General features: G+C 51.8%; 15 protein-coding genes and 1 non-coding gene across 16 annotated transcripts in view; 8 read left to right on the top strand and 8 right to left on the bottom strand.

Moving 5' to 3' along the window:
• Nucleotides 1-21,491, bottom strand: part of NCLIV_065960 (Dynein heavy chain 1, axonemal, related) — a gene marked incomplete at both ends in the record, with an annotated part of 43,654 nt that extends 22,163 nt beyond the window's left edge. The window contains 30 exons of the mRNA XM_003886147.1: nucleotides 369-765; nucleotides 1,267-1,545; nucleotides 2,022-2,570; nucleotides 3,114-3,326; nucleotides 3,646-3,842; nucleotides 4,434-4,740; nucleotides 5,159-5,442; nucleotides 6,267-6,604; nucleotides 7,042-7,151; nucleotides 7,668-7,877; nucleotides 8,708-8,851; nucleotides 9,244-9,420; nucleotides 9,817-9,930; nucleotides 10,154-10,369; nucleotides 11,049-11,183; nucleotides 11,611-11,809; nucleotides 12,226-12,365; nucleotides 12,902-13,093; nucleotides 13,711-13,825; nucleotides 14,297-14,575; nucleotides 14,995-15,173; nucleotides 15,661-15,711; nucleotides 16,328-16,493; nucleotides 16,894-17,116; nucleotides 17,516-17,624; nucleotides 18,694-18,849; nucleotides 19,608-19,716; nucleotides 20,035-20,233; nucleotides 20,874-20,976; nucleotides 21,327-21,491. Of these exons, the coding sequence (XP_003886196.1) occupies nucleotides 369-765; nucleotides 1,267-1,545; nucleotides 2,022-2,570; nucleotides 3,114-3,326; nucleotides 3,646-3,842; nucleotides 4,434-4,740; nucleotides 5,159-5,442; nucleotides 6,267-6,604; nucleotides 7,042-7,151; nucleotides 7,668-7,877; nucleotides 8,708-8,851; nucleotides 9,244-9,420; nucleotides 9,817-9,930; nucleotides 10,154-10,369; nucleotides 11,049-11,183; nucleotides 11,611-11,809; nucleotides 12,226-12,365; nucleotides 12,902-13,093; nucleotides 13,711-13,825; nucleotides 14,297-14,575; nucleotides 14,995-15,173; nucleotides 15,661-15,711; nucleotides 16,328-16,493; nucleotides 16,894-17,116; nucleotides 17,516-17,624; nucleotides 18,694-18,849; nucleotides 19,608-19,716; nucleotides 20,035-20,233; nucleotides 20,874-20,976; nucleotides 21,327-21,491 (6,055 nt within the window). The remainder of the gene's footprint in view (nucleotides 1-368; nucleotides 766-1,266; nucleotides 1,546-2,021; nucleotides 2,571-3,113; nucleotides 3,327-3,645; nucleotides 3,843-4,433; nucleotides 4,741-5,158; nucleotides 5,443-6,266; nucleotides 6,605-7,041; nucleotides 7,152-7,667; nucleotides 7,878-8,707; nucleotides 8,852-9,243; nucleotides 9,421-9,816; nucleotides 9,931-10,153; nucleotides 10,370-11,048; nucleotides 11,184-11,610; nucleotides 11,810-12,225; nucleotides 12,366-12,901; nucleotides 13,094-13,710; nucleotides 13,826-14,296; nucleotides 14,576-14,994; nucleotides 15,174-15,660; nucleotides 15,712-16,327; nucleotides 16,494-16,893; nucleotides 17,117-17,515; nucleotides 17,625-18,693; nucleotides 18,850-19,607; nucleotides 19,717-20,034; nucleotides 20,234-20,873; nucleotides 20,977-21,326) is intronic.
• Nucleotides 21,492-24,621: 3,130 nt separating this feature from the next.
• On the top strand, nucleotides 24,622-24,694 carry NCLIV_t140011. The gene has a single exon. It is a non-coding gene; the product is annotated as a tRNA-Phe (tRNA).
• A 4,322-nt stretch (nucleotides 24,695-29,016) lies between these two features.
• NCLIV_065950 (putative ATP-binding cassette sub-family B member 5) lies at nucleotides 29,017-35,537 on the top strand (the record flags this gene model as incomplete). The annotated part of the gene is made up of 10 exons (XM_003886146.1): nucleotides 29,017-29,048; nucleotides 29,393-29,471; nucleotides 29,985-30,153; nucleotides 30,466-30,572; nucleotides 31,318-31,441; nucleotides 32,161-32,648; nucleotides 33,376-33,492; nucleotides 33,837-34,381; nucleotides 34,777-34,921; nucleotides 35,397-35,537. The coding sequence occupies 10 exons, from the start codon at nucleotides 29,017-29,019 to the stop codon at nucleotides 35,535-35,537; spliced, it is 1,947 nt and encodes a 648-aa protein (XP_003886195.1).
• Nucleotides 35,538-37,604: 2,067 nt separating this feature from the next.
• Nucleotides 37,605-61,832, bottom strand: NCLIV_065940 (hypothetical protein; the record flags this gene model as incomplete). Its single annotated transcript, XM_003886145.1, has 30 exons — nucleotides 37,605-37,755; nucleotides 38,253-38,348; nucleotides 39,036-39,177; nucleotides 39,712-39,931; nucleotides 40,746-40,934; nucleotides 41,764-41,956; nucleotides 42,459-43,091; nucleotides 43,211-43,437; nucleotides 43,826-43,891; nucleotides 44,440-44,616; nucleotides 45,197-45,597; nucleotides 45,911-46,105; nucleotides 46,569-46,702; nucleotides 46,759-47,017; nucleotides 47,987-48,180; nucleotides 48,526-48,695; nucleotides 49,189-49,380; nucleotides 49,925-50,137; nucleotides 50,631-50,810; nucleotides 51,092-51,301; nucleotides 52,226-52,310; nucleotides 53,006-53,267; nucleotides 53,548-53,670; nucleotides 54,271-54,424; nucleotides 54,922-55,210; nucleotides 56,831-57,663; nucleotides 58,173-58,318; nucleotides 58,988-59,213; nucleotides 59,602-59,861; nucleotides 60,245-61,832. The coding sequence occupies 30 exons, from the start codon at nucleotides 61,830-61,832 to the stop codon at nucleotides 37,605-37,607; spliced, it is 8,208 nt and encodes a 2,735-aa protein (XP_003886194.1).
• A 1,217-nt stretch (nucleotides 61,833-63,049) lies between these two features.
• On the top strand, nucleotides 63,050-65,719 carry NCLIV_065930 (conserved hypothetical protein; the record flags this gene model as incomplete). The annotated part of the gene is made up of 1 exon (XM_003886144.1): nucleotides 63,050-65,719. The coding sequence occupies one exon, from the start codon at nucleotides 63,050-63,052 to the stop codon at nucleotides 65,717-65,719; it is 2,670 nt and encodes an 889-aa protein (XP_003886193.1).
• A 1,507-nt stretch (nucleotides 65,720-67,226) lies between these two features.
• Nucleotides 67,227-70,531, bottom strand: NCLIV_065920 (conserved hypothetical protein; the record flags this gene model as incomplete). The annotated part of the gene is made up of 6 exons (XM_003886143.1): nucleotides 67,227-67,328; nucleotides 67,653-67,713; nucleotides 68,333-68,454; nucleotides 69,235-69,332; nucleotides 69,804-69,930; nucleotides 70,334-70,531. The coding sequence occupies 6 exons, from the start codon at nucleotides 70,529-70,531 to the stop codon at nucleotides 67,227-67,229; spliced, it is 708 nt and encodes a 235-aa protein (XP_003886192.1).
• A 1,554-nt stretch (nucleotides 70,532-72,085) lies between these two features.
• NCLIV_065910 (conserved hypothetical protein) lies at nucleotides 72,086-73,015 on the top strand (the record flags this gene model as incomplete). The annotated part of the gene is made up of 1 exon (XM_003886142.1): nucleotides 72,086-73,015. One exon carries the CDS (start codon nucleotides 72,086-72,088, stop codon nucleotides 73,013-73,015), a length of 930 nt encoding a protein of 309 aa, XP_003886191.1.
• A 2,058-nt stretch (nucleotides 73,016-75,073) lies between these two features.
• Nucleotides 75,074-77,935, bottom strand: NCLIV_065900 (conserved hypothetical protein; the record flags this gene model as incomplete). Its single annotated transcript, XM_003886141.1, has 6 exons — nucleotides 75,074-75,145; nucleotides 75,636-75,808; nucleotides 76,517-76,590; nucleotides 77,077-77,143; nucleotides 77,311-77,479; nucleotides 77,747-77,935. The coding sequence occupies 6 exons, from the start codon at nucleotides 77,933-77,935 to the stop codon at nucleotides 75,074-75,076; spliced, it is 744 nt and encodes a 247-aa protein (XP_003886190.1).
• Nucleotides 77,936-79,647: 1,712 nt separating this feature from the next.
• On the top strand, nucleotides 79,648-82,158 carry NCLIV_065890 (putative vitamin K epoxide reductase complex subunit 1; the record flags this gene model as incomplete). The annotated part of the gene is made up of 5 exons (XM_003886140.1): nucleotides 79,648-79,794; nucleotides 80,457-80,544; nucleotides 80,818-80,906; nucleotides 81,537-81,614; nucleotides 82,057-82,158. The coding sequence occupies 5 exons, from the start codon at nucleotides 79,648-79,650 to the stop codon at nucleotides 82,156-82,158; spliced, it is 504 nt and encodes a 167-aa protein (XP_003886189.1).
• A 1,720-nt stretch (nucleotides 82,159-83,878) lies between these two features.
• Nucleotides 83,879-84,445, top strand: NCLIV_065880 (conserved hypothetical protein; the record flags this gene model as incomplete). Its single annotated transcript, XM_003886139.1, has 1 exon — nucleotides 83,879-84,445. The coding sequence occupies one exon, from the start codon at nucleotides 83,879-83,881 to the stop codon at nucleotides 84,443-84,445; it is 567 nt and encodes a 188-aa protein (XP_003886188.1).
• A 1,673-nt stretch (nucleotides 84,446-86,118) lies between these two features.
• On the bottom strand, nucleotides 86,119-87,360 carry NCLIV_065870 (hypothetical protein; the record flags this gene model as incomplete). The annotated part of the gene is made up of 3 exons (XM_003886138.1): nucleotides 86,119-86,176; nucleotides 86,436-86,530; nucleotides 87,343-87,360. 3 exons carry the CDS (start codon nucleotides 87,358-87,360, stop codon nucleotides 86,119-86,121), a joined length of 171 nt encoding a protein of 56 aa, XP_003886187.1.
• A 3,321-nt stretch (nucleotides 87,361-90,681) lies between these two features.
• Nucleotides 90,682-100,817, top strand: NCLIV_065860 (conserved hypothetical protein; the record flags this gene model as incomplete). Its single annotated transcript, XM_003886137.1, has 18 exons — nucleotides 90,682-91,134; nucleotides 91,710-92,012; nucleotides 92,465-92,519; nucleotides 93,137-93,208; nucleotides 93,507-93,679; nucleotides 94,035-94,116; nucleotides 94,506-94,589; nucleotides 95,192-95,517; nucleotides 96,160-96,297; nucleotides 96,401-96,444; nucleotides 96,791-96,983; nucleotides 97,325-97,456; nucleotides 98,101-98,217; nucleotides 98,790-98,899; nucleotides 99,277-99,346; nucleotides 99,778-99,924; nucleotides 100,328-100,381; nucleotides 100,704-100,817. 18 exons carry the CDS (start codon nucleotides 90,682-90,684, stop codon nucleotides 100,815-100,817), a joined length of 2,667 nt encoding a protein of 888 aa, XP_003886186.1.
• Nucleotides 100,818-103,299: 2,482 nt separating this feature from the next.
• On the top strand, nucleotides 103,300-104,435 carry NCLIV_065850 (putative ATP synthase lipid-binding protein; the record flags this gene model as incomplete). Its single annotated transcript, XM_003886136.1, has 2 exons — nucleotides 103,300-103,539; nucleotides 104,163-104,435. The coding sequence occupies 2 exons, from the start codon at nucleotides 103,300-103,302 to the stop codon at nucleotides 104,433-104,435; spliced, it is 513 nt and encodes a 170-aa protein (XP_003886185.1).
• Nucleotides 104,436-106,093: 1,658 nt separating this feature from the next.
• NCLIV_065840 (conserved hypothetical protein) lies at nucleotides 106,094-109,144 on the bottom strand (the record flags this gene model as incomplete). Its single annotated transcript, XM_003886135.1, has 2 exons — nucleotides 106,094-107,997; nucleotides 108,514-109,144. 2 exons carry the CDS (start codon nucleotides 109,142-109,144, stop codon nucleotides 106,094-106,096), a joined length of 2,535 nt encoding a protein of 844 aa, XP_003886184.1.
• A 3,791-nt stretch (nucleotides 109,145-112,935) lies between these two features.
• NCLIV_065830 (MGC79800 protein, related) lies at nucleotides 112,936-116,889 on the bottom strand (the record flags this gene model as incomplete). The annotated part of the gene is made up of 7 exons (XM_003886134.1): nucleotides 112,936-113,073; nucleotides 113,512-113,610; nucleotides 114,161-114,313; nucleotides 115,432-115,641; nucleotides 115,930-116,062; nucleotides 116,460-116,532; nucleotides 116,829-116,889. The coding sequence occupies 7 exons, from the start codon at nucleotides 116,887-116,889 to the stop codon at nucleotides 112,936-112,938; spliced, it is 867 nt and encodes a 288-aa protein (XP_003886183.1).
• Nucleotides 116,890-121,793: 4,904 nt separating this feature from the next.
• Nucleotides 121,794-125,513, bottom strand: NCLIV_065820 (hypothetical protein; the record flags this gene model as incomplete). Its single annotated transcript, XM_003886133.1, has 5 exons — nucleotides 121,794-122,059; nucleotides 122,247-122,418; nucleotides 122,941-123,006; nucleotides 123,236-124,143; nucleotides 125,477-125,513. 5 exons carry the CDS (start codon nucleotides 125,511-125,513, stop codon nucleotides 121,794-121,796), a joined length of 1,449 nt encoding a protein of 482 aa, XP_003886182.1.
• Nucleotides 125,514-128,670: the final 3,157 nt, after the last annotated feature.

Here is a 128,670-nt window from a genome sequence, read left to right as displayed (position 1 = left end):
GCAAAAGGCTCGGAAACGGAGACTTCAAACTAACGTAAATTGGAGGGTATTTCGCTCCCATATGGTACGGACCTCAATTCCCTACCTATCGCTATAGGTGAAGTATTTATAGAAACAAAAGAGCGTTTGAAGTAGTCTACCATTCAAAACAAAACAGTCGCGACGAAAAGACCCCAGAGAGACACAGAGGCGCGACAGAGCGGACGAAGGCCGCGTGGGGGCGGGGGGGGGGGGGGGTGAAGGCGAAGACAGGGAGGAATGAGGCAAAGAAGACCGCTAAAAGAAGCGCTCAAGTCACAAGAAAAGAAGGAGAAAGGAAAAGACGAACTGAAGAAAAGAGGGGCTTGAAAGGGGGTGGAAGGACTTACTGTCGGTGGTGCTTCCTACAGACCAGGTGAGGGCGAAGAAGAAGATCGAAGTCAACTTTGGGTACAGCGTTTGCAGCGTTTCTTTCGACGGCATTCGATCCTCGGTCGGGCGGAAGGGTGCGAGAAGGCAGTCGAGGAGGCGCATACAAGACGCGCACAAGTTGTTGTCGACGGTGCGGATGGGTTCCTTGCAGTGTTTCCGCACGAACGCGATCGCCGGCTCCATGAAGCTCTCAAAGAGCTGCCAGAGAAGCTGGCGATCGCGAGGCGAGAAAGTGGAGGGAAGCGAGTCAACCCAAGAAACCATCAGAGGGCGCAGCCCGAGAGCCGCAGGCTCCATGTACACCATGCCGCAACGGCTGACTGTCGCCGGCGAGGCACTAGCCAAGTCTTCAACCTGAGAGACGACCGGTGCGTGCAGCCGAAACAGTGAGAGGGAAGGAACCGAGGCAGTCGAAAATAGCAGCAAGGAAGACGCAACGCGAAAGAGCTTTTCAGACGCTGTCTCCATCGATCTCGGCGGTTCGCAACCATCACAGACAGCACATAATGCATGCACAAAAAAATCGGGCAGAAAGACGGCCAAGACGCACTCACACAGACAAAACACAAATGTACCGAGCTGGACACCAACAATGCAACCTTTCTATATGAACACATATGTGCACATGCAGAATCGAATGTCTACGTCCAAACACACAAATAGGTAACTACATGTACACATATATACATGTGTATAATATACACATTTGTATAAATAGACAAACATATACATATATTTATATGTAAATAATTATATATATATATATATATGTATTCAATTAGTTAATCCAAAAGATGCGTGGGAGTGAGGAATTGTGGATTTTTAAGGTGGTAAATGCGATTTTTTCGCGCAGACCTCGAACATCATGGTGACGCGGTTGGTGACGGCGATGATCTCTCCGGAGTTGAGGCAGAGCTTTTTGTTGTCGTCGAGAACAGAGTTCATGCTCTCGATCCAAATAGCGTCGACTGGGCCATCAAACATGATCCAGTGCTTGTCTAGAGAAGTGTCGCGCACGGCCTGGCGAAGAAGTACAGCTGCTACGCCGTCATTCCATTCGTGCGTCGACGCGTTGAACTGGCCGTAGAGTTGCCCCAGAGTCAGCGCCTTCGGATTCAAAGCGTGTATGTGCACCTGCGCGAACCACAGACGCAAGCAGCGATCGGCCAGGCGGCCTGCGTCTGTTTCGCGAACGACTCAGAGACGGGAGAAGAGAAAAGGAGAAACAGCAGGCTGTTTCACACAGTGACGCCGCACACGCAAGTGGCGAGGCAACTAGGCAAAACGCAAGAGAAAGCCGTGCAATGACGCGTACACCTTCCCACGATCCAAATATGTGTCTGTTTCTACCAGTAAACTTCCATCCTTTTATCTGTGTCTTCCCGCGTGCCTCTATGTATATTTCTGTCCGCGACGTTTGACCCCTCTCGGTTCGCAAACCTGTTCCTCTCTACAGGATGTCTCTCTGCCTCGACACCCGGATCGCGAGACAAAGCGCGCTCTCTCTCTCTGGTTTTCTCGGTCGACGGCTTTCTCTCTGTTCTCGATCTTGCGCTTCGTTTCCTGCACGTCCTCGTCAAACAGGCCAGTTGGGACCAGGACGAGCTTACATTTTGGAAGTCCTCAGTGCCTCTGAGAGCCGTCATGGCTCTTGCGAGGAGTCTGTAAGTCGTTGTTTTTCCGCCTCCGGTCGGGCCGACGAGCATGAGGCCGTGGCGAACTTGGACGGTGTCGTAGAGCTGTCCGAGCTTCTCGAGAAAAGAAGGAACCGCTTGCAGATTGCTTTCAGCCGCCAAGTTCCGCAGCGTGTCCAGGAGGCGACTTCGGTCGACTTCGGGCTTCGGCACGCCAGGAAACAAGTCGACGATGATGTTTTCAAAGAGCGGCAAGTCGCAAGTCAAGAATTTCGGGACGTTGACGTCGCGCAACGCGAGAAGGAGAAGTTGTTGTTCATCCATCTCAGGCGCCTTTCTCTTCAGCACGCCAGCGGCGTTGATAACCGAACGCACCGCACGCATGCCGTAGTCGTAGTGATCTTGCGCAGAAAGCTGCTCGGAAGAAAGTTTGAAAGTTGTGACCATCTTCCGAGCCAGTTCTCGGGCTCTCTCAAAGCCAAAGCTGTACAGCATGATTTCGCCAATCATCCCGTAATCAGGAACCTAAAACTCAACATACGGAAAGCAGAGACTGGAAAAACGCTTTGCAGCGCGAGAACTGATACCCTGTACCCAGAGATACACACCGAGCGCGCCGAAGGACCGCGGGAACCCCGACATGTCGTTACAGTCATAAATATCTGTGTATGTGTCTCTCTTTCTATGTTGGTAGATATCAAGCCATCTACAGATAGACAGACACAAGACACGCCCGTCTGAAAACCCGCTCTTTCTCCTCTCCACCTCCGCTTCTGTCTGTGCATGGGTCCGCCTGCCTTACGTCTCACAACTCGAATAACTGGCGCTGAATAACGAATCCGTATTCCAGCTTCCCGATGTACCATACACATACATGCATACAGTGTGCATCGAAATACATGCTTATATATGTACAGGTCGACGCACCTTTTAACATAGGTAAACAGAGTACAAGGAGAGCTACATGCGCAGAGACACCTTTCCAGGCTTTGCCTTTCTTTAGCTTGAATTCTGGGATGTGAACGGCGTTATCCGTTTCGAACGGCAAATTTCGCACTGGTGTCCTACCATCATCGCCATGGGCCGAAAGAGGGCCTTGAGGTTATCTGGAAGTTCCGTGCGACCGGCGTAGCCTGGATTCATCGTGATGAAAACGTTAAAGGTTGGAAAGACGACGATTTCGGACCCTTCGAATTCAATCTCCGTAGTCTCCGTGAAATCGGTCAGCTGCGCCTTCGCGCCAAATAAAACCAAAAGCTGCTGCGCAATGACTGAGAGAACCTGAGGCGCCAACAAAACACCATAAACTAGAAAGGCACAAGCAAATGCATATATATATATATATATATGATCGAGCTACATATGGATATGGATATAGCCTAAAGATGCACACAGGTATGCCTTTCCATAGAAAAACATTCTTTTACACTTGATGATATATACAGGCTTCTGTGTACACATTCATATATAACTTGTGTGGCTCTTTCTCTTTGTTTTTTTGCACGCGTTTGTGTGTCCTTTGGATGTCCATATGTTGGGCCAAAGTACAAGACGTCTCTGTGCATGCACGGATAGCTGCGAGTGCCTCGGGAGCCCGCACCTCGATATTAATACGATTGAACTCATCGAAACAACACCAGGCACCGGAGGAAGCGAGACCTTTGAAGAACTTTCCAACCATGATGTAGTCCATCATATCCGAGCAGTTGAAGACAACACACTGACGCGCCACGGCCTTCGCGAGATCCTTCGTCGTTTCTGTCTTGCCTGTGCCAGCGGGGCCCGCCGGAGCTCCTCCTGTTAGCGCAAAGGAAACACAAGGGTGGAGAACGAGAACGGAGAGAAAGAAAAACAAGGCACAAAGGCGCAGGAATGGATCAAGAACAGGATATCACGCAACGAAACAACGGACGCGAGCAACACAAAAACATATATATATATATATATATATATATATATATATATATATATATGCTTTCATCTACACAGAGGGATGGGCTGGGAAAGCCCACTACTGCACACGTGCAGGGTCAGATATATATACATCTATTTACCTGTAGCGTTACATCTAATCTGCCACAATACATATATATTTATATATGAGGGTTTCACAAGGTAATTTCTTCACTCGTTTTGAGTGCCATGTTTCATGTTTTTTGCCATGTCTTTTGCATATCCACTTCTGTCCTGAGTTTCCCGTTTCTCCCGTTCCCACCTCAAAGAGGAACACTCGCACGTCTCCTCCCTTTATCTGCGGACGGCACAGCCCCAGTCAAGATCTAGACCTCCCCCTTTTTCTCTCTGCTTTCTCTTTTTGCGTCAATTTATGGATGGCTGTAACGGCGAAAGCGACGCCTGATTTTGCCGCGACGCATTTTTCGTTCTCACCTAGGTTGAGTTGTTGCGCACCGAGAAGCGTCATGTAGCACATATCGGTGAGGGGGGTGATGACCAGGCGGAACGTGTTGCCAAGGTACTCGTAGCCGTACGGAAAATCCGTCTGAAGGCACTGAATCCAGCAGTCCTCGTCCCGCCAGTAGTACCTAAGTTGAGCAATCCATTCGAACGAAGAAACGGAATCGACCTTCGTATCCGCCAGCTTCTCGACGACGTCCTTTGCATGCACGTCGATCACAATCAACGCGCCGACGGTGATGCTTTGCATTTTGTCGAGGCGACCCCGAACGAGGGCCACCTAATAAGAAGGCAGAAAGAAAGAGAGCAAAGACATACCAGACAGGGACTGGAACCAAGCACCCAAACACACACACACAGCAAAGTGCTCGGCCATGCTCAGATACTCATCACCTTGACAAGGCGACCGCTTCCTTTTCCTCTGCGCATACCCAGAAATATATATATATATATATATATATATATATATATATAGGTATACACCACAACTCTCGTGCTCGTGCGATAACATCATTGTCTTCCAAATATATATATATATATATATAGATAGATAGATAGATATATTCCACCACCATGGCGGGTCAACACCGGCGGTTGTCCCAGATATATATATATATATATATATATATATAGGTTTTTCGCGTGTGGCGCTCGTCGCAGTTGTCCCTCTTCCACTTTTTCCTTGTCTGTGTCCTTACGAGGTCCATCAGTTGGTCGTTTAGTTTGTCGAGGTATTCGCGAAGGCGGTGCGTTCGTATCGCTTCTTCCACTTCCTCAGTCCAGTGAATTTGACTGCCGTTCAACACAGCCTGTCCTGGGTGTTCCTGAACCCACTGGACCCTGGCGGCGTGTGAATATTCGGTCGTTGCATGCTGCAAGACGCGACGCACGGATTTGCGCATCAGCGTCTCCAGTTCGCCCATCCACGTCTCGACGTTTTTGTCGTAGGTCGAGAGGTGCTCGGTTAGGGCCACCTTCTCCCCTGCGGCGAGCAGCATAGAGACAGACGCGCCCACCGCTTTGTTTTTAAATGCGAGGAGAGCAAAAACGCACAATTGCATGCATGCTGGACGCGTAGGCTGTACTCTTCGGTCTCCCGCCTGACGTTTGCGCTTTGAGGAACTACGCAGATGCACGTTTAGGAACTGGACGAAAACGCGAGGGCAGTTCTTCCCTGCGCGAGTTTGTGAACGCGCAGAAGGAGCGGAGTGCTGGAAGAAGCACGTTCCTTCGAGTTTTTCTTGTGTGGTAGAGTTCGCCCGTAGTGCTCTCTCGCCTCGTCATGTGAAGCGCAGAGTATGTGCCCCAGACTGAGGAATCAACCAAGACGTGGGTTGCCAGGAGACCGTCTCTCGTCGTGACTTGTTTGCAGTGAAACGAAGCATGGTGCCTAGCGCGAGAAACCAAGCGCGCCTCGTTTTCCATCGTCCAGAGGTTCCCGACGCTGTCCGAAACCAACTTGTCCGAGAGAACGGACACCGCGGGTTGTGGCGGCGACGCCTTACACCACACTGGACGTGTTCACCCCACAGCACTGCGCGGCTGCGGAATCGGGAGATAGTTTTGTCCCCAACATCAATTTGGTCCTCGAACTGGGGGATTGCTCCGTCTCGCTTTCTTGAACGAATCACCGCTTGACCTGTCTTCGTCGCGACCGCCGCTCGGTTCCTGGGAGTTCCGCTTTTGAAAGAGTGGAGAGTAGGGACGGATGAGAGAGAGAAAGGGTGCCTTGCGTGTACGTGTGCCTGAGACTTCCGCAGTACCGCACACGTGGTCCCGTTTCCGGTCGCTTCTCGCTTCTCTTACCTTCTGCAGAGAACATAGCAGTAGCATTCATGCCTTCGTCAAAGTCCAACTTGTCCATGTTTTCAAAGACCTTGCACAGAAAAGGCTGCACGCGAGTCGGATCCTGGGTTTCTGACAAAATCTCGAGGAGCTCGTCATTCGACAGGAAGTAGAATCGCGCAAACAGGCTCCGCTTCAGCTCCAGGTAAGACTCCAACCCGTGCGTCACTTTGTCCAGGTTTTTGTTAGACTCTTTCAACTTGTCGAGAAGCCCTGAGGCCGAGCAAGCAGCCAACGCGAGGGGATTGTCGCAGGTGTGACGCATCAGCACGCGCCAGGCGGTGTCGACCGTCTTGAACCTAAAGGAAAGAAAAGAAAGAAGGGACAGAAGAGCAAGCAGAGAGGAGAAGAGGCACAGGACGGGTTCCTGGGGGGAGAAAGGCGGAGAGAGGGGAGGCAAGGAAGAAAGAGACGTTCGCCTGCTTTTGGGGCAAGACAAAAGGCCGGCGAATGCGAGTCGAGAAGGCGCGAAATCACGGAAACAGGAAACGCCCTCAAGCCTGGTCACGGCGAGCATGTTGTGGATGCGTGCCGAGAAAGCTGGAACCTGTCAGAAGCGTCTCATTTACGAGCAATCATTTGGTGCTTTCATGCGCGAGAAGAGACAAAACGGAGCGTTCGGCTGCGGCGCTGCGATCGTGGGGTGTATGTACACCGGGGGGCAGCCGGAAAGTCCTGCGTGTGGCAGAATTGGGGAGAGAGGGAGGATTTAAAACGAGGGAAAACCAAAGTTTACCTTTTTGTTTCTGCGGGCAACTGTTTCATGATGTCCGGCGAATCAAAGATTGGCTGAAGGTACATCCACGACCGCTGGCACTTCAGCCACTCGTCGAGCGTCTCTGATGCCTGCAAGTTCAAGCGCCAGAGGACCGCGCAGCAAAAGACCGAAGCTGGGGACAGACACACTTGCGGGAAGAAGAGGGCCACAGTCGAGGGAAAAAAGAGACAGTCCGTCCCGGGGGGGGGGGGAAGAAGAGACACGGAGGGTAAAAGAAGCCAGGGAGAGAGGAAGGAGAAGTATGCAGAGGAGAGAGAAGAAGGGAGAGGAAGGAGGCAACACACAGGCGGGGGTGTGCCCAAGGAACGTGCTGCCAAGGGCGAAGAAGAACGAGAGAGAACCGAAAAGCATAGATGGCGAGACCTGCCTGAGGAATCAGACGACGTAAAGAAGAAAAGGCAAGACAGATGCCAGGGGCACTAGGGAGGCACACAAATACGACAAACCTTTCTCCTACTCCCTTCAGCACAGACATCCATACGCTGACATATACATATGTATATCTCTCTCTATGTATATGCATATATATATATATATATAGGTCTTTGGATGCAGGGGTGTATTGGCGTGTGTCTCTCTCTCACCACCATGAGCGTTTGCGTCCACTCCTCGATTTCTTGCTCGAACGGCTTTTTGTTTGAAGAAAACTGGAGCGTTTGTGTTGCCATGACGTGGTCGTCTAAGAGAGCGAGAATCTCGTCTGTTCCCTTCAAAATGTACGTGTCGGTGGCTTTGTATTTTTCGTTGATCTTAAAGGCCACACCTTCCCAGTCTTGCTTCATCTTTTTCAGCGACTGACAGCGCAGAGAAGTGAGCGCGGAAAAAAGAAAAACGGCGACAGGAGCTGTGAAGAAACAGCGAGATGGCGAGCCTCCGTGGGACATCCGGCGAAGGCTTCGGCGACACCGGCCTGCCCCGTGCTTTCCAGCTCCAAACACAGTCTCCCACGCTTCGTCCCCGTTTTCAAACGACGCTAAACACGTATACACGCGTGAAAATATGTCCATGGGCTCGGGAATCTAATGATGTCTGGCAGCAGCTTCTGCCACAGATATACATATATATATATATATATACATATATATGATATAAAGGTGTTTACGTAACTATCTATCCATACAAATGCCTATCTATATGTATCTATCTATCTATCTATCCATTACTATGTATGTATCCAGTGCTATGTATGTATGTATGTATGTATGTATGTATGTATGTATGTATGTATATATGTATGTATGTATGTATGTATCTATCTATCTATCTACCTATCTATCCATTGCTATCTATCTATCTATCTATCTATCCACTGCTATCTATCTATCTATCGATCTATCTATCTATCTATCTATCTATCTATCTATCTCATGTATAGGTATTTGAATGCATGTACTTGCGAGCATAAGACATTCTTTGGCTCGGGGTTTGGGGTTTTCAGTTTTTTCTCACGAACAGACCCCCTCATGTTCCAGCCTTTCTGCGCATAAAACGCGTCTGGCATCGGTATACGGAACGTCTTGAGGCGACCCAGGTTCTTCTCGCGAGAACCAACACCGCTCGCGGTTTGCCCCCAGCTTCGCCAGGTGAAAAACTAGGGTCGATTTTCCTGCCGCGAAGAACTCACCTTCTCGATGAGATATTCGCGAGCAGCTAATTCTCCCGTCGCGACGATGAATTCAGAGAAATCCGCGATTTTTAGGTCCAGCAAATGATTCAAACGGAAATCCTCGCACCCTGGACCGATACGAGTCCCGACAGCCTCAGACACCTCGACGCGGAAGGGAGAAAAAGCGAAAAACGCTGAGTCAGACACTAGTTGTTTCCTTCCCATATTTATAAGAATCTATCTGCGACCCTCTCCTTGCACATACAAACAGCCTTATATATTCACATATATATATATATATATATATGCATATATATGCGTATGTGTGTATATCAGAACATGCAAATACGTCCAGAGGTATTCGTGCAGATATGTTTATATATCATATGCATGTGTATATATACACGGATAGGACTGGATGTCTACATATGTATGCGTAGATGTCTATGCGCGCAAGTACACGTGTGTATCTATTTCGGATATTTGAGGCAGCGAAGCGTCTTTGTTTCTTGCCGCCCGCTTGTGTGTTTGAAGAGAAGGGAAGTTTCGCCTACTTTCTCCCAGTGCCTGTCGCGCATGCCTTCGTTTCGGAGCGCTACGATGAGAGGCACCAGAGGCGCAAAATCCTCGAGTTCGTGGAGAACCGATTCTGCTCGGATCAAGACGGTGTCAAGACCTTTCTCTCTTAGCGTTCGAGTCACTTTGTGGATTTGTTTGATGCCTCCGTAAACCTGAAAAGCGGAAGAGGAAGAACGGAACGAGGACCGTGCGATCTAATGGTCCCACAAGCATCCAGATATGTATACGTGCATCTATTCACACACCGGTATATCTACCTTTCCATCGAACCGTCTAGCAATGTATTTATCTGTCTGCCTATGCAGATGTCTACAGCCAAGTCGCAATATCGCCACATGCGCAGATACACACAGGGGCCCATATGTATATATATACCAATACATATATATATATATATATATACCAATACATATATATATATATATATATACCAATACATATATATATATATATACCAATAGATATATATATATATACCAATATATATATATATATATATATATTGATATGAATGGAGGTGTGGAGTAGGTATTTGTGGAGGGACTGACCTGTTTTTCCAAGAGCGCTGCGTCGATGGCTTCGAACGGCCCCTCGTGGCAGTGCAATTTGCTCTCGGCCCAGTCCGAAGCCACAAGCCAGAGCGTCGAGAAGGGGGCGAAATCCTGCAGTGACAAACGCGCGCCAGAAAAGCCTTTTCTTGACCCACTGCGGAACCGCCTCTCCTCGCCGCGTCAGAGAAACCCGCGGTGGCTTCGCGAACCAGTTCCGCGTCGACAGGCCCTCAAACTATCGTCCTCGATCGCCCCTCGCAAAGCTAGGAAAGGAAAGGCTAACACGAACGCGCACGTCGCCCCCACTAACAGTTTCCTCTACCTACAGGCCTACCTTGGCAAGTTGGTGGACGCGGGAATAATCCGTCACAGGTTTCCCAAAGAGCATCTCGCGTGTGTTGTGCAACTTCGCTGCTTGCACACTTGTCTCGATGCGGGCGTTCACGGAAACGACGTTCTCGCGGATCTCGTCCAACCTGGACATGTCCGCGTACTGGGAGAAACTCGAGACGATGCCTTCGAGGTCTTTGACGGTCTCCTCGAATTCCGCCTGAAACGGGCACGCAGATCGTGGAACAAATCCGATTCCGCTCGCCACGTTTTCGTTCTTCTATTTCGCCTGGAGAACCCAAGAAAACCCGCTTTCCTCGGCCACGAACGAAGACGCAGTGCCCACATCTGCGCGGAGAAGGCGATTACAGAGACGTGTCGTTGTGCATGCAGATAACCAGCCAACAAGATGTGCACACAAACCGACACCCGTGCGCTCGCGAAAAAGGAAACTTCCGGCTCTGAAGAAGCACACAGCAAGTGAGTCTCAGCTGGGGCGATCCCTTCTTCAGCCGTTTCAGCAGTGAGGCCAGGAGAGTTGGGAAGGCTCTCTCGTGGATCCCGATGTGTCTTTGTGCGGCAAAGCTTTTTTCTCAAGCATGCGCCTCGACTCAGCCACTCTCGCCGACGCGTCTCAGCGGTCAAGCGAATCGCCCTGGACCGTCTCTGAGAAGGCTGCGACAGGATGCTTCATAAGCTTTTCCTGGGTATTTACGACGAGTTGGACTGCTGGGTTAGATCTAGAATGTCTGGGTTTACCGGATCCACCTTCTCCTGTGGGTGGCTACGCTTCGTTTTACATGTAAATACGGAATTCGAGGATACTATGTACTCGGGAGAAAGTGAATGATATCAACGTCTCTTCTGGGTTTTTGGAAGGGAAACGTTCGGAAGCGAACCTGCTGAGCGAGGAGCTCTTCCAGAAACGCTTGACGATCTTTCTCAAGACTTCTCTCCGTGTCCGCTACCAGCGCCAGAGTCTCAAGAGGAGACCCAAACATTTTCCAGCGAATGTTGTGATCCTCGACATACAACTGGAGGAAGAGAACGCAAAGCCCAGGAGAGCAACAATGCCACAAACGAGGTGACTCTCTGTCGTTTTCTTCCTGGAGCTGCGGGGACCGATCTCTTCATGCGTTGCCAGTTGCACGCAGGCACTCTTACGCAACATATGCACACCTATATTTATATGCCTTATGTAACATGATATGAATATACATGTGCACAGCGAGATGCGAGATTGGTACGTGGATCTGCGTGGGTTGTCGGGGCAAGTTTGTGATGGAGAGCTTCACAGTCACTGCGAGATCGGCATTTTCAGCACGACTCTGTTCCGCTTGGGAGTATCAGAAGTCTGCGTATTCTCCCTGTTGCATGCGGGGTGGAAGGCAGAGAGTAGGCTCTTTTTCCTGCACACGTGTCGCGAAGAACCGGAGTCTGCTGCCGGATCTCTGGGCCTACTTTGTATTTGAAGTCTTCGAGGATGGCGAAAGTGTGGAGATTCGTTTTGATGTCGAAGGCTAGCCTTTCCAGCTTCGCCGGAATGTCGCCAATGAACGCCTTCGTTTCCGTCAACTCTTCGATGTTTCTCGGTCGCTTCTTCAGAGTCGCAAAAAGGCCCCGAAACTGATCGAGTGTATGCGTGCACTGGTCGCGAAACCTTCAAGAGCACTCGGGAACAGGGACAGCCACCGCCAAAGCTTCAGAAGAATCTGTATCCATGTGCACGTGTGTTGGTGCAAGTAGACTTTCATGCGAGACTGTAGAGAGCGTGCTCATGTCCATCACCTTCTCTTAATACACCTATTCATCTACGTATATATATATATATATATATATATATTATATGTAGAGATGGAGTAGGGCGCTTTATATGCATATGCATGTATTTAGGCGTGCAGGTAGGAATGGAGGAATGCGCATGCACGCTCCCCTGCCGACGCGTAGAGATGCCGATGTCGCATTTCCAAGCATGTACGTCAGTTGTTGCGTATAAAGGCGCGGCAGCAGTGTGGAAAAGATATTCATCTGTGCACGCGGATGTGGTGTTGGAGACTTTCCTTTTGTACCACGCACCTCTGGGCAATTACATCGAGGATGAGGTTCCCCACTGCATGCAGTTTTTGCGCGAGGAAGCGCTTTACGTCGCAGCAATTGAGGCAGAAAGCGCCGATGGTGATGCAATCTGGAATCTCTGCCATCAGACCGGCTTCTCTCTGCATGACGACAGCAGGGAGAGACGGGAAGAGCAAGCAGAGGGAAAAACAGTGAGAACGACAAAGTACAGGGGAAGAGGAATTTATTCGCTCAGGGTGGCCTTTACACCGTCACGCGCTCTGTTGGATGTAGCGCTACTGCGACAAAATCGAAAATGTCTGTCTGTATGTATGTATGCATGCACGTATGCGTGCATGTCTATATATACTTGTACATATAAGGAGGTAACTGCTTGGAAGAAAATTAAAGAACGAGGGGTAGGTCGATGTCCGTCGCTTCCCTCTCTTCATATATATATATATATATATATGCATCTTTCGAAAATCCTACCAGTCAACCGGTTCGTAACACCACTTCCTACCGCACCTGCATGGACTTTTCTAGCCTATTATGCGATGTTTTAATGAGCGAAGTGGGAACGCATATCGCTCGATGGAGGTCGACGCAGTGAGTTGCAATGTTCATACCTTTATCTTTTAACTGGAGAACACTCCCGCTGACGCCCGTCGGCGTCTCTCCCCCTTTACCAGTTTACCTGAAAATACTCTGTCGCCATTTGCTTGAGTTGGTCACTCGCCGATGGACCACTGATTTTCTGTTCAATTTGCTGGACTGTCTCTTCAGGATTCAGGTGGAGGATTTCCAGGTAGCCGTCAAAAAGGGCGAGAAAGCACTCGAGGTGGGGAAGATAAAACGCCATTGCCTCCTCAATTCGGCGTCTGTACTCCTGCACAAATCCCAAACGGCTCTCTCTTCCTTCTTCGACTGTTTGCTTCCCCTCTTCCGTGCGTTTGCCTCACAGATGCACTCGCTGACGGGCGGTGCGAGTGTAGAACTTCCACGTGAAAAGTCCACATGCACACCCGTCTCAAGGTGAGATCCAATACCCAACCCGGCGACGCTGAGAGGCTCTCCTCTCCAGAAACGCACACAAACACAGGTGCTCGCCCATAGACATGTAGCTACATTTACCTGGACTCATATACATATATATATGTATATGTATATATATATATATATATATATATACTTCTTTATGCACGTTTGTCCGCTCGTGCATAAATGCCTGTGGTTGTACAGGTATAAGCAAACATTTGTATAAATGCAGCGTTCGGATTCTTCACCAAACATACTAGTATTAATAATTTGTCTTGGTATCGCAAGAAAAGCACTTAACAAGGACACTAAAAACGATCGCTAGGGAGACTTTTCGGATAACGTGCATTGAAAGGGGGAATGAGGAAAAGGCTGGACGTTCGGTCACAAGAAAACGGGTGTAGCGGCAGGTTTACGAGACAGCACCGTTTTTTTTCGATTTCTGGGCGTGGTCAAGCTCTGCCTAACCTGAACCTTCCGCTCGTCGAGGCTGACCGAGGCCAGGACGTGTTTCGGTTGATTCTTGAAGAGGTGCGGAAGAACGAGTTTTTCGGGATGCGGCACATCCCCCATTTGCACAATACTGCATCGAGGAGAGAAAGGAACCAGGCTCGTACAGACAACCAACTTGTTCAAGGATGTATGGGTGGTGTATGTGTGTGGTTTCCTTAGCAGGGGCTGGGTTGGCTGTCTTGCGTCGCGTGCGTTTTACACGCTTCCATATATATATATATATATATATGTATTCGTATACACATTCCCATACTCAGATTTTCAAAATCGTCCTCCATATATATATATATATATTCGTATATATATACATAGAGGTATGTATAAATAAGCATGCACGAATGTCCCTTTATGGAAATCTGTCTAGGTTTGATTGGGGGATTGATCCCTTTAGCAGTCGCTTTTGTTTTTTGCTTCCGTGTGATTCCGGTCTAACTTCTTCCCTTTTGTCTGAGACATTCGCCGACGCAGTTCGCGCCTGAAAGGCTGACTCTTCTCGAGTTCAAAGGCAGCCTTTTTCTGCTTGTTTTTCGCCGTGGATTACCCTTTTTCGAAGATGTCAATAACGGCTCGGAGAAAGTTCGTTGGCGAGACACTGAATTGGAAGGCTTTATCACCGGGACTCCTCGCGAGGTCCAAAACGAACAGACTGCTGGTTTCTGGCGATTCCTCCTCTTCACCAGACGCATCCCCCTCGCGAGCAACGCGCTGCCGCTTCTTCGGAAACGCGTTCACCTGCGAGACAGATTCGATCCTAATCTCCTCCGGCTGACGAGCCTCAATCATCCTCGTGAAGGCCTCCAGCGAGTCCACGGTCATGGAGCTGCATGCGCACGGGCAAACCAGCCCAGGACAAAAAGACGAAAAAAGACGAAGACAGAAGAGAAGATAGTTGCGGCAATCAGAGAGAAAGAAGTGCTCTTTGAAACACACACGAGGCGAAAACACGCCGATCGCGTACGAGGGGAACCGTTTATACACGTATACATATCTATACATATATATATATATATATATCCATGTACCTATATATTTCAAGGTCCACATATATGGATATATACTATCCATATATATATATATATATATATATATTCATATATAAATATATATATATATATGTGGATAGCATATTTGAACAGCTTTGTACAGAGCTGTACCCATTTCGAGGGAAACGAGAAACGGGTAAGGAGGCGATGCGGCTCGGGACGGAGCAGTGGCCGACGGAGAGCTGGTGTGTCTCACCGCAGGCTGTCTTGCATGAGAAAGCTGGCAACCAGAAGCATTTTCCTGATCTTTCCGTAGTTGTACGTCTCCTTGTTCGTTTCGTAGATGTCAAACCACCCTTTTCCGACCTCCGAAAAATACTTGACAACGATCTTCTGGACGTTCTGAGCCCAAGTCTCTTGCAGATCGAACGCGAGCTGAGCAGAGAAACCGGAAAACGCACCTCCACAAAGAAAGGAAACTTTTAAGACACAAGCAAAGCCGAAAACCAGAAACCTCGTCCCCAATAGACACACAAGAATGCACACCCGCGCTACGCACTGATATATATATATATATACATATACGCAGATGTATAAGGATGCTTACATTTGATGAAGATAGAGAGACAAAACGCATATATTATATGAAGATCTTTTGTGGATGTGCATGCATAGAGACACAGATATGTGTTCGGCGAAACGCCTTTATTATATATCGTTGTGAATGGGATTGCTCTCCGATTTGAGAAGGTATCAGCATTGTTATGCATCAACATGCTTTTACGAAATTTTAGGGAACAGCCGCTGCGGAGATAAGGACAAAACAGAAAGCCCCTTCGACGCAGTGGAAGTGTGTAAGAAGAGAGGCGAGCGACACGTGGAGAGGAGCGCAACAAGGAAAAAGACGCTCTCGCCGGCTTACTTGACTAATTGCAGCCCGCTGCGTCTGTTTGAACTCTTCCAGCTTCATTGCCTGCAGGGGATTCGCACCCGAAACAGACGGGGCCTATCGTCGCACTGGATTCAACGAGAGCTTCGAATCTTCTTCTCTCCCCAAGGACACAACCAGCAAAATGCTGTCATTCACAGACATATATGTGTATATGTATATTTATTTATATGAAACTATGTGTGGATTTGTACATTAAACGGAATCTTCTGTCTACTCCTGGACCTATACCTACGGTGTCATAGGTATGTCTATATATGAGCGAAAAAAGCCGGAATAGATGCAGAATAGGTGCTTCAATCTGTAGATCAGTTGGTCTATATTGTCTCCACATATCCCCGAATATATATATATATATATATATATATATATAAGTGACTAGAAGTTGGATAGTGAGGGCGGGACAGATGTGTAGAAGATTACCTAGCGGATTTTCCTTTGCCTCTTGCCGCGTGGCACACGATGGAAAGATTGTTTCGTGGTGAAAAGAACGGACTTTTGCAAACTTGAAGGTTGCAAATGAAAGTCATTCGATTCACCATTTACCCTCGTCTGTCAGTCTCAGCCTGTTCCGCATCTTGCCGTTGCAGACGGAATGCATGCAAAATTTAACCTGCATGCCTTGTCCCCTCGACCTTACCTTGTTGGCTTTTACGTTGTATATACAGCGGGTTAAAATGGCATTGCACTCTGAGCGGATTTCTGTCAAGGCGTGAATCACTTCTGCTTTCACGTAGAGCGACGAAATGCAAAACGCAGCAAAGACCCCTGTAAAGTCATGAGGAGGCGTCGCCACGAGGCCAAACCTTGGAGAGCACAGCAAACACACACACGCACCGGTTTCGCCACCTATCTATATATCTATATATATGCAAAAACATAGGCATACGTATAAACATCTCAAACATATACGAATATATATATATATATATATATCCACATCTCGACATCTTGTATTGACAGAGTTGAACGTGCCGGCATGTAGACGTCTATACGAACACCCATAGATGTACAAAGTCAGGCGTATGTAGAGATGGAGAGATAGCTACGTGATTACAGGGGAAACGTTTGGTGGGCCAGCTAGGTACGTCTGTGGATCGAGACGTGGCTGGAACCCTTGCATGCGCAAAACGCCCGTTGCGGTCGACAGTCCGTGACGGGGAGAAAACTGCACTTTTTCATGCTCCTCTCGACAGCGATGCTCACTCCGGCGGGGGTCGAGGCACTGCTCTGGGAGGCAGTTCCAAATCTCTGTACATCTGGTCGTCTCGGTTTTGGTGCATGTGCTTGTCAAAGGCGATCTTGTTCATGGTCCGCGCAAAAGTGAGGTTGATTTCTTTCAACAAAGGCTTCACAGGGAGTTTCTTGGACTGCCGAATCTTCTGCATGTTTCTCGCCCCAGCGGCAATTCGCTTTTCTTGGTGACTCTCTGATCCACCAGCAGAGACCGGGAAAGCACAGTCTAGTCAAATCCCCCACTTCCGCATGACGATAAAGAAAGCTTCTCACGCATATTTAGACAGGAAACGACACGCTTACGCAGAAAAAGATATTCACATGAAATAGAGAAAGCAGTCTCTACCTCTCCGTGTGTCGGCATATACATGTTCATATATGTATGTATATACATGTATGTGTATGTGCATCTGGTACGCCAACGCATGTTTCCATGCATATATATATATATATATATATATTATATGCATATCTGCATGGGTTCAGATTTCGTGTGTGGTTCTCTTCGAAGGCGACACAGAGCTCCGCATACGTGGAGGTCTGAGTTTCTGATTACTTTTGCATCTTCAAGCGCCGCGAAGTCGTTGCTCACCTAGTGCTTTGATGTCTTCTGTCGGCATATTGTCGATGTAGTAGTTATACTTTATGAGGCTTTCTGCCCACCGCCTGAACGCAGGAGCCCCGAAGGCCAAGAGGCAGCGCTATCGAAAAGCAGATGAAGGTGCGCGAGGAGTCAACCAGCGAAAATTACAGAAGCAAGCGCGGCCGCTCCTCTGACGAAGAAGACGGTCTCATTCACACCCTGCTAGAAGAGACACTAGTTACGTACTTTCGCTCCAAAGACAAATGTGGTCTTCACGATCAGCAATGTCCATGAAACTGCACGAACGCGCGGCCACAGAAGTATATTTTCGTATGTATGTGCATACACCTATGCGAAGATCTTTGCACTTAAAAGCATGGATAGGCTCGCAATGCGTGCGCGGTACCGTGAAGAAAAAACAAACGTTTTGGTTAAATCCACGGAAAGAGAAGAGGCAACGCGCCAGTCGAATTCGATACTGATGATGACTCGTGGAGACACCAAAACACACGTACTCAAATGCATACGCATGCATCTACATACACAGATAGACAGCCATATGCTTACCAATGTACATAGACGATCTGCCTATCTACATATATATATCTATATATATATATATATCTGCTAGGAGGAACAGCAACACAACGTCTTATCTGATCTCGCATGTACCTTGATTGGTGAACTGCAACCAATCGATCGGCGAATTTGACAGGATCTTCTACCTGAAAGGCGCAAATCGAAGAGAGGGGTTAGTAACCGTCCCTTTGTATGATCTAATGAAAAAACTGACAGTTCCGTTCAGAAGTAGACGATGGAGCCGGTCAAACGTATAACGCGTTTTTCATAGGAAAAAGCCTTCGAAGATATCGACGCAGCAATGCCGAAACGATTGATGCTTTCACAGCCGAAGAAAGCGTTCGCTTCTGGTAAAGGAGAGACATGCGCACCAGCAGAGTCTCCTTCGCTGTCAATGTGCCCACTTCTGCATATATCTGCATAGAAGTACACATCTAGCATGTTGGGCTGTACATAGATATTCATCATACATGGACGTGAACACTTCTGTGCATGAATCACCATGTCGAGGACCGCGTAAAAACATATCTGTTCATGAGCGCAGAGATAACAATACAAAGACGAAATACGGTAAAAAAGGTGTCTCTTTTTGAGAGTGGCGTGCCTACCTTGAAGAGCAGCTGCATGCGCAGCAGCTCCGCGGTTTCCTCGCTTTCGTTGTTGTCCACCACCCACCGGACAGAGAACGTGTGACTCTCCCCATCGTAACCATAAACGTGGCAATCTTTCCACGTCCCGGAGCCGCCCTCGTCCCGTCGGAGGCCCTAGAGGAAGACGAAACGCACGTAGATCCCAACGGGGAATCCCTGAGATCACCTGACATATCTACAAGCAAGAGCGGGGGCAAGAGCTGCGCCGCGTTGTGCCTCTATTTGAGGTAACGCAGGAGTAAGACGTGTGGAGGCGCAGCGTCGCTATACGCGTCTGTGGATGCATCTGAATCGCACTTTGTCAACAGACGGTTCATTCGTCGCGGCGTTACGGAACGTGGAAAAAGGCGGGAATTCGCGTGAAACATCGAAACTCCCTGCGTACACCAAGAAGCGTTTTTTTCGTGGCACAACCTGCAAGTCCCCTTCCACAGTTGCTTCCTTCGAGGAGCGTGACCAAAGAAGGGATGGGGAAAGCGGAACGGTGTGGTAATTTCTCTAAATTTGTGGGGCGTGATTCTTCACTTCAGATACAGAGCGGATTCTCAGCGACTCCGTTGTACCCCGAGGTGAACGGTAGCTCTCAGGAGATTGGGGCCTGTCGCCGTCCACCAAAGAGGCGGCGCCGCGGGATCTGTTGCACGACTGTCGTCTCATTTGGTTCCGCGACCTTGCTTTTACTTCACGAGAAAAGCCAGGGCGTTTCGGAACAAGGAAGACGCGTCTAGGGTGTCTCTCCCACGGTACCACGCAGAAAGGCCGGCCGAGGAGTGGCCAGTGTGAGGGGCGTCGTCGCTTCTTCTCAGGCGGCAAACGTACTGGTGTGGAGGGTCGGGCTTTTTCGGGCAAACGCGTTTTGGTCTCCACCTCACCTTCGCCTCTAGGGGAAGAAACTGTCCTTGCTCATCGTACCCGAGGAGCATCCACTCCTCAGGGAGACGGTCATCGTAGGTTGTGTCGTCGAATGGGTCCAGTGGGAGCCTGGCGAGAGGCGCAGAGGAGAAACGGATCAACAGTCAACGAGGGGGAAGAGGACCGCCCCCCCATCGTTGTGGGACATAAACCTATCAGAGAAACTCAGCTCGAGGTGTATCCTCTGTTGTGTCTCTCCGGGACAGAGAACCGGCGTGAGGGAGGTCGGGCACTGCACAAGACATGGGACCGACTCAAGATTCCCGTTCTCGCGGTCTCTCTCTGAGTCACGTTTCTGCTCGACAAGAGCGAACAGGGCCTCGAGGAAGAGGCAGCGCATTCGCGTGGTGGTGCTGAATCCTGAGAACTGCGTTAAAAGAGCCTCACCATCTCTCAGAATCGAACTGAGGATCAGCGTAATTGATACCCCGCTCAGCCAGCAGTTCCTCAATGTCAAGTGAGGCGTAGAGACGACGGCGTCTCTCCACTGTCACCTTTCTCGGAGCATGTGTTGGGATTTGTTCAAAAGGCTCGATTACTTTAGGCTTCACATCCGCCACCTTGTGGGGCACAGGCGCAGCCAGCACTGTGATAGGGGAACAGGAGCGAAGCCGTAAGGAGAGCGACGGGGCGAAAGATGAGAAGCACGAGGGAGAGGCAGGCGCAAAACGGTAGGGAGAAAAAGAACTAGCTAGAGAAGGGAAGGAAAAGATCAGAACGAGAGAGAGGTCAGGCAGGAAGAAGAGAGGGTGGGGGACAATCGCGTTTTCACACCAGAGGGAAAGGACGTGCTCGGCAGAAGTAACACAACACTGCGTCCTAGAGATACATGAATCTTCCCGCGCATGCAACGGACGAGATTGGAGCCTCTTTGCGACTCTAGCACGGCGAATCCGATTTGACAGTGTTAGACAGGTTGAAAGCCGTTGGGACACATCGAAACGATGAATGATGATGATGTGGTCAAACCTAGTCAGGACCGTGACGCGGTCCTACTTTTGTCTACAGGGAGCGAGGTCAAATGAACCTGCGCAGAGAGTCGAGAGATATGTGGGTATCGTTACGGGCTGCTGCAGCGTTACCGGGCCAGTTGAACCCTCGGTTGAGCGTTCGAAGGTGCGCCTGCCGAATATAACGTATCTAATGCCTATTCGCAGAAGGCGAGTATTCTGTCTTTGAAAGACAACACGAACCACCGATATGCATCTGTGTCGGCTAGGATGTACCTCGTCCACCGTCGCCCGTTGGGCGGAACTGTCCAACTGGGAGAAAAGGAATTTCATTGCGGCCCGTCACGTAAACTCTCCCTGAAGGCCCTCGAGTGGCGAGCTGCAAGCGCAAAATACCAACAGGAAATTCGCAGCTCAAGAGAAGGAAGAACTGCCATTCTATGTGAGCCGCCCCGGGATGCCCCAATGCTGCCTTGTTAGGTGTGCAGCAGTGAACGACGCCTTGAAGGGATAGGTGAGAATCTTTTGCCTGTACAACACTCTCTGACCGGCGACGCACCCCCGTGCTGCAAACGACGCGAAACAACATGCCTCTGTGTGGCAAATGCGTGCTGCTCTTGGCCGATCTGCGTCCCCGTCACGCGTGCACCCGTGGTTCCGGCGTCGACAGTGAGTTTCAGAAGAGAACCTTTGATCTCGATAAGATCAAATGGGAGGTGGTGTCGGTACCTGCAACTCTGCTAACGAAGTTGGCCTGAGGACTTCGGAATAAATTCCCCTCTGCGCCCTGAGAGAACTTTGATGAGATGCGCCTGACAGGGAACCCTCGTGTTCGCTCGCTCGAGGATTCTGTCGCGACTGATTTGCGCTCGAAGCGTCCGAGGGAGGCCCCATTGTCCCCACCCTCAGGAGAACATGCCCTGAAACACCGGGAGGTAATACCGTGAAAACAGACTCAGCAGTAACCTAGGTTGCATCGACACATATACAGGGATAGTTCTCGAGACCTTGGACTACTCTTTCGCGTTTTGATCAGCATGGGAAAGTTGCTATGGTTGCCTTGGCGTTACCGTTGCTTCAAACATGAGGAAACAGAAAGGAAGCGACACTGGTTACAGACTGACCTTGAATTACAGAGCCTGGTGTTCCTACCCTCGCCAGGGGTGAATATCCACGAATCGGGGCAAATACCGACGGAAGGGAACTATAATTTCAGAGTATTTTGCACCCCAGTTTTCGCATAGGTTGGTAGCCAAGGCAACTTGGACACAATGAGATACTGGGGATGTGGCCATAGGACTCGGTGTGCTTTGGCACCGTTCAAACAACAACGAGCAGCACGTTTAGAGAGAGCTCCAGAGCAACAGTTGAGAAAAAGCCAGAAGGAAATTGTCAAACTGCAACGGAGCTCGCGAACGCGTAATTCGGCGGGACAAGTACCTTAGAGAGAAGCAGAATAATGACGGTTTCCCTCGAAAAAAGATATGAACGGTCGAACCTGGCCAGAAGAGGGTTTTTTCTTCCTCTTGAGGAAGGTATCCCCCGGTTTCCATCTTTCATTCGGCTTTACTTTCTGTTGTGAATTGCGATTCTCAACGAAGAGGAAAAGAACAGATCCCGGTTTTTCTACAGAGCAACTCGTGGGGCATTCTGACATGCGCAACGCACTGTTTTCCGTTCTCTGTGCACTCTCATTTTTATCTGTGTGCACAGACGCCGTCCCCGAATTTCTACACTTGCATCCTGCCGTAGCAGATACCCAGAGAAGCTCTGCGTATTTTGTCAGGCAATGCCTCTTCGGTCTGCTTTCGTGTTCGTTAGTTCGCCTAGGAATCTCTCTCAGGGTTACATGCACTCCTCCGCTTCTTTTCGTAGGAACGCGACAAAAAACTAATGCTTCTGCCTCTCCAGCCTGGCTCAATTCTCCGCTTGGAGAGGCACAAAACGCAGCCGTTCAAAAAAAGTAACGGGGAGTTGTCCACATCCCGCAGTCACATGGCACGCACGGTACTCGTGTGTCACCCGCACAAAAACCCATGTCCCACAGAATTAGAATGAAAACGATACCGTTGACTCCTGCTGGACCCATGCTTTGACACACGAAGCTGGAAAGGTAGCCAGGAAGACTCCTAAATATCGAAGCAGACGCTACGACTCTGAACATACCTCTCGAGTCTGAAGCTCGGAGCAGTTTTTTGCATTGCTCGGCTGCATTACTGCTTTAGTACACGGGGTGACGATACGCTCTGTTCTTGGTGCTTTACAAATCACGTGATAACAGAATGGAAACCAAAGATGGTGTGGCTGACCTCTTGCATCTCACCAACTGCTCGTTTTGCTCCTAAGAAACTCAGCGCACCCAGGTGAGTGCTCGCCAGCGAGAGTTGATGGCACCATCCAAAGGTCTCAGCAAGGAATGGTTCACCCGGCCATTGGACAAGGCAGATTCCTTTTTGCTTGTAGAGAATGTGATTGCGTCAGCAGCAGATTGGATCTAGGTCACGCCAACCGGTCTCTGTGCAGCGCTGGAATCTGCTAGCTTTTCGTTCAGACCCCCTGGTCAACCTGGCAAAATACGAAGCACTTTTCAAAAACATCGGGTTGTAGAGGATTGCACGGTTGTGAGCCTTATTGTGGTCTTGATTACGTGGAAGCAAATGGACGGACAACCACTGCATATGGTCTACCTTTTGAGAGACACTACGGGAGCTCAGCAGTCTGCGTAGTGATTTGACCCGATCGGAAAAAGCGCTTGCCATGCTCAGTGTTTCTGCGACTACATCTTCAAACAACTGTTGCCGCCACGTGACCTGAAAAATAGTGTATCTGATCTGGTCTGATGTGGCCAACGGAATAAGAAGCCATCAATGGGCTCTCACTTCCAGCGAACTGCCGCTTCTAAACAGTATTTGCAATCCTGTCTGCTAAAGCAATTACCAGCTACGATGTGCAAGGTCGCCAGGATTGAGAATTCCGTACCAGCATATAGATACATCCCCGAGAGCTGGTGACAGGAATGCAGCGCGCTCAGGACGCCGAAGGAACATGACGCCTCCAAGGTTTTCCTGCACTTGCTCGAAACAACACGGCGAGACAGAATCCTGAGACGCTAAGAAAATGCACAACAACCCACCCTGTGGCCAAGATACAGCATTTCAGGACTCGTCACATGACGGCACCTGAGGCACTGCCTACTGGGCATCGGGCGGGTGAAGTTTTCGACACAGCTTCCGCCTGCTGGCACTCAAGACAACCCAATAAGAGACTGCGCCCCCTTTGTCTGAGGGAGTCATGAAAAGGACAGGATTTGTTTGGCACGAACAGCATGTGTAGCACGAACCGAAGCACCAAACCCAAGAGGCACCACAAAACTCTTGTTAGCTGTTCGGCGCAATGCAAAGCTGTCGGCCGTTGCACAGCTTCTGCCCACCCCAGAAACAACAACGTCGACTGCCGATTCGAAGATCTGTCATTCGAAGATCCTTACTATCGTTTCCGCAGTCATATACACCAATTGAGAAAAGAAACCATGCATTTCCTTGCATGGAAGCGGAAGCTTCGTTTCTGTCGCCGAATCCCCAACACCATCACACTCTTGCCTGTGCGTTTCTGCTTGTCGGCTCGAGAGCCTGCCCTTCAACTACAAGGACACCCAAGTACATTTCTCTTAGCGCGTTGTGTCGAGAACTGAACTTTTCGCAAGCCTCCACTGCCCTCGCGAATGCATGTCTCTAACCGCCTCTAGCGTGTGCCAACTGCCCGGATTTGTTTGAGGACTTACGCAGAATCCACCTTGAAACCGAAACCTCCCCTCCCCACCCCCCTCCCCCAAGCCTCGAAGCAGCCAATGAACAGGCTGCACTTGACACTATGACTTACACGCTCCACGAATCCTGTCTGCAGTTCCGTCACGCTAAACAGACACTTGTCACTTCGCTGACTGTGGAAACACCTTTTGAAAGAGGGTTTCAGGCAAATCAAATCTTGCCGCCTCTTCGAATCAAGCGGGGTTCAAACGTCCTCAGCCGTGATAGCTCAGTTGGGAGAGCGTCAGACTGAAGATCTGAAGGTCCCTGGTTCGATCCCGGGTCACGGCAGAGGTTCTTTTTCATTTCGTCAATCGACAGCCTTTTCCTTAGCCTTTCGTAGTAGCCTGTCCACATATCCTTTGTATGGCGCCGGCGCTGCCTTTTGATTTCTGTGACGTTCTCGTTTCCCTTCAGATGTCCTTCTCTCGCGCGAAGAACAGCGCCCCGGCGCAATACTTTGTGAACAAGACACGTCGCTCGGATTTTCCCGTGATCATCGCAGCCCTGCGCTGGACGCTGTCTCCACACACGTCGCCGTTTCAAAATTTCTTTTACGCCTGTCTTCGCGTTTCACATGTACACACTCGATGAACCGTTTTCCTCCATGTGTTTTCATCTTTATCTCTCCCAAATCCACTCCAGTGGTCTCGCGCGTTGACGCATTGACGGCAGCCGAGACGCGGTGTGTAGAGTCGCAGAGTGCGCTTGAGGGGGGTCACGGCGTGTGTTGTCGCGTGCGGGGGATGTTTCCCTTTTGTTGCGGTTTTGAGAGATCAGCAGGTCCTGCGGACTTCCAGTCTTTTCCCTTTCCTCAAAGTTTTCTCGTCCTGCGGGTTCGATTTTCGCCATGTGAATCTCCGCGCACGCACCCTGTGAACTGCGTGAAGTCGCACCGCACGGCAACTTCATCGGCGACTCCTGTCTCTCCTCGGCAGGGCCGAATCTGTTTGGCGATCTGTCACTTTTTTTCCCGCGGCCGACTTGGTTGCCTCTTTTGATGGGTGAGGCGCTCCGTATGCGCTTCGCGAGACCCGTAGGGATCTCCAGCTGTTCACAGACAGTCCAGCGTTGCTTCACGTCGAGGCTCGGTTGAGCGCCGAGAAGACCCCGCGCGTACCGGCACAAGTGATCGCGACGAAGCGATCGTTGTGACGCCTCTTTTCTCGTCCCCCTCTACTCTTTTTGAAAGACGCTTCTTTCGAGCAATGTCTCTGTGAAACGCGCAAAAGAGCGGCGGGTGACGGGATCGCGCGGCAGGCCACGCGGCCGCCAGCCTGCAATCACCTTGGAATGCTGACGCGTCACAGCTCAAAAAAAGTGAAAACCAAGCTTGCTGCTACGATGGAAACAACTCCTGAGGTCTGGGAAGGTGAAACAGGGGAGGATGTGGCGAAAGAACGCTGGCAAGCTGGTCTAGACCTAGGGGAGGGAGGCGCACGGGGCCAGAGGACCAGTGAAAAAGTGAAGGCTAGAAAGCGGAAGCATGCTTTCCTGCGTCGGCCCTCTCTGCCTCGACTTTCCCTTCACTCAGATGAATTCCACGCGAAACACGAGTGCTTGCACATCAGCGAAGAACGCTGCAGAAGCGTGAAACGAACAAGGCAGAGGAAAATGGCCTGCGTTCCCTCCTCCCAGATTTCTTTCTGTGAAGGATCGAGCCGCCTCGCCTCCTGGAGATCTTCCGCCCAAACCCGGAAGCTGAGGAAAAAACGACGCGTGTCTCTCTTTCGTTCTGCCTCTCTGTGTGCCATCTTGTGTCTCCTCTGGTGTCTCTCCCTGGCAGAGACCGCCCGATCTGTCTCTCTCGGGAGGCCCCGTCAAGGCAGGCCGTTCCGCTGTAACGGAGACAGCCACTGTGGTGACACACGGCCGAGCTTCCGTGTTTCTTCTCTCTCTCGAGGGGGCGAGTCCGCTCAACTCGACAGGCTTTGCGTGTTATCTCAAAGGGTATTCTCCCCTCTCGATCTTTTGTCCAGTTTGTCACCGACATCACCGTCTACGCTGTGTCGTCTGTTCTCTCCTGTTCTGTCTTCTGGGCCAAAGCGTCCTTCCCCTCGTTCGCCTGTACCTGCCTCGGCAGTACCGTCTGTCTCGCTGCTCTCTTGTGCGTTTTCGTTCTTTCCTTCGTCGCAAAGTCTTTCTCTCCGTTCTTCCTCACCACCCCCGTCTCCGTGCCTCCCTTCTCGTCTCTCTTCTCTCACGGACCGTTTGACTCCTCCCGGAACTCCCACACATTTGCCTCTTCCACGCAAGAGCTGTGGAAGAACAACCAAGCCCACGAGGAGTCCATCTGTCTCTCCCCTGCTCTTTCTCCCGTCTCTTAGGGGCTGCGCGCGTCCGTCCACAAGGAAGGCGCGACATCCCACACAACGCCTCCCGTGTTCTTCGTTTTCTTCCCCATCACTGTCGGCGGCGTGTAGTCCACCTTCGTCATCTCATCCCGTTTTCAGTTCGCCACCCGCGGCTTCTCGTCTTGCCGTTTCCTCTTCATATCTGTCCCCTCTCTTCTCATCTTCTCCCTACCTCCTTGGTTCTCTTCCACCTTGTGTTACTTGGCCTTCCACCTGTTGTTTCCCATCTTTCGCTTCTTTGTCTTCCTCTGCCTGCTTGCCCTCCTCTTCTTCGTCTCTCGCTCTTTCGCTTCGGGCTCTTCCGGAGGCTCTACTTCCGGATTCGACCGACTCAAAGCCAGCCTCGTTGTGGGAGCATGCAAACCGTGCTGTGAGGAGTCTACGAGACTACTGGAAGAGCCACCGCGCAAATCTCCAACACTTTGACGAAAAAGACGAGTCGCGAGAAGAACCGCTGGCGGAAAACACTGCAGAGTTTGCTAGCGAAACGGAAAGTCCTGGAGGCACAAACGCCGCGAGCGAAGAAGGAACAACAGAGGCGGAGAAGGCTACGAGCACCCATGAAGGAACTAGGCACGGAGCAGAAGACGGAGAAGGAGCGAAGGAGAGAGAAGGAAACGAACAACGACAGGAGAAGAAACTCATCTGCAAACGCTCCCGTGTCTCCGTGATGAGGTGTGTTCCGCGACACTCCAGTGACGCCACAGTCGCATCTTTGCAGGCGAAACATTGATAGATTCGTATCTATCTGTCTATCTATCTATCTATCTATCTGTCTATCTGACTATCTGTCTATCTATCTACCTATCTATCTATACATGTATCAGAGTCTCTATCCACCGGTGCATTGATGGCTGCATTGCTGCTGTTTCTAGTCTATGTCGCCGCTTCCGATCACCTTTCTTTGTTTTTCTCAGCCCCTATTCATTGTGTCGCGTCTGCTCGTGCGTGGGTGTCCGTCTGCCTTTCCCTATCTTTTCGCTTGTTCTTCCTCTTGGGCTTTTGCTTCCAACGGCTCCGCAAATCTCTGCATGTCGCCCTCTGGGGTGTCTTTGCTCAGGTTGGTGAAGGAGCTGAGGGCCACAGTGGATCCGTGGATCTTCGCCGCCTCTGTGTCTCTCTCCGTTCTCGTCTCCTTCGCTTCTTTTCGGCGCTCGTTTCTTACTGGGCGACTCTACGACCGCGCCGCAAGTTCCCTCACGCAGCCTGTTGCTTGTACCAGGCCTGATTCTTCAGCGCAGGCTTCCTTTCCCTTAACCTGTCCGAAAGTCGGACCAGAACAAACCCAATCAATCAGACAGGCCCTCTCCGCAGTGCTACGAAGACACCTAGTCACACTGATTTTCCCGTCTTCCTCTGCTCAGCCAAGCCGTTCATCCCCTTCTCCTTCTCTTTCTTCTTCTCTTTCTTCTTTTTCTTCTTCTCTTTCACCTTCTTTGTCTTGTCCGTCTGATTCTTCCCTGTCTTTGTCGGCGCCTTCTGTCGCTGAGAAGCGAGGCGGTGTCCTCGGCTGCCTGCGGGAGATCGCGGCACGCCTGCCGTTACCGAAAAGCACGGGGGCAGCGGAGAGAACGAAGGCGTCTTTCTTCTCGCTTCTGTCGACCAAGGGCGAGGAAAAGAGAGACACCCCACAGAAAAGGGGCGAGACGCGAACGCGCCATCACGCGTTCTTGGCACTGCTCCCGCTCCTCGGGCGAGTCGCAGGCTTTTCGTGCGTCGAACTCGTTGGCTGTGTGCTCCGAGTAAGTCGAAGAGGCGGCTTCCCATGAGGCGTTCCACCGCTTTTCTTCGAGGAGTCTTGCCCCACAATGTTACATTGGAACCCCTCGCGTGTGCTCGCCGTGCGTCGCGCTGCAGCTTGGGCCACAGGGAATCGTTTCTTTTTTTCTTTGTACATTTCTCGCCCTCGAAACAACGTGCGTTGTGCGGAGACGACGCGCGGTCCTTCATTCGCCGTGAATGGGCTCGGGTGCCGTCGCGGCTCTGCGCCTATGGGGCGTTGAAGCTGCTCGTTTGGTCACGATCCGAGGAAAGGGACCGGGAGCTCCCTGCAAGACAAACACGAATTCTGTGTCTTTTTGAGCCTTTCTCCCGCATGCATACGGTATCCCGTTCAAACTGCGGATCGACGTCGTCGCCTTTTGTGTCCTCTCCGTTCTTCCTTCTTCCGGTGCAAAAGCCGCTTTGCTTCTGCTGGTGCGTCTGTCGAATGCCCAGAACTTTCTGGCGTCTCTGACACGGTGCCGAATCGAAGTCAACATGCGCAAGCGTCTCTTTCGAAGTCTCATCCGGTAAGGCTTTCGTGGCTCTCGTTTGTTGTTGATCTTGCGTGTGTGCGACCTCATGAACGGCCGCCTGCGTTATCGCCGTTTTCCCCCACTTCTTCGACGTGTCTCGTGCGTGCGTTCTTGTCGTGACCGACTGCTCTTCCAGGCTGTGTGGTGTCTGTGTGGGTTCCCTCTCAAGACTGATCTCTCCTTGGCGCTCCGTGTCCTCGTCTCTTCTTCCGCCGCCTCGCTGTACGTTTTTTCTTGCGGCCTCTCTTTGGTTTCTTTCCGGTCGACACGGAAAGCGCTTTCGTCGCATGCCTAGACACGGCAGAAGTCAGTGTCGCTGTCCACGATTTTTCATTCAGACAGGACATTTCCTTCTTCGACTCGCAGTGCGTCGGGACGCTGGCCAGTCGGCTTATCAACGACACAGAAGATCTTCAGGTGAAAATCGGCTTCTGTCTTGCTGCAAAACCAAAGTTCCGCGCCTCACCGAGTTGGTTTGCTTTTCCTTGGGGGAGTGATTCACGGGCAGCGCCTCCTCTCACCGCTTGTGAAGAAACCAACTAACTGGCGTGACTCAATGCCGTGAATACCGAAACAGCTACAAATATAAATATCCCAGGTGTAAATCTGTATTGATGCACAATGCAAACGATAGATACACATATATACATGTATATATGTGTTGAAGATGTACGTAGAAGCTCAGATGCGTGTCTCCGAATGTGTAGGTGGATTTCTGTGTGGATATATGGTGGCATATCGACTTGCAGTCGCTCCGAGCAAAACCGGTTGCCCGTACATCTTCTACCCCTTTGCCTCTTGTTTTCTCTCTCTAGGTGTCTCTCTATACTTCCGCATATACAGAGGAGGCACGGCGAGAGACATGTGTCGATCGTTGGCTGCGAGGATGTTGAGTTACGCGGATGAAGTCTCCGTTGTGTTTTTCTTTAGGCGATTGTCAGTGATGGCGGAACAAAGTTGTTGACCGCAGTCTTGAACTGCGTAGGCGGCGTTTCGATGATGCTCGCCACAGACGTGACCATGTCCGTCGTCGGGCTTCTCGGCATTCCTCTCTTCCTCGCCACAACGGGAAATGCCTCCAAGCTCTCCGGCTACTACGGTGGGGAGGAGACACCCAGCAGAAGAGAGAAAGAAAACAGAACATCCGAGAGAGCCCGGACGAGAGACGCAGAGAGAAGCGAAAGAGCAAAGCAAAGAGTTAGGACAAACTACCGGGAAGCCGCCAAAGCGAAGAACGAGGGGAAAGGACCAACAATGGGGACAGGCGAAAGAAAAGAAACGCGAGAAAAGACAGACGGGGAATCGAGGAGGAAAATAAGAGAGGTTAAAAGGACCGCAAACGAAGGCGCCTGACAGACAGGCCAGCACAAAGACGCGCCGAATCCGTTTGTTTGGGCGTTCTTGCTCGTAGGTCTCCTGATCAACGACGCCCTGGCAGAAGGAAACACAGTGGCTACAGAGGCTCTGGCGAACATCGAAGCTGTGCAAGCGAACTGCGCGGAAGATAGCGAAGTGGCGGTGAGGCACAAAGTGGAACAACGAAGTGAAAGACACAGCAGCGCTACGGAAACGCCTGTCGCCCTGGGAAGACACTGGCGAGTTGGGGGCAGACACAGCCAGACGAAATCGAGATCCTGACGCATCTGGGGACGCGGGCAAGGACGCGAAGCGCTCTGTCGGCTTCGAGACGGACACAAAACGGATACTGACACGATTAGAAAGCTGTTTTGATCTTTCTGCCTTCCTTCAGTGGTGATTTGTTTTTGCTGCGGTCGTCGATTTTCGTGGTGGCATTTCTCGAAAGTAGCCGAGGTTCCAAATATACGTTACTGGAGAACGGAGGCTTGTAATCACTGTAGCGCTCCACAGACGCATTTGCCCCCATGGAAGTGCATATCCGAGGTAGGCAGTGGCTACGGCCAGTAGATATGCAAGTAAACCAGAGGCCCGGCGGTGCTACGGGGATTACAAACCTCCGTTCTCCAGTACCATATATTTGGTACCTCGGCTACGTGCAGGATCCCGCCATGTCGCCTGCTTCGCCCTCTTTCGGTTTCCATCACCGTCTTCTCGGCGGCGCGGCGAGGCGCCTCTGAGAGTGCCGAGTTCGCCTTAGCAGGCGCGAAAAGCGAGCGCGCCGGAGAGCGAGACAAGGCGGAAGTTGATCAGTTGTCTCAGTCGCTGTTAGCGATCGTCGGTCTCTCTCTTTGGTGTGTTGGGCATCTCTGGTTTTCTCGCTGCTCGAGGTGTTTGCTGTTTCCAGAAATACGAGCGCTCGCAGGACGCGTATTTGAATCTCGTCGGCAAGACGCAGTTTTCCGAAAGTGTCTTGAACCAAACGAAGCAACTGCTTCTGCAGTCGGCAGACTTTCTTCTCCTCGTTCTCGGTACGCACGCGAATCGGGAAAACTGCGATGGAGGATCTCAGCGCTCTGTGCGCGACCACCCGACCGACTTGGGCGCGGCGTGGCGCTTCGCCAGTCGCCCTGAAGGGTTCAAAACAAACATTTAGGCCCCACCAGATCTATCGATGTGTCTTTGGATCGAGCTCTCTCTCGACCTATTTATCAGTCGCTCATTCACTCGACTTTTCGATCTGGGTACCGATCTACCTTTCAATTCTTGTATTCCCGTTCCATCTGCCTGCCTTCTGGTCTGCCTGTCAGTCCGATATTCATACGCACAGACATTTCATCCACCTTTTATTTCGATGCAGCTCTCTGCCTCACTACCTCTGACCACGCCCTAGACTCGTCTACCACTATATATATATATATATATATATATATATATATATGTAAACATGTGTATATATGGGTGTACTCCCCTAATGCGTGAATACAAATATATGTAAGCTTCTGTGGAGCTTATGCCTGTCTGTCTACTTTAGGCGTCGCTATGCCAAGGCGTCTGTACATCCCCGTCTCTCAATTTTCATCTACATATGGATATATACGTCCCGATATGTCTACATATATATATATATATATATGGGGAGAAGTGTTTCTCCACTTCAGACCTCTGTTTTGTTTTTTGTGTCTTGGGTTTCTGTATTCTCGTTTTGTTTAAGATCGTCTGCTGCTGTTTGTGTGGTTTTCGGTTTTAGGCATGTACCGCGTTGTGAGAGGCGAGGTGACCTTGGGTCGGTGCCTGGCCTTTCGCTCGTATCTGCGGAAACTTTATTCGGGCCTCGACAGGCTGCTCGAGATCTACGGAGACTTCTATTTCTCGCTGCAGGCGTCGGAGCGCTATTTCGACTTGGTTGATCGCGTCTCTGCAATCCAAGATGGAGAAGGAGTGCCTCCGAACGCGCCTACAAAGGGAAATGGAGAGCGAGGTCTCGGAAAAGGCCAGCAACGGACGCAAGAAGAGCGCGCTTCAAGAGAAGAAGAGAACGCTAGCTTGAGAGACGACGAGGGGGGAGCAGTGCCTGAGAGACAAAAGATCGCGACAGAGGCTGAACAGAATGTGATCGAATTTCGAAATGTCTCTCTTGCCTTCCCTAGCTCGGCTGTCACTGGCGCGCAGGCGGCAGAATCCGCAACAGAAAAAGAGGAGGAAGACTCCACGAGGCGAAGGAGGCGACGAGGCGAGGTAAATAAAAATTTAAACACGTCTGTCGCTGCTTGACATCCATTCTGGCTCAGCGGGGAACTCCACTGTCTGCGCCAGGCTGAGAAGACTCCGAGTAGAATCGGAGAAGGCTGAAGAGGAATCGGAGTGCTCAGGGATGAGTGTAGGTTTCACGTTCTCTGGGCCTCTTGGGGGGTGAAACTGTGGAGAGAAGGAGATAACAGAGACGAACAAAGATCACTCTTTTCCCCAGGGGCTTGTGAACCGAGAGTGAGGCACGGACGGTTCGCTTGCCGAGAACACGACATGCTTCTGGAGATTCCGTAGAAAAAACATCTGAGTGAAACAACTCGTTGCCTTCCATTTCGTCTAAACACGATTACAAACATGCACGCATAGCCGTACACACCTGCACAGATGTATGCGAAGAATCGTAGATGTGAGTTTGTAGAGGTACATGTGTGTAACTACATATGAGTATGCATACTACACTATGTTTAAATACATGTATGCGTGCATTTCTGCCGATAGCTGTCTTTTATTTTTGCTCTATCTATACATATTTCTATATGTATGTATGTGAGGGGAATGTACGATATGGGAGGTATGAGAGACCAGGCGTTCAGCCGCCTCTGTTGTTTACGTCGGGAGATCACGCGGCATCGCCAGTTGAAGTCTTTGTCCCTTTTCGAATTGACGTGAAAGTTCCCTGCAGAGCGGACGGGCTGCGCGTGTGTGCTTTTCCCAGGTTCTCTCCGACGTCTCCTTCCGTGCCGGCAAGGGACAGATCGTCGCGATTGTCGGGCGTTCTGGAGCCGGAAAGTCGACTCTGGCGAAGCTCATGCATCGCTTCTACGATCCCCAGGTTCGGCTGCGAAGACCGGCAGACGCGAACCTCTCGAATGCAGCTGTTTTGTGTCTGAAGTGGCTTCTTTTCTCTAGGGCATTTTTTCTCCCGTCCCTCGTTCTCTGGCTCACCTCACCATGTTTGTCGTGATGCTGGCCAGTTGCAAGTTTCTTTTTCGCCTTCCGTCCTTTTGTCTCTCTCTTGCTCTCTCGGTCTTGTGTTTCGTTTTGCTTCCTCCGCCCTCTTCCCACCTCTCTCTCTCCACTCAATATATCTTTACATATATATAGCTATGCAAAATATATAGAGACCCGCAGGTGTTGACGCAGGTTGCTTCGTTTTTGATTTTTTTGCTCGACCAGGAAGGCTCGATTTTGTTGAATGGAGTCGACATTCGGAGCCTGCGCCTCCACCACCTGCGTTCGCGCATTGGTTTCGTGGAACAGGAACCGCTCCTGCTTCGTCAGAGCATTGCGGAAAACATCGCTTACGGCCTGTACTCGCCTCTTCCAAACACGGCTCAGCGGCGTCCCTTCGCTGCGCCCTCTTCGCCTTTCGCGACAAACAGTCGGGTCCCCTTTGCATCTTCTTCGGGCACGTCCTTCTCTTCACTTCCCCGCTCTACTTCTGAACAGCTGAGAAAACACTCGAGCACTGAGGAGAACGCATGCGCGGAGAAAGACCCGAAAAACGAGCAAGACGAGGACGACGACTTTGAGGAAATTTTCAACGCCAAGGAAGCCGAGTCGTGGCCGAGAGAGCTTTTGATGAAAACGGTTAGAGCGGCGAAAGTCGCGCATGCACATGAATTCATTCGACGCCTGCCCCGAGGCTACTTCACGCTCTGTGGGGATGGAGCGGCTGTGAGACTCTCCGGAGGACAGAAGCAAAGAATTGCAATCGCCAGGTTAGTCATACCGAACGAGCAGAGGAAAACCAGAGAATAATCCAGAGAGCGAGAGAGAGATCAACGGAGATCAGAACCGACCCACCTAAAATCGTGTGTCCTTTAGTTAGAGAGATCGGAGGAAGAACACGCGAGAGAACTAGAGGCAGAATCAGAGAGAGGACAACAGGAAGAACAAGAGAGAGACTAAGAGGAAGAACAGAAGAGAATAAGAGGGGAAGTACACGGACATGAGAAACAAAGGAACCCGTTTTTCTTGCGCTCGCCACAGCAGAAGCACCCACGAGTGAAGTTGCGCAGAAGAACAATATCGCGTCCAAAAGGAGCGGTCGAAGGGGAGAGGCGACAAAGGCACATGCGTCAATCGTGGTCTCGTGTTCGGTGTTGCCTTGCAGATCCCTTTGCAGAGATCCGCAAGTGTTCGTCTTTGATGAAGCAACGAGCTGTCTAGACGCCGCAACGGAGGCTGCGGTTGAGGCGACCCTCGACCTCCTCCGAAAGAGACAGAAAACGATCTTTGTCATTGCTCACAAGCTTGCAGTAGGTCATGCACACACAGCGGAAACTCCCCTTTACATCCTGGGCCATACACAGTTTCTAACATGGTGCTTAGACAACTACTTCTATAGATGCGTGCCTACATATATATATATATATATATATAAATATATATAAATAAATATATATATATATACATATATATATATATATATGTAGAAATGGTGTGTGTTGAAACTACTGACATCCCAGCATGCATGAACACAGAAGTGAAACGCCCCTCTGGAACGAGCAGTGGCAGGTCGAATTCTTTGCGCATTGCTTGTTTTCCAAGAAGACTGTATTTACAGATATGATCTGGAGATCGAATTGAGGATACTGTGCATGTCTCGCTCTGTCCGCGTGTCCTTTGAGGTTCGCGGGAGTTTCCTATGCAGGCGCCTCGCATGCGCGCGATTTCGCCTCGGCGTCCGTGAAGGATTGGTTCTGTTTTGCTTGTCTTTTTGCTCCCTTTTAGACCACCAGAAAAGCGGATTTTCTCATCGCCTTGGACAAAGGATGCATTGTAGAGAGCGGCTACCCGGAGGAAATTCTCGAGCGACCGAACTCGCGATATGCACAACTCTTTGCTGACAAAAAGCCACAGGAAGCGCCCTAGCCGTCTTGTGTCGCTCACGAGTGTTTGCTGATGGCCATGATCCACTTTCCCACGGAACAGAAGAAACTGACGTCTCTACATAGATTGATACACGTATATATACCCGGTACATTATAGTATTTATTGTATATACATATACGTATATATTCGTAAAGAAGACGGTGTGTCTGTTCGAGTCTGCATTTGTATCGTTGCCATAACATTGAAAATTGACTTCGAGAGGATGTGGCATTTCAAATGACACGAAGAGAATCGCAAATGCAGCAGGACCATACGCTGCACAAAAGCTTATCATTACATATATATATATATATATATATATATGAGGATTTTGGTAACGTTTCGGTAGCTCCTTGCTTTGTCCCACGTGGACATGCTGCAGTGGAAGGCTCGCCTGCGTTTTGCGCAGGAAGCGTTTTCTTCACCTCCTGCCTCTCCGTATAAACAGACGCGAATGTAGAAGTATATACACCTTTCAAAAAACACCACAGATATTTGTGCAGATATTTTTGAATGCAGATATATATATATATATATGTAATTGATTGGGAAGTACCCGTGTCTTTGCAGGCCGGCCATACCGTCATTCCGATGGCACGCACTGCAGCTATCACACGAACACCTCTCATTCACGTTGAGACCCATTGATAAAGAAAACATTTAAATGGGTCCATACGTCGACATTCACGTATCCAAAAACACCTCCTTTTAGGAACATACACGTATTTTATTACATCTCGATAGATATATATATATATATATATATAGACAGATATATGCGTAGGTGGATAGATGACTGTAGAGAGGTGGTAAATCCAGAGAGAAACCGAACTAAGGAGACAGGAACGGCGACGAGCGTCACCAGATTTCTATGGTGTGTTGGACATCCCGTAGGCGGCAGCCTGGCGTCCTTGTATGCGTAACTGCCACGGGTGAATGCAACACACGCACTGCCACATGAAGACGAAAATTCGGCGCGGTCGTGTTTCTTTGTACCGGTTAGTCTCCAGGTGTTAAACCGCACATTTTCAGCCCACTGCGCGGCTGCCAGCGTCAAATATTATCATTAAAAACCTCGTACCTGAATGCGAGTACCTCGCCTGTAGAGAAATATGCACCTACATATATACATAAATAAACATGAATGTGATATATATGTATGTATATATAACTACACGTATATAAATAGAAAGATACCGATGGATACGTATACTGACCTTTCATCAGGAGGGAAGGCGTTGCGACTGTGTTTTGATAGTCAAACTGGAAAGGGAAATTCATGCCGGGAGACTACCACAGCAGCCTTCTGTGTGCGTCCCTACTCAACATGTGTGGACACGCGCATACACACAGAGACGCCCAGATTCTCGAAAACATTGCAGGCAAGCGTAACTTTATTCAAAGAGGATATATATATATATATATATATATATATATATATATATATATATATATATACGTTAGAAATCTATATATATATATATATATATATATATATATGTATATATATTTGGGAATGATGTTTAGGATTTTTTAGGGTTAGGAGGTAAGTGTAGGGCAGGAGGCTGAGACTGAAGCCGGCAGAAACCTCTTTACATGGAAAGAGGAGCTTTTTACAGCAGTCGCCAAACCTGTCGAAATCGCATTTTTTCGCTCCCTTTCTTGACAAATGGTGAAGACAGGGAAAAGACATGAGTCTTCGACACCTGCGACGAGGGGCGTGAGCGAGGAGAAAACGAAGGAGAGAAAAAAGGGAACGAAGAGAGTAGAGGTCCAAAGGGAAAACGAAGGAAGAGTTTTCCCTCCTTCCCCCCCCGCATATACCCACGGCAACTCGAAAGAAAGAAATGGAAACGACGGAGAGGGCGAGGTGGAGACTCCCGGGGAGCAAAGGGAGAGTGTTTTTGGTAAGCTTGTGTGCATGGAGAGCGCGAGTGACTCGCAGAGGAAAGGAGACGATCTGGTCGGGAGTTGACAAGAGAACGAGATATTGCAGAGAACGGTTGGGTTCTAAAAGACGGAGCTGTCAGGATAGAAGTGTGCAGGGCAGAGATGGAGAATCCGCTTTTAGATCACTGTCAGACCTTCGCATTTGAGGTCAGAAGACGCTTCGGTTCGAATCCAAATTTCCACTTCCTGATCGAGACCAAAGTAGGTGTCGCTGCAAATGTAAAGGGTCAGCAGAAAGGTCGTGTCTCCAACGTCAGGAGCGGAGAACCTGCAACGAACGCATGCAGACAGAAGAACAAAGGACCTGACGGCATGCGGATCAAGGCCGAGAAAAAAGAGAAACCCGTTTTTCCCGGCAGGGTCAGAAAACAGTCAGTCCTGTACATAGAAAGGGGCCCACCGGTTCATCTATGTCGCAGACAAAATGCGCACCTGGCAGTCGAGGAGTAGGGAAGCACACAAGAAGCATACACAGGGGAAACCTACACAGACATTTATTCTCATCCATCTAAATATATTAATATAAACCTATATATATTTACATATCCACATATATACCTCCATACAGATATATGAATATAGATATATACATACATCCGCAGCACATGTTGATTGATAGATGAGGGCTCAGAACACCAGCGAACCATTCGAGTGGGTTGCCAGCAGAATGCATGCATCCGCCACAAAGGAGAACAGTCGCCTACTTCAATATTTTCTTTTTGTGAAGATGAGCGCATGAATTTTTGATTGTGTGATTCGACGTACTCAAAGGAAGCCTGAGCCTTTCCGCTGTGTATGTGGACGCGTCGGAGAGCAATCAGTTCATCGACGTCTTCGTCGGCGTCTCCGAGGAGGAGGAACCTGAAAAGAAAGAAAAGAAAGATAGGTACGCATGCACAGCAGAGACAGAGACACGCCCAACAGCCAGTCAGCAAAAACCCCACGAGGGCACACGAGACTCCTCGGCGAGAAAACAACAAACGGAAACAGAAAGGCAAGAAGCGAAAAACGGAGAAACCACGTCCGACCGTCATGCGCCGCGGGTGGGTCTGACGGGGAAGCATGAAAGAGACAGCGTCATGCTGTTGGAGACATAGATCGTTGTCCAGGCAACAAACTAGCGGAGAGAGATGGATCGGGATTTTAAAGTTGTAAGAAAATGCATGCAGAGTAGGGGCCAACAGGTCGGAGACACCTGCGACACAGTGGCGAGAAGGCATAATAACCGTTGCAGCACACTCGAAGAACAAGACACATAGAGAGCCAGCACAAGCGACTGCACGACTGGAAGATCGAAACCAAACGAATGAGAGACACCAGGGCGGAGGGCTATGAGCGCAGCCGTCGCCCGAACGCAAGATTTATCCACATTTACGAAGCTCTTGACGGAGTTGGAAGAGAGTTGGGGAGACAGCGAGCGAGAAAGCCGAAAGAGAGGAGAACGCACACCGCAGAGACAGCCGATACAGCGGCGCGCGCGCGTCAGCCACCAGGACAAACAAAGTGCATTGTGTTTTTTTCTGGAAAACACTGATGAAGCTGCGTTACCATCCTGCTGTCTTCTGTTTGTGGAAATGGGGAGTGAACGCGACCTGCTGGGGCCTGTTGGAGTACTTGAGAGAAACCTCGAGATGAAGTTCACCTCCTGGACGGACTGTGTGAACGAGTCTTTCGCCCTCTTTCCCGTCACCTGCGTCAAGAAAGAACAATCCATTTCTCGCCGGTTTCGCGACATTTCTTCCATGCACGTCCGTCGCACGTTCTCTGCAGCCTCCAAGTTGGCGGACTGGATGAACGCTGCCTACGCCTGGGATGTATGGATAATACTCGACCCTTCTACAGTTTAACCTGTATGCAAAGAATCCCACTCTTCACGTGGTCTTTTATCGGCGCCTGGTTCCCCTCGTCCTGCCGTGTATCGTTAGTCTCCTCCGTCCGCCAGACGCTGCCTCTTCTCGCTTCTCCTGTCCTTTTGCCTTTCGCTTGCACTTGTCCCACGCGAGAGCCTTTTGTTCCTTTTATTTTGTTCCCGTCTCGGCTTCTCGTTTCTGCTCGGCGTCCACAACGCCCCTTTCACCCTCCTGCGGGACCCTACCCTTCTCATCGTTTGTTTCTATGGGCTTCCTAATTCATCTTCTCACCCGCCGTTTTCCCTGACCCTCCGCGTTCTTCTTAACCATCTTTCCTTCTCGTCCCTTTCTGCACGGCAGGCCGACGCACTCACCGTCCGTACACGGTTGTGGAAGAACGCGCTCAAACACCTCTTCGCTATCATCTTCGTCCCCTCGTTCTTCGCTCTCTGACCCCGACGCGAGCTTCACAAACAAGCGTGTGGACACACGAAGGCGCGGAAACTTCTTCAACTCCTCGCAAATGTCGTGCGCTTGCCGGTCTGAAAAGCCTGCCTTGAGCAGCACTCCCGCAGGGTAGGCGTGCTCCACGAGCTACAAAGAAAGTCCGAGAAGCCAAGAACAGACCAAAAAACACTCTGCCTGGGAAGCGTCACAGCGCTCTGCCTCTTCAGAAGAAGCGGCATCGGATCGGCACGCCTCGCCCGTCCGGCGGAGGCGCGTGCTGCAACGTTCATCCGGCCACCGAGAGGGAAGCGAAAGGTCTGGAGAAGAGACGTGAAGGACAACGCAATCCGGCCGAAAAAGAGTAGCCTCTCGCCGCAAGAAAGTGAGCACAAAAAATAGACAGACAGCACACAGTGCAGCTGTGCTGTCGCCGTTTTCCTGACGCGGTCCTCCGGATCTGACGCGGCGCGGGGCCAAAGTCGCAGCGTTTTTCACTCAGCTTCATCCACTCCAGTTTAGAGAGAAGAGACGAGAGACAAGAACGCGCTGCATGCAAGGAGTCAGAACTCCGCACGTGAAAATCCCGTCTCACATGCGCGTTCGAATCTCTCTTCGTGTAAGCAGGAAATTCAAAGAATGATGCCAGGCTGCGCTGCAACGGCTTTCTCTCCTGAGAGAGTCTCGATGCAAGAGCAAGACAGACAACTCGTTTTCTCCTTTTGTGCACTCGCCGAGACGCAAGCCTTAGAGAGACACCGGAAAACGAAGGGAGACAAAAATAACTAGATGTACTGCATGTTTTAAAAACAGTAAGGGGGAGAAAATATATGAAAAGGCTATTTTCCATGCGATCCGCGACAGTGAACGAAAAAGGATAAAACGGGGGGACCGACGGCGGGTGTCCGCGCACTGAGACGGAAGAAACCCAAAACAAAAGTCCTTGTTTTTGTTCGCTTCTTACGAAAGGGAGAGAGTGAATGCCGAGCGCCCTGAGGCGACGAAGACGCGAGGCGTCCGCATCCTTGAGATGGGTCAAGACCCGGAGCGAAGAACGCGCAGGATGCGTCGCTTGGACCAAACACTGGAACAGCAGAATGACGTCCAGAGCGTAGCGGAGCTGTGCCTCCTCTGTGCAGATGTCCAGCATCGCCTGCGAAGAAGGCAATCAAAAAAAGAAGAGACAAAAGCGAACAAAGACATACAAGACCGTGAAGGGAAAACAGAGCTAGAAAAAGAGAGACCGCGACGGAGAAAGAAAAGGCGCACCCCGGCATCCAAGGAGGAGAGACACCCGAGACACCGAAACCTCAAACGGTTCGGCGGCTTACAGGAAAACCAAACCGAGGGACGTGGACGCTGGAAAATGTGAACAGGGGAAAAAGGTTGAGAAAGAACTCGCAGAGACGGGTACAGGAGCGCATGCAGGAGACTGCCTCCGAGGCGTCAGCCGCGACCAATCTCTATCCCAAAGGAGCGATGAAGAGACATTGAGGACAAACACGGCTCTGCGTGAAGGGGGAACGTGAATCTTGGCAATGAGAAAGATACCCACAAAACAGGAGACACGAGAGATCGTCACAACGAAACCCGACGATGCAAATGATGTTCTCGGCACACAGGACTAAACGAACGATGCTGTCAAAAGCAAGCGGTGCAGTGCGTTTTCTGGCAAGTGCGTGGTTCCCTTCTTGTTGGTTTCGCGTTATCTTCTCTTCCTGTTAACTCCTTCTCTTGACATACCCTTTCGTGTTCTCTTCTCCTCTCCCTGACCTCTCTGCTTATTCGCTCTCCTTGGTCTCTCCCTGATTCTTGTTCTCCCCTTGTTCTCTCTGCTTGTTCTCTCTCTCATTCCCTCTCCTTGGTCTCTGCCTTATTTCCTCTCCGTGGTCTCTCCGTGATTCTTCGTGTTTTCTCCGTGTTCTCTATGATGTCCTCTTCCTGCTCGCTTCGTGGTGTCAAGTTTGGCGCCGCCACCTCACCTGAAGAATACGCATTGCGTTGTCGAGTGCAGACTTCAAATCCGTCTTATAGTCGGAGATCGGCACAGGCAGCTGAAACATATTCGCTTGGAAAAGAAGAAACGTTTTCGTGTGCGGTGAGTCGACCGATGAAGGGTTGATGGGATATGGGCAGACGGCACTGAAGTCAGCGTTCAGGTTGTCTTCGTTATGCCTGCAAGACATATCAAATCCCAAAACCGAAAGGTCGGAATCGCGTCCATGAGTCGGAATGCATGCCATGTTTATGTCCTTCCTCTGGATTTCTAGCACATAGGTATGTGCGCACCTCTTGTTTCACAAGGACACACGCTTAGAAACAGGCTACGCTCGTGGGTATGTCACATGCCTATGTACGTTCGAGAAAGCGCCTCGCGGATCCACATTCGTCTTACCACAGACAAAAAAATGACAGCTAAGCGCCGATACCCCACACACCGCTACGTAGCCATACACAAAAATCACGTAGACCTAGAAATATATATATCTACACAAATACATATATATATATATATATATTAATGTATGTGTTGCATAAAAGTGTGTACACGAAAATATCCCCGTTCCGATACGCACATGTCCCTGAATGTGTATGTGGATATCCACACGAAGGGATATCCGGCCCTTTGTTTTCCATGCTTTCAAAAGTCGGGAGTGGGTTTCCGTTTGTCTCTCACCTGACGGGCATCTGACCGAATTCAGGGACGTCAGAGAGGAGTTTGACGACATCGACAAAGTTGAGTTTTCGGTCTTCTTCGGAACTCGCCGGCCTCAAAGCATCGGAGAGCATCTTGGCCGATTTCGGCGAAATATAGTTGATGCATGCAATTCTTCCCAGCGGCGTGCTTTCCAAGATCGGCTCGAGTGCCTCCGGCATCTCCTCTTCTTCTTCAAAAATGTCTCTGCCTTCTTTCGTCTTCCTGCCTCGTCGGCGCCTCTTCGGCGCCTCAGGCACAGCACAGAGTTGCACACGAATAGCCCTCGCCTCTTCTCCTTTTTCCCCGTCTTCTTCATCTTCGTTCACTTTTGCCGCATCCCTGTGCGTCCTCGATTTTGAGTCTTCCTCGCCCGGCACCCCAAGTGCAAGCGCCCGTTCCTCGTCGGTGGGGAAACGAAGCCTGAGAGCGTTCGCCTCCAGCAATTCGTCCAACGCCTCGCAAACAGCCTTGTCGACAAAGGCAGCGATTGCAGCTCGGCGCTGCCGAACAGCCGAATCCGACGCACGCTTCCCGCCTCTGTACGAGAAGGACGAGGCGAAATCCTGAATCATCAACGACGGTTGGTAGTAGGACGGATTCGAGGTGAGACGCCTGCAGGTAGCAAAAACCAGAGAAAACGGGGCAAGAAGAAGATACATACACGGCCAGCGCGGGTCGTGGAGGGGATTTTTGGGAAAGAGACGAAACATGCGGAGAGAACGTGGAGTTACCTGAAGAAGTAGGTCCAGGTGAGGTATTCGATTGCCTGTTGCTTTGTGCGAATCGTGCCGCCAACAATCTCCGCGTTCAGGTGCTCGGCGAGAACGTGGAGGAGGCAGGACTCCACGGGGAAAGGCTGGTAGAGAAACCTTTTGTAGAAGTTTTTCTTCGGCTCGTGACAGAAAATCACTGCCACAGCCTGGCTGTCGAATTGCGGTCTTCCCGCGCGACCAATCATCTGAGAGAGATGCCCAGAAGACGAGAGAAGAGAAAACAGGAATCCAACGCGGACGCGCACCTTGCGCAAAGCCAGCCTGCTCTGAAACGGCAACGGCGGGGCGCACGCGAATCGCAGGACCGCGTGCTCGGACTTCGCCAAAAGAGAAAAGGGAGAAGTATAGGTGCATGCAGAGAAAGACAGCTGCGACGGAGAGAGTGGGAAACGATAATGGACACGGACAGGGGGGAATGTCGAAGGGGAAAGGAGAGAGCAAGAGAACGAGGGCGACAGACAGCTAGTCGAGCGCGCCTTGTCGTTTCAAGGAGTTTCTGGCGTCCCGGCAAGGACAGGAGAGACAGAGAGACGGTTCTGCATTTTCGTCTCTGTGGGGTCTGTGCAGCCTCACCTGCAGAAGGTCGGTGATGGGAAAGTCCTTGTAGCGCTTCGTCTCTGCGTCGTAGTACTCTGTCCCCTGGAAGAAAAAAGAGACAGTCGCTCACCTAACTGGACTCCTATTTAGTATCCTAGGTTCGCTTTATGTCTCTGTCTCTTCTAGGCTGAGCTATACGGCTTTTGAAACCGCATATAGCGTTGGTACAGAGAGCGTGGCGAAGTCGGGTTCAAACGTTTCAGTCCAGAGGGAGAGAAAGCTGAAGCCGAGAATGCCCGACTAAAGCGTCTGTGCATCTTTCCTCAGAAAGGGGCGTGTCCTTTCCCAGTGGGAGAGAGGCGGCAGAAACGCCCCAGATAAAAGACCAGCGAGGCACGAAGGAGGCCGCCGGAGAGGAAGAAAGAGAAAAAGAGGGAAAGACAACGCCCCAGCGAACAAAAGAGAAAACGAGGGGAAGGCAGAGGAAACCGAGTGACAAAAAGACAGAGACAGCGCGTGGGAGAAAGCGAGACGCAGCGGCGGGCTGACGATGGAGACACAACGAGGGAGATAAATGCAACAAACAACATGCAAGAGTATCGAAAGAGAGAGGAGACACGGGAATACGGTTCAGCTTTGCCTGCGGTTACCTTGACAACGACAAGTCGCGCCGGCAGATTCATTCCCCAGGCGAGCGTTGCAGTCGCGACCAAAACTCTGACAAAACCTTTCTCAAACAGCCGAGCAGAAACCGCGCGATCGTTCGGCGATAGACCCGCGTGGTGAATGGCGACGCCGTGCTGGAGAGAGGCGCGCAAAGAAGTGTCCTGCGAGGAGGAAAGGCGGAAAGGAGACAAATGAAAACAAAAATAAATGCGAAAACTGAGAAACATACGGCGCAGATCGCGCGGATGCGAAAGAGAAAGAGAAGTACTCAAGAAAAAGAAAAATAGAAACGCGGCCAGGGACACATGCAGCGCAGAGCTACGCAGCAGACATGAAGAAGAACTACGCAGACGGTCAGAGGATACCGAGTCTGCGAGGAGAGGAATAGAGAACCCAAACCTCGACAAAAAGGTGGAACATGCAGATTTCGCAAAATTCATCTCGATATCCACGTACACCTATACATATATATATATATATATATATGCCTATAGATACGTGTGTGTGTGTGTGTGTATAGATGTACGTAGCTCTATATGTGTCTATGTACATCTATATGGATTAATATAAGCGTGGAAACCTTTCTGTATATGCTTCTCTCTATCGACGCATATCTATATATATATATATATAGTACAACGGATTATGGACTGAAGAAGGGAGAATCGCGAGGGTAACTTGCAAGTCGAGAGGTGTACAGTTGTTTTTTGCCGTCGGTGTGTCTGGGAAGCTGGGACGCACCTGGACGGAGTTTACGGTGTTGAGGAACTCGCTGGTTTCCTCGGGGCGAACGTCGAGGAAAAGGTCGGATGCATGCTCCTGGCGCGTGTGCAAAAGAGAAACGAGCTCCTGCGCTGTGCGTCGCGTCTGTCGACGCGAAGAGACAAAAACCAACGAAGGGCGTAACGCAATTGGCGAGAAGGGACGAGAAGAAGAGGAAGAAGAGGAAGAAGAGGAAGAAGAGGAAGACGAGGAAGAAGAGGAAGCAGAGAAGGCGCAAGTGCTGTAGACGCCGTTGAGGATTTCCGGAGCAGTCGTTCTTTCTTCGGGAGAGAGAGTCGGAGCCGCGTGCGTGAGGAGGGCCTCGAACACCGGCTTGTTCATCGCATTCATTCGTGGACAGTAGTGTTTTTGAGGAAATCCTAAAAAAGGGAAAATGCGAGGAAGACCGGAGTGTGGTGTACGGACACCGCGTTTCTTCGAGAGGGCGGTCTCCGCAGTCTCCCACGTCCCTCGTTCTGCACAACAGCTGTTTCCCTCTTTCTTATTTCCTGCCTTCCTCGCATGCAATTCCACGTTTCTTCTGACTCTCACCCATTCTGTCTTTTCTCCTGTCGCGTGTTCTTTCGTCCCGTTCCTTGACTCGACCTTCCTCCCTCCGTCCTCCTTTCCGCTTTCCTTTCCTTCGTTTTTCCCCTTTGTGCTGCTCTTCCCCTCGTTGCTCCTCAGGCTCACCTTGAATGTGAACAGAGCAGGGGACAGGCCGGACGGCGGGTTTGAAGTTGAAAAGCCCGATTTTTCCAATGCCCATCCACGCGGCGACATCGGGCGCGTTTGCGAGCGCAGTGGAGAGACCGACGAGACGCACCGGCTGGTCTGTTTGGCTGCTCACGTACCGCATACGGCTCACAATCGCCTCCAGAACTGGACCTGAAAAAAACAAAAGAGCGCTTCCACCTCACACGACTTCGTAATAACCTCACGCATCAGATGTATATATATATATATATATAGGTAGCTACGTAGGTATGTCGGTATATATAGGTTTAAAAAGAGGCAGAGATATAGATATAGATGGAGAAAAATATCACAAAAGCGAGAGCAACACACACTGACGTTGGAGACACATATCTATCCATCAAGCTAGAGAGCTCGATATTTTGAGACAGAGAAATACGCACAGGCGTCAGCTGCACTTGTATATATATATATATATATATATATATAAATGTGTGAGAGGGATGTACGATGAACGAAGGGGGGAACGTGCAGCAAAAAGCGTAGCCTTCGTTTTCTATTCAAGCCTGCTTGCCTCTGTCTTGTCCAAGGAGGTGAATTTCGTCGATGACGATTAGGCCGATTTGCTGCACAAAGAGCCTTTGTCGCCACTGACGCGAGAGACCGTCCCACTTCTCAGGCGTGCACACGAAAATGTCTGCCTTCCAGAAATCTCGCGCATTCTCCGCTTCGGCATCCGCAGTGAATTCGGCGACGCGCTTCTTCAACTTTCCCTCGAATCGCACTTTCCTGAAAGAAACGCACGACGAAACCAAAGAGAGAGATGAAACGCCCGGTCTCCACACCAGCGAAGCAATGCGTCAAGCGCGCGGTGGGCGTTCCTGCCTTTCAGATGAGCGAGCGAAGCGGCGAGAGAGTGCTGAGGTGCGAACAGACACCCAAGCTTCTCCAGGCAAAGGCCAAAAAAAGAGAAAAGGCGATACCAGTCCTCCAGACGCTCGGCGGCCAGCGCCTTCAGAGGCGCAATGTAAACGACTTTCTGCTTTGGAGCCGTGGCAAAAAGGCGCAGCATTGCAAGCTCTGCAACGATGGTTTTTCCACTTCCTGCAAAAGAAAAAAGAAACACAACGCACCCCTCACAAAAATGCACATCGACCCTGTCTCTCTCTACACGCGCATGCCTCTACAAGGCCACATATAAATACACATACACAGATATGTACATATATATATATATATATGTATGTATATACATGTTCACCAGATTGAGAGTTTAGGCTACTCTATATAGGTGCAGACAGAAATGTATATCTGTGTGAACACCACAAGACGTGTTTTGTTAGTGGCGCTTGAGAGTGTAGTAAGATGGTTGATCTTCATTTGCAAAGGCGTCGATACGCTTACAAAGATCAGCGGCGTTCGAGCAACAGCAATCCTCCGCACGAATCTGTGCACTGCCTCACGTGTGTCTATAGCCGGAAAGAGGCAACTTAGCTCTTACACAGAACCACATGCACAGGCAAAAATATATATAGACAGAGAGAGAGAGAGACAGACATATATATATATATATATATATATATATATGCATACAGATACATATTTCGGACTTCTCCCACTCTCGTGGTCTCGAGTTTTTTACGTGATAGCTCTTCTTTCTGAGAACTCGTTCGTTTTCTCTTCTAGCCTGTCTCGTGTCTCCGCTTGCCTGTCGGAGCGCCGAGAAGTACGTTGTAGTTTGTGTGGTAGCAGACGTGGAACGTCTGCGTCTGAATCGGGTTGAAATACGGGAAGTTGTAGAGAGCCTCGAACTGCGGATTGTTCAAGGCTGAGAGACAGAGAAAAGCGCAAGCGCATGCGCTAGAGAGGTGCATGCACCAGAGGAGCGACAGAAAATTTTCAATCACGACCACGCAAACAGATCCTCCCCGCGCGCCCGAGTGACGCCACCACACACCTTTGCCAAGAAAGGCAGAAACCGATTGGCGAGGTCGACGAGGTGTCTATACACAGAGGCACCGCATGCACAGGTCGCGAAATACATTTCGTGCGTTTTCGCGTTTTTGTGCTCACCGGTTCGAGGCAAAGGATGGAGATCGAGAAGCTCCGTGTGGGCGTGGCGCTTGTCGGGAAGGAGACAATGGTGAATGGAGAAGAGGTTCTGAAAAGAGACGCCCACCCATCTGTCGGAGATGACGAGAACTTGGAACTGGCTGGGGACCGGCTCGTGGATGGGCAACGCGAAGGACACCTCCCGCACGTCGCGGCTGCGAAACCCCGAAATCGCAACACAAACGAATGCGAGCCACGCGAAAGAGGGCAACGAGCAACAGGAGAGATAACGACTGCGTGGCACAGAGACAGAGAGACGCACTCCAGATCTTTCTCAATGGCAAAGAATCCCACCATATATATATATATATATATATATATACCTACACATATACAAATATATATATATATAAGCAAACATGGATAAACCTGCTTGCATGTACATCTAGATGTGTAGATAGGAAATGGAAAGATTCCTAGAGAGGCATGCAGGCGTGCGTGACGAGGGAGGAGACGCAGGTAGAGAAGAACGTGCATGCGTCTGTTATGAAAGCACCTACATGTTTTCTTTTTGGAGTACGACGTCTTCGGTGTGAAGCAAGGTTTGCGTTTCGATGTCGGAAACCCAAATGTGGAAGAGCTCGCCGGCGCCATGCCACCACGGCGACCAGAGGAAATCTTCGGAGAACGCCAGAGAGACCGAAACGCGGAGAATGGCAGCCGTGATGGGCTGCAGAGAAACGCGGTGTGGCAGGAAAGGGAGACACACGCGCGTCCGAAAAGAAGATACAAAGGAGAAGGACGAGATCTGCAAGCGAGGACGAGAAATGGAAGATCAGACGAAGACGCGAGAAGAAAGGGAGACAGAGGAAAGACGACAGCAAAAGCGGCGAGGCTTTGGATGTCACAACCATGTCGAAATGTCCGCCAGAGAAGCTCAGTGGCGTGGGAGACAGTCTTGCCGAAAGCGAGGGGAGAGACGAGGAGCGTTTTCAGTCCTTCGAGAACACTACAATCGCAGTGAAGCGAGAAAAGCTCTCGTCTCGCCGTCTTCCCCGGTGTGTGTGTGTGTGCCTGGGACGTGATCGAGGAGCTTTCTTTTCTCTCTTCTTCCCCCACGCGCATTCTTTCCTTCTTCGCTCTGTCGTGGTGCGTTCTTTGTTTCTGCCGCAAGGAGCGCTTCCCACAGTTCTCTCTTTCCCTCGGGGACTTTGACCGCGCACCTGAACCTCGACGTCGACGTTCAAATCGGGGACCATGCGAACGGCGAGGGCAACGTCTTGACCGTCCGTTTTACTGGCGACGAGAGCGCCTATCTCGTTGGCCTGTAAGTCTCGCAGGCGACTGAGCGGAAACTGGTGTCGCTCCAAACGTTTGACCGCGCCTTCGCGAAGCACGAGCCGGTTCTGTCTCCCCTGAAGACGGCAAAACACCGGCGAGGGCCCACGTGGACTGTCTTTTCCTTGAGGCGAAGACTCGCGACGTGAGATGAAACGACACACTCGCAACTGCGCGCCGGCTACCGGAAGCCTCCGCGCCTACAGCCCGAGCGCGAGCGGCGCTCGCATGCGCATTGTGCATGTGCACATCTGCGGTCGACATCCCATCCGAAAAACCACAAGTGACAGAAGAACCGGATGCATCGGAAGCTGTACACACCTCTGTGTCTTCACATGTATATAGGCGTATCACACATACACACAGGTTTCCATACATCTATATATGTATATATATGCGTGAACGTATACATTTGAAGAAATATCCACACAGAGACACATCCACTCATTAATGCAGATATACATTTGTACATATACGTACAGGCATCCATATGCATGTTCCCAGAAATACACCCCGATATATATAGACACATACACATATAAGTGTATATAAGTATATATAAGTATATAAGCATATAAGTATATACGTATATATATATATATATATGTTTGTAGATCTCACAGGGTTTTCATTTCCATGCGGGGCGTAGGGTTGTCTGCGTTTTTGGACATCTGGATCGAAGCAGTTGGGGTTGCAGAAGTGCCTGAGAATGTGGGAAGAAGGCCAGAAGCCTCGCTCCACCGCTTTCGTCCACTCGAGAACTCTCTCAGCAACGCCGGCGTTTCCGTGAGCGAGGGCGGTCACAAAGAGCGCGCGCATGAGTCGGCCGATGTTCTGACGCGCATGCGCAGACCGTTCGAAAGAAAGCAAGGCTACAACGCGAACGAAAGCACCGAGGGAGAGGCAAGGAGAAGAGACGCAAGCTCGACGCGCCGCAGGAAAAACGCCCCGGGCAAGTCGAGACCTAATCGGCAAGCGAGAGAAGCGGAGCACGAGGAGGCGGAGCCCATCCACCGTGTCGATACCGGAAAGGAAGGAATCAAACAAACAGAAGTGAAGAGAAGAACGCGACTCCCCACCCTTTGAAAAGAACCAGCGCAAAGGGCACAGCAGTGTGATGCCACGGCGCGCGCGAAACATCCAGGGAAAAACCAACACCCCTAACAGGCCGAGACAAGAGCCACACATCTACCCGCCGGGCTTGTCTTGCGGTTCGCATGCATCCACGCGAAAACCGCCACGACCGCATGTGGGGGGCGGCCGTTCCGGAGAGGCGAGAGCCTTATTTTTAGAGAATTCAAAGGCGTCTCTCCGGCGCGCGGCTTACCGCCTGGATGTAGTTCGAGTCAGCACTGAGAGAAAAAGCTCTGATGGGCGCCTGGGCGAGGACAGCCTGAAGCAGGGTCAGGACTTTTGCGCACGGCTCGTCCAAGTCGCGAAGAATGGGGACGCGGCAAATGTCGCTTCGCCGCAGATTCGAAAGTTCACTCTCTTCGTCGTCGCGCACCTTCACACCGAAGAAAACACACGCAGAGAGACGTGAACCTCTCGGAAAAAACGGGCGGGGCCCGACACCGCAGCGGAAAACGCAACCGCCATACGCGGTGTACATACACCTGATAGAAGTGGGGGGAAAGCGAGGAGCGAGAATTCCCGGAGGGGACAGAAGAAAACAGAGGAGGGTATCCTGGCAAGGAGCCTCAGAAGCCGCAAATCCCAGACAGGGGCTCTCTCCGGGTGTTTTTGCGTGAGATTTGCCACGGATCCATTCCACCTTTTGTCGCGTACCTTGAGGCACTCGAATTCCTTGGCCCCACCAACGAGGCTCAAAATCATTTCGTCGTCGTCCATTCCACCGTCGAGGTCCTGACGAAACATCGAGGCTGTTTCGTAGTCGACGTAGTAGCGACACGCCATGCGGCCAAGATCGGTTGGGTCCAAACGACCGGTCCGCGCGTTGAAGCGAATCAAGCGATGTACATGAAGAGTCTTGGCAGCCTGCGAAAACACATGCACAAAAAACACATGCCTGGCCTTAAACGAAAAACGTGACGCCCTCCGAGAAAAGGAAGGAGCCTCCCCTTAGAGGCAACACGAACGACGCGCGTTTGCATGCACAAACGCCAACCGATCGAAACAGACCGAAGGACAGAACAAAGAGGCGACGAGACGCACACGGATCACAGATGGAAGATAGGCGGGAAGGTGCCTAGGCACAAGCATCTTGTTCCCATCGTTAAAACAAGTCGTGGATGGGGACGGGTGCTCAGAGGCTTCGCCGACTGCAGTGTCGACTTTCAAAATCGTCGGTGCATGCAGAGGGTGTTGGCTGGACCCGACAGATGCACAGACATTTGCAGGCCAAATCTGCATGCAAATGCTTTTCCCAGTCTTTTCTTTCGCCAATACAACGGCCCCACGAGGAGCTTCACGCAGGCACGCGACAGAACGCCAATGGGGCGGGGCCCTGCCCACACCGCTTTCCTCCATTCTACCGAGGAAACGCCGGCACACTTTGCAGCCGTCCTCACCTGCGATATTTTCGGTCTCTGGACACATAGATGTACCTGTACGTTTCGCGATGCACCGTCCCAGAGGCTACGCGTTCTCATACGCATTTATTGGTGTGCCTATTTATACATGCAGACCTGCTGGTATGTTTGTACTCATGCAGGTATGAAGTGGTTGGCCTCTGCAGTCCTCTGTCTCCTTTCCCAACCTTTCTCGTCACCCTATATGTAGAGGCATGGCAGCATGCATTTACAGTTACGTGTATGCAAACATTATATACATATATAAACAAATATATGCTGATGTGTCTCAGCACACGTATGTTGAAGCGAAGTTGAGAGCGGCCGCGGCGAGCGTGCAAAAACAATCCACAGGCGTTTGTCGGCGTTTTGTATTGCTTTTTCCCTTTACCTCGACAATGAGTTCTCGGCGGAGCGCCGAATAATCTGGATCGTGAATCGACGTCAATTCACCCCCGCCGTAGACCCTCGTGTTTCTGAGGACAACACACGCAGTCAGAGAGAACAGACAGTCCTCCAAGCCCCCAAAGCCGCGAACCTCGCGCAAACAACAGAAACGCACTAACGCGTTCTTGTCCCTTCTTCGCGCAGAGAGAGAGATTCAAAGGATACCATCACATAGATCAATGTATACGTATATAGGCATCCACGCATTGCTTAACATATTTCTATATGCGTATACTGGTTGTCCATTTTTGTATATATTGCATATCGAGTTATGTGTAAATTTGTCTAGAAATGCAAACGCATATATATACATATATATATATATATATATATATATATATATGTTTATAGATATATATGTTTATGTAGGTGTGGAGCCTTGGGTTATACAACGCATGCACCACTCGTGTCTCTGGAGTTCTGCTCCTAAAGAGGCGCGCTGAAGTGGGACTTGTATGTCCTCGCATTTGTTTCCACGCCCTCCAACCTTTTCCATTTTCTTTGCGGCAACTCGAACGGCATGACCGAAATACAGATGTCACCGACGGAGATGCCGCCGCGGTACAGATTTCTCTGTACCTCGCCTACCCTCTCATCGCAATGCATGAAGATCCGAAGAACCAAAAACGCCTATACTCATATATATATATATATATATATATACTTATGTACTTATATATATATATATATATATATATATATATATATGTTTGTTTGGTCTTACTTGTACATTCGGACGAAGCAGAAAGTGTAGCTGAGCCAGTCGACGGCGTCGTCGATGGAGGAAACGGTTCCGGTTGCGACTTCTGCATTTAAGGCGTTGCATAGGTTCCCGAGGAATTTGCTTTCGATTGGCAAGCTGTGCGTGAGTTGTCCCACGTAGCGCGTCAGCCGGTCGTGGCCTTCGGTGATGAGTACCGCCGACCCGCGCGAGTCGAACTGGGGTCTACCCGCCCTCCCAAAGATTTGCAACACGTCGAGGATGCCTGGAAGGAAAAACAGATTGCCGAAAGAGAGACGGCGGAAGCAAAAGAGACAAAGGTTTCCACAAAGGAAAAGGGGGGAATCGCGAGGAACAAAACCGGCGGTAAAGGCGCCTGCGAGAGAGAGAAAGAGAGAGACAGAGAAAGAGACAGAAGGAGAAAGAGAAGGAGAGAGAAGGAGAGAGACGGAGAAAAAGGGAGAAAGACAGCAAAAGAAAGAGAGACAAAGAGAACGAGAGGTAAGAGTGTGGCTCTTGCCGCCGTTTGCAAGGCAGGCACGTACTGATGTCGCGGAAGCCTCCAGCCTTGGAATCATAGACGCTCGTGCCTTTGATAATCACTGTTCGTGCAGGAAGGTTCACGCCCCAGGCAAGCGTCGCTGTGCAGCACAGCACTCTGACGGCTCCTGAGCAGAGAAAATACAAAAACAAAAAACATGATTTAGAGACCAGAGCGCAGAGACAGGAGAGACGAGAAACCAAAGAGGAGAGAAGGGAGGACAGCGAAGAAATGATAGGCTGAGAGGCTGTCGCCCGAAGACAACACGCAGCCCAGTTCCCGAGAGGCAAACCCAGATGCTGTGGAACGCGCGAGGAACAGACCGACCGCTCTAAACATCTGTACAATTCCATATATATATATATATATAGGCGACAGAGAGGGATTCAACATATACACGTGTATGACTTTTGTTACTTGTGTACGTTAATCCATAGTTATATATATATATATATATATATATATATATATGTTCACGTAGTCACATGGGAGCATGAGAGGGAAGCGAACAGGAGACTCAGGGCGTTCGAGTGAAGGCCGGAGGGCGAGTCACAGTTGGCCTTTCAGTTGCACAGAGAGGCGAAAAGGACGGAGAAAAGCCGAGCACAGCCGAACCCAGGAAATACAGAAAGAGAAGCCGAAACGAAAGCCACACGAGAGGAGAGGAACCAGGAACAAGGCGCGGTCTTACAAAATCTCGTTGGGTTTGTTCCCTCCCTTCCTTTACCTGTGCGAAACAGCTTCTCGGCGAGGAGGCGATCGCTCCGCAAAAGTCCAGCATGGTGAATTGCGAAGCCGTTCGGAAAGAGAGATGTCACTTCCCGGCAACGCGATTTATTCACCTGGGAGGCAAGCTGACGATAATTCGGAGACGCTTTCGCCTGAAAAGACCAAAGACCAAGACAAAACACATGCTTTCACGAAACGCCTGTCAAGCAAGTACATGCAATTCGATGCATATATATATATATATATATATATATAGTCGCATGCAAATATATATATATATATATATATATATACAGGTGCATGTGGCAAGCACACACGTATATACTCATGCGGGGGGATGTATATATATATATATATATATATATATATGAGTGGATACGAACACATACGTGAAAGCGTATAGTTCGATAAGGGTAAGAGGAATTTTTTGAGGAGTAGTGAAATGCGAAGATACAAAAAAGAAGATCAACAGCGAAAGATCCAACACTTTTAGCTGTCTTAAGCAGTCCAGTGGGGTGGTGGTGTACAGCAATCATAAAGAACTTGGCCTCTTCTTCCAAATAGATTTCATGGGATGGCACCTCGATGTCGGCTCGTCGCATCCTGAGGCTGAAAGGAAGAAACATGTTCTGCTGGAGGTTCCACGGACCTGACTGACGAAGAGCCCCAACTGGCCTTTGCTTTGAGCGGTTGCGATGAGGAAGTCGGCGGTGACTGTCGTGTCTCCTCGCGAGTGGACAAAGACGAGCGCTTGATGGCCGTTTTGAACGGCTTCAACAATCTTGGAATAGCACACCTCGTTCAACACCTGCTTTCGCTTCTGGCTGTCTCTCTCCAGAACGCCGACGAGCGTCTGTTCGAGAGGAATCGGCCGCGTCTCTGCTCCGAAATAAAACGCCATGGAAGGCTCCACGCGCAGAAACGCAGCAACGTCCTCCCTAGACGCGCAAAACACGCACAGGGCCACACGCACACACACCGCCTTGCCCGCGGGGACTCAAGGAAGTTTCACACAGTATGTCAATCCATGCATATATATATATATATATATATTAGGTCGAGTGAGAGAGAAAGAGGACGGAGAGATAGCGAGACAGAGAGAAGTTGGTAGAGATGGAACAGGAGCGGGATAGACAATGGACGCACGGAACGGGCGCGAGGAGAAAAGCAGAGATAGGTAGAGTTAGAGACATCGAGAACTACTGACGTATGAACGCTACGGCAACCGAGGAAGGAAAGGCCTTTAACCAACATTCTCGAAGCAAACATCACCGGCTGATGCACACAAATATCTCTTCACAGGTTCACATTCATAGTCTCTCTCCCCTCTCTCTTCTCCCTCTTCATCCCTCTCCTCCCTCTTCATTTCTGTTCTCTCTCCTCCCCTCTCTCTTCTCCCTCCTTCCCTCTCTCTTCTCCCTCTTCATCTCTGTCCTCTCTCCTCCCCTCTCTCTTCTGCCTCTTCATCCCTCTTCTCCCTCTTCATTTCTGTTCTCTCTCCTCCGCTGTCTCTTCTCCCTCCTTCCCTCTCTCTTCTCCCTCTTCATCCCTCTTACTCCTATTCCTTCTCTCTCCTCCGCTCTCTCCTTCTCCCTCCTTCGCTCTCTCTTCTCCCTCTTCATCTTTCCTTCTCTCTCCTCCCCTCTCTCTTCTCCCTCCTTCCCTCTCTCTTCTCCCTCCTTCCCTCTCTCTTCTCCCTCTTCATCCCTCTTACTCCTATTCCTTCTCTCTCCTCCGCTCTCTCCTTCTCCCTCCTTCGCTCTCTCTTCTCCCTCTTCATCTCTCCTTCTCTCTTCCCCCTCTCTCCTTCTCCCTCCTCATCTCTCCTTCTCTCTCCTCCCCTCTCTCTTCTCCCTCTTCATCTCTCCTCCCCTCTCTCTTCTCCCTCCTTCCCTCTCTCTTCTCCCTCCTCATCTCTGTCCTCTCTCCTCCCCTCTCTCTTCTCCCTCTTCATCCCTCTTCTCCCTCTTCATTTCTGTTCTCTCTCCTCCCCTCTCTCTTCTCCCTCCTTCCCTCTCTCTTCTCCCTCTTCATCTCTGTCCTCTCTCCTCCCCTCTCTCTTCTGCCTCTTCATCCCTCTTCTCCCTCTTCATTTCTGTTCTCTCTCCTCCGCTGTCTCTTCTCCCTCCTTCCCTCTCTCTTCTCCCTCTTCATCCCTCTTACTCCTATTCCTTCTCTCTCCTCCGCTCTCTCCTTCTCCCTCCTTCGCTCTCTCTTCTCCCTCTTCATCTTTCCTTCTCTCTCCTCCCCTCTCTCTTCTCCCTCCTTCCCTCTCTCTTCTCCCTCCTTCCCTCTCTCTTCTCCCTCTTCATCCCTCTTACTCCTATTCCTTCTCTCTCCTCCGCTCTCTCCTTCTCCCTCCTTCGCTCTCTCTTCTCCCTCTTCATCTCTCCTTCTCTCTTCGCCCCTCTCTCCTTCTCCCTCTTCATCTCTCCTTCTCTCTCCTCCCCTCTCTCTTCTCCCTCTTCATCTCTCCTTCCCTCTCTCTTCTCCCTCCTTCCCTCTCTCTTTCGCGCTCTCTTTCGCTTCCTTCTCTTGTGTTCGCTCCGTTCGCGTACCAGTTTGGGAGTGTCGCGGAGATTCCCACGAGGCGGGTGTGGCTTTGCGTTTCCTCGACGTGTCGGAGAACTCGGGCGACGATGGCCTCGAGCACGGGCCCTCGCTCGTCGTCGAGCAGGTGAATTTCGTCGACGATGATGCACTTGACGCAGTTCATCAGACTTTGCTCTTCGGCTTCCTGGTCGTTCATCCCGAAATTGCTGTTGCGCGCGTTTCGAGTCAGAATGTCCCACTTTTCTGGAACCGTCACAATGACGTGCACGCTCTGCATCTCGTGAGGCGAGAGCGAGACATCGCCCGTCATCTCCTTCACCACCAGTCCCAGGATGCCCAGCACGGGCGTCAACTTGTCCACAACCTCCACGACCAGCGACTTCATCGGCGCAATGTACACCACTTTGAACAGTCGCGCGGAAGGCGGAGGGAAGGCCGCGTCGCCGCCAGAAGAAGGAACGGACGAAACGGCGGACGACGCGTCTGGGGGAGAGTCTTCAGAGTCGAGTCCCCCCGGATGGTGCGAGAGAAGCTGCGAGGCATCGCCTGGCGGCGCGTGAGATTCTACGTCCTCTGCACGGCGAGCTGGCCGCTTCGCACCGCGACCGCGGGCGGGGAGTTGGAGAAACCGGTGTTCAAACACTTGCTGGAGAATGGTCAACACCGCCACATTCGTCTTCCCGGCACCCGTCGGCGCCGAGACCAGCATAGACTTGCCGCTGTGGAAGGCTGCTTGAAACACGGCCGACTGCAGCGCGTTCAGGTGCGACACGTTGGCGAAACAAACGCGTGCCCAGGCCGGCAGGTTCGCAATCGGAATCAAAGACGCTTGGGGAACCTGGCAAAAAGGGAGAGAGACGCCCCGTGGAGGTTGAAAAATAGTTCCGAGAGAGAGAAGCCAGGGCGAGGAGACCCGCGAGGAGAGGCAGCGAGCGTGGTCCGAGAGAGGAAGGTGGACCACGGTAGGCAACGCGAGGGAGAGACAAGTGCGTAAGGGGGAAAACACGCGGCGTCAGTCTCGTCGATACAAAGAGACGGGTGCGGGGGAAGACGGACGGACGAACGAAACGGCGCCCAGAGGCAAAAAACGCAAATGTCCCCGAGCGACGGCAGGCGCCAGCCGCGACAGAACCAAACCCAAAGCCTTTTTGCGCTCGCGGTGAACACTTCCAGTCTCGGTCGCCCAGATCGTGAGTTGCGCAACACCTCAGAAATCGCCATCGCTCTCCCGGTTTCGCTTTAGCCGCTGCGTCTGTACACCCAGAATCTCCGGTCCTCGGCCGTTCCTCTCTGTTGGTTTCGGCTCTTTTTGCCTTCCTTCGATTTGCTAAAACTCCCTTCTCTCACCTTCTTCGTCTCTGGCGGAGGGATAAAAACTTCTTCGAATTTCTGACCACGCCGCCAGACTGAGTCCGCCGGCAGCGTGGACGGGGCGACAGCGGCCGCTCCTCTCTCGGCGTTTTTCCACGCGTCGCGACCGCGCAAGTTCTCTCCTAAGTACCGCCACAAACATGCAAACATGCGAACATGCACACGCCGCAACCGCCGGCGGCACCAGGCGTCCCAATCGCCTCTTGACCATTCCAAAAACAATGCCTCGCACGTCGCTTTTCAGACGCGAGATCTGAACAAGGCGAAAAAAGAGCCGCAGTACGCGACCCTTAAAAGTCTCGTCACATCTCTGTCCGGCTGCGATTATCTATATATAAACATAGATATATATATATATATGTATACATGTATATATGTATATATATATATATATATATATATATGTATGTATGTATATATATATATATATATATGTATACATGTATATATATGTATATATATATATATATCCATATATATGTATATATGTATATATATATATATATATATATCCATATATATGTATATATGTATGTATATAGATTTATAGATGGATAGGTGCATTTATGTGCATACGTTCCTCGATTTACATATAAAAGTGTATATTTATATATGTATGTGAATATACATACGTGGGAAGATGTGGAGGTGTACCACTCTGTATGTGCACAGTGTTTGTTGTTTCAAACCTCGAGCGTTTGTGACTGAGATGCGTTTGTGACGTTCTTGCCCCTCTTTCCAGCGAGTGTTTGAGTCAACGAGAGAACAACTGCCGCAGCTGGAAGGCTTACGAGGTGCGGGTCTCTGAGGATCTTGATCGAACCCCTCCGCAACAAGAAGCTCCAGAATGCTTTCTTCTAGGGCCTTGCCTTCTTCCCAACGCGCCGCCTCTCCTGATCGCGCAGGTGCGGCAGCGTCTCTTTGCTTCAGCGCGAGCGCAGCCTGACGTCGCTGTTTCTCTTCTTTTTTCTGCTGAAGCCGCATGAACAACGCTTCGCTCTTCCGTTTAATCGAAACCTAAAGGGAGACGGCGAAGTAGCAAAACGCGCGACCACACACGAGTGAATGCGACAACCACGGCAAGAACAAATCCCGGACACCATAGACATACATACATACATACATACATACATACATACCTATATACATGTATATATATATATATATATATATATATATATGTCGACGGATAAACATGCAAGTATCTACGCCTGTAGTCGATGAGTGTGTCTATCTGGACATGCAGATATGTGTCGAGGAACGTATTTATGTGTGTGTCTAAGGCCGCATTGATGCACGTTTGCATCTAGACACTTTTGCATCTAGGCACGTATCTTCAGAGGGTGCCGTTTTGTTGCGATGTTGGCTGCCTGCGTGTTGGGACATTGATCTTCCTCTCGCTCACTGTTGCTCCGACGAGTTGCCGCGCTGAGGCTGCCGGGCGCGTCTTTCCGCGCTCGGCCGCTGCTTTGCTTGCTTCTCGGCGTCTCTGTAAATCCTGCAAAATCGGCGAGGCGTGCGAGAAGAGCGTCTCGAGAAGGTGCACAGACTTCTCTCCGAGGAGGTTGAAAAGCTCGCCCAACACCGCCTCGCGCTCAGCCTCCAGAGACGCAGGCGACGACGCCGCGAACGAAGAGAGAACTGCCAGAACGGCGGCCATCAGCGCTGAAGAAACAAAGAAACGGAAACCAGCGGAGTGTCGCACAAAGCGCGCGACGGTGTACGTACAGCTGCCCCCGCGTTGCCAATCTCGGCTATCTCGACGCGTTTCCTTCTGTCTCCTCCGCATTTGCCCGGCTTTCCTCTATTTTTCCCACCTCGATAAACGTTCGTGTCTCCAGGTTCTTGCCGCCGAGTCACCGGCTCTTTCTCTTAGCTGCGCCCGTCCGCGTTGGATTTTTCAGCTCCCCTCCTGCATCGATCCGGGAATGCATCCCTTCCCCACTTTCTCTCTTCCTTTCTTCTCCCATGAACCCCTCAACTCGTCAATCGCTCAACACCTGAACGGCTTTTTGCCGCGGCGACGCGAGTGGGTGTTCGAAACTCACCGACTGCCTCGTTCGCTCGGCTCGTACTGTCGTCTTCGTCCCGCGTGTCTTGCTCGCCAAGCTCGTGGCGTTCTGTCGCCGCCCAGCAGAGTTTTTGAAGCCACTCGAGAGGCTGGCATGCGTCAGAAAAGTTCGGAGCCTCGCAAGGTGGAGATGCCGCGTCTCTCGCGGCCTCCCGAGGCCGCGAGAGACGCGGCAGCGTCGCTGACGCCAGAGGATTGAACGGCGAAGCAGAGAGAGGAAGACACCCTGGAGGACGCGCAGCATCTCCTTGGCAAGAAGGAATCGTCCCGGCAGGTGCGCGCGGGAGAGCAGCAATGTAATCCCACAACTCACCCAGAAGGCCTTCCAAGTCGCGGTCTCCGTCTGTATTTGTGGACGCGAAGACGCCCCCTGGGCGTCGGCGACGGCGGCGAGAGAGAAACTCCACGCCGTACGGAGACGCGTCCGTCAGTTCGGCCAAATCAGCGTCGCACGTAGCTGCCTCCCCACAGGCTCGGGAAACCCTGTCGGGGCGGATGGGAAATCGGCACACGCTTTGCCACCACGGCGAAGTGAGGAGAGCCGCCACCGAACCTTCTTCCTCAGCTTCCCCCTGCGTCTCTCTCTCCGGAAACGCTTCACACGCAACGGAGGCGTGCTCTGTCTCGCCCGGCTCCGTGTCCGCGGTCGAGAGAACATACACCGCCCGCTCCCAGACGAGATGTGCATCGGCGAGAAGGAGCGCCTTCGCGCGTGTGACCAGTTCGGCGAAGTACGCTTCGCCCTTGCCCTCGGGCAACAGCTCGACCAGCGTTCCGAGCAGCTCGACGGAGACGCCTGTCTCCTCGCGGTCGCGAGTCAAAGGAGATGACACTGAGAGAAGATGAGAAGCGACGGTGTCGTAGAGGAGCTCCGCGGCCACCTCGGCGTTCTGGCCTGCGCCGAGGGCCTCCTTGACAAGCGAGCAAAAGGCGGCGAAGGGAGATGTGTCTCCAGATCCAGACGATGCGTTTCCGCTCTCGGAGCGAGGCGGCGCTGCGGCCTGTCCTTGGTTTCTTCCGTCGTCTCCTGCGTTTGGTGTCCCCTTGTTGCCTTCGTCCGTTTCGAGAGAGAGGGCGGCTTGGAGAGACATCCACAGTGCGGGCTGTCGCAGGACGAAGTCGCGAACGAGAGGCGAGAATCGCGACGGCGAGAACGAAGAAGGTACCGCCTCAGGGGAAAAAGGAAAGGCCGATAAATCCACAGAAAGCCGAGAGGAAGACGCAGTGCGTCCCGCAGTCTGCGCATTGCGACCAGGCGGAGACAGAGAAGGGCGAGGAAGAGGAGGAGAAGGAAGAGGGTGAAACGTTTTCAAGAGCTCTTCGCGCTGTGCTGCTGGGTCCACATGGCGATGCCCAGTGGTGTCTGATCTGTCGAAGCTGCGACGGCCTCTGTCTCCCCTGTCTCTTCCGCCTTGTCGAGGCAGTCTCTGCGTCTGTAGATCACCTGTGAATCGGGGGACGGGAGAGAAAGGACTCCGCAGAGGGCTGGTTGAAAAAAAAAGCGAGGCAGCGCGAGGCGCAGGAGCGGCAAAAGACGGCGAGGGCCCGAGAGAAGAAGTCTCCATCTTCAGAAGAAACGCGCTGGACAAAGGGGAGAAAACAACGTAAAACAAAAGGTTCAGGAAGGCCGAAGCAGAAGAGGAAAGAAGAAAAGCGGAGGGACCGAAAGGAGAGAGAAGCGAAACGAGAACAGTAAAGAGAGGGAGAAAAGGAGAGAAGAAGAGAAGACAGGGAAGACAGGGAAGACAGGGAAGAAGACACTGGGGAAGAAGAGAGAGAAAAGGCGAGATGCAGGAAAGGTGCACGCGGAGCAGCGAAGACGAGAGAAAGAAGGAAGACGAGTAAGAGAGGAAGGGATTCGCAAAAATTCGAAAGAAAGGAAACGCCAGAGAACATACACAGAGAGAACAGGAGTGTACAGACAGCGCGCTCGAGTGCGGAACAGCGGTGCCGCTACATCTCCCGCGACGAAAAAGCGAAGGAAGAAGTTTAAACAGAAAGCAGACGGGTCAAAAGAGACCACGTGGATATTTAGAGATTTGAGAGAAACGTTCTGAAAATCGTAAAGCTCTTCTTTCTTCCTCTGAACATGTTTTTGTCGGATACAGCACACAAGGAAGGACGTCTTTTCGCGCAACGCTGTACCGGTTAGCAGACGGGTGTCTCGTCTCCCTCTGTATCGGCAGCGGTATGTCCTCGCTCCTTTTTTCCCCATTTCCTTTTCTTTCTTCTCGATGTTTTTCTTTTCCTCGCCTTTTCCGTGGCTGCACACCACAGATGCAGGAGAGACAGAGAGGGGAAGGCTGCATTCAGGCTGTTTCCTGCCGTCATCGCTGGCGAGCCCAGCGCAGTGATCCGATTGTTCTCCAGAGAGATTCGAGCATGCGTTTTCTGTAAAGACGGAGTTTTGAGAGTTTCCATGACAGGCGAAACAGCGTCGTTTGTTGCCTGGGTGCGCGCATGAGGTGTCATGACGCGGCGACCGCTTTCATGTCAAAATAGCGTCAGCACACATCAAGAGACAGAGAAGAGAGGTTGAAGAAGAAAACAGGGAAACGAGGAAAAAGGTCCAGAGAAAGGGGAGAGCCAGACTGAAGACGAAAGAGAGACGAACGAGGAGGGAGAAGCTGAGAAACAAAAGGCTTGAAGAAACGACTCGGGATAGACTGCAAACGGAGTGTAGCTCCACCTCGCTTTCCCGAGCTTCGTCAAGACAGAGGCAATTCAGGCCTGCTTGTGGGTGCGTTTCTCGTGCGTTTGTTTCCCTTATAAAACTAGAAAAATGACACAACACAGTGGAGACTCGCCACATCTGCGCGTTTGTCTCCCTCGCAACAGGGAGGAGGCAGAAGCACCGGCAGCAACGCAACCGGCGATCGAGAACGCCGAAGGAGCGCCTTCTCTTCACACGGAAACGTTGAAATCCACACAAGAAGAACGCGACCGGAACGGAGAAGAAGTGACAGAACAACCAGAAGAAGAAGACGGAACAGAAACAGCAGATGAAGACGAGTTGTCTATTGAGGAGAAACAACGCCTTCTTTCTATTCTGCGCAAACTCCTTCTTCTTCCCAAGGTCTCGATCGCGTCCTCGGCTGACACACCGACTCGGTCGAATATGACCCATGATGAGGCGATTCACCTGGAGAGGAAGGCATCCCATAAAGAAGGAGAGAGGAAACCAAAGAGTGACTCGGAGCGCCGGCAAGGACACGAACCGAGGGCGAGACAGATTGACGCACAAGACGATCCCTCAAACTCGGAGAGGGACAGTCGGGATGGCGTCTGCTCTGCTGATCGCGCATCTTGGCGAGAACGCGAAGCAAATGAAGCACTCGGTAATGCGCTCGAAGCCGAACTGTGTTTTCTCTGGGACAGCGCAGCGGACCCTGCGCATGCCGCGTTTCTGTTTTCCCATGACTGTCCTTCGCTCCTTCTCCTTGTTCTTCGCAGCCTTCTTTCGCAGCTGCACTGCGAGGCTCAGACGCCCGTTGCTTCCTCTGTCGTTTCTTCCGATTTTTCTTCGGCTGCGGAGCGTGAAGCGACTGGGGTGTCCGTCAATCGGCTGGGCGAAATTCTCCTGGGGATTTTCGGCAACCTCCTCTCGCAGCGCCTCTTCGAGCAACGTCTGCAGGAAGAGATCCGAGAACAAAGAGAGTCAAACCTGGCAACGGCCTCGCCGCCTTTCTGCCGACAAGTCTGTGAGTGTCTCGTCCATTTTCTCATTCTCGCGGAAGACACACGAATTCTGAAAGAGGCCTTGCGGGCACTGACTGCAGTCTTCTTCAACTTCTCGCAACTCCCAGGCCACGTGCTGTTCTGGCTTCTTTCGTTGGCCGAAAAAGATTCAGGAGACCGCGCAGCTTCGACGCGGCCACCGTCTCTCCAGTCTTCGTCCCTGTCTCCTCTCCACTGTTCCTCTTCTTCATCTTCCTCTTCTTCCTCGTCCTCTTCTTCATCTTCCTCTTCTTCCTCTTGGCCTGTGGAGAGTGGCAGTCAGACGAAAGAAACCCCGGAGGAGAGGGAAACAGACGACGACTCTGCCGCAGAAGCAGTCATCTCAAAATGCCTTTTTATTCTTCGTCACACGCTTTGTCCTGAACTTGTCGGCGCTGTCGCTGCATTTCTTTCTCAGCTCTTCACCTTTCTGCTCGCCTATCCGTTTTCCTCCTCTCCTCGCTCTTCGTTTTCCATTCCTCAGTCGCGTTCGTCTCTGACTCGTGCGTCTCCAGCGTCACTGCAGCTTCTGTTTCCTTCTCCGGCGGCCTTTCTGCTCGCTGTTAGCACGCCGACGTTTCTTTCCTTGCCGGCGTCTTCCTCTTTGCCGCTGGCAGACGACTCTGGAGGGGACAGCCTGGTCGTTTTGCTGCTCCAGAAATGCGGAGAGTATTTCGCATCTCCGCATCTCCTGCCACCGTCGCGTCTCGCCTCCCTCCTGCAGCGAGTCGCCCAGAGGGCCACGGACTCCGAGCATTCTACCCTCTCGCATGAACTTTTTGGATGTGGTCTAAGCACGCAAAACGCTCGAACAGAAGATGAAGAAGAAGATGACAATCCCGAGGAGCCCGAGCACGCTGGAGGGCTTGGGGATTTGCTCCTACTTCTGGACGCTAGTGTCGTGCTTCTTCACGCGACGGCCGGCGCACAGAGAGAAGGCGGCGAAGACGCCTTGGAGACGACAAGTGCTGTGCAAACGCTGCCCAGTCTGCTTTCGTATGCGCTGCAGATTTGCGGGAAAACGCTTCTGAGTTCTGCGCAGCAAACGCCGCTTCTGCGCGCCTGCCTCCTTCTCCTTTTGCGAATCGCCTCCGAGGCTGCGAGTCGCCAGCCTGCGCTGGAACGTGACCAATCAGGCGACGAGATAGAGACGAGGGAAAGTGGAACTGCGATAGACTGCTCAACCGGGGGTTTGTCGGGGGAAACGGAAGTTTTCCCGCTGGGCGACGCGAGCGAGAGAAAGACCGAAAACGCGTGGGAAAGACAAGACAAACATCGGGATATCGAGCGGTACGTGCGGAGGCGGGAGCGCGAAGGCGCGATGCCTCTGCGGCGACAACTTGAGGTGTACATACACCTCATGTTGCGGACGTGGAAAGGCGAAAGCGTGCTCGAGAAACTGGTCCTGCTTGGCGAAGAAGAGGACATCCACGAGGACGCAGACACGTTGCTCGGGATCCTTTTCGTCGCGCAGTTTGCGCCGCGAGGTCTGCAAATAGAAGCGAAAACGGAGTTGCTCAAAGTTGCACAGGCCTACGTCGCCGCCCGGCCAGCCGCGCGAGGTGTACAGACACCACACCGAGCAGGCAGCTGCCAGTCGCGGAGGCAAAGCGGGGAGGACGCGAGAGAAGTGGAAGCGGGGCAAGAGTTACCAGAGGAAGGCTATCGGATGGAAGAGCTTCTCGATGCTTCTTTCCTCAAATTTCTCCTCAACGCCATCGACAGTTCACCGTGAGTGCGCGGTCTCCGGCCCCCAGAAACGCGAGACTGGTGACGCCTCTCGACGCGAACGAACCCCTTTTGGCGGAAAGAGAAGGAGCCGTGGGCCTCATTGTTGGTTTTTACACGCGTGCGGTGAAAATCGTCGCTTTGTACCCCCTTGCCGTCTCTGCTTCCAAACTCTGTGAAGCGATTCGTGCAGTGTGCGTCTCTCTCTCTCGTGGCGAAACAGTCACGTGGACAAGTCTCGCTGTTTCGTTCTCCGTTTCAACCGGTTCGAGGTACCGCGCCTCTTCCTTGCTGTCCACCTTGTGGTGCTGTCTTGTCCCCTGAGGAGCACCGCCCAGACCCTGTTGGCTAGTAGAGGAAAAGGAAGAGTCGCAGCGGTGCTACCCCAAAAAAAACCAGAAGATTTTCTGCAGCTGCCGCTGCGCGCGTGATCCGTCTCTCGGGCACCTGCGAATCCCAAGGCGAACTCGCGATTGAGAGAATGGGTTTGTGATTCCGGTTTTGAAGGCTCCGGCAGGTTCGTTTTAGAAGGGCAAAAGGGTATCTCAGTGAAAGCGCCGTTCCGCGCTACGCTTTCCAGCTCAACAGATATCGCATTTTTGAAGGTTTTCCCTTGGTTTCGACAAGACGCGAGAGTCGCTTCGTGCAAGTTCCCTTTTGTTCTGCGGGCCGCGTTCTCGCAGCGGGGAGTCGATGCAGCGTGCGTAATCGTTTCAAAGAAAAGAAAAACTGCCTGGCTGCATGCGTTCGTGTCTCCTGTCGCGCTGTTAAAGGGGCCCACAGGCGACTCGCTCTTGCGAATTGCGCTCCGGAGCGTCTCGGCACATCACCAAAACTGCCGCGTCTTCCGCATGCCCAGGCTTCTTCTCTTTCTCGGTGAAGCAAACCAAAAACGCGCATTCGGCGGTACCGCAAGCATAAGACTCCCCTTCGCTCTTTTCACTCCCTCGCTGTGTGTGTCTTGTCGCTTGAGGCGAGAAAGGAAGGCGCGTTGCCAACTGTTTCTTCAAAGCATGCACTCGAACTGCATGCACTGCACAGCCTAGACGTAAACTGCATGCAATTGAGTTCGGTACAAAGGCCCCAACGCGGAGGGGCTGACGGATTATGAACGTCGGAGTCGAGTGCAGCTAGCGAGAGGAAAAGGGGATTTGTCACGGGTCGGAAGACAACGCAGAGATGGGACAGATGACGAGGAAGTAACTTTCGAGAAGCTTTAAAAATAGCGGACAGAAACAGTGAACAGTGAGAGACGCGAAGATGACGGAAACGGTAAGGAAACTTGCAGAGAGACGTCGCGCAAACGCGCAACCAAAAACCACCTAAAAACCGGGAAAAACCGATTTTTTCTGGAAGATTTCAGCGGAAAAAAAGAAACAAATCTGATCTGGAATTCCAGAGTGCATAGACGTATATGCATCCACATTAAACTAGATACATGCATAGAATGCATACACAGGGAGACCGAGACGCTTATGTACACTGTTCTTGTGTGCGTTTTTCGCTTTCGATTTTTAGTAATTTCGGATGCAGTTTTCTTCGTAGTAGCGCTCCAATTCCTGAGAGTGGCGAAGACTTTCTTGCTCTAGCTTCTTCGCTTTGTTCTTCTCTGCAGCCTGGCGGAGAGAAAAAGCCAAAACGCAAAGCAGAAAGAAGGGAAAACATGAGAGGAAACGCGAGAGTGCGCTGAGGATCGAAACAGACAACCCACCCCCGGGAGCCGACGGGACCAGAGGGAGAAACGGAGGCGGAGATGACAATGAGAGGCGAGGAAGAATGAGCGAGAGAGAATGGACGACAGAGAACGAACGACAGATGCCTCGAGACAGAAGCCGGCTAAAAAAGAAAGGCACGAGGCAGCGGGAGAGGAACGACGAGAACAAGAGGGAAAGGTAGGTGCAAAACGGAAGTGTGAGACTCCTGAATTGTGCGTCGCGTACCCTAAGCGCGTGTTGCTGTTTCTTTCCGGGCGCGCGGAAGTCATTGACAGCGCTCATGCGCCTGAACGCAAAGAGACACGGGCACGGAAACGGACATGCGGCGAGCAAAGGAAACTCCATGCATGCGCGAGTTCAAGGCGTTGCATGCAGATATTTTTCTGGAAAAAGAAATGTTTCTGGCGGAGATACAAACACCGGGAAAGATCGGACTTGACACGGGGCCTGGAGTATGAAGTCACCGCTAAGAGAGAGATGTGAACAAATGGAGAGAAGACACTCGACAAAGACAGGAGCATCCGAGCGGATGCAAGAAAAACACAGACATCGCGCAAGACACGCCCAAGGTTTGTCTAGACAGCGACAGACGACGCGAGAAGGAAAGACACAAGGAAAAGGCCAAAAGGGAAAAAGGCTGCATTTAGCTTGATACCACCTCGATACAATCCACGAAGGAATCGAATCAGCAAGATACTACAGCGCCCGGGAACCTGGCGCGCCTCCAGTTATGTGAGGAGCACACAGCTGTCTTGTCCGTAGTCGCCTGGGGTGATAAATCGAAAGACGCAGTGAGACAGAGCATGAACTGCAATAAAACGAAGCACAGAAAACGAGAGGCAAGACAGCAAGGACACAGACGAGATTAAAAACAAGAAGAGAAGATGGCCGAAACCAAGGCTCACTCGTATTCAAGGAGAGGCATGCCGAAATTCTCCTCGTAGAAGCGAACAGAAGAGACATTTTCGTCGACGTGTTTTTCGAGGTATCGGCGCATGTACGAAAGGGCGTATACGTCACCTTGAATCTGAAAGAAACAAAACGGGCAATTGGAAAGCGAACGGTTGCCATGGAGCAGAGAAACATCCCATCAAAACTACGAAAGCACGCATGTGTGTGCCCGCACTTATGCATTGCCTGCCTTACCTCCACAGAGCTGTCTCTCTCTACAGGCATAAATATGTCCGAAAAAGCATATAGATACATATATATTTATGTAGATAAGTACAGCGATATTTGAAAAGACGAATAAGGGGTACTGATGACAGTAGATGGTTGCGTATGAACTGGAGTGCGTAGGGTTTATAGATGAATAAGCGTGGGTAGATGTGTCTGAGAGAGAATGGGATTTCCTCTTAGATTCAGAAAAGAGAGGGGACTGTACGCGTGGAAGCATCACAAATGCGACGAACACGCAACAGTTTAAAACTTTCAGTCATCGAGAGGGAGAAACAGCAGATCCATCTGACGACAGACGACTCGAAGTGTTTCGGCTTGCCCCGGAAACTTGCAGTTTGCAAAGGGAAAAAGTAGGGTCCGACAAACGGAGACTTGCCAAACGAGAGACACTCGACCACAAAACCAAGAGAGAGACAGAAAAGAGGAGAACGAGAATCCGAAGGGGAAGGTAGAGAATATCGGAAGGGGAAGGGAGAGAATATCGGACGGGGGAGAAGGGGAATGAGGAAGAGAACGTGAAAAGGCAAACGCAGAGACGAAGAATGAGGAAGAGAAGGAAAAGCCGAACGAGGAGAGGAATAAGAGAATACGAAGAGAGGAAAAGGAGAATGAGAACGTCAAAACTTACATGGCCAGTCGCGAAGCGACTTCTGCACTTCACCCATCCGACGAGGAAGAGATCTCGCCCCACCTGGAGGAGACTGTCACGCAGAGCATCCCCATTCTCTGGAGGAAAACCAAGAGGGGAGAGACAGAACAAAGCGGATTTTAAATGAAAGCGTCGAGGCGAAGGAACACGTAGAGCCACACAGCTGGACCGGAGACTCCCAAGCAACGCGCCGCGGCTGTATAAGGCCCCCAGACGGGAGCGCTCGGAGAAGAAGAGGAAGCGGTTCTGCGTGAGAGAACGAGAAAAAGAGAGAACGTCAAAACAGCGAGGGAAACAGGGAATATGCGAGAGATAGACGAAGCGAAGAACAGCTCATGTTCCGCCACAGGAGCCCTGAGAAAAAGAGGAAAGAAACACCTGCGTTTCAGCGCGATTCGACAAGAAGGCCCACACGGGCTGCCGGCACCCACAAAAAGCAAAGGGTGTCCGAAGCGAAGGAGCGACGAGAAGAACGGAGACCAGTGTCGTCGTGTCCCTGGTGTACATACACCGCAAAGGAGAAAAATCGACGGCTTCTGTTCACCGACCTCTGAACGATCCTTGAAGGTCGAAGCGGAATTTGCCGAGCATCTCGTGAAAGTTTGTTTCGTCTCTGTCTCGGATCACGCGCGGGGCCGCTGCCTGTGGCGCCTTGTATTTTCGAAACCCTGTGATCTACAAAACACGAAAACGCGCCAGAGAAAAAGAGAAAGACGAGAAAGAGAGAACATGATCGACGCAGAGAGAGCCCAAGACATGGATGAGAAAGATGAGGAAGCGAAAGGTGGGAGAGACCACGGCGAGAAGCAGAGGGCGAGAAGAGAGAGAAAACGCTGGAGTCTGTAAGAAAGACCAGACCGAAAAGAAGTTTTGGGGAAACTCCCGTTTCCGTCATCACCAGTTCGCAAGTGCCATGGCATCAGCGCATCACGCCAAGTTGAAGAATGTACCGCAGAATCCTACGCTTCATGACGCCTCGCAAGGGTTAGAGGAAGAAAAAACGACTTCTAGAAACGGGCACAGCGCGAGAGACACGCGTAAGGAGAGGACGAGCTCTGTTGCCGTTTTCCCCACTTACACTTCTGTTCAACGTATCGAATTGTCGATCGAGTTTAGGGTTTCCTTTCTCGAGAGGTGCGACACAGGGAGGCGGATCGAGGAGCGTCTTGCGAGGGGCGCGCAGAGGATTCGGCTGTTTCCTCTCCACAGAAATGTTCAGGACGGCTCTCACTTTGTCGCTCCGAGGCTTCACAATGCCACGCGGAAATGGCGCCATGGCGAAAAGAAAAAGAAGACAAAACGACAGAGAAGGCCGTTTTCTTTTTCGTGGGAGCAAGAGAAAGATGAGGAGCTGGTCAGCGGCCCTCAAAGATTGCTCAGGGCACCACACGAGGTGTGCTTGTGTCTTGATGAGAACTTTTCAAGCAGCCACGCACAGCTGTCGATTGTCCTTCGCATGCACCGTTTGTGTGAATCAGGCTCCGACCCCGAGAGCAAACCGCAAAAAGAGACGGCTCTCTGCTGCTCTCTTTTCTCTCCTCTGTGTTTTCTTTTAATTCTTCTCTTTCCTCTTCTTCTCTCGCCATGAGGAGAAGAACAGGGAACCGGTTCGCTGTTCACTCTCGCATGACTCGCGAGGGAGAGGCAATGCTGAGAGTTTTCACCAACATGTCGCAACTGGGCGAGAGACAAAGAACAGTGGGGAAAAGAAAATGGCGGGGACAAACTCAAAAACACTCAAAATCTCCAGAGCTTTCTGGACGCCTGCGCTTCAGAAGAGATCACACAGCTGCTATGTATTGACAGGAAAAGTTGCGGGTGCAGGTTCACGAGGTGTATGTACACCTGGAGAGAGGGGATGTCGAGGGCGGGTCAACTATTATGGAGCTTGCCGTTTCGTCTCTCTGTGTTTTGCATGTGTTTCGGGAGAGACCCAACAGGATAGTGAAAGTGAAATCGGTTGGTCTGCCTAAAAACGCGTTTCTTGCACGTGAGAGCAGACAGAGGAAAAACACCACGTGTGCGTCGTAGGGCTCCGTTTACATATAAAAGGAAGAGGAAACACACAGACACAGAACGAGACACAGAAAGACAAAGGCACAGAGAGGGAAACGGACAGAGACAGAAAATAAAGAGAGAGAGTCACATAAACTTGCTTTTGGGGCGAGTCAAGAAAAAGACTTGTTTGAATCCAGCAGTGCATGCATACAGGCTCCTCGCATAGCGGCCCCGGCTAGCGCGGCGGTCGACCAGGATAGCGGTTGCATTTCCGCGTGTCTTGGCTGATCAGTTCTTTTATTTTCATCTTTTCTCTTTGTTTTTCGATGGCTTCTCGAGTCAGCGCAGAGGCTGCCAAAAAACCAACAAGTTGTGCCTTTTCAGACCACGTGGGCATGCGGAACAAATCGCTTGCAAGCGACATTGAGAGTCGACAAAAGGCTCTTTTGCGCCAGTGTCTGTATTTTTGAAACGCCCTCTTCCTATTTCCCAAGAGAACAGACAGTCTCAACTTCTCTTCAGCGAGAAAGCAGCGTCTTTCCTTTTCTCCCACTCGCTCCTTTTCTCGGTCCGCACACCCGCTGCTTCGTGTCGCGTGTTTCACATCTTTCTTTTCCCCTTTTCTCGTGGGCTTCGACGCGTTTCTTCTTCTCGACATTTCTTCCTTACCTTCTTTCTCTGCTTCCCACACCGAGAACCGTTCGCGGGGAGCGACTTCACTTCCCAGCTACACGGTGCTGTGCGGCGCGACCTCGCTGTCTCCTCCCCCCTCGCAACCCTGGAGTCTTTCTTCTCTCTCCCTCTCTCTCTTCCCGCAGTTTTGCAGACAAGAATGGAGGAATCGACGCAGACCTCCTCGCCCCCCCCCGCTGCCGAAACGCTTTCTCTCTGGCTGACAGTTCGCCTCCATCCTGCGGCGCCTCTGCCGTCTTCTCCCTTCTCTCCCTCGCCGCCTTCCGCTTCCTCTTCTGCTCCCTTTTTCCCGGCACGCGCCGTGGCCGACTTGTCGGAGTGTCTAGACACCCCGAACTTCATCCCGCACATCACGCTGCTCGGTGGCGGCTTGAAGCACCTGTGTCTGGATCAAATTACTGCGATCATCAAGAAAGCGGTCGGCCACGAGAGAGAAGGCCAAGATAAAACTACCACCGAAGAACGCAAGACGTGGAAACCGTTCTTCGTTCGCGTCGCAGAAGTGACGAGCGGCGATCTGCCTTTCCAGTGCATCTATGCTCGGATCCGGAAGCCTGGTGAGCCTTCTCCGGGGCCCTCTCCCGCCAATCCACTTTCTGCGAGTGCGGAGACGGAACAGCCAGCGGAGAGACTCCTCGAAGACGCTCCAGAAGAACTTTTCGCTCTTCATGCGAAGCTGCGTGCTGCGCTCTACGACGCCTTCGACGTGCCCTACCGCGGCGACAACGACGCGTACATGCCCCACGTCAGCCTGGTGTATGCGGAGACAGCGCAGCTGTCTCTGGAGAAGCGCCGCTTCCTCGCGAGGATCTTGAACGACACAGAGGAGATTAAACACGCCGAGGATCCGTCTTCGACTATGTGCGTTTCCGCCGCAAAGGGTGCGCAGGCCGCTCCTGCGTTCCTGACGCAATTCGAGCAGGCACGAGAACGCTTCGGGAAAACGATCAGAGGAACCTTCGTCTCGGTGGAGTCGGTCGAGGTTGTCCAAACTCCCCTCGGAAAATGTTCCGAAGCTGGAAGGTGGCGGATCCTGGCGTCGATTCCTCTCAGAGGAAACGACGCGTGAAAAAACAGTCATGAAAGGGAATAAAAACGACAGAGGAGAGAGACAAGGCAGAGAGGGCCGAGTGAGGGAAAGAGAGGCAGGCGATATGCGACAGGAGTGTTTCTGCTGCATCTTCGAGGCCGAGTGTCGTGTATTTCCCGACTTGCGTCAGTCTCCCTTCCTTGCTGCATGCCCGTGTCCACCGACGCACACAGCAGGTTCAGGTACACATCCATATTTAGAGTCGTGTGCAGGTGTTCAGGTGTATGTCCACCGAAGCACGGCAGGCCGGTAGCCTGGACGTGCGGCGACAAACGGTGTGTTTCTGTGTGAATTCCTAAACGCTTGTAAAGACGATTTGCGTCCATTGCTTAAAGAATGCACCTCCTGGAGACGCCGGAGCCTCTTCGAAATTGCGAAAACCATTCATTTTCAAACCCACAGTAGGTACACAGTTGCTGCATCAGTCTCCCTCTAGCTTGGCAGGGGATTCGAGCGTTCTCTACAGGCAGGAATCTCTCGCCGAGAGAGATAGAGAGAGAGGAAGTGGGTCGAGGCTGCTGCGGAAGAGAGACAGACGGTCCGCAGAGGACCTCGTTTTCGTTTTCGCGTTGTCACTTTGCCTTTTTGTGGCGGCCGAATTAGTCGCCGACAGCATGCAACTGGAAAGCACGCCATGAATATCGGGAGAAATCACAGTTTTCCAACCTTTCACTTTCGGCACGAATGCGAACAGTGGTGTTTCCTGTGTGGAAAAATCTCTGCGTGGTTTGTACAGACTAGACGTCAAAAAGACTGAAAAACGGGCGGGGGCCTTCGGGTGTATGTACACCTCACGCTGTACCCCATGGGGCGCACACGCTGCTCACTCGCGAATCTGTTTTTCCAGGGCCTTTGCCGAGACATACACGTGAAAGAGAAGCACAAAGAAAGGGCGAAATCATGTATGGCGAATCGACGAAGACCGCAGAAAACGCGGCGAAACGCGCCTCGCCGCCATCGCCTTCCCCCTCACCACACTCCCGTGCCTCTCTCAAGTGCATGCGCACAGTGGACATACACTCCGTTCGGAAGCTCGTCTCGAACCTATATATAGAACTACATATATATATATATATATATATACATATTTAACCAAGGAATTACACAGAAAGATGCATCGGCGCACAGGAGCACTGGAGAGGTGCACGTTTGGAGTAGAATGGATACGCCCCGCTCCGTCTCTCCTCTCAACTCTCCTTTGCTGAACGACAGTCTCCTTCCCCAAATGAATACGCCTACATCCACCATGAGACCCATAAATATATACATATATTTATTTAAATATGGACATAGAGACATACCCATACCTATATACAGCTGTGCACAAACGCATATATATATATATATATGTATATATATATATATATATATACATATATATAGTATACATATATATACATATATATATGTATATGTGTGGGTACATGAAGGCCCTGCACGTGTTTTCCCAGAACTTGGTCTGCATGCAGAGAAGTAGATTGAGTTGCATGCAAAATGCGAGATGACGGTTGACGCGTCGCGAGCGTGCCTGCACCGCGCATGCGTCTGCATTGTCTCTGTTTTCATGTTTTCGTCCACCTCTCCGCTTCTCTTGGCGCGTCGACGCCTACTCCAGCGTCCCTCCCTGCTACTGAATTTGGTGAATACGAATGTGGGCAACCCAGCGAAAACACCGGTCACCGATGCCTGCGTGTGTGTCACTACCTCGCAAAAAAAAAGGCATACACATGCATGTACACTTGTAAATATATGTATGTAAATATGTAAATTTTGGATGACATCAGTTGGATTTAAACAGTTGAATTTTGGTATGCGCTGCGTAGAGTTTCCTGCTCTAGTCCTTGACCTTGTGGGACTGTCTCCGTGGCGTTCTTACAAGTGGCCTGTGGGTTTTGACACAGATTCGCTGTTCTGCGTTCCCCTGGTCTGTAGTTAATAACATTAAAGCGTCGTGGTCCAACTCGAATATACTCCCCAAAAAAAGGTGGTTGGGTAAACCTACGAATCGCCTTTTGCGGCAGCGGAAACGCCGCAAATTTAGTCTCTTCCTTCCGAGCCGCCAAGGATGGCGATGAGCCGCAGCAGCTCCAGAAAAAGACCGACAATGTCCTGCACGTTCGCATCCATCACAAAAGAAGGTGAGTGCACTTTTTCGTCTGCAGTGGGCTGTGTGGAGAGGTGGACAGGCGCTCTTTTCCGCGCTGTGAAAAAAAGAAGCTTGTTTGCGTATTCAAAGAGGGGAATCTATCCACGTCACCACGCACACAAGTCTGCAGAGAAAGAGTTCCAGATTCCGCGTCCCGCCGTCGCTGAACCAGCCGTGGCAGATTTCCATCACGAGAAAGAGACGAAAAGCGTCTGCAACGCGCAGGGCCAGCAGACGAAAACAGTAGACACTGTTTTCGCTGCATCCCTTCTTTTGAAACTCTCCTATTTCTATCTTCTCGTATCTGACATGTCACTTCAAAAGCGAGATCTCGTCTCAGACGCCGCCTGTCCTGAGCAGGTGTTTTAAGGCTTCTTCAGGTGTTTTTGAGAATTTTTCAGTTGGGGGTGGAACTGCTTTCAGACCTTTTCGGTCGGTCGAACCTCGGCTTACCACGTAGAGGCAGACGGCCGCGAGAATGTAGTCGTCTTCGTCGAGTGCGACGCGTCCTCGTTTGATGAGGAGATGTGTGTCGATGAGGATGTAGACTCCGTACACGCCGGCGAAGAGAACGCAGGCGAAGATCTGGAACCACATGGCTCGCCAGAAGATCACTCGAAGAAGGCCTGTGTCAGGCAAGAGACGAAACACGAGACACTTTTCTGAGACCCGTGGACGGGTTTTAGGGGTCAGCAGAGACCAGAAGACGTTTGAGAAGATCGCGGTTGCGTCCTCGCACTGCCGTGCTTCGGCTCTGGACTTTTGTCGGTGCAACGTCTCCGAGAGACAGCCAAGATCACCTCCCCCCGCTGTACGTACGCCTCGTCTTGCGATTCCCAAAGCCCTGGAAAACGGCGACACGGCTGGCTGAAGGTGAGCGGTTTTCTTGTCAGACAGCTCTCGCGGAAGAGGGAATAAAACCGCCCCAGAGACGCGGTCAACGGCACATCCTCCGATGAAAGATTTGGAAACTGTACGCCGAGCGAAATGCAAGACGCACAGAGAATGGACACCCGAGGCGCGCGGGCGAGACAAAGAAAGACATCGACACTTCCGCAAGCAGCCAGTGCCGCACGCACCCTCTAAAGCAGATTTAGGCCACAAGAAACGACAGCGGGAGACGTGAACCTCCGCGGCATCAAGTGAGAAACCTGAGAGTGCAGCCGATCTCCTCTTTTTGACAGTTTGGAAGACCACGAAACAGGAGCTCGTCACCGGAGAATGACACGAGTCAGTTGAGGCAGCAAGGCAAGGGGCCCAACAACGCGCCCCGCACGCGCCGCCTCTTGAAGATTCTCGACGTTCTTTTTGTTTTTTCTCATTCTCCCCCTTACCGAGAGCGAAGACACCCCAGAAGAGGAACGAAGCCGCTCCTAGCCAGGACGTGAAGTCGTAGTCCGTTTGGAATCTGCAACACACACATGCGCGGTAACTCTCTTCTCGTTCGCATCTCTGCTGTTTGCGAGTGGCTAACGTCCCGTAAAACAAAACAGAGATACGGGCCACACACGTGTCGGAAGCAAACATCTCCAGGCTCGGTATGAGAGTGATTGTGTGTATGTACATGCAACAGGGTAGCAAACGTGGAGAGGGCTCAATCGCCGTCTCGTCTGTGTCGTGCACCATCTTTATCCACAGCACTTTCCGCGACAAAAAGACGGAAAGAAACACAGATAGCTCTCTCCAGAGACATACGAGAAACTAGACGTCTGGAGATGCACGCAAGAAACTGTAACCCCGAACGGTTAGAGACAGCGTTTCCGGCAAAGAGAAACAACCACGGTGTGGGAGAGGCGGAGAAACGCATCGTCGCTGGGAAGAGCAGATTGGGAAGAACGGGACAAGGCGGCGCGGGGAGCAAACTTTTTTTCAGCGAGGAAGCCGTTTAACCTACGCAAACAGGGTGAGACCTCCAACGATGATCGTCGTGGCGAGAAGAGCCTGTAAAACGATCACCGGGTCTGAAGAAGCGAAAACGAAAAAGCAAAAGCTTCATTCCGTTCCAGGCAGACCCACACAACCTCATCGCTCTTCGTGTGCTGCGATGTGTGTTCCCTCCTTCTCTCTGTCCCTCTCTTTCTCTCCTTTTCTCTCTTTGTCTGGAAGTCTGTCGCTGTGTTTTGCTTACCGTAAACGGAGCACACGGCGCCGACGCAGATGGATTCACAGAGTGTGAAGAAGAGGAGAAGAATGTAATTTTGTGGATAGCGACGCGTAATGCTGGGGTTGCATATCATGGCGAGAAGGACGCCGATCCCGGACAGGCCTCCCAAGAGCAGGAGAATGTCGCCGTTTGTCTGAGAAAAACACGAAAAAAGGCAAGGGAGAGAGGCAGGGAAGAAAAGCGAAAGGTGAGGCGGAGCGACGGAGAGGGGAGATGGAAGAGAGACGGAGAGAGGAAGAAGGAGACAAAAAAAGGGAGAAGGAAAGAAAGAGGAGAGGAGAGAGAGAGGAACACGAGAGAGGAGACAGAGCCTCTCGGGGGGCAAAAGGAGAGCTGCATCTTCGAGTCACAAGGGGCCGGAGGTATCGATTTTTTTCAGCAGTCTCCTTTTTCTTCTTACATGCACCCAGTGCTTCGTGGCGTCATGGACGGAGAAGAGGAGGGCGACGGCGAAGGTGAGCGCAAGTTGCGAACAAATGATTCCGTAAACTTTTCGGACGAACGCGAATCGGATTTCCCGTGCGAGCTTGGCTCCTATCTCGGAGGACCCGGGCAATCCGCCCGCTTCGACGTCGTACGAAGTGTACATGTTGAAGATTTTGAAAAAAGACAAGAAAAAGGGAAGAGCGAGGGGAAGCAAGGAAGGGAGGAAGGAGAGCGACAAACGTTTTCGACAAGGCGGGTCGCGTTTTGAGTCAAGCAAAAACCGTCGCTACGCGGCGACTAGTTCAGCCCCCCCAGCGCCGACGAAAACAAAAGTTCACACACACGCCTTGTGAAGCGTGGAAGCAACGGAGAGGCAGAGTTTAACTTTTTCTGTATGCGGGCCCGTCAGACGAGACGCGCTCTGAGCCTCTCTCTCTGAAGCTTGCGCTTTGACTCGTTCTTTTCGCACGGGAGACACACTCTTTCTCTCGCCCCGGTTACCCGAACGCGGGAAATGCTCGAGGTCAGGCATCCGCAAAAGACACAAAGCGGCAGAAACTCTGAGTTTCGCGCGTGGACAGTTGCTGTTTGCTGGAAAGATGTGTCTCTCTCCACGCAACGAGACAGTCGCGCGTCCGAGAGAGAGCGACGGTTCGCAGAGAGACGAAGCTCGGCGCATGCAGTTTTGTGAGCCTTGTTCCTGCTGCCGAGGCGTTCCCGAAAAAGAAGACGAAAGAACAGAGAAAGACCAGCGAGAACAGAGAGAACGAAAGCCGTTTTTTGCAGAGAGCAACGCGGCGTTTCTGTCTCGCGTTATTCGTGTCTCCTTTATGTGGGGTTTCCTGGCTGGTCCAAGTCTTCCTCGCCCCCTTGCATTTCGCCCGAGGCACACCGGTTTTGAGCGCGTCCTCGCCTCGCTCGAGCTAGCGACGGTCCGTGGGCCAACTCGCGAGATGCGATCGAAAGATCGAAAAGTTCGGAGTTGTGGTTGGAGAGGAAAAAGTCGCGTCGCTTGAATAGAGAGAGGGAGAAAAGAAAATTGGTGCAGTCTCGTCTGTGTGTGTCCCGACGTGTGCGATCGCCGCGGCAGCTGGAGAGGAACAGTCCACGTTTGCATCAGTTTTCGCCAGTTTTTCTCCCTGCACTCCCCCCATCTTTTGAGAGAATTCACCATCTCTTGTCGCCGTGATGAAGGATTGACCCGGCGTCCGAGACCCGAATTTGTTCCCTTTCGGCGCGCACATTCGCGACCCGCAAAACGAGCAAAAAGATCTGCAAGAAAAGCCGCCTCTCTCAGAGCGCCTCCTGGACAGTTGAGATTCTCCTCGTTCCGGAGAACAGGAAGGACCGGAAGCTGTTCCTCGCTTAGAAGCGAGAGAAGGGTTGCCAGACGCTGTAAGCTTTCCTACGCTATTTTTCTCCAGGACAGAGACGACCTCGTAGCTGACCTAGGAGATACTGTGTCGCGAGAGTGTTTTCGGCCTTTCCACCCTTTGGTCCTCTTCGGCTCTCCACCGCCGAGAGTCTGTTTTTGCGCGCCTCCGTCTTCTCCTCTCCTTTCTCTTTCGCGCGCCGCAACGCGGTTTTCCTCGTTCGGTACACCTGGCTTTCTGCAAAAGTCTCACACACTCTGGAGGAAAGTGCCAGTTCACCACCAACAGTAGGCACCAATCTAAGAGGGTGCTGGAGATCTGGAACTCTGCATTTGTCCGTAGTACCCTGTCCATTCGCATGGATATATATAAAACTGTGCGTGCATAGATAGGATAAGCATATACTGTGTAGACGCCCTGTCACCCGAACGCTCGTTCCGAAGCAGTGAAAAGTCTCGATTCTCCACTGCGCATGGTTCCTCGTGGTTCTTCAGAACACAGCATGGCAGGAGTTAATTTTACTGTCGTCGTCACCTCTGCTCTCGGTGTGGCGCTCTGTCTCTACGCCATCAACGTCGAACAGAACTCGGTCCGAGATGCGACTTACCGAGCTTTCTGCGACTTCTCTCCGTATGCCAGCTGCTCAAAGGTGAACCTCGACGCATCTCTCCCTTCATTGTATGCCGCAAACGTGTACATACATACACATACAAACACATATATACACATATATACATATATATACATATATATGCATATATATACATATACATATATGTATGTATATATATATATATATATATGTAGGTGTATGTGTCTCTATGTCTGCGTGTCTAAATAGAGGCGTATGTTCGGACATGACCCTCTTTAGAGTTAAGGGAATATGTGTATATTTGCGTTAATGTAAGTGTGTATCAAGGTGCACATGCGTTGTATAAATAGGTATATATTCATTTCTATATAAAGATCTTCGCGGGTATAAATACACACCAATGCCGTCATTGGTAAGGTTTGTGAGTCGTGGAGAAGGGTTTTTTCCTTGAGGATTCCGAGATTTCTTTCTTTCGAAAAGGGGAAACGACGTCATCCAGCCGTGCACGCATAGATCATTCACTAACAAGTCTCAGAGAGTGTGCACCACCCTGCACATAGAGACATGGACAGGCTGCGTGCATGCACTAAAACGCTGCAAGAGCAAAGCGACTGAGGAAATGGCGTCGTGATCGCGCACGCGATACCCCACAGTCGAGACAGGTTTCTCGCGACCGTTTCTTGTTTCTGCGCTTCTGGATGTCGTGCGTTTGCCCCCAGGTGTTGACAAGCACTCAGAGCCGTCTCCTGACGTATTTCGGGATAGCTGCTCCAGACGGTCATTTCGATTTCCCCAACACGTACTTGGGTAAGGTTTTTTGAGCGTGTACTCCCTGCTTTCTTTTCGACTTTTTCTGCGAGTCTCTCGCCTTCTCTCACTGATTTGCCCACATATCCAGGCCGGTCGCTTCTCCTCCGGATCGCCTGCAAACCGCTTCTCGCGCCCTGGCCCTCTCGGACTCTCGCGTGTTTTTCTATGTCTGGGTTCTTCGCCGCTCCATCTCTTCCGCACACGTCTCTCCGCTGCAGGCTTCGCCGTGCTCGACTCAGTCGCCTCGTCCTCCCTTTTTTCTGTGTGCAGGCTTATTCTTCTACGCCTTCATGCTTACTTTCCCACGCGGGCGACAATACTGTCACTGTCTCTACACTCTTGCTGCAGCTGCCGCCATGGTACCGCAGCTCGCCGAAAATATCCAGCCAAAAGCATGACTCCACATACATACATGTATATCTGGCTGTCTATAGGCACGCATGTATGTATGTATGTATGTATGTATGTATGTATGTATCCATTTTGCATGTACAAAAGCACACCTGCAAGCAGTGTTCGTGTAGGGAGACGGGAGCAGATCATAGACACGCTCCAACTCGCACATTTGTGCAGAAACTCGTCACGTTTCTGGCAAGAGAAAGTAGCACGATGTAGTTACAGTCAGATGAGCGCCAGGACATCTGCGCGCAGAAAGGGATAGAGAGAAAGGAACGGATAGCTCGTGGTGTCTGCTAGGAGGGAGGTAAACAGATTGATCGGCAAGGCGCAGCGGCCATATCAAATAGACAAGCGAAGACACGCAAACACGAGAATCAGAAAACACGGATTCGAAAAGGACATCACCCCGCGGCGAAGAGAGGAACGGGGACTTCTGTCTGGTCCATCCGTTCTCGAGCAGTTTCGAGCGATGTCAAATGAACAGGGCGAGTTCAGGCGGGAAAAGGAAACGCGCTGAGGGAGTGGTGTATTTGTGACTCCACTTGTGATGAGCAAAGCACAGAGGCTTCCCCTCGCTTTTCTACCTGCAGGCCTCTTCTATCTACCTCGCCTACGTTCTCTATGCTGTCTTGCACGACTTCTGCCTCGTTTGCGTCACGTCCTACGTGGTAGGTTGGTTCTCCATATCCGTAAATATATTCATCTACGTAACAACTGTCTATGGATGCCAAACAGAAACACGGTTCGCGCTCTCAGAACCACTTTTCTCGAATCTGTTCCCGTTTCGCATATATATACATATATATAAATGCACGTGTGCACACCTGGTAGATGTCCTAGTTCTCTCCAGCATCCGAAAACAGATTGTATATAAATATGAATGCTTGCCTATACAAGTGTGTGGAAGTTGAATGTGGCGGTTGACATGTTTGTCTGGTGGACACTCCACAGAGAATGGTCGCGTTTTCTGCGGTGGCGAACGTACTAAGGGTGTAGCGGTGCGAGATGAACATCGGGAGGCACGAGTTTTCCTTCCATCTGTCGTCTTCCTGTGAACGGATTGTAATGTTTCGCGTTTGAGGCGTGTCCGTTTTGTGTCGTCTCGTTCAGCTGAATTTAATTCTCCTGGCTGTGACCCTCTTTTCCCGGTCTGAAAGTCGCCAGTTGACTCCGGCGAAGCGGCGCGCAGCGAACAAGAAAAAGATACGGTGAAAACGCCATTTCCTGTTCCGTGTTCCCTTCTTGTAAACGGCGAGAAAGCGATTCGTGTGTGGAAGCGCTGGGGATTTCGCCGTGTCGATACCGCTATCAGGCATAGACGCGAGAAACGGTGTGTGACCAAAACGAGAACTGGCTACAGCTGGCAAGAAGAGAGACGTTGACGATTTTTTTCTCCGATTATCGCCTTCGCTGTCTGCGAGGATCGAGAAAAATAACATTTTGATGTAGCACACCGCGAGCATCTCTTCCTCAAACAAGCACAGCATGGCCACGTTGCCTAAGACTTCCTCAGTGCTCAGTACCGCTGCATTACAGTACCTAGGATACTGAATATGACTCCAGTTAAGCGATACAGACACCACGTTCTTTATGATTGCTGTACACCACCACCACCACCCCACTGAACTGCTATCTATTTTAGGACATATTGAAAGACTCTTTAGTTTTGTAAGAAATTAAAAGATTTTTTAAAACATAAAGATCGTAGCTAGAACTTCTACCACATTATAAGTAGATATGTCTCCGTAGAGTTGATCCGCGATGGAAATCAAAAGAGCTTTCACTGATTGTATTTATGAAAAACGTGGTTGGTTCACCTAGCCAACACGGTCCGTTTGTTTGGGAACAAGTTCCGTGAGTCCTTTGTTGACAGCTTGTACCGTTACATTCAGGAGCATGGCGTTATATTCGGCGATCTTATGTGTCCACACTGGTACCGCTCAAAACGATAAAACAGAGAAATTAGTGCACCTGCGGTACTGCATGTGACTCCAGCGATGAGATACAGACTATGTGGCAGAACGGGCACAAAGGAATTGTGGTGTCTGAAGTTTTTAACCACGCACTAACGTAGATCAGCCATTCCGCATACGCACTGACGCACACTCCCGGATACACGAAACGCAACTGTGCATCCTGATCCGGAAACCGCGTCCCTCCCGGACAAAGACTGGCACGGCAATGTTCCCTTGCCCGTGACGCAATCTGTCCAAGGCCAGTCTCCAAACACACAAGCAACTGCTGAGGGCGGCAGATGACCGATTAGGCTGCTCTCGAGGCCGCAGAGCCACTCTCTCTCCCAGCGACAGTAGGTTGTTCGCCGCAAACGCGTTACCAGCAAATCGCTTTTTGGAGGGTGAACCCTCGTGCCAGCTCAGATTTTAGTATGAAGCGTGGCTCTCGACCCGTCTGCAGCATCCACACTGCTCGTGCAGCGGCTGATCTGGCCTCAGTTCCTCTCGTACTTGACTCAGATTCCGTCAGTCTGCGAGGGAGACCAACGAGAGCTGTTGTGCATGAGCTTTGGTGTGCAGAGCAGGACTCTGTGGGTCAGAAAGTCCTTCAGTGAAGCGAGGTGTGCAAGCTGGAGACGCGAGAGCTGAGATGGCCGGTCTTGCTCGCAGGCAAACCACCGACTCAATACAGCGCACCGGGCTGACTCGACCTCTGGTGGTGTAGCGAGCTGTGCGGTCAGTTTTTGATATCTTCTTGTATAGAGTCAACCGTCTAGAAGCATTCTCGACTGCGGATTTTCGCGATCTTTAGATCTTGTAATCGATACACACGCAGGCAGATCCACGCCGAGCGAGAGGGGGCCTGAAAGACTTCCAGCAGCGTTGATGGCTGGTTGCATCTGTATTAAATACACAGAGAACCAATTGAATCTGCCGAGCGGCCAGCGCACGCACAACCTACTAGGAAGCCGCCATCGATGGAATTTGTGATCAAAGAACCTCTCTGTGAAGCGGCAGGGCCTTCACGAACCGAGGGGCCGGAGACGTTCCTTGAAATCTACCTTGCGGAAGAAGTCGAGGCTGGCTCCGATCGCGAATTCTCAATGGAAAGAGCAGCGGAGGCGCCCGTCCCGTTTCCTATTGGACGGAGCGATGTGGATAGTCTCGGTGACAAACGGTTCAGTGAAGAAAAGCCAGATCCCAGTTCCCCCTCGGCTGCCTCGACTGCGAGCCTCGACTGGGAGGCCCAGACTCTCTCCGCCGTCACCTCGCCGGCGGCTGGGCAGAAATACATTTCGCCTTTCACTGGCAACTATCAAGAGGGGCTTTCCTTTTCACTCTGGAGCTGGGACCGGACTCAACCGACCTATAAGCCCGAGGAACTGTGGTCGCCTTGGGAAGGCTTTAGTTGCGATCGCCTGTCAGACGCTCCCGAAGCGAAAGGCACCAAAAGCCACTACGCGGATTTTCTGCAGGAAACGCAAACTTTTATCGAGAGAGCGAGGAAACCGAGTGCGCTCTCGCTGCACGTGCTTTGCTCCTGAAAGTCTGGGAACGGACAGCGTCAGCATCGGTGGAAGCGTCCTCTGTGTGTGTTCACAGGTGGTGAGGCATCTGAGGACTTGCCGTCAGTATACGGCAGGTGTCCGAGCGAAATGAAAATGAAGTTTTTAGAAATGTGCTGTGGTGGCCCAGCTGGATTCAAACGCGAGAAAGGCGGCGAAGGTCTATCTGTGTGCGCACTTGAGATGCGTCACTGAGTAAGTGACGGCAACAAGTGTAAGTGAAAAAAGTGGCGTGTCTGCGTTCCAGCATATTCCCGTACTGTAGGTCCGTTGTCCAACACGTTCGTAGAGAGAGGAATCAACAGACTGCCGTACTCCGGGGGTGTATCGCTCTCGGAGCAGAAACGTCCTTGCTTCTTAAATCTGCCACTCCTTGTAATACTTTTTCCCCTCGGCTCTTGTCCTGCCGTTCTACGACCCTAATCTCGGTTTCTTCGAGCTCGTTCGACAGACCGGTCGGCGAACGCAGCGGCGCCGCAAACTCAACCACCGTTTGCGCATTCCGTAAGATTCACGTCGTAGAACATCCTCTCGCAGTTTCGACGGCACTGGGCACAGAAGGATATCTTTGGACGTTCCACAAAAGCGTCCACCACTCCCAGGAGCAAGCTTGCTTACCAGTCGCAAGAGCAAATGTAGCACTCGTTTTTCCCAGATTCGGCATTGCTCGCATTTCTGGCAGGCTCGCGTTGCTGCTCGTCCCCAAGAATGCGGTAACGCAACACACTGGCACGTGTGCACGGTTGTGAAAGAGAAGGGGGATTTCGTGCGAGACGGGAACGACAGAGAGCAGCGCCGCACAGATTCACCAAAGGAGCAACTCGCTTACGCGTTCTCCGTGTGTAAACGGGAGACAGCACAAGCACCTAGGGAGGCCGTGACCTGTATAGGCGGTTTTGCGGCTCTGTTTTCAGGGGATTCCACCGCGTTTTCCCTCGAAAAATGTCTGGAACTTCGTGGGGCAGAAGTCGTGCAAGCACTGAGCAGAGCTCGATAGAGGCGCCTACCAAGTGATTGCGCACTCGTATGTGCTCGTTCCCACAAACAAGAATGCGGTTGGGAGTGGACGTGTGAGACGTTCATTTTCGCCAAGATATCAATTGTCCACGTACCCTTGCACGAAGACGTGCAGATCGCTGCTCGTACGGAACTGTTTTCGACCTCACATCAAGCGTGGCAACTAGGGGGGTGTCGGGGACTGTGAGAGCAGACTTTTTGAGGGTTTCTGTTTCTCTTTCTCGTGTTTTTGGAGATTCTCCAACTGAGGCCCACGTTTCAGAGAGACGCGCCTTCTGAAGGAAAAGTGAGATGGGGACCGCCTCTCTGCAGCTCGGCAGTCGGCCAAAGAGATCGAAACACGTTACGTCTGTTACGCTCAACTGGCGGCGGTTTTAAACAGAGGGGAGGAGCACACAGAGGCAGAATAGAGGGTCGGGACGAGAGACAACAGAGCCAAGAGAGTGTCTACAACAAGCGGCAAACAGATTGACAGGAAACCTTTCGGGAATTCGAGAGGGAGCACATGAGGAGCTAACAGGAGGAAAGGTGAGCTCGCCCCAGTCTTTACTTTCAAAGCTTTCTCTTTACAAAAAGAGACAAAAGGTGAGACAAGGACCGAGAAAACCGATTCCTGTCCCACTGCCCGAAAACAATTATTTCTTCTTCGCCGCACTCTTTGCAAGCAGAGCCTTCCGCGCAGCCTCCTCTTCTCTGAACAGAAACCAAACAGAAACCTGCGTACCGCATTTGTGTAGATATGTATCATATGCAGGTAAGCATAGCTGGTAAGTATATATTTACATATATATCTAGAATATTGTGTTTGTGCGCGTGTATCTATATACGGTATCAATGTGTATGCTCCTGCATACGCGCACGCGGGGTACGCATATATATATATATATATATATATATATATATATATGTATTTATACATTCATGAAAGTGTTTGAATCTGCATGCAACTCACCTCGCCTGCTGGCTCTGCTTCTTCTTGAACTCCATGTCAGTCTCGTCTTCACAGCTCGTCTTCTTCGGCTGCTTCAGAGGTTTTTTCTTGCCTCCCTGCGCATGCCAAGACACCACACGAGAGAGAGAAGCGGGCGGTTTCATCGTCTCTGCAAAGCCCAAAGACAGCGCGCAATCGGCATCTTCAGTTGTCGCAGTGAAATTCGATCGACTCCTCAGGGGCGAAAAGACGCGCATACTGCAAACTGTCCAGGTCTCCCCACACCGTCGCAAAGAACAAACAGACGCCGACAAAGCAGAAAAGAGACGAAACGACTACCCGAAAAGGGACGCAAGCCTCAGACAAAAAAAGACAAGAGAGATGCAGCGAGAGAACACCGAGACGGCGGGGCTGAAAACCGCCGTCCACGTGTAAAAAAAAGACAGAAGAGAGGAGGCGGAGCACACGCAGACGCCTAGACGAGACGAGGGGAGTCAGGAGGAAGAGAGCGAGATCCACGAAAAGAGACAGTTCGGTCCCGTATGAAGCATAGATTGCTCGCTGTGCTCGACAACACTTGAGGGAGAATGCGGGAAAACATAGACGGCACGAAAAAGAGAGTACAGCGAGAGTAAACGACGCGAGCGACAGTCCCTTTCGTTGTGCACGAAAAAAAAACAGGACAGAGAGAGCTCGCCTAGTGTCGCCGTCTCGCGTTTCGCGAAGGAGGGACCAGCATCTCCGAAAGCGTCTCCACCATAGCGTTTTGCCAGGCTTCTCTCTTTCTCGCTTGCAAAGATTGACGTGTATGGAAAGAGACTGAGCAAGCAAATGGGCACACGGATTCCCAGGCGCCGCTAAAAATACTGCTCTCTCGGAGAGTAGAACCCAAGAAAACCCGCTTTTCTTGCTTCTCTTCCCTTCTTACTTGGTTTCCGGTCGGCATCTTCGCGGACGATTGAGGGAGAAAGGCAGGGAAAAAGACCTAAAACTAAAACGAACAGAAGCGGAGAATTTGAATGGAAAACGAACAACGAATCGTCGATGCAAAATCTCTCTCTCCGCCAGAAAATATACCGTATGTGGCATGCGGAAACAACTCGCGTGCGGGGGGAAGCGGAGGCGGCCGGCGTGCTCTCCAGATCCCCCCGTCCTCTCCTCTCTTTTTCACCCCCTCCTCTGTCTCTGTCTCTTACTTGTCCTTTCTCTCTTGCTTGTCTTTTCTCTCAGTCTTGTCCTTTCTCTCTCACTCTTCCTCGTCGTGTGTTGTCTGGGCGTGGCGCGCAGCAGAGCCAGACTGCGATGGCAACGGGGTTGGCCGGCACGGCTTTTCCAGACTCGTTTTTAGGGATGCTTCTTCCGCCACGCTTTCAACTTCCACTTGTCTCGCGTGTTTTTCTTCGTTGTTCTCTCTCTCTTGTTCTCTATTGCCGGCACATAACGCAAGCAAGCGCCTAGTCAGCTGAGGGAGGCGCAGCCTTTCCCGTAAATTTTGCCAGGGACCGCAGTTGGAGGGAGGCAGACAAAAAATCGAAAAGAAACCGAACAGTGAAAGAACAGAGAGGCCGTTCACATGCTCAGGTGATATCTGTGAGCTCTTTCAGCACGTTGGCCGTGACAGCGCTGATCTCGAGAAGTGTCCCCTCTTCCGTTTCTGCGCTTCCTAGCGATGCTTCAAGTCGACCAGAGGAGAAAGGAACTCGAGAGCGCTAACAGAGTCGCGAACCTAGGTCTAACCGCCTGCGTTCGTAAACAGAGAGTTGACCTGTACAGAGAGGACTGCCTTGTCGATTCACTTTATACTAGAAGCACGTCGGGAGGAGCGCATTTCATCAGGCACCTCGGCGCTACGGATGTGATCGGAAGCACTTTCTACGGAAACGAAGATAAACCTCTGCTGATCGCGGTCGTTGTTGAACATAAGAGGCGGCGACGGCTGTTGCAAAAACACAGATCTTGATTCCCTCTCCAAAGGCTCGCGGTAATGTTTGTTTTTCCCTCCGTTCCCCTTGGCGCCGCCGCGACTGTGCATCCAGAAGTTTCCTTTGAGTGGAGCGGCTTTCCATTTCCACTGGTGTCAACACATCTTTGAGGGGTGACTGCGCCAAGCTCCAGCGGTGGATTGCAGCTTTTCGGTTCTTTTCAAACACGTAGTTCGCGAACCTCCATGTGAGGGCGCGCGCACCATTTGCGGTAGCGATAGGGAAGGAAGAAGAGCGGTTTCACTCACGCTTCGTACGGGAAAGAGACACAGACGCTCATCCTCACGTTTCCGGCTACACCTGCTTTTGGGACCAACGGTTTCGGCAAAGATTCAAAACAGAATCCTCTATAGAGTTTTCTGCGCAGGCGATTGAGAGCCCATCGTCTGTGCATATGCTTGGGAATTCTGGCCATCCGCTCCGACGGCTTGTCGTGTTTCGTCTTGATAGAGTGGGTGCAACTCTAGCACTTTGCAAGTCGATTGGCGGTTAACAAACACGAGGATTCAAATCCGATTCTCACATGCCCGTTACCCCTCCTCCCTGAGAGGGGCTACTCTCTCTGAGCGCGTACGCGTGTCAGTGAAGCTCGACCTAATGCCCAGAGATCTTGACGGTTCCGTTCTCCCGGAGACAGTCTTTTTTGAGTGTCTTTACCTATACATCTCGACAAATCGAGACCAAGGGTGCCGAAGCTCGCAGTGTCGCGTTGGATCTCCCCCCAAAAGCGACGGTACAATGAGTGCGTAACGCACACAAAGGACGCTCTCCACGACGCAGGAACGCTGGAGAACCCGAAACAAAAACGTCGTTGGCAAGTGCCGCTCCTTTCTTTTCTTTAGCCGACACTCAGTTGAAAGTGTTCCAAAACCCTTTTTGTCTTCAGCAAGTAGCCGCAAGACCAGCGCTACCGCGGCTTCAAAGCCGGGCGGGAGACTGGGAAGGATTGCAGAGAGACGGCGTTTCTGACCGATCTTGAGGAAGAAACCGGATGATGTCAAAAAGAAACATTGTCTTCGTACAGGAAATCTCTTTTCTACGCCAGCGTGAATTTTCGCGGTGTAAAAAGGACGCCGTGGCATCGAGTCCCATCGAGCATGAGGCATGCAGACACACGGGGGTTGGACAAGCTGTGCAGCGAACGGTCACTTTTCTCGTCACTTGGTCTTGCATCTCTCTCGTTCCTTTTTCCCCGTCTCCCTTTCCTTCCTCTCCTACCCTCTCCATGTGTGTTTCTCCCAGCTAAAAAACGGGAAGTTTTTGTCCCTTCTTCTTGCCTGGTCTCCAAGGCGCCTCGCAGCAACGCCTCACAGAACCGGAGCTTGAGCGCTGCGGCGAGATTTCTTGCAATCATCGAATTCGTTTCTTGACCCAAATATCTGCCTGGGACACAGTTTTTTCTCTCGCTGACATGACGAGAGAAAGAAACACGACTGGGAAATCTCGCCTTTCTTCGGTCTCAGACCAGTGCTTTTGATTCCGCCGACTTGATATCCCGTCTCTCCAAGAGACACAAGACCAAACATGGATTGAGCTGGCGTCAAGTTCTAGATTCTCTTCCCTTTCCACGAACCATTCCCTCCTCTCTTGTTTTTCTTGCTGTGAATCGATTTCTTCAAAGTATTTCTTTCCATCCCCTTCCCTCTCCGTTTACACGACCGGTCTCGCCCAAGACCTCCGGCTGCTTGGCTAGTCCCTGGACACCTCGAAGACAGCTCTGTATTTCTTTCCTCGCTCTGTCCACTTCTTTCGCTGCTTCTTCCTTTGTCTCTCTGTTTTTGTGCGTTCATTTCGGCCTTGAAAGCGCCGAATGTTTCTCTCCAGGTTTCCCGACCATGTGACGCACGGAGCTACGCGGCGTCTGCCTAGGCGTGCGGCGCCTGGGAAGTGAGATCGTCTCGTTTTTGTCCTTCGTGGATGCTTTGAAGCCGCCGCCCAGGTTGTTCTTCTAGCTCTCCTTTTCAGATTATCGAACTCGACTTCTTCCCCCTTTTCCCTTCGAGCGCGACCTCTGGGCCTCGGACACGCGCGTCACTCTTCCTGGACGACGCGCAGGCTCTCTGGCACCGGATTCTCTTCTCGAAAGATCAGATCGTCTTCTCTCCCGCCTCCCTCCTTCTGACCCTCTCGTGTGTTTCTGTTTCTCCCCCTCTCTTCTTTTCAACTGGTGTGGCTGTGTCCTGGGTTTCTCACGTTCGTCTCTTCCGCCCTCGTTCTCTCCTGCTTCGCACTCTCTGTCTCTCTTTCCTCCCCCCCTCTCTTTCCTGGTCTCTGTGTTTCTGAGCATGGCGGACCAGGCAGTCTTGCTGGCGCTCTCCTCGCTGTGTGGGAGTAGCGTGCGCTATGTCGACTTGGTGCTTCTGACGTACATGGAGAGACAGAAGAAACTTTACCTGGCCGTCGGCGCCCAGGCGCTCTTCCTGGTCAGACGCGACTGGACGCGCGTGCTGACGGGCGGCGAGATTCTCTACGGGATGATCAAGCAAGTCGTGGACGACGAAGCGAGCGAGATGGACATAGTCCTTCTCCTCGACGCCGACGAACTTTCGCGAAAACAAAACAAAGTCTGGAACGCCGCCGAACCCCTCACGATCACCACCATCAACAAGGCGCTCCTTCTCCAGTGGCTAGAAGTCGCCTGGTCTGCCGACTTCATGCTGCGCAAAGGCCGACTCGGCGTCTTCCCGAAATACCTCGGGAAAATGTCTGACGAAGAACAAAAAAACCAATTCCCGGCTGTACGCCCGTTCATCAACACCCAACAGGTCAGGCAGTCCGAAACGCTCCACACACAGAGGTATCTACATGCTCGTACTTACATGATATGGATATTCCGTAGAGTCGTGTATCTGCATGTGGAGGCAAAGATACGTTGCTTCGCGTGGATGTGGATAGACCTGCGACGAATTCTGTGCACGCGTCTCTTTCCCGCGTCTGAGGACAAAGGCATACATACGTGGACGAATGCAAGGCGAACCGCCCAGAGACATTTGCTGCGGCAGCCTCGCTGATGCCACCCGAGTCAAATTTTTATTTCCACAAGTGTGTGAAGTGTCGTGTCAAGGCAGCTCGCCAGAGACCGCTGATGTGTCTTTCCGTGGGTCCAGGAGCCTTGACCCCTGCGCTCGCTTCGCTTTCTTCTACACTCTCTATATATATATATATATATATGTGGATACTGTTATAAACCTCTTTCGATCTATGAGTGTACAAGATACGTGGATACCTCTATGTGCGTTTTGTTGCGTTTTTCTTGCATGCTCGCACACGTATCGAGAGTCTGAGTGCTGGGGCTGCATGCGTCCGCGTTCAGGTACAGTATGACAGCTACAGTTTCTTTTTGCACCGCGAATTCGAAGACCGGTCGGGCGGCGCAGAGACGCTGCAGACGGGGACGTATCTGGACGGCCGCGGAGTGGAAGTTTCCGTCTCCTTCGAGCCGCCCATCAACGTGCAGTGCCTAGAGCAGCTCGGCAGAGACAACATTCGCCACGTGGCTGTGTCCTGGAAGAAAGCGCTCCTCGAAAGCGACTTCCAAACGCAGCTCTTGCGGTCTCAGCCGTACATCAAGAAAATGAATCTGTGCGACGACCCTGCATCCTGGTCAGGCTGGCAAGTAAGATCCAGAGAAGACCGCAAAAAGGGAACCGGTGGAGGAAGAACAGAGGAAGAAAGAGCAGAGGGTGGAAGAACAGAGGAAGGAAGAACAGAGGGTGGAAGAACAGAGGAACGAAGAGCAGAGGGTGGAAGAACACAGGAAGGAAGAGCAGAGGATGGAAGAACAGAGGAAGGAAGAAAGAACAAGAGAGAAGAAAGGCAAAGGGAGCAACGCATCCACTTGTCGTTGCCTCCAAGGTCCGGAGGTGTTTGCGCAGTGCCGTCTCGATGGTGGAAGAAGCGTTTCTTTTCCTCAATTTTGACCCTACTTTTTGCTTGCGTCTCGCACTGGCCTTGGACGTGCTAGCTGCCTATAATGGGGTGTATTCGCTCCGCTTCGCTCGCTGTTCTTCTCCGCGTAAAATGCGCCTCACACACGTGTCTCTTTGCTTCGCGGTTGGTCTTGCGCAGCTCTGGGTCAGGACGGAAACGCACACGATCGTCTGCATCATTCTCCGACGCAGCTGTGAGGCCTCCCCCCGACGGTGAAGCGTCTTCAGGGAGGGGAAAGAGAAGACTGCTTCCACAGTCTTCTCTTTCCTCTCTTGTCCGCGATCGTCGTCCCCGTTTTTCCCCGTCCCTCTTCATTTACCATCCAGATGCACCCTACATGTCTCTCCTTTCTCTCCTGTCTCTCCTTTCACTCCTGTCTCTCCTTTCCCTCTTTTCTCTCATGTCTCCCCCTTTTCTCTTTTCTCTTTTGTCTCTACTTTCTCTCCTGTCTCTACTTTCTCTCTCTTCTCTGTGGCCCGTTTTGTTTCGCTTCTGCTGTTTCTCTTTTTCTAGCTTGCTCTCTTCTTTCCGTTCTTGCGTAGCCTCTTCTTCCTCTGTCGCTCGCTGCTTCGCGTCCTGTTCTTTGTCTCCGCTTTTCCGAGATCTGCGCTTACCTGTGCTTCGAGAGGTGGTTCTTTTGCCGCCCTCTGGCGTGCTCCGAGAGGCAGGACGAAGAGCGCCTGGACCTCATTCGCCTCAGCAATCGCTGCATGCACAGAAAACCGCGGGCATGCACCGTCTGTCGTGCAGGAAGGTGAACCTGGTTTTTTTTCGTGCATCGTCTTGATCTGTTGAAACACGCGTGCGCAGACTTCCCTCCAATGATGGACTTGTCTCAAGATATGACCATCCTCTTTAGAATCAGCTACGAAGATCAAAAGGGTACGTCACGATGTCTTGCGCATGATTCCGTTTCCCCCTTCGTCTCTTGTCTCTTTCTCTCTTATCTCTTTCTCTGTCTCTTTCTCTCTTGTCTCTTTTTCTCTTTCCTCTCTTGTTCGTACTCTTCTCTCTCTCTTTCTCACTGTTCTCTCTTTTTCTCTGTCATCTTCTCTTCTCTCTCTTATCTCCTTTCGTCTGCCGTTTCATGGATCGCTCTACCCCTTTTCTTCCGTCTTTGTGTCGGCCGTCTCCTCACTGCCTTCCTTCACATTTTTCTTCTCTGCCTCTGCGCCTTCAGCGTACAACGTGCGCGACCTCGACTTTTTGAAGGAGGCAGAATTCGCTGCAGACTCGCTCGCTCCCATCGCGCAAACGCACTCTTGGCTGCGCGAAATCCTCCAAGCGAAATTAGATGCTCTCATCTACCAACCTGAGCAGTACCAGTGGTTCGCCCTCCACCTCAAAATGCATGTACGCTGCATGTACAAATCGCAAAAACGCCACTGCCCTCGGAACCATCGCTCCGTCACACAGCCATGATCTAACTCTCTATATCTATCGATCTATATCTATCTACATCTATCGATCTATATCTATCTATATCGATCTGTATCTATATCTATATCTATCGATAGCTCTGTATCTATTTCTCCTCTCTGTGTGTCTGTGTTTGGTTGTGTCAGCTCCTTGAGTAACGGCGCCTCTCAACGAGGCCTGTACAGCACATGCTCGCGCTTGTGTGTGGGAGGGGTTCGGTTTTTCGCTTCGCTGTCTTCTTGTTTCTTTCCACAAAAACGTTCCTCTCTGTGACTTGCCGCTGCTGTAGCCCAAGTGGATTGCCCACGCGCGAATGTTTTTGAAATCCATTCTCGCGCTCCTCTACAAAGAAGGCGTCCTCGCCGATGCAGGTCAGTCTCGCCCAAATGGCCATTCCCGGAAAATGTACGCATTCAATTTGCATGCATTTTTATTCCTAAGAAGGAATGTGAATATACGTGCACGCACTTCATCTATCTATTTATGTCTGTATATGCATATCTATATATATATATATATATATGTAGACATCGATGTCTGGGAGGTGCACATTTGTAGACGTAGACAGAAATATTCATTTTTGTGTGCATGTATGATATGCCTAGTAGCTGTATTCATCTGTGCATATAGAGGGCTCTTGTGGAATGCACGATAGGGCTGTCGAAAGCGCCTGCGCGTGTGAACACAGCTGCGTCGCGCGCGTGTAGTCTGTCTTTTGCCTCATTTTTTGAGGAACCCGTTTCTCCTCTGTTGGTGCCAGAGTTGCTGGACCTCGTTGGTGAGCACGTGGAGGTTGTCGAAGATCCGATGACCGTTGCGCACGAACTCATCAGGCAAGGCGAAGGTGAGGGCGACGAAGAAACGAAAAAAACGGAAGGCACCGGGCAAAAGAAGAGAGAAATAGGAAAACAAGAAACGAACAGAGAAGGCGAGACGAACAGGACAAAGAGACCCATCCATGAGGAGACGCGGAAACAGATTTGAAAGGAAAGAGAATCACGGTGGCAAAACTGGGGGAAACCGTTTCCGATGCATCTACTCTCTTCAAGGTTTGGCACCGAGCGAAGGCGACACAAAAGCGCCGTGGTGGCGACCGGCCCGTCTCTCTCGTTGCTTCAAACACCCTCACGATAGCTGTCCTTGGATTCTCACGAGGTCCGTTTGCCTCTTTTTTTCATGCAAAAAGCAGACGTTCCTTGTCACTGGAATTCAAAACATAGGCCCGAAGCGTTTGACTCGCCTGCGGGCGTCTGATAGCTTTCCATGGCCAACTCGGCGTATTTCGAGACCAGAACCTCGAGTGCGCCTCTAGCGAGACGCTGTGCGTCTCCCGGCGTTTTGTGTCGCACTTGCATGCCTTTCCACGACTTTTCGGGTGAGAGCTCCTTCGTCTGCATGCGCGTCCTTTTCGTGCCTCTGCATGCGCGTCTGTTGCGTGCACTTCAGGATTAGATCCCGTGATTGACTCGAAGATCAGCGGGGCGATTTTGGCTGTGCGAAACGCCCGCAAAGAGGCGAGCGGTCCGAGGAAGGCCGGAGCGCCTGAGGACACAGTTAGCGAGGTGGGAGACAGAGAGATGAACGAGGACGAAGAGGAGGCAGCTCTCCTCGATTCGGATTTGGAGCCCCAAGAAATTATTGCCTACCATAGATGGAGCATGCGCGTCAGCCAGTACCTCGCCTACTGCATCGACGAAGGCGTCCTCGGCTACAAGTTCTGTCTTGCTGACCTCAGTGAAGCGATCGGTCTTGTTTCTCAAGCGGCGGACCGGGTAACCAGTGTCTCTTTGCCACCGGCTGTTCTCACAGCCTGTCTCTCGGCCAGAAGACCGAAAGTCGCATGCGCATGGCGAGAAACGTGCGCTTGTGTATACCTTCCTGGGCAATTGTGTGCGTGTGTAGAGTTACGTTTTCACTTGCGTGATTTCGTCCAACCGTTGCTGTGTATAGGTTTTTTTGTGTCTATCTTTCTGTCTACATACATCCACATGCGTTTCGACGTATGTATATACATATGTATAAACATATATATATATATATATATTTATGTATGTGTACTGGTTTATGCATGCGTGTACACGGTGATAGGCAGCAAAGGGTCGAGCTGTGCTTCTTCCTTCCTGGACTCGCATATGCAGGACTCCTTTCATGTTTGTAGACGCGTATGCATTCTTGTCGATTTTGATCTGCGTGTCCGTGTCTGTTTGTGGATATGCGGTTGGTCCGTGGTCGCTTCGGTTTCTCTGCTCGTGCAAGGCTCTTTTTTCGCCGTCCGTGCGTCTGATTTTTCTTTTTAAGCACCTCTCCGAGCTTGTTTTCGGCTGGTTCAGACGCGCTGAGTTCTGTCGCCACGCGTGTCTCGACCGGTCGCTTGCTTTGGCCACTTCCTTGCTTTCGCGAGTGCGCTTTTTCAGAAACTTCGAGAGATCTTCGCCTTCATTCTGCACCTACGGCCAAAGAACATGATTCTTCGCTGGAGCGCAGAGAGTCTCCGACACGCCAAGACGACTCTGAAAAAAAGGGACTACATCTTCAACGACCGCGTCTTTGTGGTGAGGCCGTCTCTCTTATCACCGTTTGTGGGGTTTCCGATTCTTCGTCCGCCTTCCTCTCTTCAGTCACACGCCCTTTCCTCCTCTGTGGGTTTGCATGCAGCCTCTGGTGGAGTGCGGATTCATGGCGAAGCTCTTCTCAAAAGGGTAAGCTACGGGGCCTTCTCAGCCCTGTCTTCTGGACTTCCTAGCTGAATGCACTTTTCGTCTTTCCGTCTTCTCGCCTCAGTCTTCTCTCACGCCGTTACGATCGCTTCATCTACCTTCGCCGCCTCTGGACTTGGTTTGTTTTCCGTTTTTTTGGAAAGTCGCCTGCGCGTCCCTGCAGCGACAGAGCGCGGCCGTCGGTGGGAAGGTTCCTCGTTCGACATCTGCAGCGGCGCTGTGCAAGCACGCGGCTCTCCTTTTCTTCGATGTGGGGCGGCTTCTCCTCCTCCGGTCTCTGTCTTTTCTACCTCGTGCGCCTCTCCTCTCCATTCCTGCGCGTGTCCAGAGAAGAAGCTGCGTACCTCGATCTCCTTCGAGTTCTCCTTCTCGGTGCAACGTCGCTGGGTTTGAAGACGGCGCTCTGTAGGCAAATCCTCAAGGCCTCGGGCGACAGGAGAGAGAAACAAAGCAGCGAGGCACTCTACACCGTCGTTCCGGCTCTTGTCAATGTTCTGCGAAACAAGGCCAACATCTCAGCAGTAGGCAAACTGCCAAGGGGTCAACTAACACAGGAAATCGCACAGGAGACACACAGCGACTCAAAACTGTTCTCTCTCTCCCGACCCGTCTTCTTCGTCTCTCGCCTATCTTCTGAAGGCACCCTTCTGTCCTTGGTTTCGGCGTTCATCTCCCTCTCTTCCCGTCTCTTCCTCTCCACGTCTCTTCCTCTGCACGTCTCTTCCTCTTCCTGACTTCCTCTCCCTCGCTATCACGCTGTGTCTTCCCGCTCCCCCGTCCTTCTCGTTCCGCTCCCCACGGTCGCCATTTCCCCGCTGTTTGCCTGTCGCGTCTCTGCCTGTCTTTGCTCGTCGCCACCCAGAGGAGCACGGTGCCTCTGTTAAACCTCGCTCTCTCTGCACTGGTCAACTTGAGCGCCGGAGACGCCCGCGTCAAGGAAATCCTCTTGGAGACAGATGTCTACCACGCGATTGTCTTCGTCTTGAAGACGAAGGTGAGTGAAGGCGCATGCAGCTTGCAAGAAAACACACGTTTAAAAAATCGGCGCATCCGACCCCCTGGCTGACTGTGTGCAAGTGTCCCGTTCTTCCCTCTCTGCAGAGACACCCTACCCTTCTTTGCATGCATTCACATCATTCTTATCGCCTTTCGGGTGACGGCTAACCTCGAACTACGCCTTACGCGCCACAGACATGCCGTATATATTCCCACCTGCGTATCTATATATCCAAATAGAAGTATATATATGCACGTGTGTGTACATGAATGTGCGTGTGTATGTATCAGCTGTTGGTAATGTAGACCAAACCGTGGGGCATGCCTGTGAAGTCTCAACGATGTTTTTCCGTTTACATCAAAACCCAACAGTGTATTTCTGCACTGTACATGCGGAGCCTGTGTCTGCATCGCGTAGTCTCTATACCCAGAAGATCCCTTCTCACGAGCAACCGGAAACATATGCGAGTGTGCAGATCCTCTGTCTCTGGAGATGGACTCTGCCCTCGCGCAAAAATATGCAGACGTTTAGGCATGTATGTAATCTCTTGTGTATGCATGTTTTGGTAAATGTCCACTTTGTGTATGCGTATGTAGGCTTATCTGTGGAAAGTCTCTGGTTCTCTTTTCGCGTTTTTTCAGGAAGATAGTCTCATGCTGCCTTGCGTCCAGCTCTCCGTGAATCTGACCAAGACAGGTGCCCATCGCCAGGCGTTCATTTCCTCCGGAGCGTTCAATCTTCTCCTCGACCTTCTCATGGTAAGCCTACAGAGCAGTGCGTGACTCCTCCTCAGTCCCCTCGTTTTCCTCTGGATGCCGCAGCGCCACGAACCGTATGCATTCGAATAATATGTCTGCTGCATGGAACCACGAGGCCGAGCGCGACACTGAAATCGAAAGAACAGAGACGTTGTCGTGCCTAGGATACTGAAAAAGGCTCCAGTTATGAGCTGCAGAAAAACCGCCGACTGGTAACCAGACGATAAAAAGGAGTCTCCCTCGTTCGTCAGTTGCGGCATATTTCTCATTTTAAAACGCGTGTTCTGTGCCTTGGCACGTGCAATACCCTTTGCCGGATTGTTCGGATTCGCCGCATTCTCGATCTCTTCTCTTCCTGGATCTCTTCTTCTCTCTCCGCTAGTGGTCGTGCGCTCCCTTTGCGGCTTTCTTTCCTCGTGGTTCCGTCGACTGAACCGCGTCTCTTGAGTCCGTGGAGAAAGACGCTTCTTCCGCTCCCTCCTTGCCCGCCCAGACCTACTTCTACCATGTCTCAGTTCCGGCTGCGTGCACACCTTGCGCCGACGAGTGTCGCTTCTCTTTTTGCCGTGCAGGCGCAGTACTCCAGTCTGTACTTCCACAAACAGAAACTCTTGGCCTGCGTCGCGGGGCTGCTCGGCCAGCTTGCCAACGAACCGAAGGTGTCTCAGGACATGGTAGACAAGTGCGTCCGAGGGTCGGGAGAGTGATCCAGGCACAGCCTGAGCGAGTAAACGGACCCCTCAGAGTGCCTGGGATACTGAGTTTTTGACTCCAGTTCGGCGGAACGGACAACCGAGTTTTTGTTTCCACAGTTGAGCTGGACCGCTCGACACTCTCGCGCGAGCGTTCCTGCTCTGGCCCCTTCCTCGATCTGAGATCAGAAAAAACTCGAATTTGAGACACAAACAGACTCCAAAGACGCCGCTCGCGGGCGTGTCGAGATGCAAACTCCACCACGTCCCTGAGGCTGCTGTCCTTGAAAGCGCGGGTGAAATGCCGAGAGGTTTCTGTGCGCTGCATGGGATCTCCGAAGATGTGTGCTTCGCGGTGTCTGTGCAGCTACCCCGTGCTCGACTGTCTCCTCTACATGTTTCACGCCGCAGATACCACAATCGAATTCAGGTCCAAGGTAGGAACGCAACACCGTGGGTAAACGACTGCCTTTGTCAAGGGTCGAATCTCTCTTCCACTTCGCCTGGAAAGCGAATTCTCTTATGCCCGCAGTCGTTCTGTACAGCGGAAACGTACCTACGTACAAAGACTTCTTTACGTATTTGTATATATACGTATATATATATATATATATATATATGTATGGAACTGCAAGCGTCTACATGAATACATGTATGTGTGGGTGTATGTGTATATGCGCATGTACAGCTATACGAATATGTGCCGGTGCAGACGTTGATGTCGAATTTTCGTGTCGAGACTCGCGTTTCGCGTGTCCTTTCGAGTTGAGACTTTCGATTTCTCGTCGCGCAAGTGCCCCGGAGGTTGGACAGCGACTTGGACAGTGGTTTTCTGCGTGCTGGGCTTTCCTTCTGTCCATCTTTCCAGGTGGTTTTCGGGCTCAAACAGCTGTCGCAAGGACGTTGGCATGTTCAGCAACGGGTCGGAAAGCACTGCATTCAGACGCTCGTAACTGAACTGAGAGAATCTGGAAGCTATGTCGACTACTCAGCGACCGTCCTGGTTCTTCTTCAGGTAATCGACGCGGGGTTTTCATGCTTCGGTTCCGACACGGAGTCGCCTGCTCTTCACGATGCCACAGACGCAGGCAGGCTCGTCTTGTGCACGGAAAGTGAACGGCAGCACCTTTTCGCTTGCAGAAACAGGAGAAATCGCGGATGCATCCGAGGTAGACAACGATGTGCATGCATTCATCTACGTGCGCTTCTGTGGAGTTGCATGTGGGTTTATGTATGGAGAACAACATGAGCTCGAACATGTTAATGAACAGAGTCTGCTTTATGTTTCATCTCCACAGGCAAAAATGCATATATATATATATATATATATATATGATGTGTGTGTGCAGTTTGGTAGGAATGTGTTGTCCTTTGGCAAATTGAGCGACAGCATTCTGTTTCTGTCTTGCGCGGTTCAGGTCTTATCCGACTTTAAGCCGAATTGCTTCGACATGAAGGCAGCAGGCATCCACGTAAGCGGCATTCGGCTCGTGTCTTTGCTCTGGTACACTCCCTGTTAGCCATTCTCGTCCAGCGTCCTAATATGGTGATTCCTGCAAGGGTACGTCTCGGTGGCCTCGGCAATCTTCTGTATCGGTAGAAGATTCGGGTCCAGGGACGCGACGTTTTCCAGCGTAGCCTCGCGCTCTTCGCTGAAGATCTGGAGAACCCGTTTTCTGTCTTTCCTCCCCGTTGCCCATGTACACTGGACGAGCGTCCACAGCAAAGCACTGGCGCTATGGACCAAATGTTAAATAAACGCGGTTGTCAGGCCGTCAATGTGCTTGTCTCTAGGACGCCTTCGAGTATTTGTTAGCGCGCACAAAGGTCGACAGCATATACACGCGAATTGCGGGTCTCCAAGAGCGGATCAATCGCCAAACTCGCTACGACTACTTTGCGAGTTAATCTGTCGCCTCCACTCCGCCTCCCAAGGCGGCGTCGCTCGCCGTTCTCCAGTGAGGTGAAGCGGCGAGCAAGGCGGAAAAGCCGAAATCCTTTTCTATATTTTCAATCTCGAGACTCAGAGTTGAGCGGGACGCTGTGCCGGCGCCCAGCCTTTGACAGCGCAACCCCTTTTTTTTCTTTTTTGGTTTTGGCGACTTCTTGGCCGGTCTCCGACTGTTGAGAACATCTTGCGTGTTCACACTTGAGGGGAAGGCACTTTCCCTGGGAGACGTGAAACAGACAGGCCGCGGCTCTTGCGATCCTTTCGCTCTTCGGTCACCTGTTCGACTCCGTTTCAGTTCAGGCGCTCGAAAGAGTTCCGTTTGTCTTTTGCTGCATGCAGTTACACATAGCTATATATATGTATATATATGTATATACGTATATATATATGTATATATGTATATATATACATATATGTATATATATATGTATATATGTATATATATGTATTGGACAGGATATCGTGCGCAGGTTTTTTTGAGAGCGCCGTCGAGTACGCTTCACCGGCGTAGTTGTCCCTTGCCAGCAAAGTTTGGCTTTCTATGTACAGTTGCGTTTTGTTTCGAAAAAGTTTTGTCGGTCCTTGCCTTTTGTGTGCTGTTTTATTTCGGGCTTCCTGAAACGAGGTGTGGTCTCAAGAATCCTCCGTTTGTGTCGCGTGGACGGGTTTCTCGGGTTTTCACCAGAGAGGCAGGCAAACAGCCCATCGGGGACTTTCGTGTCGCGGGGATCCTCGAAATGTCCTGCGCAGGTCTGGTAAGCAACCACACCAGAATGTCAGTCGTGTGTGTGAAGGCGTCTTCGTGGAATGCGGCACGCACCCCCGTCCCTACGTCCAGAGGTGGTGTGGTTTCATCCTTGCGGATTTGTTTGTAAGCTGGATATGTTTGAACGTGCTTTCCGCGTGCAGCGGCCCCATGTAACGAGCCTTCGCTCTCGGCTTCGACGAGGTTTTCCTGTGAAGGCGCTCAGTCGCACAAACACGGCGCTGGGCCGTGGCATCGAGCTACTGCCGCGCTCTCTCCCGTCTGTGCACTTTTCGCTCCCAGGCACATCACACACAGCACTCTTGGGAGAGTTTCACAAATGCAGAGCAAAGAGGGTTTCTCCCCCATGGCTGGCCCTCTCTCGTTGTACTGTCGTTTTTGTGTAAAGGGTGAGTTGCTGGAAATGTCGGGTTTGCTGCCGGAATCTGCGGACGCTCTGAACGGCACCTCAGCTAGGAAATGCGCCAAGAGTTTTCATAGGAAAACGCGGATCTGTTCCACGGCATCTTTCGCGTGAAGGCTCACACCTTCGGCACCGATCCACTCACCTCCGGCCGTCAGGCTAACATCTGCAGGCGACGCGCCGCTATTGTCGCAAATCGTGTGCTTTATAGAGCCCCGTGTTACAGCACGTAGTGTCCCTCGCCTCTCCTCTTTTTTCGCACCGCGTCGTCTCACGCTTTGAAACGAAATTGTTTGGGGGGAGTTCAGACAGACAACCTTTTTCGGGTTTTGCGACATCGTCGCCCGTGGCGTCTGTATGGCTTTCTGCCGCAAAAACACAGAGCAGACGCTCCGCCGGGAAGGAGTGTACAGTTCCTCTGTTTCCGAACGCGTGAACAAAACGCGGTAGTTCACACTGTGCTACGGTCTGGTTCCCACATTGCTACGACGGCTCCATGTATATATATCCGGATGTCTGTGGGCGCATAATTTGTGTATTGCTTTCAGAGCACTTCTCGGTTCATATGTGTCTCGCGCGGTTCCTCGGGTTTAAAACCTTACTTGGGAAAAACGGCCGACGTGTGCCTGCCTGGCCTCCAATCTTCACAGAAAAAAAACGCATCCCCGCCCCTCCCGAGGCGCAACGAATGGGAGAAGCTTTGCCGTACATGCGTCTGCCTGGCTCGCCTGTTTTTTTCCGTTCAGTCAAAAAGCAGAAGAAAACCGACTGTGCACGATCCTCCTTCCCCGACCATGAGCGCTTCTCCTACTGGGCAGTAAACACCCTGTCCCTGTCCTTTTTCTCTGGCCGATGTGGTGTCTCTCGGCGCGCCATTTTATTCGACACAGAGAAAGCAAAAGCGCCCGAGAGAGAGTGCAGATGCGCACTCGACGAGAGAGCATCGCGCGAAGAAGACAGAGAGAGACAGCACACGCCCACGCTGCGCCTTTGGCCGCACCCAGAAAAAACTCCCCCTCCCCTCCCCAGGCCCGCAGCTGCGAGGCGTTGAGAGAGAGAGAGAGTCCACCCTGCTTTATGCGAGCAAAAGCCGGGGAACTTCGCCTGCCGTATATGTCGAGCATGTCGTTCCTCTCGCCGCTCTCTCGCGTGTGTCTGACCTGCGTGGTGTGTTGCTGTGGTGCTTTCGGCACTTTTCCATTTTCTTTTTCGTGACTCGCCTCAGCCCCAAGGCCTGATCCGTTTCTTGCGCTTCCTCCCACCAGACAAAATGTTTTTCCCCCGCCTTTCGCTCGCGGCCGTGAAGGCCTCTCCTGCAACCCGCGACGTGCTCCCGAGTATGCTCACCCGTCGCGTTTCTCTGAACTCCCCAGCCTTCACCCAGTTTTCTTCGCCGAAATTCTTTTTCTCTCCGAGCCGAAGCTTTTCGCAGTCTCCCCTCTTCCAAAAACACACCCCGATCCACTGCAACCAGAGACTCGCAGCCGCCGGCGCTCTCGTCCCCACGCAGGTGCGCGCACGCGAAAAGGCCCCAGACGGAAAAAGGGACAGCCTCCAGAGAATGGAGAGGCGTTTTCCACAAAATCCACGGCAGTCTGCGAGGCACTGTTTGTCTGCGGAAGAAAGCAGGCGGGGCACACGGAGACACACACAGGAGGACTGTGCACATGGATCGATGCAGAGAGCGAGTGCGTTCCGCGGGGTTCTTTCGTGTGCACCCTCGACGCACGTCTTGTCTGCCTGAGAAAAGCGAGGAGTCGCAACCGTGATGAATTTTCCTTTGTGTCTGAGCGAGAAACGAGGCGGGAACGTTTCCAGCTTTGTCTCCCGAAAACCCTGAACTCGCGCGCTCTGGGACGGGGTGTCGGACGCTTTGACAGCCCTCGTGCGCTTGTGTAGAAACAGAAGCGAATTGTGCGTCATGCATGTAGCGATCACAGATCCACTCAAAAAGACGTAAACGTCAGGCGTGTGCGTAGAAGCCGGTAAGAAGCTATCGGGAGCGTCTGGCCCAGCTTCGAGTTTTCCGTGTTTTTTGCCGGTCCTGCTGGGCCTCTCTCCAGAGACGCTTTTCTCAGAGCCGACCACGATGACATATCTCATGTGCTTGTGTTTTGTCCTGAAAACCTGCAGCAACCGTCCATGACTCGCCAGAACCCGTACGCCATGCAAGTTGGCGCTCGCTACGATGCTGGAGTAGCTAGCCTTAGCGCTGCCATTGCGTTGATGTCTGTTGGAGGCGTCGCTCAAGGTATCGGCTCTCTCTTCGCTGCGCTTGTTTCCGGAACTGCGCGCAACCCGTCGATCAAGGAAGACTTGTTCACCTACACTCTCATTGGAATGGGTTTCCTTGAGTTCCTGGGCATTATTTGCGTCTTGATGAGCGCAGTCCTGCTCTACTCTTAAATCTGAGGGGACGGGCGGTTAGTGACGCGCCCTCCTCACTTTTGCGGCACTTTCCTCTCCCGAGCCTGGACAGCGAGTGTGCAGATAATCGCGGACTCGGCAACAGAGCGCTGACATATCGAGCACTCCGTACGCCAAGAGGCATACATATATCAATGTGTATGTTGGTGTATATGTGTATTTGTTTGTCGTTTGAGATGTGGAGGTTTCGCGAAAGTCTAATAGACCAGTTCTTTGGTAATGCTGTCTGTGTGCGACGGTCCACTGCTACCTCCTACATATCTGCCTGCACTTCTCATCTTGTCTCCGTTTGTTTTAACTCTGGTGTGGAACTCTGAGATGAGACAACCCCACCTCCCCCCTAAGATCAAGTCGATTTTTTAACCGCGTTCTGCCCACAGGGGCAAACACAAGGCAGGACCGCGCCTGGGCCGCTGGCGTCGCTCTCACCCAAAGAATAGAATGAGAAAACGTGTGCACATATAGCGAGTCGCGCAACTTACCATATCGCATTCTTTAATCAGTCCGAGAGAGCTGTCTGCACACTCGAGCATCCATGGCGCACCAGCCGGAAAGAAACGTATAAAAATGGACACAACCGGCGCCCTGTCGGCTCGTTCCCCTCGTCACCCGGAAACGCCGCTTAGCGCGCCTGCTTCGTTCGACGTACACCTGGTGCATCTGTGAGCAAGTGGTGTTCCAAAATCAAGGAACCCAGACGTGAGAAGAGCGTTGCACTTGACCATGAGATAACCTACACGTGGTGCTTTCTAAAAGGGGACCAGAACGGTCCACGAGTGGTGGGGCGTTCCCAACAGCTAACTCCGTACCGATCAATATTTGCGCATGCACGTATCTACATCAAGGTACTCCAGTCCTTGGACTTGGAGAGAAGATCCCCTCCGAGCCGGCACGCGGAAAAGAGTGAAGCCCCGGCTTCCGCGTCGCCTGCGGCGTGCGAATCTTTTTTGCATGAAGCTGAATCGTCTGAACTTGGGGAAACACACGGCCGCGCGCCGCTTCGTAGGTCTTCGGGGTGCACAAGTTCATCGTGTTACAACGTGCGCGAGACTACATCGGAAGTCTGTCAAAATTTTTACCGAACGCCCGCGTGACTCTAAACCCAAAGCGCGTGTCCTTTCTGGGGCCAACGCCGTGGAAACTCAAACACTAGGAAACGCTCTCCGTCTCGAGGTCCAAGTTTCAGTGTGGCTGTGCTCAACCCCAGAGGCGCCAGTCTTACGAGAACCAAGAGACGCGTGTGGATCTACCGCTTGCGCCACGCAGGCTGCACACACACCTATTTCTCGCCCTACAACGGCGCCTCGCGCTCCCCGCATGTGCAGGCGTGAGAATCCGCTCCTGGGTTCGTGTTTGTGCGCTGGAAAATCCCTGGTACTCTCCCCTCGATTCCCCTTCCTGCACAGACAAGAACGTAGCGCCTGTGCACGCCCCGTCGCGTTTCTCAGTCGTTTTTCTCTACGCGAAAAACAGCGCATCACTGGGCTGCGTTCTGTCCGCCGCCTTATGCTTGTTTTTCTCCAGGCGGGAGACGGGAACCTTTGATGGAGAGCGAACTCGCTTCCCGGCCCCGCCGTGTCCTTACACCCAGAAAAAGCTTATAAATAACCCTGTCTGAGAGATCTCGCCCCAAGGACCTACCACTGACTCCAGCGTCTCGCCTCCGCGACGGGATCGATCGCCGGCATCTGCCCCGTTGCACTTTCTTGCCACGAGCGCTCTCCACTCTGGCCAGTCCACGCAGCACGCGAGGCTGCGGGTCCGCGAGCATCGTGGATTTGGAACAGGTCCACGCGCTCCTCGAATCCCCCGTTTTCAAAGGGGTCCGCCGCCGCGCTCTTCGCCGTGAGCTCCTCCAGCGTCTTCTCTCCCGGTCCAGTGCGCGTCGCGGCACTGGACGACGCAGACGAAAACAAGTCTTCGCTCTCGACCGCCGAGCCTCCTTCCCATACGCCCCGCGTTCGCTCGTCCTCCGCCATGTCGCGTGGAGGGCCAAAGACATTGGCAGGCGTCGCGTGATTGGCGAAACTGCTCGAACGCTCGCGTGTGGACAACGAGAAGAGAGCGTCGCCTGAAAAGCCCGGGGTGTGGCCTAGCCGGCTGTCGCTTTCCGTCTTTGCCGCGCCGTCGCTCACTTGTGAGGCGCCTTCAGTCTCCTCCCCTCGTGCTTTGGGCGACCGACGTTCGCTGTCGCGAAGAGGCGAAAAGCTCTGGGCATCGAGGAGAAAAGAGCCTCCGGGGACCACGCCCTGAGGGACGGCCTTTCCTGCTGCGGGTTGCGCCCACTTCTGGGAAGCGTTGAGAGACGCGCCACGTGGAGCGTCGTCCCTAGACGAGCCGAGGCTGTGTGCCTCGCTCTGTGTTGCTGCATTTGGAAGCAGCTCGAGGCGCGATCCGCGGAGACTGTCGGCGAGTCCAGCACTCCCTGAGGAATCCCCTGGACTTGAGTCGAGTCCTGCACGGCGCTCAGAAGGCAGGTCAAACGACCCCCAGTCTTCGCCCGAGGTGACGGCGTGGGACAGCCGACTCCCCGTCTTCGAATCTTCCTTCATCTCAAGATCGAGATTTCCGGCTCGGCTGTCGCCTGAAGACGATGCATGTGTAAGACGGCCTCCGTCGTTCGGACGACCCTGGCGTGAACTCGTCGTTTCGCCGGGGCTATGCTCTCCTGGCACAGCCTCATGACTCTCTGAGGGGTCAGCCCGTTCCGCCGCGACTTCCCGCTTGGCCCTCGCAGCCTCCTGAGATCCCTTGAACTCCCACGCTTCACCACACTCTCCACATGCACCTCGCTCAAGGCCCGCCCGCGAGTCGGCCGCCTCTCTCCGGTTGGACGCCTCCCCTGTCCACCTGACACGACCAGTTCCGAGACCGTTGGCATGTGTGAACGCGGGGCTGTTGGCGTCGCTGAAGTGTCCGGGAAGCGGCGAGTCGCCAACTTCGTTCCTGTCTTGCTCTCGCGCGTCGCTCTCGACGTTGGACAAACGCGTCTGCGGAGACGCGTCTCGCCCAAATCTGGCTGCGGGTGTATCTGCAGCGCTAGCCACTGCTCTGGGAGGGTCACTGCCTATCGGAGCTCTGTACGCCTGCTTTGTCTGTTCTGCCTGCGACGCGGCACCTGCAAGTTGCTGAACAGCACTGCCCGCCGCCGCCCACCGTTTCGCGTCTTCCGACTCGTGTTTTTCTCGCTCGGTTAAGACACTCCGAGGCGCTCCCGCGTCCGCACTTTCCCCGAGTTCGCGGAGGCGCTGCGCCTCGCTTTCGGCCGTCTTCGCCAGGAGGCTGGCTTTTCGACAGCACAGCAACAGAGCAAACGTTTGCACACAGAGTGTCGTGCTGGCCTCATTCGCGCCGGAGACCAGGTTTCGGTCCACCAGCATTCCCGGGGTGTCTGTACACTCGAAGGAGGCAAACGCCGCGCCCTGGCTCTCGAGCAACTCCTGGAGCATGCACGGCAGATGTCCGAAAAAAGGATAGCGACACTCGTCGAAGGGACTGATCCCCGTCAAAGTGTAGTTCGCAAATGGAAACGAAGACCCTGCTGCGAGAAAAAAAACACACCCAGCGTGGACACCACAGACGGCCCGGTGAGCCCCCGAGACACCCGAACGCAGTGAAGAATCGGAAACTCGGCGAGGAGCCGCAACTGGTACAGCTTCGTGCACGTCCCGCCTCCTTTCTCGGTTCATGTGTGCCGCCATGCCCATATTTGAAACTGCACCTTTGAATGCACATTTGCACGCCAAGGTAATGTGCATTCAGCCAGATACACAGGAAGCGGAGCCAAGGCACAGCACACGCACACATGCGTATATATATATATATATATATATATATATATATATATATATATATATATACGTGTGCGTATGTGTGGACGTGTATCTATCTTTCTCTATCTCATTACATTCGAATACTCGTGTATATACGTCTCTTTGCGACCAAGTTTCGGCTGGCTTTTGTATGGAGACAACAAGGCAGTTGGCCTATCTTTTCCCGCTCAGTCTGTCGGCCTGAAAAAGTGAGGGGTGCACGCGAGTCTGTGTCTGCGCCGTACCTCTCGTCTTCTTTCTGCCTGCTGGACCACTCCCGACCTCTTCCCGCAGTCCAGAGGGCCTCTTTGCAGCGAGAGCAAAGCCCCCGTAGCCAATGCTGCAAACGAATTTGTCTTGGTTCGTCGACAACGCGGCGAGCAAGCTGCCGAGAGCCGAGCTGTTGAAAAGGTCGATGGCGGCGCCGAGGTGGTGCGGCAAGAGCAGGCCGGCGACATTCTCGAGTTTCACGGCGCGGAGAGCGACAGGCGATTTCAGTTTCGCCAGAAGTTCCCGTGGAAGGCGCGAATCGGACTCGAGATCCGCAACGGAGTCGACGTTGCAAATCGCAGGCTGCGCTCCCGCCGGAGTCGCGATCTGGTACCCGAGCCCACTGCTGGTCAGGACGGAGTGAATCGACAGCAGAGACGTGACGGAGATCCCCGCTTCGGCCAGAAACTCGAGCGAAGACGGGCGGTATGCGCGGCCGGAGGAAACGCACGGGGAATGTGTCTCCGCACCGGCCGCGGTCGGGGAAGGCGTCTGAGCGTAGAGACGTTTTTCCGAGGAAAGAACAACGAGAACAGAGGAGAAGGGGGACAGTGGTTCGCCTGGAGTCACGCCCGAATCCGGAGTTGCCTCCTTGCAAGCCTTCATTTTCTGCACGGCTTCGGGGATAGTTCCGTTCAAGTTTCCACGGGGAAGAAATCCCTCATCGTGCGCTCGAAGCGATGCGAATGTGAACCCCGCAAACTTTCGTCCTGTGGACTCCATGTGCGCCACGGAACGCACACACAACGTCAGTTTGCCCTTTGGGAAAAAGACGAAGCAGGAACGTCTCGCTCCCTCCGGCCGCCCGTCGGTAAACTTTGCTGGTTTTCAGCCAGCAGCGCTGAACAAAAACTCGTGCGAGGGATAAACAATTCCAGAGTTTCACGGAGAGGTCTCCACAATTATGCACATGTAAATGGTCACGGGAGAGACTTAAAAGGCCTTCTCTGGTCTCGAGACGAGAAGAAAATGAACGCGAGACAAACAAAGTCGCACAGCGATGGGCAAAAAAGAAAGGCCCAGCCTCTGGGAACTGAGCTCCGGACTGACGAGCGCGGTTCCGCGAGTTGAAGGCGCCGAAAACAAAGGAAGGGGCGTGGAGAAGTTAGAGACTGGAGAGACTTTTTCCTGAAAAGATGAAGAATTCCACCGGCAGACAGGGTAGACCCCCCTTTGTGTGCTGCCGGTCTGCCAGCGGTGTCTCGCTCTGGGGAAAAGAAACGGGCAGAGACTCGAGAAAAGTGCCGATCTTTCAGCTAGGGGACGGGCGTTTCTGCCGACAAGCATGCTCCAGCAGGCTTTCTGGGGCTGGCAGGTCCAATGGAAGAGTCGTTTTTTGTCTCGTTCGTCGCCAGAAAGGAACAACTTACAGCTTGTCTACCAGCCGTGCACGCTGACGACAAGTGGGTTCGGACAATGCAGCGAAGACAGCCGGCTCCCGACCCGAGGTTACCTCCAAATGCTCCTCAAACTCGCTGTATCCCCCCTTAACGGATAAATAGCAGAGGTGAACGGAGAATTTCTGCAAAGACGCTTCTCCGTAGTTTCCCCAGAAAAGCTACGTTTTTCGGCCGACATCTGCACTGACACACGCGATCGCGCTACACGCCCCGCTCCCCGTATCCGCCGCCTCGCTCGACCTGGCCACAGGAACATTTCAAAACTTTACAGCGTGTGCACGTCCAACCTTCGCTTCTCTGAAGCGGAAACCACTGCCCTTTCACGTTGCTGGCGGTTGGCGTTTCCCAAAAGATGTGTATCACGGAACAAGGTGCCGAGGTGCGTTGCTTTCCGCGTTAAGTCGCGAGAGCGGCCGAGCTCGCCAGTTCGGCTCTTTGGAGGACCTTGGAAACAGCTTCTCATGTTGCCCAACGTTCGTCGTCAGTGTGCACGAGCGGATTGAAGCCGCAGGGAACACGCAGCGCAGAAGAGGAGTCTTTTCCCGCTTACCACAAGTGATAGCAGCGGATCCAGAGGCGGGGGGTTTCTCGGCTGGCGCGCGGCTGCTCGAGAACGCGGCAACTGAGTGCGTCCTCACTGGTCCGCGTTGGGAATGTTTGCACAGTCAGGATGGACGGAAAGTTCCGATCCAGTATGCACCCGATATCTTTCAACACCGCAGTAGGTGTCATGTCTCTGCTGCAAAAGGATCGCAGACTCCACCGTGGTCTCCAGCACTCCAAGTCCGGTGCCGTTTTCGGTTAACCAAAAGTTCCGAGGCAAACCGTTTCCTCGGGGAGCACTCCCTCAGCCAGTCACAGAGTCTTGTTTGTGCTAGCCTGGAGTAGATATTCTCTCGTGGGCAGGACTTGGACATCTTCCCAAAGCACCCCGCGAGGAGTAACAGTAGTCAAGTCCTCTTAAGAAGCGCATCCAGTCGAGGAAAGGAAAACCAACTCTGCACGAGAGTCGGAGATTTTGATTCCTCTCGACTTGGACGCTTCCACACGCGTTCTGCAGAGAATCCAATGGTCAGTTTAGAGATCCGTAGTTCTGTTTCCACGCCATCGCCGGTGACACAGAACCCCCACATCGTCTCTGGCGGGATGAAAGGCGACCCTCTGTTCTCCACAGATTCACGAGTATCAGCTCCAGCAGGAGCATACAAGAGCACGTCGTTCCGCGTGGTACAATTACGCATGCGTGAGCATCTGGTTTTTTTCTTGATTCACTAGGGCCGAGAAATCTGACCTTTTCCCGTGCCTGGGAAGGGATTCGCTCCAGCGATGAGGGAGTCTGCCGCTCGCTCCATCCGTCGGCAGAGCCCCTCAAGACTTTAGGGTCATTTAGATCACAAGAGAAAGCCCACGGAATCTCCGTACTGGACCTGTGTCCCCGCTTGGATACAACACGTTACAGGCAGCGTTTTCTGCCTCTCTGCCACGAGAAGTAACCCCCACACTGCTGGAGCGGCTTTCGGTCCAGGACGCATCTTCTCAGACTGCTAAAAGTCGTCCGGTGCCATCTAAGCTGTTTTTGTCTATGACGGGGGACTCGTAGATGGGACTCTCAAATGGCCAAGAAAAACTCCGCCTGGAGGAGCGGCCGTCGACGCCGTTAGCCCCAGCTGTTTCCTAGATTCCTTTTCCCGTCTTGGTCGTTTTCATGTTTGTGAGACACGAGTTTCTTTTGCTTCTACGGAAAGTGTGTGATCGGAGTGAACGATGTGTGTGCGCTTCGCTGTTCCCTCGAAATGCGCGGAACAGACGACAGATCACCAGCTTTTCCTTGTTTAGATCCCTTGTAGCAGCTCGGTTCGATTGTTCTGGCCAGGCCATCGCACGCGCGGAAACAAACAACAACTAGGCTGTACACATTTCTTCAGCCCTTCACAACTGCAGCGAGGGTACAAAGACATTTTGAGCGGCACGGAGCTCGCGTGCATTGGAATGCACCTCAAAACGCTGGACCACAATAAGCTAAAAATGGAGGTGTATCTCTATTGATGCCATTCTGCAAACGAGACAGATTCGCGGGCACGTTTGATGATCCTTGGAGCGGTACCTCGTGAACACCTGCTACTACTGCAAATAACACCGTCGTGCGCGGAACACGAAACACAAATACAGACCTAACGATGGGAGGCGAAAACATACCTGCGGACAGGCAAATCCGCGTCGCCGGCTCTTTCCCAGCTTTCCGCCGCGACAATTCCCATTCGGACACAAACACGTGAAGACCTAGCATTCACGCAGACTGTGACGGGGGGCTGTGTAAACCACCGGGGAAAGGCCCCCTTTCGCGAAGCTATTCCGTTGCTTCGGGGTTTAGGGTGGCGTCTCCCGTCCCAACAGGTTGGCTGCCCGGGGCCCCAACCCCCCGCGGCACACGATAAATCCCCCTTTTCTCTTCGGCAGTTCTCTGAACATCAGTCACGACCTTTCCACAGCCTCAGGCACATCACTCTAAAGAGCGCTCTGAGGCAACAGACCTTCGAAAAGGTTAGAACTACGTGTCGCCGACCGAGAAAGACGTCGCACCCCATATTCTTCGACAGCGGGCTCGCCACCGTCTCTGTTCGGAACTTGGGCAAATATTTCGGAAACACAAACAAGAGTGAAAGCTCACAACTCTAGACTTCACACGAGACACCCTGTCGCTCTCGCGACGTGAAGCCTGTGACGCCGAGGCCCAGATGTCCTGTCTCCTCTCTCAGAGCACGTGAGGAAGAACACCCACACGCTATGCATGTGTGCACCGCACACCCAAACTCACGGAAACGCACCGTTTCCTCCCAACTACACTTTTGTTGCCGATACACGGATGTACATGTGTGTATGCATGACACCACATATATATGTATGTAGATATATATATATATATATATATATATTTAGAGACGTGGATGCCTGTTAGGTGTGGAACAGGGTTGCCTCGTTCGCTGTTTCTTTTCCCGGTTACCAGTTCATCGAATCCTTCAAAAGTTTCGCGCCTGTTACCATGAAGAGCGTTTGCCAAATTCCCAAGCCGATACGGGGAATGACGCCTTTGAAAAGACCTTGCACGCCTTCCTGAACGACGATGGTCCGAAAAACCTGGAACGCGGGGACAACAAAGGAAAACGGAAATGGGCAGTCGCATTCGTCTCAAAGTTTGCCGAACAAAAAAGCACAACTGTGCCAAACCGCTGCAGCCGGTATTCGGTCTAGAGCAACAAACGACCGTTGTCTGCGTGAAGCAGGTGAACAGCCGCTTTCATGGATCTCTCTGGCGACTTCCTCAAAAAGGGAACACACATCCAAACACACGCAACGCGACAGTCCCGTTCTGTCCTTTCATTTCCGTCCCCTCTGTCTTTATTTTCCCCCTTCTTCTCGCCGTTCTTTCTCTTGTTTTCGTGATCTCCTGGCTGCGTGTCTGCTGAGTGTTTTGGGGCGCCTTCCGCGCGCGCCTCAGAGCTCGAAAAAGGTGACGAGAACCAGCGACAATCAGCAGTTTCCCACGCCTCCTCTTGGGTTTGGCAAGAGGCACACCTGCAGAATGTTGTGTTTTTGCTTTCCCTCGTTGGCAGCGGCCTGCATCTGAATGCGCGCAACTTCGAACGGCTGATTCCACGTCGACAGAGTTCCACCCTGCCGCGACAGACAAGGCATATCCACGACAGAGAGCGACAGACAAAGAGCTGATGCATTGCCGCTGTGCAGCCCGAGGAGAAGAGAAGACAAGACTCTCACGACGGTGACATCAGGGGCGCAAGAAGAGGGTGGAGACACAGCGAGAGAGCGAGAGAATGAACACGGAAAGAGACTGGCACCGACAGGGCCTTCGACGGGATGGGCGCGCCGCGACCACCGAAAGCGAACACAGCCTTCTTTGCATGCAGAAACGAAGCCTTATGAACTCTGTCGTCCGTATGCGTGTGTGCCTTCTCGAGGGGTCGGCCGAATTCAGTCTAGCGCGTAAAAAAACCCGTGCTGTATAATATCTACATTGACATATACCCATATCTATACAAATGTACAGGTATATGGATATTTTAAGCATATGTGTAAAAGTGGAGAAGGGTATGTGTGCAACTCCTCAGTGCCTGTCGTTCCCTTCGTTCCGTCGCTCTCTGTCTCTCGCCTCTGCTTTCGCTGAGCAGGCAGCTGTCCACCGAGTTCCGTTTTCCTTTGAACTCACGACGATGCCCGCGGCGACTTCTTGCGTCTTTGAGAGTTTCGCGCGCTCGTCCCCGCCCTTCATCTTCGTGCGCACCCATTCAGTGAAGCCTTGCCGCGAGGCCCAGTTGGTGGCTTGCCGCAAAGCAATCGCCGTTCCACCTGAGTAAAAGCCCTGAGGAAACCGTGCACATCCGAAGCACCATCTCTCTCACCCCTCCGTTTTATGTCGCCTGTAGCCGACCGCTGCGCAGCTGCAACCGCGGAGAGCCCGCCAGGTCTGAAAGACACTTCACATCGCACAGTAGCGTAGAGACTCCCTGTGAGGCATATCCTGTATACATCTATACATATATACACATCTATATATACATCTGTATATATATATGTGTGTATACATACACATATATATACATGGACATACATATATATATCTATGTACTGAGAGAGCGGTGGTGGTACGGAGCGTACGAAACGCGGCCAGGTAAGCTGGAGAAGCACTGCGATATTTACTGTACAAATGTCGCAGCCCCTCACAGAGTGCGCGCAACAACAGACGAGAATGGAAACCGCGAGAAGGCAGCCCAAAGGAGGAGACAGACAACATCCCGGAAGGGACAGAAGACGACTCCCGGCACCCCCCACTACGCACGGCGATGGCGGCGCAAGCAGAGGAAGCGCCTATATGGCCGAAAGAAAGGTGTTTTAGAGAGGAGACGTGGCCCGAAGAGGCGCGTGGTTCAGACGACACCCCCACCGAACGCAGAAGAAGATTTCCACTTGACGCTACGAGCCGAGAAACGACCTCAACGATCTAGTCGACGCCGACATGTATACACCTCACGAAAAAACACACCCGCCTTCTGTTATTTGCAAACAGGTTCATAGAGATCGACTTCCTCCACACGAATAGAGCTCTGTTCGAACATATATATATCCATGTTAACATCAATATATATTTATATATACATATGTATATGTGTATTACTTAGACATGCATGGAAATATACATATATACACATATATATATACATATATATATATACATATATATATATCTTGATAGGTAGATATAACCTTCCGTATTTGCAATTCATGCACATGTGTATAGAGGAAGGCACGTAAGATAAACGAAAGACGAATCACACACACGCGTACACCATACAGAACAATATGCGCATATATATGAACGTATATACGAACATTTGTATACCTGCATGTGTGTGTATGCCTGCTTGTGTCTATATCAATTTGCAAACACATGGGTGTGCTGCTTCTCTGCTGTGCATTCACCTTAACTCCCTTGGTGCGCCAGACTTCCCGTATTTTGTCTGACGCCCTTCCGCCGTGTGTTTTGTCTCGGCCGCCTGTGACGAGAGCCGTGACAACGTATGTGCAAGGCCCCATCACGGCCGTCTGACAAATGCCGCCGCCGGCGCCTGCAGCGAATCCGCTGAGAGTTTCCGAGGCGCCCAGACGCCTCATCGAGGACAAGATGCATTCCTGAAGAAGACATCGGAAGCGGAACACAGGACCGTCCCTCTCCCCTGTTCTCTTTTCTTCTCTGGCCCCCGTGTGTCTCTTCTCTTGCCGTTCCTTTTCTTCCTGTGCACTGTCTTTTCGCCTTCTGCTCTTCGCTTGACCCTTCCCCTCGCCCCGTTCCGTGTGGTGCGCCGCTCCCCGCAGATCGGGCCTCGTCTCTCCGGCGCCGTTGTGTCTCCGACTCTTCTTCCCTTATCCCCCCGCTACTCTTCTCCCCCGTCGAACCTTTTCCCGCTCTTTCCTTCTCACTTTCGAGTAGAGCAGCACTGCACCCTTGGAGGCAGATTCCACAAGCTTTGGAGCCAACCCTCGCCAATAGGCTTGGACGCCGCCTTGCTTGTAGATTTGCTGAAAGGCCTCAATTGTCGACTCCTTGCGGTATCTTGAGAGAAAGAAGCACAGAAAAAGGCAGAGAAAAAAAGAGACACAGAGACCGCGTTTCGACGGGAGTCGTGTGTTCCTGCGGCACCCCACAGGCAGGAAAGAGACGACAGAGCGCGATTTCCACTTTCACGGAAAGCAGCCTGTTGCCAGCAGCAGGCGAGCCTCAAGAAGCACATGCGAGAAGAAGTTAGGAAAGAAGGGAAAAGAAATAAAGGGGAGAAAGAAGAGAAAGAAAGGGAAGAAAGAAGAGAAAGAAAGGGAAGAAAGGGAAAAGAAAGAAAGGGAAAAGAAAGAAAGGGAAAAGAAAGAAAGAGAAAAGAAAGAAAGAGAAAAGAGAGGGAGGGAAGACAGAGAGAGCAAAGCAGAAAACAAAAATTCAAGATCACTCTCCGTACCTTCCCATGCGCGTCTTCCAGACTTCGAATGGCATACCAAGGGTTGCGGCTTCCACGCACTGGAGGATGGCACCTGCAGAGAAGAGAGGGGGGAAAAGGAATAAAGAAAGAAGGGAAAAGAGAAGAGAGCACGAGAGACACAGAAAGAAGGCGAAATCAAGAGAGGAAAGGCCGAGGAGAGACCCTACACTCGAGGAGAGAGAAGACCGTTTTTAAGAGACAGGAGAGACTCTCGTCGTAGGTCCAAAAGGCAGAGAGGGAATGGCGAGACAGCCAAAAACCTTGCGCATGCTTCAAGGAAGGAAAATGTAAGAGACAAACATCGAAAGAAGAAGAGAAAGTGACGTATTAAGGAAAAGCAAGACTGACCTTTGGAGAGGTCGCGAACGCCTCCGGCGTTGCCGTTCCCTGCAGCTACACCCGGCGTCATTGTTCGCGTGTTTCTGTTTCGAAAAGGGTGGCAAAGACGAAAGAAAAGAAGAAAATGCAAACGAAAGATAACGAAGCAGATAGGAGAGATGGCTGCAAAAGGTCGCGACCTCTCAAACTCCGGCTTTGACGCGCCACAGCCGCGTCGACAGCTCTGGCTAGACCCATTTTTAAAGACCGAACGAGAAAAGAAGTAAGAAACGAGAAAAAATACCTGACAGCGAGGGAGAAAAAGCCGCTAGTTGCTCGTTTTTTCTTATGAGGAAGAACGCGCAAGGAGCAAATGACTTGGCACGTGACTGTTCTGTTCTGCTGGTCTGTACATACACCGGAAGAAGCAGCTAAAAAAGTGGAAGAGACCGCGCAAAACACCCTGCATCGAAACCACTGCCTCGTTCCCTCCATTTCTGCAGAAAGGATGAAAAGCCCGGAAGACTATCTTTCCTTCTCTGCTCTTCCTTTTTCTATGTCCCTCTGACCACAGATTCGCCGAACGGACGCCCGAGGGAAGAGGTTAAGGCGACACTCGAAAGAGTACGGTGGAGTGTCTCGCCGCCGCATTTACTCACGCACATTTATTTCTTTCCGCGTCGGGTTCGGAACAGAATCTCGAAAGATTCACGAGAAACGCTCGCCCGCGCTGAACACCTGTCGTCTCAACTGAGACACTTCCCGCGCTCGAGAGACAAGAAACCAGCGCCGCGAGCTCTCGCGGATCGTTAGCGTTTCCGCTGTTTATGTACGGCCGAGGGACGGCCCCCTGGGGGTTGGGTGCCAGGCAACGCAAGAAAAGGCTGGGAGTTTTGCTACGCAAGAGAACACGCAGGTGCTTAAAAAGAGGGAACAGGATAGAACAGAGAGGATTAGGCATCGGAAGGAAAAGCAAGGAGGGGAAACGCGTGAGAAGCCGCCGCAAAAATCCGAGCTGTCAGCGAGCGAGACAGGAGACGGGCGCTCCTGTGAGGGGGGGCTCTCCAAGACCTCGACAAAAGAGAAGAAAGAAGAGAGGGAGAAGGCTTTCCGAAAAGGGTAGTTTTCTTCTCTCCACAAGATCAGAGATTCAGACGAACCACAAAAGGGAAAGAAACGCGCCACAAGCGCAAGCAAAAAGCGGCAAGGAGTCTCGCAAGCGAGACAAGGGAACGCGTGACAGCGAGGGCGAATTTGGATCACGTGCGCTGGAAGGAGGTTGCTGTCCTGTCGGCTCTCGCACACCGCAACACTTGGACATTCCAGGGATCTGGAGGAAAAAGAAACGGCACTCGAACGGGAAAGGAGAGAAAAACGCGAGAAAGACGGGAGACGAATTGACGTTTTCTCTTTTTGGTCGGAGGTGCCTATGCGGCAACCGTGTCTTGTGCAGACGGTGCGAATGCTGGGCGTCTTTCTCCGCAAGAGAGACAGCTGAAAGAACTTAGCACCGAGGAAGAGAAAAAACGAGAATTAAGAGGATCTCGCTGATTTTTTAAAACGGAGAAAATAGCGAAACGCATCCAAAGAACCTCTCACCTGTTCGACGTTCTTCCTAGTGCGAATCCCGGGCTACTCGACAAAAACCCAACAACGCCATGGCTTCGTCTCCGTCTTCTGTGTCTTCTCCATCTTCGTCTTCTCCACCTTCGTCTTCTCCATCTTCGTCTCTCTCTTCTGTCTCTTCTTCTCTCCCTTCCTCTCTCTCTGCCCCGCTTCTTTCGTCTCTACCTTCGTCAGCTTTCCTCGCCTCCTCTCTCGAGTCTTCTGCACAGCCTTGCTCTCTTGCCTCTTCTCTCGAGTCTTCTGCACAGCCTTGCTCTCTTGCCTCTTGTCAAGGTGGAAAGGACCTTCCATTGTCAACAGACGGCCTGTCCTCGGTGGAGGCTGGGGCCTCTTCTTTTTTCACGAAAGTTTCAGAGCTTCGGCCAGGAGACCGAGGCGTAAACTGCGTCGTTCGCGTCCTTCGCACTGTTCTCCTCAGCTCGAGAACGCTGTTCTCCGGTGCGCTTTCCAAAAAACTTTTCAACAGAATGCGTGTGCCCTGATCTCTGCCTGATTATCGAAGACAAACGTCGATCTCAGCCGCTGCCACGTTTTCAGGGTCGTCTCTGCTGTCTCTCCGCATCTCCCTCTTCAGCCTTCTGTGTTTTCTCCCTTCTCCATTCTTTCTCTGTTCCTCTTCCCTTCTTCTCGTTTCTCCCTCCCCTGGATTTCGTGCTCCTCTCCTATGCATTCCCCTCTCTCTCTTAAGAGCAGAGAGGCCGTGGAAGATGCAGATGCTCCAGTTGAAGCTGCTGCGTCTTCACCTTTTCTGATATCTTTTTTCTCTCAGGAGAAGTCGCCTCTTTTTCCGAGGTGTTGGTTGGAGACGAGACAGGAACAATCAAACTCGAACTCCATGGAGAGGAACAACGCACTGCATGCAGAGTAAGACACACGCGTGGACGGGAAAGAACCCACTTTCGACAGGATGGGAGGGACGAAAGCCTCGCGAAGAGGCAGCACGCAGGCAGAACAAGATTCATTTGAATCACCACAAAAAATGGAGGAAGACAGAAGGAACCCGCGCGTTTCCTTGATCTCTATCTCCCTCTCTCCTTCCTGTCCGCGTCGCTTTCTCGTCTCTTTTATTCTCTCCATCAGACCTTTTTCCTCAGGCTTCCTCTTGTTCTCCCTTCCTCATGTTTCGCTCTCTCCAAATCTGTCTATCTCCCTCAATCTCTCTTTCTTAATCTGTGAATCTTCCTGAGTTGCTGGAACACCGGTATCTTTGCACCACACTACGCGTGAGCTGTTTCGTCCGTGTGTTACTTCCGTCATTCATCCCTAGAGAGGCTGTCGGCAGGTTGTCTTTGTCCTTTTCGCGCTGGTTCTGACCGGCACGCGCGACTCTCTTCCTTTCCTTCTCTGCGCGCTCTTCTCTCATTCATTTCAGAGCCTCCGTGCGTTTCATTCCTCAGCCTGGGACAGTCGTCCTTCTCCTCCACGCTTCGACAGCTCAGATCGGCGGCGAGATGTCGTTGCAAATCTTGCCTCGCGTTGGAGGGGCGATTCTCCCCGCCCCGAAAGAACTGAATCTCGTTGCTTCTGAGGAACCGTGCCTGTCGGACGTTCCTCTTCTCTCCCTGAACGCCGCTGCAAAGTAAAACAGCGCACCTTTCGAGAAACGTTGGCGCCTCCGCAAACGTCGCACTCGAGAGGAAGAGAGACCGTTTTCCTCTTCTTCACTCCCCAAAGACGAAAAAAAGGGGCGCTATCGCACCTCGTCCCCAGTCGGGAAGTTCGGCTCTCGCGTAGACGCGAGAAACCAAAGAGACTTTTTTCTGGTCCAACACAGACAGACCCGTGGCCCCGACGCCCCGCGGAAGCATCGCCGGCATGTGATGGTTCTCATATTCACATACAAATATACATACATATACATATATTTATATCTTTATATGCATTTTCAAATCTGCACACACTTGTCTATGGAAATACATGTATTTGCATGCGTCTGTACTAACCTTCAGATATACGTCTAGAGCTATACGTGCCTATATCCATATATTTGCCTATACATATACAGCTCGGCATCTATTGTATATACACATACATATCTTTGTAAGTATATATATATGCATGTAGTTGAGTGTTTGAATACGCCTTTGTATTTACGCATCGATATGCCTCTCTATTTGCATATGCTTAGATAGGAGTATAAATGCTCGATTTGTACCGGTTTTTATGTGTGTGTATATTTTCACGTCTGTGTACTAATTGGTAAGCACAAGGCTGTTTGTCTCATTTAACGTTTGAGCGGGCGTCATCTCGCGGTCGCTCATGTTTCTGATTTAAAGGCATCCGAAGCGCTGCAGGCGTCAGAAGGGGAGATGGTTTTCCCGAGAAAATCGCGACGCTTTTGCGACGGTGAAAGCCTCCACTGAGGAGAGAAATCGAGGCCATCTGCCTCCCCGTTTGTCGCTTTCCTCTTCTCGAAATCGCACTTTGTCAAGTTGCGTCACGTCCCAGCACTAGAAGGGAACGAAACTTACACCAGACACCGGGTGCCTCGTCGAAGCGGCGAGCCGCAACGGCCGAATCCGGAAAGAAGAGGGAAAATGCGGGGAACCAACAGGAAGAAACAGACGGAAACGGTCTAATGAGCGAGGCTTTGTCGCCAAGCTGTTCGCTTGTCATCTTCGCTTCGTACGCTTCTTGATGTTCGTCTGTACGGCGTACTTAGGTTAATAATAGGAACGAGAATGGATTGTGAAATGGTTTCTCCGTCCTGGTATACAGTTCAGTAGGTATTTGGATGTTGCACTGCGAGATATTCTATTGGTGCACACTTCATTTTGTCTGTAGGAGCAATCTCTTCAGCAACTCTCTATGTGGATGTATCTTTGATAGTCCATCTGCATTCAAAGAATTCTCAACGTCCACTCCATAATCGCTTGCGTGCCTGGTTACGTTGATATCTACGCGTACGCTGTAGCGAAAGTCTTCCTAGGCTCGGCACTGCAAGAGGGGAGTGAGAAGACCACGCGAGAACAAAACAGAAACACCACGCCGCTGCTGGGGTGTTGTCACCGCTGACTGCGTGCCGGCTTCATGTGCAGATTGGGTTTTGTCTGTTCTTCTCATTTGCCACGTCCCCCTCAGTCGCGAGGAGCGTCCGCCTGTCTAGGTGTCGCTCTCCAAACTTATTCGGGGACATCTTCACACTCAGCGGATCGCCGAAAAAGAAACTCGGGAAAGCACGAGAAGAGAGCGTGACGTCACGCCGGAGAGAGGCGACGCGGCACGCAGACGAAGCGAGAGAGAAAAAGAGTGAAGCGGGTTATAAAGTCGAAACAAATGCAAGGGGAGAAGGCACAACCACGCTATTCGGGGCGACAAACGCATCGGGAGAAAGAGAGGAGGAAACAGAGACGATGCGTTTGGGTGAGGCTACGCGCCTTGGGACGTTTTTGGCGCGGCATCGGCTCGGTCTGTCATCGTATCGAGGCTCTCGTCAATGTCGCTCCAGTTCTCTGGCAGCTTCTCCAAAAGATAGCCGTAGTCCTCCGAGTAGCCTTGGAGAACGAGAACGACGCGGCGAATCTCTTCGCACCGAAACTCGCTCTCCCGTGCATGCATGAAGGACAGGAGCGCGTCGCGCAATCCGGCGGCGTTGATCGTCGCAACCAGAGACGTCGAGTTCCCCGCCAACAGACCTGTCAAAAGAGAAGGAACAGACAGAGAAAAGAGAAACTGTCACCACGGAGAGAACAAGAAGGACAAAAGGAGAAAGAGACGACGCAAGGGAAAGAGAAAAAGCACGAGGGGAGGAAGAGCGGGAAATGAAAAGACATCGGGACACTCGCACGCCTGTGTGTTCCGCAAGAGACAGGCCTGTCTCACCTTGAGCGTTTTCATCGTCTGAAGCATTGGCGAAGTAGGGAATGCGGCCGTGTTGATCAGGAAGAAGGTTCAAGCGAACGCATGCACAGAGGAAGAAGCAAAAGTCCTTGACGTTCATCGACGAGAGGCGTTCTTGGAGGTTCTTGCACACTCGGAGAGGAACGGAGGATCCCTGAAGGCATGCAGGGAGAAAATGAATGAGATGCGAAAAGATCCACTTGCGCGGTGTCGGTAGACGAGCCGCAGAGGAAGTAGGAACCGCACGGAGGAGACGGCGAAGGCTCCACGACAGGCAATAGACGCAACAACAGACCGAACGCCCAGTCGTGAACAGCGTGAAATGCTGAACTGCAGAACAAGGACGGGGAGGAACGAGCGATCACAGTCAAGGAGAGACGCGATCTTTTTTTAGAGGCAAGCTCACGACCACGCGCAGGCACGAAACAAAACAAGGGTGAGCCTAAATCTGGAGGCCATGCAAATGCAGTGTACAGACGAGAGAAAAAGAGAACCAACAACTCAGAAAGAGAATGAGAAAGAGAGACAGAGAGAAAGCGAGATGGAGAGAAGGAGAGACAGAAAATAGATGGTGAGAAAGAGAGCAGGACAAATACAGAGACAGAAAATAGAGAGGAGATACAGAGAGAGGGAGAGGAGGAGAGACAGAGAGGAAAAGAGACGGAGAGATGCTCACCGCGGGGAGAGCTTGGGCGAGGCGGGCAAAGTCGACGACGGAGAAGCGGTTGATGTGTTGCTCCATCTGGCGGAAAGCAAAGAAAGGCGAAGCGCACGCAACGGTTTTCTTCTCTACGTCTCGCGGGCCGTTGCCTTGACGTCCCAGCCACATCTCTCGAAAGGTGCTGTCTTTCCTTGGCATCAAAAAGCCAGGCGCGAATCGCGGCGTTTGGAGGTTATCTGCCCACTAACCTGCGCTGAGCGTCCTCGGGACTAAAAAACGTTTTTCTTTCAGGCTCTGCCTTGCCGCTTACAAGAGGGCCCATCGTACACGCGACGTCAGAGAGTCTGCCGAGTTTCGCAAAGATCCAGAGGGTTTGGGCGACGAATTTGGGGGGTATGTTGTGGACTTTCCGGGCGTCCTGGAGCTGGGCGGCGACGAGGTTCGCGAGTTCCCGGTGTTCGATTTTCATGCGGATCAGAGCTTGGAGCAGCGACAGCTGGTTCAGGAGTGAGAGGGCATGCAGTTTCCCGTCCATCTCGGCGAGGGCGAAGCGCAGCAGTTGGAGGTCGCGTTTCGTTTCCCGGTGGTTCAGCGACAGCGTGACAATCATGTCGTGAAGTTCGATGGCATCAAACTGCGCAATTCCCGTTTTCAAAAGTTCCTGCAAGGTCGCCACGAAGACGCCGAATTCATCGCCGAAGGCACCCTCGAGCTTCTCGTACACGCGCAGGACCGACACCAGGTTCAGCACGGACAGCTCTTTCAGAATGAATTCCTTCTCGATTCTCTCGGCGAAGAGACACCACAACTCCTTGTCGGAGTCCCCCACGAGCGCGTAGAGCGGATGCAGAATCAAGACGATCTCCTGAGCGCCGAAGCCGTTCATCCGAAACTTGACCTTTTCCACGAGCTCGCGACACAGTTCAGGGTGCCGGAGAGAAGGCGGCAGCTTCGCGTACGCTGCGGCCAAGTTGGCAAGTTCCAGTTCGTTCAGCGCCTTCGCCACCACGGTGATCTGGTGCTCCAGATGGGGGATCAGAGTCTTCTTCACGTAATCCTTGGGTATCTTCTGGGCTGTGAACGTCGGGTTCACTAACGGATCTCGCAGGGGCACTTGTTCAATCGCCGAGGTCGAAGCTACGGAAGACGAAGACGCTTCGGCGAGAGCAGAAGGCGAACTCGCGAGGGACGCCGCCGATGGCGCGGTCGGCCCAGTGTCTGGGGAGGAAGACGACTCAGCCCGTGCAGCCGAGAGCGAAGAAAACGCGACGAAAGAGACGGCAGAGAGGGAAGAAGAAGAGAGAGAGGAAGAGGAGAGAGAGGGAGAAGAGAGAGAGAAAGAAGAGAGAGAGGACAACAACTGTGGGCGGATGGAGAGGTTTGGAGATGCGAGGGGAACGGTGTGTGTGCTGCACGTCTTGGCCCTGCCTGCTCCGACTGTGGAATGACGTAGGGGCGAGAAGGAACGAAGGGGTAATTCAGGAGACAGGCAGCTGACGGTCTGAGAAACGGCCGGAAGTCCTGGACAGTGTCTGGTGCTTCTCCAATGCACATCGGAGACGCACGAAGCCTGCGGCAGGCGCTCGCGCCGCGCGCAGCGAAGCGAGGATTTCGAGACGAAATTCATCTTCACTTCTTTTTTAAAAATTGCGTTTCACAGCCTCAAGACGGAGAAAGGGAAGACTTCGTATGTTTTGTAATTGCGCACGTGAAGCGTCTCGCTTTCCAGCGATGAATGATATAGTAACACCGTCAAGGGACTGAAAGCCGGCGGGTTTAGACTGTCGAGAAAGCCCGAGCAGAAATCCGAGAGAACCTCCTTCGCTACGCCGCAGGATATACTGACAAGCAAACTCATCACCCAGTGGTTTTACCTTGCTTGGCATTCACTGGCGGCGATTGATGTGTGGCAGCGGAAGGACGAGAGAGGCGGAACAGATTTGACAGTGGGAATGACGGAGACACGCAGCAGCGAGAGTTGAGGCAGGTGCGAAACAGAAATGAAACGCACGCCGTCTCACTCTGAGGGGAACGCGAGTATCACTTTCAGAGGTGATCAAAACGACACAGAAGAACAGACACGAGGAGCAAGGGGAGGCGGCCTCTTGCCACGCTGGTGTCGTCTTGTCGCAGTTCTTTGCGTAGAAGGAAGTAAAAACGAACAGAGCTGGATTTTTCCTTGCTTTTTCTCTGGTGGTGCCGAGGACGATCGAGAGGAAAGATGAAAGAAAGGGACAGAATGTCAATGGAGGCGGCGAGGACAATTCGACGGCTTCGCCTTCCGAACTGTCCGCCTTGCAGTCTTCATCAGCGACGAGAGACAAGAAACACAACGAAACGTCCAAGTTCCAGAGTTCCAGAACAGCCAGTTCTCATCAACACTCATTCCTTTTTGTCCGGGGAAGGCTAGAAAAGTGCGTGGCCTCGGCCTGTCCGCAGAAAGACCGGCTGTCTGCCGTGTGTGTACTGGGCGAAGGGCCTGTGCCAGCTGTACATACACCTCACGGGAGCCGCCTGCGTGGAACAAGGAAGCAGTGGATTGTCGGTTTACTTAGTGTGAGAAAGAATGAAGAAAGGCGAGGAACCATTTTCTTGAAGACAAGGCACTACGTCCTTCGTAAATATGCAAAATGGCCGCAGCGTCAATTGCATGCAGTCGAGGAGCAACTGCCGACACACTCGAGCTGAAACCTTTCGCCAGGCAACAACAAAGTCGCCCCAGAGAGAGCCTGTTGTCCTTTCGGGTCCTCCTCTGAGTTTCTCCCCTTCTTTCTTCCTCTTTCCGTTTCCTCTTCTCATCTTGTCTTCTGCTGCTGTCGCTTTCGCGTTCTGGCGACGAGGACCGACGCCGACGTCGATACAGCAGCTCTTACGTGTTTTCCTGTCGGCAACGCTCCGGTTCTTGTAACCGTGGGGAAACAAGGGACAAGTAAACAAGAGAGAATGGACGGAAGTCCTCTCTTTGACTCTCCGTTGGAGACGCTGTAGAGAAGCAGATCCTGGAGACGAAAACATGCAGAGGTGTGTCTCCATCTAGAACATTCGGGAAACATCTGGCTTTCACACATACAAGAGCTAGTTTCACAGAGCTAGTTTCACAGTGCTAGTTACCTCTCGAGTTCCTGCTGAGACCGCAGCGCGGTTGCTCCTCGCGTTGGCTTTCCGGTATGTTCCTGAAAAAATCGATTCGAGGAAACGCCGTTGTTTGCCAAAAGAAACGGGCCGGCGGCAAGGCATCGCGTATGCCTCCACCAGAACCGATTTTCTCGCATTCCAAGTGACTGCCCAACACTCTCGCGATACTGCGGTGTATCGACAGCTGAGAACCGCAGCAGCTAGAATCCCGGGTTTCTGATCCAGATTGCGTCTCGGAGAGCCTTTTCCAACTTTTCTGTGTTTCGCGCTCTGTCTGCACAGGGCACTCGAGAGAGATCTCCCTTCTCGGCTGGCGGGAGAACCCCAACGCAAGGACATCTACACAGTTCAACCCTGAATTGTTTGGCTCAGTTGATTAGTGTTCGCCTTGATATTATGTATCAACCAATCTAAATCCGACATGTCCTTGTTTATATAAATCTAGCAATGTTTGTCAGATTCATTGGAAAGGGTAGTCCGGGGTCCAAACTGGACCCGAGAGACGGGTCTCGCTTCCGCGCAAAAACCAGAGGTGCAGGGTGCGCTCCTCAGGGAACGGGGTTCTAGGGCACGCGGCTGTCGCTTGGATTGGTGCCGGAAGCAAGCGCTGTTCGCATAGTCGTTCTGTGTTCTCTGTTATGTGCCGAGGTTGTTGCGATCCTCATACGCAACAGGACACCTCCGCACTGCGTGGGGGGTTCTGCATTGAGTTACAGTGCATATTCTTTGCTAATAAAGGGAGCAGAAATACACTTGGTTTTCCTCAGGCGTCGACGACGAGATGGTGGCCGGCGAGGCGGCATGGCAGGAGACCGAGGGTGTCGTGAACGGCGACAAGCAGCCTGGGTGGAACCTGCTGCTGAGGCAAGGCCGGGTTCGCGTGCAAGAGTGGAAAGAGAGATGTAAACGTTCTTCGCAGTGTCGTGGAAGCGAGCGTCTGCAGTTTGCCAAGCAGAAGAAAAGAAGGAATCACACTGCGTGCGGAACTCGAGGACGACGGGGCACCAACAGTGTGTTTTGAAGGAAGGCTCTGGAGATGCATCTCACTCGCCCTTCGCATGCAGAAGGTTGGGGTGTGAGCGGGCGTAGGACAGAACCGTGGATGAACTTTCAGGAGAAATCGAGGTTGCCAGAGAGCTCCTCGCAGAAATCCGCACCAGATGCTCGTCAAAACTTGACTCCGTCCTGGTCATACGCACTGTCTGATATGCAGGTCTACGTACATATCGTGCGTATTTGCTTTCTGTTGTACGTGTCTCGGGTTCATTCCGTAGCGTTTCAAGAGTTTGGTGGCCAACCTTTCGGTGGCTGCCCTGTGGTGTTTTTGGGAGGTGCTGTTACCTCCTACGCCTCATTTGTGTTTGTTTGTATGCCGACATAAGCGAGGCAGATGCAAAGGTTGGGGGCAACCTCTTTTTTCGCCTCTCTGTAGCTGTAACTCGTTTTACTGAGAAGCAGACAAAAGAGGCATACGGGGCAAAGAATACACGCCTGCACGGCTCGGCGGTGAGGGCGTTTTTGCCTTTCCTGGAAGGTTGTGTTGTGTTTCGGGCTCAACTACTGTCATGGATAATAACGATACATGCCACTGCTGTGATGGGTATTTCCAGAATACTGGTTTTGTGCGGAGGATTGGAAATTAAGATCATAAAACATACCTGGATAACCCACACACTGACTACATGTCAAGTCATAAATTGTTGACGTTCCCCAGAAAGAGATTATAAATAATTTTAAGTTGGAGATGGGCATGCCCGGGAAACGACTGCAAACAGTCTAACGGTGGTGGCCAACCCCAGTCTCTTGGGCATGCGTAGCACGGTGGTGGTGCGTGATTTTTTTTCTCGAGATGCTGGACATGAAAACATGCACGTAGGTTCAAATATACGCATTGGTTTACTTGTTCACCCATTCGTGTTTTGCATGCGATGAAACGAGCAAGGCTATTAATTTAGGTCCTTCCCAGCTTTACGTCTTCACAGTGGCTGTGGTTGTGAATGGGGTGGGCGTAGAGCGTCTCGGTCCCAACTGTATGTACACCATGTTGCAAGACTCCGGAAAGACCTTGGCAATTGACTCCTAGTTTATGCTCCGTCTGTGTGGATATCACAGGTCTTTCCCCGGCAGCGTGTTTGCCGTTGTCTTCAGAAAGTCCAACACACTCATGCAGAAAAGGGCGACTTCCTACAAGAGACTTGGCAGTTGCGTGAGAGTCACGAGCACGTCGCGAGTGAGGCAGCCGACACCACGTTGCCCGCCTCGGCGCTTTATGGTGTACAGAACAGATGCCGGTAGCCTTGTTGGCTAGGTCGCAGTTTTAGGGGAGTCGATATGTTCCCTTGGGGATAATACACTGGCAGAGATTACAGTTTCGCAAACGAATTTCAGTGTACCTATCTAGTCAAGCATGTGAACGGATATGCCTCATCCTGCCGTCGTTTTTTCGGTGTCGTGCAGTGAGCGGCGTACTTCTATGGATTTCTCTCGCGGTGTTGCCGCTTGACAGTTGATGGGAAGATCTCACGATATTAGACACCGGAACAAGCAGATGTCATGTGTGACGTAGATAATGAAATGCGTGTAGACACGCGCCAAACGATGGGGATCTAC

This window comes from Neospora caninum, chromosome XII, assembly GCF_000208865.1.
Source record: "Neospora caninum Liverpool complete genome, chromosome XII".
Lineage (NCBI taxonomy): Eukaryota > Apicomplexa > Conoidasida > Eucoccidiorida > Sarcocystidae > Neospora > Neospora caninum.
This window is presented reverse-complemented; position numbering and strand designations above follow the sequence as displayed.